At 54.4% G+C, this 139943-nt stretch overlaps 4 protein-coding genes, 1 long non-coding RNA gene and 1 pseudogene across 16 annotated transcripts in view; 4 read left to right on the top strand and 2 right to left on the bottom strand.

The window, feature by feature from the left end:
• Window positions 1-40002: 40002 nt before the first annotated feature.
• Window positions 40003-40553, bottom strand: LOC133252043 (large ribosomal subunit protein eL18-like; annotated as a pseudogene).
• A 38564-nt stretch (window positions 40554-79117) lies between these two features.
• TCF3 (transcription factor 3) lies at window positions 79118-111999 on the top strand. Of its 10 annotated transcripts, none has more exons than XM_061423427.1 (19): window positions 79118-79202; window positions 81040-81163; window positions 84300-84372; window positions 96678-96751; window positions 96967-97045; window positions 99383-99450; window positions 100554-100683; window positions 100936-100985; window positions 102197-102299; window positions 102379-102542; window positions 102624-102753; window positions 103086-103144; window positions 103245-103323; window positions 104037-104110; window positions 104468-104626; window positions 104719-104821; window positions 107004-107133; window positions 107289-107524; window positions 109773-111999. In XM_061423427.1, the coding sequence occupies exons 2-19, from the start codon at window positions 81092-81094 to the stop codon at window positions 109913-109915; spliced, it is 1926 nt and encodes a 641-aa protein (XP_061279411.1). In that variant the 5' UTR covers window positions 79118-79202; window positions 81040-81091; the 3' UTR covers window positions 109916-111999. The 10 variants fall into 10 exon arrangements, with proteins under 10 accessions (XP_061279411.1, XP_061279413.1, XP_061279412.1 ...); XM_061423429.1 differs by lacking the exon at window positions 107289-107524 and adding an exon at window positions 109348-109571 and having other exon boundaries at window positions 104465-104626; XM_061423428.1 differs by lacking the exon at window positions 107289-107524 and adding an exon at window positions 109345-109571 and having other exon boundaries at window positions 104465-104626.
• A 2672-nt stretch (window positions 112000-114671) lies between these two features.
• On the top strand, window positions 114672-117631 carry LOC133251233 (cytochrome b-c1 complex subunit 10). Its single transcript, XM_061423440.1, has 3 exons — window positions 114672-114783; window positions 117008-117151; window positions 117478-117631. Exons 1-2 carry the CDS (start codon window positions 114734-114736, stop codon window positions 117126-117128), a joined length of 171 nt encoding a protein of 56 aa, XP_061279424.1. The 5' UTR covers window positions 114672-114733; the 3' UTR covers window positions 117129-117151; window positions 117478-117631.
• Window positions 117632-124151: 6520 nt separating this feature from the next.
• Window positions 124152-132852, top strand: MBD3 (methyl-CpG binding domain protein 3). Of its 3 annotated transcripts, none has more exons than XM_061423437.1 (7): window positions 124152-124389; window positions 128537-128696; window positions 129215-129352; window positions 130191-130281; window positions 130550-130727; window positions 131356-131553; window positions 131637-132852. In XM_061423437.1, exons 1-6 carry the CDS (start codon window positions 124280-124282, stop codon window positions 131546-131548), a joined length of 870 nt encoding a protein of 289 aa, XP_061279421.1. In that variant the 5' UTR covers window positions 124152-124279; the 3' UTR covers window positions 131549-131553; window positions 131637-132852. The 3 variants fall into 3 exon arrangements, with proteins under 3 accessions (XP_061279421.1, XP_061279423.1, XP_061279422.1); XM_061423439.1 differs by having other exon boundaries at window positions 124156-124293; XM_061423438.1 differs by lacking the exon at window positions 124152-124389 and adding an exon at window positions 124755-125290.
• On the bottom strand, window positions 131958-137335 carry LOC133251234 (uncharacterized). The gene is made up of 2 exons (XR_009737541.1): window positions 137259-137335; window positions 131958-136859 (listed from the first exon to the last, which is right to left on the bottom strand). It is a non-coding gene; the product is annotated as an uncharacterized LOC133251234 (long non-coding RNA).
• A 78-nt stretch (window positions 137336-137413) lies between these two features.
• MEX3D (mex-3 RNA binding family member D) overlaps window positions 137414-139943 on the top strand; it is an 8716-nt gene continuing 6186 nt past the window's right edge. Inside the window, exon 1 of the mRNA XM_061423425.1 lies at window positions 137414-138285. Coding sequence (XP_061279409.1) covers window positions 137709-138285 — 577 coding nt within the window. The 5' untranslated portion in view covers window positions 137414-137708. The remainder of the gene's footprint in view (window positions 138286-139943) is intronic.

Below are 139943 nucleotides of genomic sequence, written 5' to 3'. Positions count from 1 at the left end.
ACATGAAGGGGCTCAGTTTCTTCTGCCAGGAAGGAAAGAGGGGGTCTTGATGCCCCTCCCCTCCCCTTCCCCACCTTCTCCTCCTTTCCAGCTTCCTCCTATTCCTCCCCATCCTTTCCTTCTTCACCTCCCTCCTGCCTTCCCCATTCTTCCCTCCTCCACCTCCCTCCCCGCTTCCCCATCCTTCCCCCCCTCTTCTCCCCTCTGGCGCTAACAGCTGTAACTGCTGGTTAACCCACCTCCCTAACAAGCACCCTGGCCCTCAGCAGTCCCCACTGGCTCCCATGTAATTGTCTCCATAATAAATCCCTGACTTTGTAGGAACCCATGGCTAACTCCTCCTTACCTAACACACACACACACACACACACACACACACACACACACACACGCAACACAACATTTCCATTATTATTGAACTCCCTGTGTATCAGGGAGGTAGGAAGCCAGGCCCCCAGTGGCATGTCTTCCTGGGAAATTTGGGGGGGAACTCCCCTCTAGCCCCCTCCTCACCTGCTCACCCTCCACCTAGAGGGGAGGGGGAGATGCTCCTGTCAGGAGCATCCCAGGCAAGAGCTCCCCAGGAACCACAGCAGTAATAGGAGGAGGAAGGGTTGGGGAGGGATGAGGGTCATCTGGTCGACCCCTTACTTGTGTTCCAGGTGAGGAGTCTGAGGTGGAACCCAGCCTCTCAGCTGCCTGGGAAAAGCCCTCTGGAAGTCCCAGAAGCAGCATGGGAGACAGGCAGCAGGTGGACCATGTGCATCAAGCCAGCTAAGGCCCTCCGTGGCTGATTCGGCCCTGCCGAGGACTGGCCATTTCACAGGTAGGAAGGCTGAGCCTCACACTGACTGTTCACTGAGGCCACTGACCCCAGCCCTCACCAACCCCCTGTGAGTGCTCATTGCTCAGGGTCCTTGGTATCAGGGGTCAACCCCACAAGGTCAAGGGTAAGTTCTGGATTTGAACCCCAGGGTCCTCTTCCCCACATCATGGACCCTGTCAGAGCCTCAGTTTGCTTGTCTGTGGAATGGACACAAAGCATACACGGTATGAGCTTGGGCTCATCCAGGAGGTGCCTGTGGCTGGTGCGGCCACTCAGAGGCATCTGAATGACGGCAAACTGGGTGTTGGGGGCAGAGAGCCCTGAAGCAGGGCCAGGAGGACCAAGCCAGGCATTGACCCCACATTGGTCCTGGGAAGAGGCAGGAAAGAAGGGTGAGGGCTGGCAGAGGCCAGCGAGGCTCCTCCTCCCCACCCCCAACCCCCACAGGCCTGGCCAGACCCCAGCCCCACTTCACAGGAGGCTCTGGGAGGCAGCGCCCAGCCCACATGGTGGATTTAGGTGCCTCCAGTTAGCCAGCCCTGGTTTTCTGTGTGGGTTCTGTGTCCCAAGCCCTTGATTTTCTGTTCCTTGGACCTTCCCAGGGAAAGGTGTTTTTTCCAGCTCCTTTCAATGGGGGCAGAAATGACAGCAGGGAGGGGCAGGGGTCAGGGCCAGGATCCAGCATCACTGGACATCATCAGAGTGTGGGCCTCAGCTCACTGTTGCCCCAGTCCTGGCTGGGGGACAAAGCCGGGGTGACCTCTCCCCTTTGACAGGTGAGCAGCACCCCAGCTACCTTGACAACTACTGGGGATGTGAGCTTCAACCCCTGCTGATGGACTCTAGGAAACACACCCATTTCACTATGCCTCAGTTTCCCCATCTGATGGGGAATTTCTGTGAATTAAGGCAAGAGAAGTGAAGGGCCTTTGTTCTAATGAGGGTGGCTGGAGGCATATTCAGGTCTGAGTTTGGAACCCGGGGCTGCACAAACCTGCAGAGAAGCAGGTCTGGAAAAGGGGCCAGGGTGTCTGAGGACTGCACCCCAAGAGGTCCCCCTTGAATCCGTCTTGTTCTGCCTCATCTCCTTTCTGCCTAACACATGTGCTGCCCTCTCTTTTGTCTACTGTCTCTCTCCCCAGCCTGGGCATCTCCGGAAATCACAAACAGAAGGTTTGGAGAGCCCTGGTGTCCCCATCGCTCTGTTCAGGCCAGGGGCACACAGGAGGGAGGAACACTTGCCCGGGAGGTCTGCTTAATGCCACTTCAGTGGCAGCCGGGACCTAGGCAGTTCAGGAGAATGTAGTGTGAGCAAGAGGCCTGCCTTGGCTCCAGGACCTTCATCTTCCCTTTGGGGGGCTCTGAGAGGGACATGGTTTCTGGCCCTTGTCCAGAGGCTGGAGGATGGTCCCCAGCAGGCTGGTGCCCTGAGCGACTGTTTCCCTGAAGCAGCATTTCTGTCCCACCCGCAGATCGATGTGTGGGTGGAGGTACGTTTGTGGAAGGTTATTTATGCTGGGGCAACCCCACAGTCCAGCTCTGGGTTCAGAATCAGGGAGAGGGTGACTGAGGTCAGCCTTGCTTCTGGTTTACCCTACTCCAAGGTTGCTTCACAGATCAGTCTCTGTGGGTGTCTTCATCAAAGGTGCCTGGTTCCTGCGTACAGCCCAAGATCTCAAACCCAGTAAGCCCCCTAGAATTGAGCCTGGCTTCTAATCCGGATTCTCTATTCCTTTTCTTAACTGGTGTCCTTGGGCTGGCTCTCACACCCTCTCTGTGAAATCATCCCCTCATCTGCAAGAGGGAGTTTTAGGGATGATAGAAGGAGAGAATTCATGTACAGTCCTTAGAAGGGTGCTCTGATGCTGAGCTGAGCGGAACTGTGGTACTTCTCAGCCTGTTTAGGGTCCAGAAAGTTGAGTTGGAGGGGGTTTCAGAGAGGCAAGGCAGCTGGAGAAAATAAGTTAGAAATGAGCTCAAGAGAAGCAATGGCTGGAAGAGAAGTTAGTCCACAAAACCCACAGCAGGTGGCTCTAAACCCTTGGCACTGGTGGGCCGTAGTACTGGAGCTGAGCTCCCCAGCAGACAATGCAAAAAAATAAACAGTTACTGGTATGAACATTATCTATGGCCACAGCCACTTTTGTGGCCATTGCAAAGCCTGGACCTGGGCCTGTGTGCATGTGAATACGTGCTTAGCAGAGATCCAATGGCCTGAGGGTCTCCACCCACAGGTGTTAAGTCCCATATAATCTCTTCCCTTGAGTATGGCTGACATAGAATACAAATGTGATGAACGTCTGCCTGTGATTATGTAAGCCCCTGTCCCAGCAGATTCTCCTGTTGGCCTTGAAGGAGTGAGCTTCAGTGGTGTGTTGGGGTTTCTTTGTTTTTTGACTTTTTAAATTTTGGCCACACTGCATACCATGTGGGATCTTAGTTCCCCAACCAGGGTTTGAACTTGTGCCCCTGCCCCCTGCAGTGGAAGTGCAAAGTCTTAACCACTGGACCACCAGGGACCACCTGAGCTGCCAGGTTGTGAGGGGTCCCTGGAGGGCAGCAGGTATTGGGAAACAGTTAGCATACTCATTACTGAAAGCTGGAGTTGGCGGGGGGGAACAACCCAGATTTCAGTCCTACAACCATAAGGATTGAATTCTGCCAACACTCATGTGATCTTGGAAAAGGAACTTAGCCTGGCCAACACCTTGACTGTGGCCTGTAGGACCAGAGCAGATGACCCAGTGAAGCTGTGCCCAGACTCCTGATCTGCAGACCTTGAGATCACAGGTGTATGCTGTCTGAAGCTGGTAAGTTTGTGAAGATTTGTTATACAGCAATAGCTAACTGATACATGGTGTGACCTGCTCTTGCTTTCTGCGTTTTGACTGGGCACCAGCTCAGGGAAGGTCTCCTGCTCCTTCATTGATCACACATACAGTTATCACTGGTGCTCACATTTATTGCGTACCTTCTGTGTGCCAGGCTCTGCACTAAGCGTTTAATCCAGGTCACGTAGGTTTGTCCCCTCTCTAGTTGTAAGAAACAGAGATGCTCACCATGTTCGAAACTGAGGCCTGGAGGCTGAAGTGAACTCACCCCACCCCAGAGCACATAGAGAATAAGCCGGGCCTTGATGATGTCTAGCCCCAGGGCCCCCCATTAGCCTGTCACAATAGGTTCGGCCCTTGTCTGGATCTCACCAGTCACTGGCTCCTCCCCTGGTGCAGTGGCTTGCAGTGCCCTGGAGGCGGGGGTAGCCTGGGTTGGCATCACTGAGCCTTCCATGGGACCATGATACATGCTTGTGTTTCAGAACCACTGAAAGCAGGTTCTGCTTCCTCAGGGCCCTGCACAGGCTCTGAGGAGGGCTTAGCACCCCGTTGCCCCTCTTCCCAGAGGTCGACCTTCCTAGTCCATCAGGACTCAGCTGGTGTCACGGTGCTAAGGAAGCCCCCTCCCTTCTTTACAGGCTCATACTCCTGTGTCTGTCACAATGGTCTTGTCACAGTTTGTAGTGATATCTTTTTTCCTGGAATTTTTGAGTTAGTACCCTTCTCTTCCACCAGACTGAATTCCAAAAGGGCAGGGGTAAAAGACTGCCTGTGGGTGGCTGTGGCCCCAGCACCCAGCCTGACATGTAGTAGGTACCATTGACCAGGTGACATTAGCGTGAGTGAGTGAGTGAACGGACGGATGAAAGGAAGGATGGATGGACAAATGAATGGGCCTCCCTACCTTCCTGCTTCCTGATCATCATGAGAGAAAGGCAGGCAAATTTCAAACAACCCGAAGATGTCTCTCAGCCTGGAGCCGCTGGAAACACCAGCTCCCCTGGCAGGGCGCATCGACCCACCGTGGGGCGGGCAGGCGTCTGGCTTTGTGCAGGCAGAGGTGGGGAGCTCCAGGCGGGTAGGGGGCTGTGCCAACCCCCCTTGCAGCAATCAAAACACCCCCGCCCCATTCCTAGCAGTCTCTGCTGACACCCGGGCCTCCGCAGCTGAGCGTGTCTGTTGATGGGGGGCTGTGGCGGGTGTGTGCGTGTGTGTGTGTGTGTGTGTGCGTGCGTGTGTGTGTGTGTGTGTGTAGGGTCCGTTGCAGCCTCTGCAGCAGCCCATGGAAAAGCCCTCTCAACACACAAAAGCAAGAAAGGCACATTAAGCCCATTATCAATATTTAGCCTGAAAAAAAATACAAAAAGCATTTTCTTCTCTGAAAAATTAATAACCTGGAAGACAGGGAGGCTGGGTTTGATGTCTGGCTAGTGGGAGAAGGTGCAACTTTGATCCCCCCACCTCCAGTGGCCCCCCTCAGCCCCCACCTACTTCTAGTCCTGGCCGAGGCATCCGTGGGTTCCCTGGCCACCCCCATCCTCCCCTCTGGGGGGGCATCCTCCCCAGCTCAGTTCCCCGATCCTCCCCAAATGATTCACATTCACTCGCCTCCCTGCCTGAACTTCAGTTTGTCCCTCTGCTCACCCTAGGAAACTCCTACTCTATCTGCAGAACCCAGTCCCAATGCCCCCTACTCTATACAACTTGCCCTCCCCTCCCAGGTAGAACCCTCAGTGCCCTTCCCCGGCCTCCTGACCCCAGCATCCTCACTTTCCCTCAGGACTCCCAACCCCTGGGGTTCTCACTGAGGCTCACTCAGCCACCTCTTCACCTCCCTCCCCACCAGCTGGGGGGAAGCTTCCTGAGATCCAGACCAGAGCTGGCCCTTGGGGACTTCGGCACTGCCCAGATTAGTGGATCAGTATTTGGACAATGAAAAGCACTTGTTTCTGTGTGCAGCAGCCCCACCCCCACCCCAGAGACCCTTTTCCCTCCCCACCTCTTTCTGCCCATTTGCCGGCCCTTAGGCCTGGAAAGAAGATTCTGGAATCTGGTTAGGGAGGAGGGGAAGAACCACACCCTCGTCGGGTCTCATTTTCCCTTTTCTTGAACAAGAGGTTGAATCAGATTGGAAATTTTGGAATCATTTATTTACTCATTCACTCCAGCATTGCCATCTGCTGCCCCCCACTCTCCCCCCTTGAGGGCGAGGCACCGTTCTCATTTTACTGAAGACAGGGAGGCCCAAGGGGGTCCTGTGAGGCATGACTCTGTGGGTCCTGGGCTCTGAATGCCTTGATCAATGAAGACCCTCCCATCTGGAGAGGAGGAAGGAGCTGTTCTTGGTGCTGAAGCTAGAACTAGAGGTCTTCCGTGTGAAGAGGGGCTGTCCCCCACAACCTAGCCATCTGAGTTCCCTCCCCTGCCATGGGGGTTCAGACCCACATCCCCGCTTCCCGGGCAGACTGGACGAGACCAGTCATATTGGGTTGTCTGCCCTCCAGTTTGCTGCTGTCGCATCCAGAGGGGGCTTCCTCCAGCCCTGCACTCTTTAGGCCCCACCCTGCTCTGTAGCTCTGGTGCCCCCACCCCACTTTGCCCGGCCCCTCATGCTGTCCCCACAGGGCTGGGAGTACCAGGCTCTGCCTCCCTCTCTGCTGAGCAGAGGGACAGTTGAGAATGGTGGCGTGCAGACACTGTTGGGTGACCCCACTCAAGCCCCAGTCCCTCTGTGTACCCTACCCTCCTGCGTCTCAAAGCATGAGCTCAACAGGGTTGCAAGAATCTGGAGCCTGGGCTCACATGGTCTGGGAGGGCTTCTTGGGGGAGGTGACCCCACCAGAATCTGGACAGAGAAGGGAGATGAGAACGGGTCTTCTTCCACCACTTCCCCCAACTCTTTAGCTGAGCTTGAAAGCCTGAGGGGGGGGTCATCTCATCCTTGAAAGCCTGAGGCCAGGGATGCTGGGGGACAGCTTCTCATCCTCCTGGAGGGGAGAGAACGAAGTCATTAAGGGAGGGGATCAGACACACGGCTTTGGTGGGGTGGGGGAGGCGCTGACAAGAGGGAATATTTTATCGAGGCGGCTGCAATCTCTCTTCCAAGGCCAGCGGCCCCTCAGATATTGAGCATCGCTGTCGATGCCGCTAGCTGTAAGTGGAGGAAAAAAATCGCTTAATGGCCTGCTTGAGCAGGTGGGTGGGTGCCGGGTGATGGTGGACCCTTAAAGGGGCCTCTGTCCCCCCCTCAGGCTTGGGGGGCTCAGGGAGGAGGGACTCCAGACGGCTGCTAATAACCCTTGAAACAGTGATCCTGTTTGCTGAGTTCCTGCTGCAGGAGGCTGTGGAGTCTCCATTTATTTTAATCTTTTAATCACTCAGAGGTTCTTTACTGTACCCACTGTGCACCAGCACTGGACGGGAGACAGCGGTCAGGGCACCCCATTCTGGGGCTGGCAGACCTTAAAGCATGACCCAGACTCAGGGAGGCTGAATGGGAGGGGGCAGGATGTTGGACAGGCTGCCTGGGGCCTCCTTGAGAAGGGGATATTTGCCCTGAGAGCTCTAGGTAGAGCAGGAGTTAATTAAGTAAAGTGGAAACAGCATTCCAGGTAGTGGGAACAGCATATTCAAAGGCTTGGTGGTAAGAGGAGGGTGGGCTTATGAGGGGCTGGGTCAGGCAGGGCCTGGCCCCATCCTGGTGGCGTGGCAGCCCCTGTTCAGAGGTCCTTCCATTAGGATGAGTGGGAGCCCACCCTCCATAGACATAACCCGGTTTCTGTACTCAATTGTGAGCATCTCTACTCACTGTTTGGCACCTAGCTTCTTCTTTTTAATGATAGACATTGCTTTTTAAAAATATTTATTTATTTATGGGTGCACTGGGTCTTTGCTACTGTCTGTGGGCTTTCTCTAGATGCGGAGAGCAGGGGCTACTCTCTAGCTGTGTTGCATGGGCTTCTCAGTGCGGTGCCATCTCTTGTTGTGGAGCACGGGCTCTAGGGCATGCAAGCTTCAGTATTTGCATCATGTGGGCTTGGTTGCTCCATGGCATGTGGAATCTTCCTGGACCAGGGATCGAACTGGTGTCCCCTGCCTTGCAAGCTAGATTCTCAATACTGAGCCACCAGGGAAGCCCCAGTCTCTGCTTTTTTAGAATAGTCTCAGATTCATAGGAAAAATGAACAGTGTGTAGGAAATTCCTATACACACCCCCACCACACATGCTCATACTCACACTGAGCATCCTTTGCTATTAACAGTGGTGTGGTACACTTGCTGCAATTAATGAACCAACATTAATACATTATAAGTAATTGTTATCAATTGAATTGTGTCCCTTGTGAGAAAGAGGGAAGTTCTAACCCTCAGTACCTTTGAATGTGACCTTGTTAGGTAACAGGGTCTTTGCAGATGATCGAGTTGAGATAGGTATTTCAAGGTATTTCAAATAGGTATTTAAAAATCTATTTAAATAGGTATTTAAAATGTCCTTTTAAGAAGAGGACATTTGGACATAGAAACACACACACAGGGAAAAGGCCACGTGAAGCTGAAGGCTGAGATCAAGGGAGGGATGCTTCCAGAAGCCAAGGTCACCAAGCATTGCCAGCAACCCACAGAAGCTGAAGAGGGGCCTGAATCAGACACGACTCCATGGCCTCAGAAGGAACCAGCCCCACCCACACCCTGATCGTGGACTTCCAGCCTCCAGAGCTGTGAGGCAATCATCGTTTCTGTTGTTTAAGCCACTTGGTTTGAGGTCCTTTGTTAAGGCACATTAAAGTCTGTAACTTACATGACAAAACTAGACAGTGTATTAAACAGCAAAGACATCACTTTGCTGACAAATGTCCATGTAGTCAAAGCTATGGCGTTTCCAGTAGTCATGTACAGATGTGAGACTTGGACCATTAAGAACGCTGAGCACCGAAGAATTGATACTTTCAAATTGTGGTGCTGGAGAAGACTCTTGAGATAGTCTCTACAAGGAGATCAAACCAGTCAATCTGAAAGGCAATTAACCCTGAATACTCACTGGAAGGACTGATGCTGAACTGAAGCTCCAATACTTTGGCCACCTGATGCGAAGAACCGACTCATTGGGAAAGACCCTGATGCTGGGAAAGGTTGAAGGCAAGATGAGAAGGGGACAACAGAAGATGAGATGGTTGGATGGCATCACCAATTCAATGGACATGAATTTGAGTAAGCTCCAGGAGATGGTGAAGCACAGGGAAGCCTGGCATGCTGCAGTCCACGGGGTTGCAAAGAGTTGGACACTACTGAATGACTGAATAGCAACAACTTACATGAAGGCTCACTCTTTGTGTCGTTAAGTCCTGTGGGCTTTCACTGCACAATACTGTTCACCCACCATTATAGCATCATACAGAAAAGAATGGTTTCACTGCTCTAAAACACTTCTGGCCCCACCCATCCATGCCCCTTCCCCACAGCCACTGATCCTTCTACGGTCTGCAGAGCCCCGCCTCTTCCAGAATGTCCCAGAGCTGGAACCACAGTGTGGAACATTTTCAGACGGCTCCTTCCACTTAATCATGTGTGTTTAAGATTCCTCCCTGTCTTTCTGGGGTTTGATGGCGCCTTTCTTCTTAGTGCTGAGTCCACATCATCTGGTTGATCTGTCCACCTGCTGGAGAGCATCATTTGTTACGGGTTTGGGCAATTGAGAATAATGCTACCTTCAACAACCTCATGCAGGTTTTTGCGTGGACATAAGTTGCTAGCTTCTTTGGGGGCAGCCAGCCTTTGCACCAAATACATCTTAGGAGCACTCAATGCTGCTGCCTGGGCGACACTCACCTTTGGAACAGCCGTGTCATGCTCAGAGCTGCAGGTACTCTGTAGGTGATTTCAGCAGCATCTTATCCCTGGCTGTATTCCCTGATGGCTCAGATAGTAAAGAATCTGCCCATAATGCAGGAGACCTGGGTTCAATCCCTGGGTTGGGAAGATTCCCCTGTAGAGGGAATGGCAACCCAGTCCAGTATTCCTGCCTGGAGAATTCCATGGACAGAAGAGTCTGGCAGGCTACAGTCCATGAGGTCACCAAGAGTCAGACGTGAATGAATGACTTTCACTTTATCCCTGGCTGTTCAGGCTAGTTCCAGGTTGTTTCTGGAACAATGCGCAGCGCTGAGAACAGGCTCTTGAATATGGCCACACTGTGTGTGCCCCTGTGGTATACACTTCTAGCAGTGAGAACACAGGCCAGGGGAATTTGTTTACTATTTACTGAGCACCTATCATGTTCTGGGCATGGTTTTAAGGTGTTCAGGACCTGGGACAGGGAGGAAGGGGACAGATAAAAGTCCTTGTCTTCACCAAACTGTCATTTTCAATTTGGCTTTTAAATTTTTTGTTGGATGTTGGCACATTGCCTTCTGGAAAGATCCACTCAAATGGACGCAGTGGCCAAAAGTATGTAACTGTGAGCAATTGTGTGTGTGTGTGATGGGCCTGCAAGGGAGTCCTGGTGTCCCCTGTCCTCCTGGGCTGATAGAGATGGAGGTGGGTGCACCTGCTTGAGGTCCCAAGAGGACAGGAGTAGCCAATAAGCAAACACGTCACTCACTCAATCCTTCGAACTGGGTTCATAAAGCTGCCAAATAGAGGATGGCTTCGGAAATCCATGCGCCCGGCTGCGTCCAGCAGGGACAGTGTTCTAGGACTGCTGACACCCAGTGGTGTTGGGACTTGGTGAGGCGGGAGGCACATCCCAGGGTGGGGCCTGTTGTCTGGGCTTCAGTTTCCCATCCACCAAGGAGGCATCCACGATGCCCACAGCACAGGGTGCTGGCACCAGCACTCCAGACTAGTCTCCAGTCACATCTTCCAGGTCATGTTCTTGTGTCCGGTCGTCTTGTCCTGGGCTCTGGGGACCGAGGGCCAAGCCATGCTTTCGGATGCAGGCCCTTGCCCTCAGAGAGCTCCCAGGGGAGGTGAACCTTTATGGAATGAGTGCCTCTCTGTGTGTTGTCCTGAGTGGTGAATCCTAGGGCTCCCGATAAGGGTCAGCTGTGTAGAGGGATGGACCCATGTCCCTGCAGCAGGAACCTCAGAAAGGAAGGCAGGGAGGCCAGGCAGAGACAGACCAGCCTCAGAAAGTTGGGAGCTGAGCTCGGGCGAGCAAGGAAAGCTAGAGGGGCGAAGGTGCAAGGTTTATGGTTGCAAGCACACACACCTGTGTAACCTGTAACCACTCACACATGCACAAGGCATGCACTTGCACACATATCTTCTCACACCTGCATAAATATACCTGCACACACTCTTACACATGATACACATGCTCACAAACACACACACAAATACATGCATGCGTACATCCATATCACACACACATACCCACTGACACCCACAGACACACACAAAGAATATACAGTCACACGCACAGAACAGCCTCTGCCTCCTCCCTCTCCTCACCTCCTCATACAGTGCACACACACACACTCATACCTATTCATGTGTGCACACAGCTACTCAAATGCATGCAGATTTACATACTCAAGTGCACCCAGATTTGCACACACACATACACACACATGTTCTGGACTGCCAAGGAACCACTCACATATTACAAGCCCAATCAGCCATTGTCAAAACAGCCCAGCCTTTGATAAAATCCAGCTTTTTCATCTTGCACATGAATTGGCCAACCTCCACTTCCCTCCCCCACTCCACTCAATAACCAGGTTAAAATAAAAATTGAATTCCAGCATCTGCTTTCAAAAATAACCCCCACACACTCCACCGGTCAATGCAACCTTCCTCAGTTGCTAAGAGTTAGAAACGCAAAGGCCAGGGAAGGAGACTGGGTGAAGTATGATGCGAAAAATAAAATAAAATAAATGCAAAGCCAGGGGAGGCTGACGGCCTTGTAAAGTGTGTCTATGTGCGGCAGAGAGGCTGGGGAGGCCTGAGCAGAAAGACCACAGCTGATTTTAGGTGGGAGAGCCTGCAGCCAGTAATTTTGCCCTTTTTTGTTCCCTTTAAACTGGTTATAGAACTGAATTTAGAGTACCCTCCCTCCCACAAAACCACACTGATTTGCAGCTGTGTGTGTTGCGTGGGGAATTAGTTGAGATCATTTAAATAAACCTCTCAGCACTGGGCTTGGTCCAGGATGCATATTAAAACTATTGTGTATATTTAAATTCTTTAACAGTCCACATTTGCAGCAAATAATTCAATCCTGTTTTTCACCCTTGAAGAAATATTTTTTGCCCCATGTCAAGAACCCTACCATTTTATTATAAACAACATCTTTATTTTTATAGTAAACCTTCCTTTGACAAAATCCAGTTGTGCATTTTAACAAACCAAATTGACTGTTGGGTGTTTGGGGAGTTTTTTTTAAACTGGGAGGTTTAGGACACCTCACACTCTCCCAACCCCTTCAAAATAAACAGTGTCTTCTCTGAAGTCCATACTCTTCAGTCTGGGCCTCCTTAGACTTCTGCGAAAGTGGGGTGTCCTTTAAACAGGAAGGACCCACAGCATCCCCAAGTCCTTAATTTTAACATTACATTTTCGTTTAAGTCATCGTTTTTCCTTACAGGGGGAGTGATCACGTAGGACCCAATGAGCACTGGATAAATGTTTCTGTCTCCTTTGGGGGTGGGTGTCTAGTGGTCAGACTGATGTGGCAGAGAGAATCCGACGCCCCAGAGCCACACTTTCTGGGTAACAGGCCCATCTTCATCCTATCACCTGTGACTCAGGCAAGTATTGAGCTCTTACCAGTCTTAGTTTCCCCAGTTAGGGAATGGGCCCAGCCAAGCCAGGGAGGGTAGAGCTCACCGATGCAGTCCGGAGCATCCTGGGGCCAAGGGAGCGCTGTGGAGGGTTCCTACCGCCGCCTCACCCCCTACCCTGGCTGTTCAGTCGCCCCCACCTCAGGAAGACGTGCGTCCCCGAGATAACACACGGGTCAATAAACTTTTTTCCAAGACGGGCCGGTTGCTCCATCCTCCCTTGGCCCCCTTCCCGCCTGCATCCCCCTCCCCAAGCCGGGAAAGGTCAGATGGTAGGTGGCATCGACCCGCGCCCGGAGCCAGGCCCCCGGCCACGCTGACCAACTGACCACGCGCCGCCCGGGACCCCCGCGCGCCACCGGCCAATGAGAGCGCGCCGAGCCGCGGTTGCCTGGCAACGGGGGCCGGGAGGAGGGGCGGGGCCGGAGAGCGATGGATCCGAGGCTGTCGCGATCAATCCAGCACCCGCGCGCATGCGCGGCCCGCTGCCGGGAGGGATACTGCAGCCGGCGCCCAGTGGCCATCGATCGCCGCGGCCCGAGGCGCTTAATAAGCTCGAAGAGGGTTTAAGGGGAGGGGCACCCCGCCATCCGCCACCTCCTCCCCTCCTGCTGCTTTCAATAATAATAACAACAATAGCAGCGATAGCAACTCATGTTCATCTAGTGCTTTCTGCTTGCTTGACCCTCCACTTAAAATCTCCCAACATCCTGGCTTAAGGGAGCCAGTTGGTGCCCAGCTTCACCCCGGAGGTGCACTCAAGGGCCAGATTCTCCGAGGTAACATCGTGTCCCCACTACCCATAGCATCGTGTCTCCACTACCCTGAGTGGCCCGGGGGCAGATGGGCCACAGCCTCAGGGTCCCCACCTGTACCAAGGGGTGAAGTAGAACCTGCCTGGTCTGGCTCTGTGAGGTGTCCCACAAAGCTCTTTGTTTCGCAGCTGATATCAGCTGTGTTTTGTTCTCAGATGGGGACCCCAAGGCCCAGAAAGGGAAGGTCATTGGTAGCTGCTATAGAATCACGGCTGTCCCATTCCTCCTCCTTGCTTGTCCCTGCCTCAGTCATCTTTTTCACAGTATTTATTGAGTATTGACAGCCAGCTAGGCTGTGCTAAGTGCTCTGTACGTATAAGCACATTGGTTCTTCAAAATCCTGTGCGTTGTGTAACACATCCCCGTTTTACAGATGAGGAAGCAGGAAATAGGCCAGCATGTCTGGAGGAGAAAGGCCCTTCTCCCCTTTTGAGATCAAGGTGTCACAGAGCCGTGCTCACTCTTTTAGGAGGGTCCTTACAGGCCATTCCAGCTGCTGGTTGTTGTTTAGTGGCTCAGTTGTGTCCAACTCTTTGTGACCCCATGAACTGCACCACACCAGGCTTCCCTGTCCTTCATTATCTCCCAGAGTTTGCTCAAATTTATGTCCATTGAGTTGGCGATGCTATCTAACCATCTCATCGTCTGCTGCCACCTTCTCTTTTTGCCTTCAATCTTTCCCAGCATCAGGGTCTTTTCCAATGAGTCTGCTCTTCGCATTAGGTGACCAAACTATTGGAGTTTCAGCCTCAGCATTAGTCCTTTCAATGAATATTCAGGGTTGGTTTCTTTTAGGATTGACTAATTTGATCTCCTTGCAGTCCAAGGGACTCTGTTGTTGGCAATCTTGGCATCCTTTGGCTTGTAGTCACCCCACACACCCTGGCCAGGCTCTGCCTCTGTCTTCACAAGGCTGTCTTCTCTCTGTGTCTCTGTGTGTCTCTCCTTTTTTTCATAAGGACCCCAGTGGATTTAAGGGCCACCCTAATTCAGGATAACCTCATCTTAACTAATTACATCTGCGAATATTGTATTTCCAAATAAGTCCACACTCTAAGGTTCCGGGTGGACATGACTATGGATGGACCTTATTTGATTCACTAGATGGGCATAGAGGCAAGTGGATATGAGGCGGTGACCTTCTCCATGGTCTCAAGACTTTGCTCCATGCAACTGGCTCTGGACTTGAACCCAGGGAAATGCTGACAGAGGCCCAGGGTTTTACCAAAATGGGCTCATGTGACCTCCAGCTGTCACATGGTCAGTGTCTTTCATTTCATCACTTGGCCATCTTCCCATGTCATTAAAATTTCTCCTCATAGAAAAACATGATCTGAAAGGATACATGCACCCCAATGTTCATTGCAGCACTGTTTAAAATAGCAAAGACATGGAAGCAACAGAGGACTGGGTAAAGAAAATGTGGTACATATATACAGTGGAATATTACTCAGCCATTAAAAAGCATGAAATAATGCCATTTGCAGCAACATGGATGGACCTAGAGAGTGTCATATTGGGTGAAATAAGTCAGACAAAGAAGGAGAAATATCATATGACATCTCTTTTATGTAGAATCTAAAAAGAAATGATAAAAGTAAACTTACTTACAAAACAGAGACTCACAGACTTAGAGAACAAACTTATGGTTGCTAGGGGAATGGGATAGTTAGGGAGTTTACGAAAGTCATGTACAGACTGCTATATTCAATATGGATAACCAACAAGACCTGTTGTGTAGCACATGAAACTCTACTCAATGTTATGTGCCAGCCCGAATGGGATGGGGGTTAGGGGGTGAATGAATACATTTATATGAACGGCTGAGTCCCTTTGCTGTTGGCACGAAGCCACCACAACATTATTAATCAGCTATACCCCAATACAAAATAAAAAGTTCAAAAAAAATTCCTCCTTCTCCATCACCTTTAGTATCCACCCAGCATTCCACCCAAGGAGGTGGCATCTCTTTATCAATACCCTTTCCTTGGGCAGCAAGTCTAGTCCCAGCATGTGTTCTTCTGGCAACATAGCACAGGGCAAGTGGAACAGGTTGAAATGAGTCTGGGATCAGAACATGGCTAATAGAGATTTCCCAGGCGCGCCAGTGGGTGAGACTCTGTGCTCTCAATGCAGGGGGCCCAGGTTCGATCCCTGGTGGGGAACTAGATCCCACATGCTGCAACCAAGAGTTCACATGCCACAACTAAAGATCCTGCATGCCACAACAAAGATGGAAGATATTACTTGAGACCCTGCACAGCCAAATAAACAAATATTTTTCAAAAAGGACAATAGGGACCCCACACAGACACACACTGCCACATGTCTAAAACTGAATAAAAAACATTTAAAGTTTGTTACTCCACCTCATGGGAGGGAGTCAATGTCATTAAAAGAGACAGATGCTCAGAGGTGGGCGTGGGCAGCCCTCACCATATATTTTTCTTTTCCGTTGAGGTGAAATTCTTATAACCTGAAATTAACCATATTGAAGTGTCTAACTCAGTGGTATTTAATTTGTACATACTGTTGTATAGTCATTACAATTTTGTTGCTCCAAAACATTTTCATCACCCCTAACTAAAACCCCATCCCCATTAGCCGCCACCCCTCCCTCTCCCGCTAGCCCTCCACCCCTCCACAGCCCCTGATCACCACTCATTTACTTTCTGTGTCTGTGAACTTGCCTACTGTAGATGTTCCATAGAAATGGAATCACACACTACGCGGCCCTTTGTGTCTGGCTTCTTTCTCTGAGCATCACAGTTTCAAGGTTCATCCATGTTGGAGTGTGTGTCAGCGCTTGGTTCCTTCTTCTAAGAAAAATTTTTAATTGCGGGTAAAATATACATAACAAAATTGACCAATTTAAGTACACAGTTCAGTGGCATTAAGTACATTCACACTGGTGTTCAACCATCCCCACCATCCAGCTCCAGAAATCTTTTCATCTTGTAAAACTGAAGCTCTGCCCACATGAAACACTGACTCCCCGTCTCCTCCCCCAGCCCCTGGCCCCACCATCTACTTCCTGTCTCTGTGGATCTGACTCCTCTAGGGACCTCCTGTGAGTGGAATCAGACAGTAGTTGTCTTCTGTGTCTGCTTCTCTCACCGAGCATCACGTCCGCAAGGTTCATCCATGTTGTAGTGCGTGTCAGTGCTTCATTTCTATTATGGCTGAGTAGCATTAATACACAGTAATTCTGCTGGATGGATGGGCCACGCTTGGTTTATCCATCATCCGTTGATGGACACTTGGGATGTTTCCACTTTTTGGCTGCTGTGAATCATGGTGCTGTGAACATGGGTGCGCCTTGGTGACTTTGACCTCATCAGTCCCCACACGGCAGGTCCTGGGACAGTGAACAGACCCCATATGGAGTCAGGCCAACCCCACATGGGCCTGAGCCTCAGACTCCAGTTGAAGGGAAGATATCCTGTCTTGGACAGAGCACCAGGTGTGGCATAGGACCCACCTGAGTCTGAATCCCAAGCAGTGTGACTCTGGGCAAGACACATCCCTGGGACTTCCCTGGCGGTCCAGTGGTTTTAAGACTTCCCCTTCCAAAGCAGGGTGTGTGGGTTTGAGCCCTGGTTGGGGGGCTAAGATCCACATGCCTCATAACCTAAAAACCAGAACATAAACCACAGAGACAATACTGTAACAAATTCAATAAAGACTTTAAAATAGTCCACACCCCCCAAAAAGATCTTTTGAAAGATACACCCCTGTTTGGGTCTCCATTTCCTTGTCTGTAAAATGGGGTCAAGGAGCTTCTTTCCTTCACAAGCACACTGCCTCTGGATGCAGAGTTAGTTTTCCATGAATGGTTCTTGTTGATGCTGTTATGATGGTTTTGAGATGACTGTTGAGTATTCTCAGGGCTACTAGATCCTCAGAAGTCCACATCCCATCTCTCAGCTTTTCCTCCCCACCTCTTCCACCCCAGGGTGTCCCCAGCCCTCCAGTAGAATGTGAATGCTGGGCTTATTTCTGATTTATTCTGGGCCCCTGAAGAAATACATTTTCTTCAATTATTAATCATCGAGGTGTGAGAGATACACAGGAATGAAATTAGCTGCCTGACCTTTGGGGAGAAGGATGCAGGGGTGGGGAGAGGTCATATGGGGGTCCTGGGGGTGCTGAGACTTGGGGCAGATGAGGGGGGACCTCATGGAAGAGACCAGAAAACAGGGGGGCATATGGTGAAGGAGTGAGGGAAGGGAGCCACTTCACTTTTCTCTCCTCTATTTTTTTTTTTTTCTCTTTTCTCTCTCCTTCTTGGGAACCAGTGGCATGCGCTCACCCTGTGGGTGGGCTGGGGACTAGGTTCAAAGGCAAGAGGAAGCTGAATGGGCAGGACGCCTAGGTGGGACTCAGTTTCCTTGGCTGTTGGAGGAAGATTCTGGCTTCATGTCCCCAAAGTCCCCAACCCAGTCTCTGCTACAAATGTCCCCAGCAACCCCCCACAATCATGGCCATGGGACACAGAACCAGACAGTCCAAAGGAGGCCCCAGGGTTGGCAGGGGGGATCTGCCTGGGAGAGCTGGGGTGAGGTCTTGGAGGGTAAGGAAAGGTTTAGCTGGTGCACTGGGTGGGGACACACCTCCAGGCAGGAGGACAAAGTCCAGGAGGGATGAGAGGGCATAAGTGACCCTAGCAATGCAGGCTGGCTGGCATGGGGCTAGACGAGGAGTGGGACAGGTCACAGACTGCCCTTTGGGATTATGTGAGTGCTGATGGGGAGGGGGGGGGGTTCGGAACTGAGCTTGAAAGGTCCCCAGGGAACCAGTGGGGGGGGTCAAGAGAGGCAGTGGTGACCAATGGGCCCTGGGGGCGGGGCAGGGGAGGCCATGTCAGAACCGAGGCATAGCTTTGAGGGGGAAGATGCTGAACTATTCAGGCTACACCACATCCTCCAGGATTAAAGACCAAAGCTTCCACAAACACCCGTCACCCATCGTTCTTCCAGAGACAGGTCCCAGTCGCCTGTCCTTGCGTTCTCTGAATGCCCCACATGGCCTCCGGCCTCCAAGCCTTTGCACTCACTGTTTCCTCTCCCCTGAGCTCAGAAGGAATGGAGACGCACTACAAAGATGGGAAGAGATGCAGAACCCATAGATAGACGCGAGGAAGCCAGGAATTCCCGTCGGAGTAAGTGTGGCGAAACCCACTTTACGGAGACTGTATAACTGAGGCCCAGGGAGGCTGGTCAGAAAGGCAGGAGGGTCCCACAGCCCGGCAGTGGACCAGCCAGGTTTTCTGTCTTAATTCCGTGTCACCCACAACAGCCGGGGAAAGACTTGGCGGTGTGCATGTGCTCTGGGGGGCTGTTCTCCCCAGGCTGGGGGCAAGTGGGGGCGGTGTGCGGGGCTCTGAGCTGGGAGGCGGTGCGCGCCTTGCCCCTGTTCCCAGCCCACTGCGGCGGCCGCGCCGATCAGCCGAGAGAGATCGATGGCGTATTGAGCACTTTTCAAGCTTCGGTGATTTTCGTGGATTCAGTGTAAACCGTAGCCCGGGCCCCCCACTCCCATCGACCTCGGGCAGACGCGCCCCTCCCCACGATCCGGTGCCCACAGTTAGCTCCCGCTGCCACAGCTGTGCACCCCAACACCCCGCGCAGGACCGCCCCCTTTCTTGCCGCCATCCGCCTGGAGAAGATGAGGGCTGGAGGGGCACAAACAGGGCAAGGGAAAGTGCCCTGTGCAGAGTCGAGGAGGACCCCGGAAGGTGGGGGGCGGGGACTGCCAGCTGGTTGTCAGGGGGTCCCTCGGGTAGGAGGACTAGGCTGACCGGGCTGGAAGAGCAGAGGCTGGGTCTCAGGCTCCCCACCCCTCTGACATCCCTCCTTGTCTGGAGTCCTGCCTGCACTTCCCCTCCCAGGCCTGGCCTGCCACCAGCTCCAAGTGCAGTGGCTACTTCTGCTGCTTGTTACTCTTCCCTGTAGGTCTCCCCAGCCCCGCAACCCCTGTGCCATCCTCTGCTGAGAACCGCTGGTTTCTCCTGAGCCCTCAAGGAGTTTCCTCCCACAGCACCTGTGCAGGTACAAGAAATACTCAGAAAGGAAGTAACCTGTGCAGAATAATCCCACCTAAGCATGTGGGTTCATCCACCCATGTGCCCACCCGTGTGTTCATCCATCCACCTGCCCATCGATTTACTCAAATCATCCACCCATCCATCTTTTTTACCAAGACAGTCATCCAACATCCATCCACTCAGACAGTCAAAAAGCCATATGTTCACCAACATATCCATTCATCCAGTGACTCTTCCATCTTTCTATCCATCCATCAGTCCGTCCACCCACATGGTCGTTGATTCACCCGCCCATCCTTGTACCCATCCATCCCTCCATTTATCTATTTTCTAGCCATCCATCCATCCATCCATCCACCTATTTGTCTATCCATTCTCCCACACATTACACCCCATTTGCTCTTCTACCCATCCATTCACCCACCTATCCATTCATCCATCCACACATTGACCAAACTTTTCACTCATCTTGCATGCATTCACCAACTCATCCAACCATAAATGCATCCATTTATTTGTCTCTTTATCCATCCACCCATATAGTCAATAATCCATACATTCACCAATATACCCAATGTCCCATCCATCCAGCCATCCATTCATCCATCTATCCAACTATCTACTATTGATTCACCCATCTATCCCACCCATTCATCTACCCATCCATTCACCTACCCATTCATCCATCCACTGATCCATCAATCCCTCCACCCACCCACCTAGCAATTCACCCATGTATTCCCTCCATTCATCCAACCACTTACCTATCTTTCTGTCCATCCACCCATTTCTCTGTCCATTCTCCCACACATTACATGCATATTTATTCATCTGCCCATCCACTCACCCACCTAGCCAACCATCCATCCATCCATTCATCCACCAAACCATTCACCTGCCTACCCATGCATTTATCTATTCATCCATCTATTCATGCCACCATTTATCTATCCTTTGAGCTATCTACTCATCCTTCCTCCCATCCATCCAACTTCCACCCAGTTTACACATCCATCTACCCACCATCCATTTACACTCATTCATTCCTCAACCCTCCTACTCATCCCCCATCCACTCCTTCCTATTTATCCATTGATTCATCCACCCTTCCACTCACCTGTCCATCCACTCACCCACCCTTCTATTTATAAATTCACCCCTCTGTTCGTCTATCATGGGCATTTTCTGTGGTCACTTCTGGGCTATCTTGATGCTGCCTCTCAGGAATAAAGGTGAGCCTGACCTGGCCTCTGTCCCATGAGTTCCCAGACCCAGGATATCTTGCCCTGGTGTAACAATGGTTCAGCCCAGACAAAGGACTGATGCTTACTGCCCTCATCCGAACAGCCCTCTCTTTTCAGGCTCCACCTGCACTATCACTGAGCAAACCTCCATTGAAACAGGGCAGGGGCAAACCTGGTGATGTCCCTCACCGAGCTTACGTTCTAGTAGGGGAGACAAGGAGAACAAACAGCAAAGAAGCCAAGGAATAGAATAATTTGCTGCAAGGCTAATTCTCAAGCACTTGGTTTCTGGCTGGACCCGCAGGTGGGGTCAGGTGTTTGCCTTCCTCCTCTTTTCCCAGGACTAGGGGATGCAGTCAGGGGACCAGAGACCCCCAGGCCCAGAGCAGCCTTGAGGGGGAGGGGCAGCCACCGGAAGTGGGGATGGGGGGCCGCCATGTCACAGTCAGAGAAGGAGAAAGCGGCTCTGAAATCCCCCTTCATAATTAATAAATGAAGAATATGGTTGTTAATCGATGCAGCTGTGAAGAGGGTATTGATTCCAACCTCTCGCTATTTTGTGTGTGTGTGTGTGTGTGCCGCTTAGATTTTTACACCTCATTTAGAACAAGGCTTCCCTGGGGAACTCTTAAAACCAAAAGATATTTGCAAGGCGGTGGAGGGGGCACAAAGTTGGGGCTGAGCTGGAAAAGTGGGGGTCGAGGGGGTGGGAGTGGGTAGGAGACAAGTAGCAGTCGGCAGGATGGGAGAGCGGCCAAGGAAAAATTCTTTATCATCAAAGTTGCCGAATCACTGTGTCTTCCCTCCAAGCACCTATTTGAATATCTGATTGAGAATCAATTACTGCAGGTATTGGGAAAGGTCATTGGGAAAATTCACAGGAGACCATGGGGGAAGTTCGTGGGTAGAAAAATAAATCCCATTATTATTTTTTATTACACAAACACTGCAAGTCTGTGGTGGTGAAAATGTAGTCAAATAAAGATCATCCACCACCACTACCAAAAATATCCATCTCCCCATTCCAGAGAGAAACCTTTCCAGATTTCTCCCATACAGATGCATACACTCCTGGAAACTAATGATACATAAATATTAAAGAATTTTGTAAGAATGGCTTCGTACACTATGACCGGCACTAAAGATTAGGACCTCTTTCTGATTGAAAAATAATAATATGTTGCCAGGGTGGGAAATAATTAGAAAATATTGAAAAGAACAGAAAAAAGCTAATTATTGGTAATTTCATTCCTTAGAACTGAAACAACTGTTCTCTCCCTTTAAAAAATTTTCCCAGGTTTAAGCAAACACAAAGAATGAGATTTTGTATTGTAGGATCATTTTAGACATATAGAAAAGTTTGTTATAAATGAGAAATTAATGCTGATTTATACCTTATAGACTTGGTTTGGATTTCCCCAGTTTTCTTATAATATCCTTTTTCTGTTTCAGAACCCTTTGCAGGAGTCCACATCAGGTGTAGACCTCTCTTATCCTGATCCATAATATAGTTCAGGGTTTTTCCATGCAGATATCCTTGTGGATATGAAGTACTCATTTTGTAACCAGGGAATCAAAATGCTGTTTTTTTTGTTCCCCTCCCCCACTTAATGGTAATATTGAGAATATTTTCAGGCCAGTAGATACCCATCTTTTCTATAAGTTTTGATAACTGTATTGTGCCTGCCAACATAACTGAATTTCTTATCCTTGTTTTAAAGATTGAGGTAAAATTCACATATCATAAAATTAAACGTTTTGAAGTGTGCAATCCAGTGGTTTCTAGCATATTCAGGAGCTGTGCAATTAAGTTCACTATCAAATTTCAGGAGAAACCCCTTTTCCATGAGTAGTCATTGCCCCAGCCCCTGACAGCCATGATCCCCAATCTCTGTCTGCGGATTGGCCTGTTCTGGACGTTTCCCATCAATGGAATCACATCCTGTGTATCCTTCTGTGTCTGTTTCTCTCACTGAGGATCGTGTTCTCAGGGTCCATCTTTGTTGTAGCGAATGTCAGTGCTTCTCTCTTTTTCATGGTCAAGTAATATTCGGGTACGTGGAGGGACAATCTTGTTTATCTATCATCCATTGATGGGCACTTGTACTACTCCTACTTAAAAAAAAATTATGTTTGGCTGTGCTGGGTCTTTGTTGCTGCACACAGGCTTTCTTTAGTTGTGGCAAGTAGGGACTACTCTCTAATTGCTGTGCGTGGGCTTTTCATTGTGGTGATTCTCTTGTTGTGGAGCACAGGCTCTAGGGCATGTGGGCTTAAATACTTGCAACACACAGCCTCAGTGGATGGGGCTTAAGGGCTCAGTAGTTACAGCAGACCAGCTTGGTTGTTCTGTGGCATGTGGAATCTTCCCAGACCAGGGATCAAACCCATGTGGCCTGCATTGCAAGGTGCATTCTTAACCACTGGACTAACAGGGAAGCCCTATTTCTGTTTTATAAATAAGTTCCTTTGTACCATGACTGAACAACAGCAACCATTTTTTAGATTCCACATTTAAGCAACATCACATGATATGTGTCATATTTTAGATTTACATGTAAGTGATAAATCATGTTTGTCTTTCTCTTTCTGCCTTTCATCACTTAGGGTGAACATCTCTAGGTCCATCCATGTTGTGGCAAGTGACATAATTCCATTCTTTCTTATAATTAAGTAATATTCCACTGTATAGATATACCACATTCTTTATCCATTCATGAAACATCACTCTTTATTAAGAATATCCCAGTTTCTCAGTCTGCCTGCTCCAGGCCTCTCCTGCAGAGAAGCTAATTAGTGAGGCTGTATCAGTCATCAAATGCTATGATGCTGCATAACAAACACTCACAATACCTCACTGGGATATAGCAGCAAGGATAATAGCAGTTGTTGCTATTGTTAGGTTGCTAAATTATGTCCAACTCTTTGCAACTCCATGGACTGCAGCATGCCAGGCTTCCCTGTCCTTCACTGTCTCCCAGAGTTTGCTCAAATTCATGTCCATTGAGTCAGTGATACTATCTAACCATCTTATCCTCTGCCACCCACTTTTCCTTTTGCCTTCAATCTTTCCCAGCATCAGGGTCTTTCCTAATGAGTCGGCTCTTCACATCAGGTGGCCAAACTATTGGAGCTTCAGCTTCAGCATCAGTCCTTCCAATGAATATCCAGGGTTGATTTCCTTTTGGACTGACTTGTTTGATCTTCTTCAGTCCAAGGGACTCTCAAGAGTCTTTTCTAGTACCACAATTCAAAAGCATCAATTCTTCAGTGCTCAGCCTTCTTTATGGTCCAACTCTTACATCTGTAGGTGACTACTAGGAAAACCATAGCTTTCACTATAAGGACTTTTGTTGGCAAAGTGATGTATAGTATACTACAATATGCAACAGTGTATTCTGTGTGTGATTGGGGAGGTCACTTGCTGATCTTGTCTGGAGTTGGCTAGCTATCAGCAGATACAGGTGGGATAGTCTGAACAACTGGAGTGACTCATCCCCTCGCTCATCACACTTCCGGGACCAGAGTGTCACCTGGTGTTGCCAGTACACCTTAGGTCAGTCCCCAAGCGAGTCACACCCTGGGACAGTCCCCTCCCCTGAATGTGGGTTTGATCCTTAGTCAGGTAAACTCAGCAGCTGCCTGCTGCGAGGTGCAGCCAAACAAATAAATAAATATTTTTAAAAATTTAAAAATGGGTGTTGTTTTAAGTCCCTAAGTTTTGGGTCTTTGGTCACCCAGCAAGGGGTGACTCACACATCTGAGCACAGGGTAGACATTGTCAAGGTGATTTCAAGTCTCTCCTTGGGTTGAAGTTGCTAATGGCCACTTCAAGTCAAAGGATTGAGCCCTGCGATGGAGGGGTGTATGTACCCCTCCACCATCACTACAAAGTTCCCACCAAGGAAGGACTCCAGATTTATCCAGACATTATTTCCAATTATAAAAAACAAGTCAAAGAGTGCTACAGTTAATATCTTACAACTATTTCTAGAGCTGTGAGACATTTTAGACACCATCCCCTCTAACCCAGGAATGTGCTTCCTTTGGTGTAAGGAGAGAAATAGAAAACCCATATCATTGGACCTCCCTGGTGGTCCAGTGGCTAACTTCTGTACTCCCAAAGCAGGGGGCCTGGGTTTCATCCCTGGCCGGGGAACTAGATCTAACACGACACAATTAAAGACCCCACATATTACAACTAAGACCTGGTGCAGCCAGATGAATAAATACAGATTTAAAAAGAAAACCCATACCATTCTATCTGTAACTGTAACAGCTCTGCCAACAGCAGCCTCTGTGGCTGAAAATGAAAAGGCACCTCAATTATGCACACGTGGGAGCTCTGTCATGTCTGGCTCTTTGCGACCCTATGAACTAGCCCTCCAGGCTCCTCTGTAATGCTGAAATGGGTTGCCATGTCCTGCTCCAGGGGATCTTCCCGACCCAAGTATCCAGCCCACGTCTCCTGTGTCTCCTGAATTGTAGGTGGATCCTTTACCAGTGTGCCACCTGGGAAGCCCAGTATATACTTTGATCAGCTTTTAGGCCAGTGATAGCATGACTTTGTAAGTATTGTCGTTTCACAATGCATTTCAATTTCTTGCAAAAATATGTAGTCCCCCGTCCCCGACTACTGGGCTCTTAAAACCCTGGCAACTCCCAAGCCAGCAGTGTATTCTGCCAAAAGAACTTTTGAATAATTTTATTCAGTTCTCCTTCACCCTGGGGAAAAGAATCTGATTGGAATTTTCATCTGTATTGAAATACCATTGTATGGATGGATATGGAGGAAATTGACATTTTTTTTATACTCTTGGGTCTTTTCCTTCAGAATTGGAGCATCTCTTCATATATTCCATGTTAATTGTCCTTCGATAGGTTTGTGTGTGTGTTTTTAAGTCCCACGTATGTCTGAAGTGTCTGTGAGTTTCTTGAGTTTTTGTTTTCATTGCTGTCGTGAATAGGGCTTCTCAAGTGGCACTAGTGGTAAAAAAAAAAAAAACCTGCCTGCCAATGCAGGAGATATAAGAGACGTGGGTTCCATCCCTGGGTGGGGAAGATCCCCTGGAGGAGAGCATGACAATACACTCCACTATTCTTGCCTGGAGAATCCCATGGACAGAGGAGCCTGGCCGGCTACAGTCCATGGGGCCGCAAAGAGTGGAACATGACTGAAATGTCTTAGCATGCACACTGTTGTGAATGGATTCTTTTTTCCAAATCTGTGTTCTCAAGGGTTGTCACCCGTCCACAGAAAGCTACTGTTGCTTTTGCATATTTACATTGTAACTGTTGTGAACACCTTGGTAACACTTCATAAACTCTCTTGGGGTTTCCATGATACAGTGACAACCTCTGAAAACAGCAACATGTGAATTCCTTTCCCATTTCAGCTTAAGAAATCATACTGGTTTTACAGCCCCAGTTGATGCTGAAAGCTCAGCCTTTCTGTACACCTGCACCAAATCAAATCTCAAAGACAGAATTTTGGGTGAAGTAGAAAAGGATAGCCTTATTACTTTGCCAGGCACAGGGGGCCACAGTGGGCTAATGCCCTCAAAATCATGTGTCCCCACTTGGGGAAGGTAGTGAGAAGTTTTATAGTCATTGTTCAAAGCGGGCATGTTCAGCTTGTGGCCATTCTTCTCATGAGCGCCTGGTGAGTTAAGTAGGAGTCAGCATCATCAACCTTCAGGTCCAGCTAGTCTGGGGTCTACATGTTTGTGGGCTGCATATCACTGTTAATTATTAGCTTCTCTGATGGCTTAAATGGTAAAAAAATGTGCCTGCAATGCAGGAGACCCTGTTTGATTCCTGGGTTGGGAGGATCCCCTGGCGTAGGAAATGGCAACCCACTCCAGTATTCTTGCCTTGAGAATCCCAAGGACAGAGAAGCCTGGCAAGCTACAGTCCATAGGTTGCCAAGAGTCGGACAGGACTGAATGAATAACGCTTCTACCTGGAGGGGTTTCAGTATCTGCAAAATAGCTCAAAGGTACTGTTGTGTGTATCCACTATTGGGGAACCAGGACCTTGCCCCAAGGCTGTTCCTGACTTTGGTTTTCCCTGGTCTTGCGTCCCCACCCTTCCCTAATTAGCAACTGCTTGAATCTGCCATTAGAACTCAAGGAAGTTCACGGAGGCTGAGTGAAGGCTGTTTCCTATAATCAAAGAAAGGGGGAAATCAAAGGCCTTGTGCCCAGGAGCCCCCTGGGCCCTGTGTGGTATCAGAGTGGGCATTGATTCAAGTGCTACCTGTCCTACCATTATGAACTGTTTTGTTATCCTGCCTTATGGAGCTTACCAGCACCTCCACAGTGTGGTCAACCTGCCCCGGTGATGTTGGTGAATTACTGTCCATAGAAGGGATTTACTAGAAGGCTTCATGGAAAAGAGAAGGGGGCATGAGCCTTCTGAAGGTCCTCACCATTCCATTCAGCCCTCTTGAGGTGCAGGCTTCAGGGATTTTGGGGAGATCTGGTGCAGGTTCCGGGGTTTAGTATGGACCTCTTGCCCATCTCCCTGTACCTCTGTGAACCCCTGCCCCTGGTCAAGGCACATGTGGGTCCCCAATGAAAAAGGTAGAAGATGCTACTGGTACACTGTTTCTTGGAGACTTCTGTGAAGGTTTCAAGTGTTTAACAATGGTACCAGAAGTCCTGTCCATTTATTCATTCACGTTAAAGATAGAATCACCTTAAAACTAAAAATAGAGTTACCATATGACCCAGCAATCCCACTCCTGAGCCTATATCCAGAGAAAGTGAATGAGTGAGTGAAAGTCACACACAGTCGTCTGACTCTTTGCGACCCTGTGGACCATACAGTCCACAGAATTCTCCAGGCCAGAATACTGGAGTGGGTGGCCTTTCCCTTCTCCAGGGGATCTTCCCAACTCAGGGATCAAACTATAATTCAAAAAGACACATGCACCCTTATGTTCATAGCAGCACTGTTTACAATAGCTAAGACATGGAAACAACCTAAATGCCCATCAGCAGGTGAATGGGTAAAGAAGATGTGGTGCATATATTATAGTGGACTATTACTTAGCCATAAAAGGAACAAAACTGGGTCACTTGTAGAGATATGTTGATTGTGTTATTTGATCTTCATCTCTGTTTCTGATTCAGAGTTCATAAAATGTTGAAATTTCCTAAGATGATCTAGAAACTGTCATACAGAGTGAAGTTATGTCAGAAAGAGAAAAACAAATATCATATACTAACCCATATATGTGGAATCTAGAAAAATGATATAGACGAACTTATTTGCAAGGCAGAAATAGAGACACAGACACGGAGAACAAGCATATGGACACCAAGGGGAAAAGGGGGCTTGGTTGGAAGGGGAGCTTGGAGTTGACACATACACACTATGACATTACGAGAACCTACTGTATAGCCCAAGGAACTCTACTCAGTGCTCTGTGGTGAACTAAATGGGAAGGAAATCCAAAAACAGGGGATATATGTATACATACAGCTGATTCACTTTGGTGTACAACAGAAATTAACACATTGTAAAGCAACTATACACCAATAAAAATTTTAAAGTAAAAGAAATACCTAACTTCCATTAAAGCAAAAAATAAAAAGAGTGTTATTTTCCTGTTTTACCTAGAATCTCTGGTGAATATTAGTGGTGTCACGCGAGTGTATGTTCCTCGGTTCTTTGTCTCGTCACAACAAAGATTTGGAGCGACGGACATTAAAGCCCTTGGCGCGTCACAGCTCTCGGGTCTTGGACAAACCGTGCTACAGCTCTTAGGCAAATCAGTGTTACAGCTCTATTTTATTTAGAAGATAGCAGGAGAGTGAGAGAGAGAGAAAGAAAGAAAAAAGCGCACGCATGCGGGAGAGAGAGTCCGTGAGAAAGTGCTTTGGCTCCTCCTTTTATATGTTTTTCCTTCACCTGGGTCTGCCCTATGCAAATTGGGCTTAGCCCGGAGTGCTGTTTGTTCTGCCTGAAGTCTTCACTCTGGTCCTCGGACCTTCCTTTGACCTTCGTTGTCTTTTAGCCACCGCCATTTTGGACTCCTTTTCCCTATTCTGCCTACCGAACAGTGGCATCTCCTGATGAGCCTTTGGTTCATCTGCTCCAATCTATTAGGACAACGAAGTCTATTTTTATCTGAATAGATTTTCCAACACTGACTAGCTTCTGCCATCCTGGAACCTGTCTTAATTGATGATGGTAGGATTGTTTTATTCCAGTATCTCTAGATTTACCTGGGTAAGACTTGATTTTGTTCTTTTTGCTTTCATGGAGATGGGGGGCAGTCTGTGGATTCCTTTTTCATTTTATCTTTGGAGGCTTAATATTGGGGCCTGCTGGTTGTTATTGTTCAGTCACTTGGTCATGTCTGACTCTTTGCAACCCCATGGACTGCAGCATACAGTCTATGCATGCTGTCCTTCACTATCTCCCAGAGTTTGCTCAAACTCATGTCCATTGAGTCAGTGATGCCATCCAACCATCTCATCCTCTGTCATCCCCTTCTCTTCCTGCCTTCAGTCTTTCCCAGCATCAGGGTCTTTTCTTTTCCATCAGGGGCCATAGTATTGGAGTTTCAGTATCAGTCCTTCCAATGAATATTTAGGGTTGATTTCCTTTAGGATTGACTGGTTCCTGGCTGTCCAAGGGACTCTCAAGTGTCTTCCCCAGCACCACAGTTTGAAGGTATCAATTCTTTGGTATTCAGCCTTCTTTATGGTCCAGGTCTGACATCCATACATGATTATTGGAAAAACCATAGCTTTGACTATATGGATGTTTGGTTGCAAAGTGATGTCTCTGCTTTTTGATGCAGTGTCTAGGTTTCTCATAGCTTTTCTTCCAAGGAGCAAGCATCTTTTAATTTCATGGCTGCAGTCACCATCCACAGTGATTTTGGAGCCCAAGAAAATAAAGTCTGTCACTGTGCTTGAAGGTACTTATATTGTGAATAACTAAAGACCCCTTTATAGCTTCCCTGGTGGCTCAGACGGTAAAGCATCTGCCTGCAATGCAGGAGACCTAGGTTCGATTCCTGGATCAGGAAGATCCCCTGGAGAAGGAAATGGCAATCCACTCCAGCACTCTTGCCTGGAAAATCCCATGGACAGAGCCTGATAGGCTACAGTCCATGGGGTCGCAAAGAGTAGGACACGACTGATCGACTTCACTTTCACTTTCCTTTATATCTCTTGTCACTTAGGAAATTCCAGCATTTGATGAGCTCTGAGCCGGGAACTGAGACAAAGACCAAATACATGTTTATTATTACTAATTTCAGTATCACCATACCTCAGTCAAAAACTCTGTCCCCGTCAGTAGTCACCCCATGCCCTCCCCAGCCCCTGACAACCAGGAACCCACTCTCTGTGTTTGTGAATCAGCCTGTTTTGAATGTTTCCCATCAGTGGAATCACACCCGCATGTCCTTCTGTGTCTGCTTATCTCACTGAGCATCGTGTTCTCAGGGTCCGTCCACGTGGTAGCAAGTGTCAGGGCTTCTCCCCTTTTCAGGGCTAAGGGATGCTCCCTTGTGTGGAGGAACTATGTAGCGTTTATCCATCATCTGTGGATGGACACTTGGTGTGAACTGTGCTGCTATAAATATTCATGAATGAGTATTTGTTTGAACATCTCCTTTTCAACTATTTTTGGTAGAGACCCATGGCATCACCTTGAGGCAAAACTCTCTCATGTCTTTCCTTAAATATTCTGCTGCTCTTGGGGTCAATTTATGTAATTTGTGCTTTTTCTAGAAAATTATCCATTTTATCCCAGTTTTCAAGTTCATTAGCATAGAATCCTCCACTGTTTTATCTTTGTGCATCCAAATAGCCTCAGTATTTATGGTTTCATAGCCTTTCTCTCATTCCTAATTCTCATTTGTGTTTCTTCTGACTGTCTTGATTCTGCCAGCTGGTTTGTCTATTTTAGAGCATTTTCTTTTCTTTTTTATTTTCAGGGAAGCAGCTATGGGGTTTATTTATTAATTCTGCTGTGTTCCCCTTTTCTAACTCGTTAATTTCAGCTTTTATCTTTATTAATTTGTTCCTCTGTTTTCATTAGCTCTGTTTTAGGGTTGTTGCCTTCTTGAGATGCTGGCTTTATTTACATTCACTGTCTTTTCCTTTAGCTACAGAAGCACTTAAGGCATTAGATTTGTACCTGGCCACCACCCATAGATTTTTGGTGAGGATAGTTTTGTTAGCATTGTTTCTCAAGGACTCGAATTGTTTTGATCACAAAATTACTACTTTTTCATGCTTTGGTACTGGTGGCTCAGGCTATAAAGAATCTGCCTGAACCAAGTTCAGTTCCTGGGTCAGGAAGATCCCCTGGAGAAGAGCATGGCAACCCACTCCAGTTTTCTTGCCTGGAGAATCCCACGGACAGAGGAGCCTGGCGGGCTACAGTTCATGGGGTCACAGAGTCGGACACAACTGAGTGGCTAACAGTAATTGTGGTTGACAAATATGGCAGCATTCTTTCCACTGTAAGGAATGGATCAGGATTTCTTCAGGGCTCACGAGGTGCCTGGCTTTTAAAAAAAAAAATACATGGATATAGGTATATGTGTATGTATTCTTGCTTTATAGAATTTCGGATGAGCCTTGCATTCCTTCTAATAAGTTCAAGTTTGTGAAAATTTAAACTTTATATTTGCTGTAGAAGGTTATCAGGTGATAATTTCATGTCAGCTTCTAAGAGTTTCAATAAAGTCAAAAATAAACACGTCTAGAATGTTATCTCTAAGTCTTCCTCTTCTTGACAAGATCTACAGCCTTAATATAGTTTTATAAATGTATTTCTTTATATTTATTTTTGGCTGCTCTGAGTCTTCAATGCTACATGGGCTTTTCTCTAGTTGCAGTGCGCAGGCTTCTCATTGCGATGGCTTCTCTTGTCAAGCATGGGCTTAATTGCCTTATGGCATATAGGATCTTCCCAGACCAGGGATAGAACCCATGTCCCCTGCATTGGCAAGCAGATTCCTAACCAATGGACCATCAGGGAAGCCCAACATCCTTACTATTTCTTAAAATTAGTTTTTTTCAGAGTATAGTTGCTTCACAATGTGTTAGTTTCTACTGTGTGTATGTTAGTTGCTCGGTCGTGTCTGACTCTTTGCAACCCCATGGACTGTAACCTGCCAGGCTCCTCCGTCCATAGTATTTTCCAGGCAAGAGCACTGGAGTGGGTTGCTATTTCCTTCTCCAGGGATTCTTCCCAACCCAGGGATCAAACCCAGGTCTCTCACATTGTAGGGCAGACCCCTTACCATCTGAGTCACCAGGGAAGCCTAGTTTCTACTGTTCAGTTCAGTTCAGCCACTCAGTTGTATCTGACTCTTTGCAACCTCATGGACTTTAGCACGCCAGGCCTCCCTGTCCATCACCAACTGCCGGAGTTTACTCAAACCCATGTCCATTGAATCAGTGATGCTATCCAACCATCTCATTTTCTGTTGTCCCCTTCTCCTCCTGCCTTCAATCTTTCCCAGCATCAGGGTCTTTTCAAATGAGTCAGTTCTTTGCATCAGGTGGCCAAAGTATTCAACATCAGTCCTTCCAATGAACACCCAGGACTGATCTCCTTTAGGATGGACTGGTTGGATCTCCTTGCAGTCCAAGGGACTCTCAAGAGTCTTCTCCAACACCACAGTTCAAAAGCATCAATTCTTTGCACTCAGCTTTCTTTATAGTCCAACTCTCACATTCATACATGACTACTGGAAAAACCATAGCCTTGACTAGACGTACCTTTGTTGGCAAAGTAATGTCTCTGCTTTTTAACATGCTGTCTAGGTTGGTCATAACTTTCCTTCCAAAGAATAAGTGTCTTTTAATTTCATGGCTGCAGTCACCGTCTGCAGTGATTTTGGAATCCCAAAAAATAAAATCTGTCACTGTTTCCACTGTTTCCCCATCTATTTGCCATGAAGTGGTGGGACCAGATGCCATGATCCTAGTTTTCTGAATGTTGAGCTTGAAGTCAACTTTTTCACTCTCCTCTTTCATTGTACAGCAAAGTAAAGTCAGCTATATATAGACATATATCCCCTCTTTTTCGGATTTCCTTCCCATTTTTGGTCACTGCAGAGCATTGAGTAGAGCTTCCTGTGCTATGTAGTAGGTTCTCATTAGTTATCTATTGTATACATAGTATCAACAGTGTATACCTGTCAATCCCAACCTCCCAGTCCACCCCACCCTCCAGTAGGTGGCTGGCTTTTGATCCAGGGCCTTTAAAAGAATTCTGTTCTCTGTCCCAGGAGAGTCTGATATGTCTATTAGCTTGATCTCATCATTTAAACCATACTGATCCTTCCCTGCCTTATTTTTCTGTGTATCCTTTTCAACAAGTACTAGGAGAAATGGGTTAAAGCCTGTTATGAGGCATCTACCCATTATTTCCTTGTCTTTCTAACACTATTTCCTTTATGTGACAGCTTGGTGTCTTTAATATCCTTGGCACTTTTAAGTGCCTGACAGTTATCTTTCTGTGTGTTCCCTTTAAGCCTCTACATGCACATATATCCCCTGGAGAATTGTTGGGCTTGATTGTTTTACTTTAATTTTGCCTCAAAAATGGAAGCCCTTTTTGGGGGCTGTAGATTCAGACCTCTCTTCACCCGAGGAAAGTTTTCTTCTGTTACATTGTGGAATATGGTTCTGTTTGGGAACATCAGCCCTCTGTCTTATCTGTTTTTCCCCTCTGCCTTCTGGAATGATTGAGCAAACTAGTGGCCACTTTGAATCGCCGTAATGTTGATTCTGATCTGTACCACATATGATGATAGTTTTGCTGTCATTAATTGACAGGCTTTGCTCTGCCAGCCTTCTTTTGATCTGAGTCTCTCATCTTACTTAGCATTTCATCTTTCATCTTTTTTCTATAAAATCGTTGACTTCTTTCTTTTCTTTGAGATTATACAGAACGTTTGTCTTCTGTTTCCTGGAGTAGATCTCTGGGCCACATATGTCCCTGTCTTCTGTTCATGCCAACAACTTAAACAGTCCCTTAAGGGCTTCCCTGGTGGCTCAGTGGTTAAAAATCCACCTGCCAATGCAGGAGACATGGGTTTAGTCCCTGGTCTGGGAAGACCCCACATGCTTCGGAGCAACTAAGTCCATACGTCACAACTATTGAGCCTGTGCTCTAGAGCCTGTGTTCCACAGCAAGAGAAGCCACTCCAGTGAGAAGTCTGTGCACCACAGCTGAGCAGCACCCGCTCTCCACAACTAGAGAAAGCCTGCTCACAACAACAAAGACCCAGAACAACCGAAAGTAAATAAATAAAATTATATATATTAGAAAAAACAAAACAGCCCCTTCAGGTATGGCTGTATCCAGCTTCTGACCAGAGCTCGGGCACTGCTTTGGGACACCTCCCTGTGGTCTACAGAATAATGGCCCCAAAGATGTTCCTGTCTGGTCCCAGGATCTGTGGATGTGTCACCTCACACAGAAGAGGGGACTTGGCAGGAAGGATTAAGTTAAGGCCTCTGAGATGGGGATGATCCTGGATTTCCTGGGGGCCCAGTGTCATCACAGGGTCCTTTTAAGAGGGAGGTGGGAGGGACAGAGGCAGAGAGAGATGGGAGATGCTGGGCTGCTGATTGTGATGGAGGGAGGGGCTGTGAGCCAAGGATGTGGACATCTCTAGAAGCTGGAAAAGGGGGTAGCTAGTGCTTCCCAGGAGCCTCTGGAGGGACCAGCCCTGCCCACACCTGGATTTAGTCCTGTAAGGCCTCTGACCTCCAGGGCTGTGTCGTGGGGGGAAAAAAAAGTGAAAGTGAAGTCACTCAGTTGTGTCCGACTCTTTGCAATCCCGTGGACTGTAGCCTACCAGGCTCCTCCATCCATGAGATTTTCCAGGCAAGAATATTGGAGTGGGTTGCTATTTCTTTGTCCAGGAGATCTTCCCGACCCAGGGATTGAACCCAGGTCTCCTGCATTGTAGGCAGAGGCTTTAACCATCTGAGTGCATTGGAACAAGAAACTAAAGGCCTGGATTGCAGGAAGTGCCCCCATGCTTGGGGAAAGGTGAGTCTGGCTCTTGCCCTAAGCCGAGGCAGGGAGAAGCTTCCTTAGCTGCACATAGCTCCCTCACCCCCTGAATACGCCCTCCCACTGGGCGGTCCTCAGAGGCCAGGCCAGCTGAGGGGTCTCTCATCAGCCCTGGAAGTTGCCTCCAGCTCTGCACAATCATTGTTACAGGGCAACAGGCTCCCGGCTGTGCCCTCGCCCTATTCTGCAGATCCGGGTGTGTACTGGGCTGTGGGCTGGATGCTAGAGGCTGGTGTGGGGGTGGGGCAGCATTTGACCTTGCACACTGGACATTGAGGGACCGGCCAAGCGGCGGGGAGTGTGGAGAACCGGGGACCATGGGGGCCATGGGCCAGCCGGCAGCATCCATCTCCCAGGCCAATCAGCGCTCCCCGGCAGATCCATGTGGGTCGATGCAAAATTAATTAGAGTAATCAACTTGGCCGCAGCATGGAGAGCAGCCACACAGGTTTAGGCCACTAATTGGTGGGAGCTGACAGTGTGTCCCCTGTGTCTTCAAGGTATTAACACTCCTCCCCTCTCCATAGATTAATTACCTTTTTGCATCTTGTTCTTCATTCGTTGATCCTGAACCAGTCCTTCCTGGGGAGGAGGAATGGAGGTGGTGGGAGAGGGAGCAGCATAGTGGACTCTGGGCTCCCCCTGTCCCTTCCCCAAATGTGGGGAAAGACTGAGGCCCAGAGGGTAGCAGAAGGCTACATCCAAGACAGAAAGTGAAGCCCCTGAGAACCAACCAGGCCTGGAAGCGGTGGCCTGCAGCCCTATTGGATGTGGGACTCAATGGGGACAGTGTCCACATATCCATCTGTCCATCTGGTCATCCATCCATGCGTATGGTCATCCATCCATCCACCCCCAGCCCATCCATCCATCCACCATCCATCCATCCATCCATCCACTATCTATCCATCCATCTACCATCTACCACCCATCCATCCATCATCCATCCATCCATCCATCCATCATCCATCCACCATCCACCCATCCACAATCCACCCATCCACCATCCACCCATCCATTCACCCAGCCATCCACCCATCCATCCATCTATCATCCATTCATCCATCCACCCATCCATCCATCTACCATCCATCCACCATCCATCCATCCATCCACCCATCCACCATCCATCCACCATCCATCCATCCATCTGTCCATCCATCCATCTATCATCCACCCATCCATCCATCTACCATCCATCCATCATCCATCCATCCACTGCTCATACATTAATCATCCCTCTATCCATTCTTTCATCCATCCACCCAACCATAGACTTATTCATTCCTTTATCCATCCACTCAATCACCTAGTTATCCATCCATCATTCATTCATTCATCCTCCCAAATATCCCTCATCCATTCACAGACGCACCCACCCATTCATTTATCTATCCATCCATTCATCCACCATTTATAATATGTTCTTGTATCCATCCATCCATCTACCCATCCATCCATTCATCTATTAATATATCATCCATCATCCATCCATAGGCCCATCCATTCTTCCATCTATCCATAGACTTATCCATCCATCCACTCATCCTTATATGCACCATCTATTATATGATTTTCTATCTATCCATCCATTCATCTACTAATATATCACTCATTATCCATCCATAGGCCTATCCATTCATTCATGCATCCATAGACTCATCAATCCATTCATTCATCTACCCAGCCAGCCAGTCAGGCTTACCTTCATCATCTATAATATGCTCTTATATCCATCCATCCATCCACCCATCTGTCCATTCATCCATTCATCTATTAATACATCACCAATCATCCATCCTTAGGCCCATAGATTTATCTGTCATCCATCATCCATCATCCCCCTATCTTTCCATCTGTCCAATCCTCCATCTACCCAACCATTTCTTGCCATATTGATGTCAGCACTTATTCACATAACCTAGTGTGCCTACCTCAGAGAAGGCAATGGCACTCCCCTCCAGTACTCTTGCCTGGAAAATCCCATGGACGGAGGAGCCTGGTGGGCTGCAGTCCATGGGATCGCTAAGAGTTGGACACGACTGAGTGACTTCACTTTCACTTTTCACTTTCATGCATTGGAGAAGGCAATGGCAACCCACTCCAGTGTTCTTGCCTGGAGAATCCCAGGGACGGGGGAGCCTGGTGGGCTGCCGTCTATGGGGTCGCACAGAGTCAGACACGACTGAAGCGACTTAGCAGCAGCAGCAGCATCAGTCTGCCTACATATTCACTTGCCGATCATGGCTTCATTCATTCCTTCATCCTCCTACCACCTAGACATTCATCCATTCCACTGTCTACCTGTGAACTCCCTTCCCCATCCCGTCACAAGGTCACATTTAATTGACTGCCTATGTGCCAGGCCCTGTTCTAAGACCTTCCCATGTTTTCTCTCATCTAGCCTCCACCACCCTTCTATGCTTTGAGCCGTCTATAGACGGCTGTCTATAGTCTACACTCACCTGTGTCCCCATCCATATGTCTGCCTCCCCATCTACCCATCTACTTTTAGCTGGCCCTTCAGTGCAGGGGTGACTCAGAGCTGGGAAGGGACCCTCAGTCCTCTGCCCAGGGAAGGATGAGACTCAAAGACCCGGAGATGGAATCTGAGTGGTGGATGTGAGGTAGGGGAGACGAGGTGGATGTTTCAACCAGAAAAGAGTCTTCAGATCTGGGCTCAGGAAGATGCTCTGGTCTTGGGGACAATGGCACACCAGCAGTACATTTTATTTCTTTTTTCTCCTTTTCTTTTTTTGTATGTGGCTTGTTGGACTTAGCTTCCCAACCAGGGATGGAACCCGTGCCTCTTGTGGTGAAAGCATGGATAACCACTGGACAGCCAAGGAAGTCCCAATACATTTTAAATTCTGAGCCTGTTTACTTTATTATATGTAGTGGCAAATGATATTTTCAGCCACGGCAGATAGAACAGAGCAAAAAGACCATCATCTCAGTCCCTTCCCAAGGGACATGCATTACTGGGGTCAGGGGTCTCTTTGCAGACACAGGCTGGGGTTGTGCAAGCGTGTGTCACCCACACATGTCTCGGCTGATGCTCTCTTACTGCACGATTTTCCCTGGACCCCTGGTTCACATGGGCACTTAGAGATGTGCAGTGTCTAGACTGAGAAGCCTCCTTTCTAAGGTTGTTCAGGTTTATTTTGGTTCTTGGCAGCATCCCACCCTGATGCAATGGGCAAAAACCACAGTGAGGAAATTCCCATAAGAGGAAATGCAAATAACCAATAACATGAAAAACCGGAATTCATGAATTAGAACCACAGCATTCCGATGTGGTAGGATTCTGTTCACATAATGAGCGGTCATTTGTTAAAATGCATCAAACTACAGACCAAGATCTGTGCATTTCACTGCAAATACATTTTACCTCATTTTTTCCCCGTTAAAAATGTTTTTGTATTGTGGTAAAATCTACATGACATAAAACCCACCATCTCAACCATTTTTGAGCGCACAGCTCAGTGGCATTAAGCACATTCACATTGTCATGCAACCATCCCCACCATCATTGTCCCCCACCATCATCTTCCCAAACTGAAGCTCTGCTCCCATGAAACACTGACTCCTCCTATCCTCCCCCAGTCCCTGGCCCCACCATCTACTTCGGTCTCTGTGGATCTGACTCCTCCAGGGACCTCCTGTGAGTGGAATCAGCTTTCTGTGTCTGCCTCTCTCACTGAGCATCACTTCCTTGAGGTTCACCCAGGTTGTAGCAGGTGTCAGAATCTCTATCCTTTCTAAGGCTGAGTAATATTCCACTGCACAGTTGGACCACATTGTGTTTGTCCATTATCCATCAGTGGACACTTACATTGTTTCCACCTATGGCTCCTGTGAATCCTGCTGCTGTGAATATGTGTGTATTTGTTTCAGTTCCTGCTAAGTCACTTCAGTCGTGTCCGACTCTGTGCGACCCCAGAAACGGCAGCCCACCCGTCCCTGTGATTCTCCAGGCAAGAACACTGGAGTGGGTTGCCATTTCCTTCTCCAATGCATGAAAGTGAAAAGTGAAAGTGAAGTTGCTCAGTCATGTCCGACCCTCAGCGACCCCATGGACCGCAGCCCACCAGGCTCCTCCATCCATGGGATTTTCCAGGCAGGAGTACTGGAGTGGGGTGCCATTTCCCAGTAGCTCTTTCCAATTCTTTTGGGTGTATATCTAGAAGTGAAATTACTGATCAGTATACAAATAACTGAAAAGTATACCTCAACATTTCAAGGGTTAAAAAATAACAATTCCCATGGCTGGCATAGATGATGGCAAATGTACCTGCTGGGACACAACTAAAGGATGTGCATTTGGTAATGTTACTTTGGAGATGATTTGAGAAAATGAATCATCAGGGTCTTAATATTTGTCTCATGGTCTCTGACAAGTAACTCCTTTACACTGAGAGTGTCCTGAAGGAAAACTCCACAGTGTGTTCAAGTGTCTAAATTCAAGGATGCTCACAGCTGTCCTGTCTCCAACAGAAAAAAGATGGGAGCCATCTAAGTATTCAAAACAAGACAATTTGCTCAACAAATGATGATAGGGCTGCCCTCGTGGTCCAGTGGTTAGGGATCCACCTGCCAATGCAGCGGACACAGGTTTGATCCCTGCTCCAGGGAGATTCCATATGCTGAGGCGCAATTAAGCCCATGCACCACAACAGGAGAAGCCACTGCGATGACAAGCCCAATCAGTGCAACCAGAGAGTAGCCCCAAGTTGCTGTAACTAGAGAAAACTCACCTGCAGCAACAAAGACCCAACACAGCCAAAAATAAATAAATCTTTAATGAATAAATATATGATGATATATCTGTGTCCCAGTATTTAAGATGACGACTGCTGAGTATTCACTTAGGAAAACATTCACATACTCTTGTAAACTGACAAGAGAGCAGTGTCTTGGATGAACTACACACAGGAAGAAAAGATTCCCATCAACATGAAAAAGGGTGAAAGGTCACACCCACAAATGTTTCAGGGCAGATGCTATAACAGTAGGAAGAGGTGTGAGTGTTCTCGGGTCCATCCATGTAACAAAGTTGCACAAACTGAATGGCTTAAAGCAACAGTATTATTCTCTCCGGGTTCTGGAGGCCTGACTCCAAGATCCTGGTGTCAGAGGGCTGATTCCTTTTGGAGGTTCTGCAGGAAAAACCCAGCCTCTTTCCCCAGCTCCTGGTGTTGCTGGCAGCCCTTGTCTTATGGCTGCATAACTCCAGTCTCTGCTCCTCCTCTTCACATCACCTTATTCCTTGTATGTTTCTCTGTCTTTTTCTGTCACACCCTAAATCCAGAATGATGTCATCTCAAGACTCTTTCTTTTTTTTTTTTTAGCATCACAAATCTTTTCAATAACAAGGTAGAATCTGGGGTTAGTTTGTGTAGCCGAGACTGGCTCATCAGCCTCTGGTGTGCTCGAGCTTCTGGCCCTTGGAGTGTATAGAGGGTTTGGTGTGTCTATGCGGGGTTCCTAGGGCCTTGCTGAAATGCCTGTACACCTCTCAGCCCTGGGGAGGACCAGAGAGGAAGACAGGGCCACAGTCCATGGGGGAGTCCAGGGCCAGCTGGCCAAAGGTGAGGATCTTGCCCCGGCCTTGAGGATGCAACTCTGGGCACAGAGCACACACCTTCAGTTTGGGCACCTCCTAGACACACACATCATTGGCTGCAGCCCCCATGACCACAGCTATCTTGCCTGTCCAGCCCGAAAACTTCATCTTCTCTATCATCTGGAAAAGGGACCAAGGTGGACGGCTGGTGTAGCTCACAATCTCTTCAGTACAACTTGACTGAAAATGGAGGTGCTTGGTCTGGCCTGTTCAGCTTGACCAGCAGCCTTTGATAGGCGTCCTAGCTCTTGGGCTCCTTGCAACGAACCTTTTGGTCCTTGTTATGGTGGATGTCAACCCCCATTATGGCACTTCCTCAGTCAGGTCTGGAAAGCATCTCAATACCCTAACTCATTACATCCGCAAAGACCCTATTTCCAAAGAAGGTCCCATTCTGAGGTTGCGGTGAACATGAATTTGGGTGGGGGGCGACAATGCTATATTCAATTTGTGACAGATGGATGGGACAACTTTTCTTTCATTTTCTCTCCCTTTTATCATGATTGTCTTAAATGACTAAGCGCCGAAAAATTGATGCTTTTGAACTGTGGTGCTAGAGAAGACTCTTGAGAGTCCCTTGGACTGCAAGGAGATCAAACCAGTCAATCCTAAAGGAAATCAATCCTGAATATTCACTGGAAGGACTGATGCTGAAGCTGAAGCTCCAATAATTCGGCCACCTGATGCAAAGAGCTGACTCACTGGAAAAGACCCTGATGCTGGGAAACTTTGAAGGCAGGAGGAGAACGGGACAACAGAGGATAAGCTGGTTGGATGGCATCACCGACTCAATGGATGTGAGTTTGAGCAAACTCCAGGAGATAGTGAAGGACAGAGAAGCCTGGCATGCTGCAGTCCCTGGGGTCACAAAGAGTTGAACAGGACTGAATGACTGAACAACAAATGAAAATAAAGCCTACATTATTTTAATAGTATGAAATGATATCTCAGGGAGTTCCCTAGTGGCCAGTGGTTAGGATTCAGAGCTTTCACTGCCAGGGCCCAGGTTCCATCCCCGGTCAGTGAACTGAAATCCTGCAAGCCATGCAGTGTGGCCAAAAAAGAAAAAAAAAAAACCTATATCACAGATTTGATGTTCTATTGAAACAGAGTTGAGGAATGGATTGTGACTTCTGGGCAAATGGGGGTCCAGATGAAGATTGGTTTTCTGGGGTGATGGCTGGTCTTTGTAGTACTTTTGATTTCTGCACTTAATAAGCCCCTAAGTATGGAACCTCACTGGAGAAGGCGATGGCACCCCACTCCAGTGTTCTTGCCTGGAGAATCCCAGGGACGGGGGAGCCTGGTGAGCTGCTGTCTATGGGGCCGCACAGAGTCGGACACGACAAGTGACTTAGCAGCAGCATGGAACCTCACTTCTGACTGTGGGTCTACACTGTTTGCCGCTTCCCTCACTGTCACTTCTCAGCACATGCAGATACATCTCCCCTTGAACGCACAGCCTGGAAGCAGGAACTGAAATTTTGTCATAATTGTTGGTGACTAAGAGTCACTAGGACCTGAGTGAGTCTCTTTTGGACAAACATGCCTGTGTGTTCATGTTGGGATATTATGGGTACCGCATTTGTGTTCTGGAGACTGAGCAGGTCCTTCCCCATTTTGGGCTCCTGTCTCGTGTCCAACCTCCCTCTCGTACCATTTCAGGCCCAGCCACTGCTTCTGTTCCTCTCCCAGCTGAGCCAGAACTCAGAAGTTTGGCTGAGTCCCTTTTCCATTCCAAGCCTCAGCATTTATCTCTCTGAAATGGGGATGGACAGCAGGACCCACCTCTGACATGGCCACCTCGAGGAGTCGGCATCTGATCATAAGAGCAATAGGGAGTCAGTGAGGGTCTTAGCAGGAGAGTGGCACAAGCTCATTGGCATGTCAGTCCCTCCAGCTGCTGTGAGCAGAAGGGTGTAGGTAGAGGGAACTGCTGGGCAGAGTGCCCATGGTGGGGTCCATCCACCAGCTATGGGGACGTTGACCCCCCAGCTCCGCAGGCCAGCATGCCAGCCGGGGCCTCTGAGGGAAGGAGCAAGCTCTGCCCTTCAGGTCACCCCAGGAGCCAGTGCCCCAGGGGGCTTCTTCATTTAGTCCTGTTTCTGTGTAAGGATTTGTTATCCTGCGGGCCTGAGGCAGTCAAGTTGACAGAGAGAGAGACATGTGAACTGCCGCTCTCTGGGTGTCTCTCAGCGCCTTTCTGTCCCCCACCCCTCCCCCTTCTCTCTGTTTCTGTCGCTGTCTCTGGATCCCCCTAGACCCTCCGGCCCTCCCACACTGGGAATTTATGAAATGGCTTTAGCGGGATGGTGGCCAAGTGTCTGCCCGGAGGACCCAGTGGTCTCATCCGCTCCTGTCCAGCTGGAAAGGGGAGGTGGACACCTGGAACCACCATCCTGGTATCTAAGTGTGGGCAGCCAAGGCAGGAAGCCCTGGGAGAGCCCCCAACACAGGACACTCGACACCCTTGACTCTGGCTTCCTGAGGCCCCCTGCTGACCCTCACCACCCGTGGCTCTGGGCGACCTCTTCAACACGGGCAGGCCACCAGCACAGAAGACAAGGTCAGAGGGTCCACCGCACTCATGCAAGTGTTCACACGTGTCTACATAGACCACACCAACATCCACACCGGGACACAGGCTGGCTGGATGTCTACACAAGCTACTGGCCAGCAGACACACTGATGCTCCCACACAGATGTGGGCACACGTGCACCCTCAGCTGCGCACATGTAACGGGCACACACACACATGCGCACGCGCTCAGTCCATCCCCCATCCCACTCCACTGCCTCCCGCCCTCCCCGTCCCCTTCCCTGCCCGCTTCGATCAGGGCTACAGCTCCTGCAAACACCACACCATGAGGGAAGGCATCGATCTGTGCGATCGAGCCTTGGGAGGGATGCAGTGGCCAGGCCTGGCTGGGCTGGGGGCTTCCAGAAGCCCGGTCACACTATCCCCAAGGAACTGGTTACTTGGGTTTCCCGGCCCAGCCCCCACCTCTGAGGGGAGTGTCTAAGCCCCATATTAGGTGCTTAATAAATGCTCCAGAGATCAGCCAGGCCCTGCAGAGCCTGTCTCCCCAACTAGGGTCCCCAGATAAAATCAGGAGACCCAGTCACATGTGAGTTCTGCTGAACAGTGACTATTTAGTATAAGTGGGTCCTGGGTGCAGAGTGCTGATGACGACTGCAGAGATCCAGGCCCCCATCCTCAGATGCCCTGGGGGGGGCCTCCCCGCACCCACCCCAGCGTGTGGGGAGCTAGAAGGCACAGCCCCTGTGGTCCCCTGCAGCCAGGACATGCCTGCAAGCAAGAGTATATTAAAACTTGCACGAAAAATGTATTTGTTGCTTCTCTGAAATTCAAATCTCACCAGAGATTTGTGTTTTTTTTCCCTCTCTAGCTGAGATGCTGGCTGACAGACTCCTGTTCCACTTCCCAGATCCTCCCCTGATCAAGATACTTCTCTGTGCTATGCTGTGCTAAGTTGCTTCAGTTGTGTCCGACTCTTTTCGACCCTGTGGACTGTAGCCCATCAGGTCCTCTGTCCATGGGACTCTCCAGGTAAGAATACTGGAGTGGGTTGCTATACCCTCCTCCAGGGGATCTTCCCAACCCAGGGATCAAACCCATATCTCTTATGTCTCCTGCATTGGCAGGTGGGTTCTTTACCACTAGCACCACCTGAAAAGCCCCAAGATACTCCTACAGGAGGAGAAACTGAGGTTGGGCAGGGGCAGCAGAGGGAGGAAGGATTTATTAGAATGACATGTAGACAATATGGGCAGAGGGGCAGAGAGGCCATGAGACCCATGGCCTTAAGGGGCAAGGACAGAGCTGGACAAGCACAGCCCAGGGCCAGGCCAGAAGCAGGGTTTCAATCGGGAAATTCAGAGAGGGGCAGTCAAGGAAGGCTGCCTGGAGGAGGGAGCACTGGAGCTGGAGGTGGAAAGAAGTTGGAGTTGACCACTGGTGGGTTGGACCTGTGGGCTGGATTAACCCCAGCTGCACAAGCATCTGCTGCACCTTCCTCGACTCCCCCATCCTCTCCCAGAGGAAGGAGAAGTTCTATGCACCAGCATTGGCTGCTCACATCCATATCATCCTTCTCCCTTTTCAGTGGCCCCTATTTCCATCCCCAGGGATTAAGGCTGGGTGGTCCTGCGACTTAAATGATTCAATCCAAGCCTTGAAATGCTTCAGGGACCATGAGGGATGTGCCTCCTTCCCTCTCCCTCTCTCTCCTTTCCTTTTTCTCTGTCTCTCTCCCACTGAGCTTGAAGGAGGGAAGAGGCTTCTGGCCATCATCTTTGGGATTTTGGTAACCAAGCTGTACTGCTGGATCAAGCCTTACCTGCAACTGCCGTCTTTGACTTTCAGCTCGTAGATCCACTCTACAGTTCTATTATTGGTGCCCCTGGAATCCAGCTTCCTGTTCCTCACACCCACAAGCATCTGCCTGCTGAGGGAACCCTGCTCATCACAGGGAATGGGAGTCATTTTCTGAAATTCACCTCCACATTGCAGACAGAGCCCTGAGGTTCCAAAGGGTTGAGAACTCAGTCAGGGCCCCACTAAGAGGAAGACTCAAACATGCACAAGGCAGGGAAAGGACGGGGAGCTGATGGGTCTGCTCATTTGTAGCACAGACCCCCACCCTGTAAAAGACAAGGGTCCAAACGGATGGGGCATGATGTACCAGGCCCCATGATGATCTCCAGGAATGCAGATCACGGCCAGAATGGGATTTTCCCATGGAGATCTCATGGCTTTTACAGGAGGGGAACTTGTTCAAACTTGAACAAACCCTCTGCAGACGAAGGACATTCAACCAGGGCCAGAGTAGGGGGCCCAGGTCCATGAGGAGGTGAGCCCAACTCACCCCAACCTGAACTAGGGCTCCTGAGTGTGATTTCTGGGAGAGATTTCAGATTCTAGTTTAGATTCTGAGAGGGGGAAAAAGAGAGAGATACAAAGAAGGACAGAGATTGAGAGACAGAGAGGGACAAGGAGCGATAGACACTGAGAGAGACAGAGACTGATGGAGAAATGAAGATTAAAAGAGAGACGAGAAGGACCTCCCTGGTGGCAGGTGGCTAAGACTCTGCACTTTCAATTCAGGGGGGGCGGGTTTAGTCCCTGGTCGGGGAACTAAGGTCCCACATGCTATATAGCCAACAAATAAAAATAAATACATAAATATTTAAAAATAAAAGAGACAGAGACCCACAAAGACTTACGCAGAGAAGCGGAGACCAACAGGAAAGGAGAGATAAAGAGATGCAAAGACACAGAAGACAAAGAAATGCAGAGACACGGGGAGAGAAACAGAGATAGACTCACGAATGAGAGAGCTGCTGAGCGGGGCTAAGACCCTGAGCGCTGGCCACAGAGGGGCCAGCCACACCTGCACATCTGGGCACTGCCCCCTCTCCCCCCGCTGACACCTCCCAATTAGAGGAGAGAAATCCCCAGTCTGTCTGCCTCGCCAGTTATTGATCTGCCTTCGTGGCTGCGGCTGCGAGCAGGCAGGCCCCGGGCGGCCGCCTCCGTGCTGGGCCCCAGCCTCCCTCCACGTATCAATATCGTTATGATGTACACGGTGCACCCCCTAGACTGATGGGCTCAGCCCAGATGCCCCAAATACCACTGGGCAGGTGGGCAGGGGGTCAAAGGGGATCCACCTGGTCCCTGTCCCTCAGGAAGAGAGGCCCCAAGATTCTCGGTCCCCCAACCGCAAGCCACTGGGCTGCTTTAGGCAGCCATTTCAGCCTCTCTGATCACCTGAGGGGTGTCCGTAGGGCTCCTTCCTGCCCAGATTCCAGAGACGCGGAGCCCAGGCCTCCTGCAGGTGGCCTCTCTGCTCTGGAAAGGGAGGCTCTCCTTCTGAGCCCTCCCAGGTGGTCTCCACGTGGCTCAGCAGATCCAAGCTCAGGCGTCGAAGCCAGGAATCACTGGATCTGACTCCTGGGTCACATGGGGCTGGGTCAGCCTGGGTCTCCAGGCCAGTCCATTGGGGCAGCATTCTGGCCACATGGGTTGGAGCCACAGTAGCAGCAGAATCTGAGAAGCTCCTGACAAGCGAGGCCTTCGGCTCTGGCTGGCTCTGATCCCCCATCTCCGTCTCTGGGGAGCAAGACTGGGCAGACCAAGGAGAGTCTCAGGGCACAAAGGTGAAGAAGACCACCAACCCCTCTCAACACCCAAGGCTCCGAGACTGGAAGTGGGTCCCAGATCCCAACCTAGACCTGCCAACCACTTTGCAATCACCACATATTCTTATTCTCAGAAAGTTGCTGTGGGGGAGAGGGTGAGGGAAGAGGGGACCCCTTCACAGAGAGAGCACTGGGGCTGGACCACAGCCTGCACTCCACGCCCTGCCAGGCTGGTCCCGGGACCTTCAGGAGCCCTGCCCACAGGCTCCAGTCTATACCCCTGCACGGTGCCATCAACCACTTGGCTCTCTGGAATTTCTCCCTGCTTCTCAAACGTGATGCTCAAGCAGACAAACTCTGGGACTGGGCAAGGTGCTGGGCCTAGCCTGGGGCCCGTATGGCCTCTGGGTGAAGGGTGACAGTCCCACCCAGCCCCTTCCCAGCAGCCGGATCCAGATGATCTCACCTTGAACCCTGGCTCCTTCCAAGCCTGACGCGCCTCTGTGGACACCTCCCGCCCCTGTGGAAGGCAGGCACTGCCAGCATCCTGCAGTAAGCCCACGCACTTGATGCGGAGGGTGGGTGTCCATACCTGCAGGGGACTGGCCTGATAGGCTGAGAGGTGAGCCAGTGACCACGGACCTCCCCTGTCCACCGTCCTGTGTATGTGGTCCACGAGGAGAGGATGACCGGCCACCGGCCCAAGAAGGGGTCAGGAGGAGGGCCTCCATGGTGGGGGTGGGGGTTTTCACCACCCAGGAAGCCCCGGGGTCACGGGACTCGGCTCTAAGATACCCATAAAGGCTTCTTAAACAGTCTGGTCTTAGCCAACTCTCATCTCCACTAATGCGTAAAAATCATTAGGTACGGGTCCCCAGACCCCGGTCGTAAACCGGCAGGTCCCTGGGGCCTGCGCCTGGTCGGGTGAAAGGCATCAGTCCGGAGGCTCGCCCACAGCCCCCCGCGCCCCCGCCCCGCCCGGCCCGTGCGCTCGGAGCCTCTTCTCAATCGATTTTATGAAAGCAGTTAGGGGTTCACAGTGTTTCCGCCAGCGCTTTTATGCCCCTGTTTAAAAATTCTTAATTAAGCAGGTTTTTTCTGTTTACACTTGAACTAATTACACTTTTAAAACCAACAATAAAACATTAGGCCCAGGCTATTAAAGGCTTCGGTGGAGGCCTGCGATGCGGCCCATCCAAGCAATTCAGGAACTGGGTCCTTCCGCGGCAGATAGGGGTGCCGGGTGGCAGGCGGGTGCCCGGCTTCGCTCAAGAGGGTCCCTGAGTCTTATCCGCCTTCCTGGAGGGTGGGGTGGGGGACAGCAGGCAGCCGCCTGGGGCCTGGCTTCCTCCCGCCCTCGCCGCTGACGGAGCTATCGATCGCCTGGCCTTCCCCACAGCCCATCCTTCCGGAGATCCTCGGCACACCAGGGGCTGTGCCAGGCGGGGGCCTGTGGAGCACGGGAGGCCACAGGGGCCCAGCCCAGAGCCAGAGTCATAGCTTGCACAGGGAGCTGTCCTGGCCAATGGGCCTTTTGTGCAGGCTCAAGGGCCCCATTCTGTGTGGGATGAAGCCCTCAGGCCTCTGGTTGTCCTCTGTAGCTCTGTCTGAGCTCGACTCAGTCACCAGGCCACCCTTGCCCCTCACAGCGTGGACAGCTCTCCCCTGGTTGCTTACAGTGTCTCCACACACCCCAGAAATGCCCTGGACGGCGGCTCCGGGGCTTCCTCTCAGAGAAAACTTTCCCGACTCTGCAGTTCCCTCTAGACTAGCCAGGCGGCCACCAGGAGGACTTCCGCACATGATGGATGACTGCCCTGTGGGCAGCGCAGCTCCGGACCCTCAGGCCTTCCGGCTGGGGGGCGCTTCTTCTGTTCCTCAGTCACCAGGTGACCTCTGGCAACACAGGGGCCCCTTTGAAGGCGGCCCGCAGGGCCACAGGGCCCATTGGGGAACTTGGCCCAAGCCTTCTGGGACCCATGGAAGGTTCTAGGCCCATGGGCCACTGCATTCCTCCCCTGGGAGCCAACTCCACTGCCCCAGGCCCCCAATTCAGCCAGCTTCACTGGCCTCAGGGTCCTTCTTGTGTCCCCATCACCAATGGCCTAGCAGGCCACCCACCTCCAAGCTAAAGACACTGTCTACTCAGCCCCCTCCACCTCCACGTTCAGGCCTTCCCACATCCTCCGTCCTGCCTCCTGATCTCCCTGGGAAGGGCCCCCTCTTCAGTTTCCCCACAGCCTCACCTGTTCCTGGGCCCCCAACTCTGCTCTCACTCCTCTGCACCAGGCTCCAAAGGGCCAAGAGTAAAGAAGTTCAGCTTTCTGGGTCAGCCGGTCTCTGTTAGGACAGCTCAGCTGTACTCTGGTAGTGAAAGCACCATAGGTGATGTAGAAATGAGTGGGCATAGCTGTCTGCCCACAAAACTTTATTGAAACAAGCCAAGGCCCACATTTGGCACTCAGGCCATAGTTTGCTGATTTTTGGTCTAGACCACCCCCAACACTGACCTCAGGGGGCTCTTTCTCACTCACAGATCCAGTTTAGACCCTGGATCTAAACATTTTCTTTGCCTCTTCATTGGTGGGGCAAAGGTCCCACTCTTCTGACTTGGCTTGGAAGGCTCTTCAGCCCACCTCCATCACTGCCGCCTTTTATAGCCATGCTTTGTTTCTCACTGATGGTGTTTTCTCTGCCCTCCACTTTCATGGCCAGGCAAATCCCGACACTTTCCTCAAAGACCCACCTTCAATGTGCCGTCATTTGTGAATCCTCATCTGGGTCCCCAGCATAGCTTTTGATCATACCTTCTTCTCTGGCCTCCCTCACTCCAGCCCTTACCACCTGGGCCTAAAAATATCTGTGTCCAGGCTTGTCTCCTCCCAATCTCACAGAACCTTCTAAAACCAAGTCTTGGCTAGTGGGAGTACTTCATTGGAGCCAGCCAATTGTGTAGTGTCTCCTCCTCATGACTGTGCTGATTGGTCCAGAAATGGGCATGTGACCCAAACTGGCCAATAGAAGTCCTTCCCTGGGATTTTTCAGTTAGAGGTAGTAAGGAGGAATCCTTTCCTCTGTTGCTGAGAAAATAGAAGGCTGTGTGCTTGGCACCATGGAGACACTTGCAGGGCAGCTGGGCTGGGAGAATGAAGTGGGATCCTCTCTTAATCAGACAACTTGACATTAAATTACCATCGCCACTAATACACAGTAGGTATTTCACAGATGTAACAAATACATAACCAAAGTTCCCTTTCCTCCCCAATTCCTATCACTATCTTGTCTACCTTACATTCTAAACGTTCACTTATTCCTTGAGTGTCTCTCCCACTAGACGCCTGTCTGTTCACAGCCGTCTCCAGGGCCCAGAATGCAGGACCCAAAGCATAGGGGGTGGGGCTTTGCTGCAAAATGAAAATGCAAGACAACTCGTTCTGAAAGCAAGAAATCAAGTGTTGCTCAAGGTGCTAAAACGCATAGCTTTCTCCTTTCTCCCTCGGTGTCTCTCTCTCTCTCTCTACCTGTCATAGCTTTTTCCACTTGCGATTCAGTGTCTTTTTAAAAAATATATCAATAATTACTTAATTTTTGTTTTTTCTTAATATATATGTTTTATTCAAGTATAATTGACTTACAGTATTTCAGGTGCACAGCCAGGTAATTCAGTTATACATATATGCATATTATTTTTGAAATTATTTTCCATTATAGGTTATTACAAGATATTGACTATATAGTTCCCTGTACTATACAGTAAATCTTGGTGGCTTGTCGGTGTCTTTTAAGTAAAAAAATATTACAAGTTTGAATGGTGAACAGGAACATGACCATTTATTGTGTGCAACACAGATCGTACACACAGATACCAGATTGTGTGTCCTGTAGGTGCAGAATCACACCTACAGATACCACACTGACTGGATTTCACACCAGAATCACACCAAAGACATGCTGGATTTCATAGACTGTGCATGCATGTTTTGTTCTCATCAGAACAGATGAAACAGCCCCAAACCTGGGTGTTTTCATCTCACACTGGGTATTTTCTTCTGGACATGGAAATATTCTGCCAATGCTGCAGAGGCTGGTGGTGCAAGCGGGGCAGCAGGAACTTGGGGGCTAGTGGTCCGTGTGTGTGTCCTGAGCTCATGCCTTGCTCCATGGTCCTTATGGATGCCACTTACCAAACACAAGGTCAGAGATCAAATGATCAAGAATCTCAAGATGGTGGCAGCAGAGTGTTAAACCAAGCGTGGAGGCCTGGGAGACTGCATAGGTCCCCTGCCTCCAAAGCTGGCCCTGCTGGAGAGCCCTGGTACACAGCCAGTACTCGATAAATGCTTTTTGAGTAAGTGAGTGATGGGAGGAAGTTGGAGATCATCTAATCCCAGGGGCACAAAATGTTCCTGCAGTCTCAGAGGCTATGAATGGTGTCCTGATTGCAAGGTAGGCACGGGATGAGGGAGGTTGAATGCAGGTTGGGGGGTGTCCTCTGTGATGGTCTGAATAGTGGCCCCCAAAGACATCCACCCCTAACTGCCAGGCCCCAAGGACACGTCACCTCATGGGGCAGAGGGGACTTTGAATGAGAGATTAAATTAAGGCCCCTGAGATGGGGATGACCCCAGATTCCGGGGGACCTAGTGTCATCACAGGATCCTTATAAGAGGGAGGGGGAGGGTCAGAGGCAGAATGAGATGCTGGGATGCTGGCTGTGAGGATGGAGGGAGGCGCTGCGAGCCAGGCATGTGGCACCTCTAGAAGCTGGAAAAGGCTGGAGCCAGTGCTCCCTTGGAGTCTCCAGAGGGAGCAGCCCTGCCCATGCCTGTGAGACCCATGTCAGAGTTCTGACCTCCAGGACTGGATCAATGCATGTGGTTTAAAGTGCTAAGTTTGTGGTGTTTATGACAGCAACAACAGGAAACTCATATGTCCTCAAGCAGCACCCCCACCTGGAGTAGATGACCCCACTTTCATCCATCCAAACTAATGAAAGTGTGAAAGTCTTAGTCGCTCTATCGTGTCCTACTCCTTGTGAGCCCATGGACTGTAGCTCGCCAGGCTCCTCTGTCCATGAGATTCTCCAGGCAAGGATACTGAAGTGGGTTGCCATTTCCTTCTCCAGGGGATCTTTCCGGCCCAGGGATTGAACCCAGGTCTTCTGCACTGGAGGCAGATGTTTTTACCATCTGAGCTACCAGGTAGCCTTGTGCAAAGCGATTGTCTGAAAAAACATTGTTCTGCTGCGGCATGTAAAGATTTGAAGCCCCAGTCTGACCCCATCTGCCCACTTGTCAGATGGGGAAGCTGAGGTCAAAGGGGGAGTGAGAAGGTCTGAAGAATGGTCTGGCTGAGCTGGGCTGGGCATCCACCTCCTCACGCCTCTTGGTTTCACAGCCCCACTTTCTCAGGTGGCCATTGCTCCCCAGAGGATGAAGGTGAAATTCAGGAGCTGTGATGGGGCAGCCCCTGTGTAAAACAACTTGGTGGTTCCTGAAAAGAAACAGAATTGCCATGAGATCCAGCAGCCCCGCTGCCAGGGGTCACCCAGAGGAATGAAAGGCTGGGCTCAAACAGAAATCTGGGCACCTTTGTTCGTAGCAGCCAAAGGTGAAAGCAACAGAAGTGATCACCAGCAGGTGACAGATAAACAGTTGTGGTCCCTCCACATATGGGAGCGTCCCTCAGCTGTCAGAAGGAGAGAAGCCCTGACACTAGCTACTGCGTTGACAGACCCTGAGAACACAAGGCTCAGTGAGAGAAGCAGACACAGGAGGACACACAGGGTGTGGTTCCACTGATGGGAAACGTCCAGAACAGGCCGATCCACAGACACAGGGGAGGAGTGGTTGTCAGAGGCTAGGATGGCAGCAGGTAGGGGTGGCTGCTGATGGGAACGGCCTTCTTTTGAGGTTGTGCAATATTCTGGAGCCAGAGGTGGTGTTTGCACACCACTGTGAATGTACTGAAAACTAGTGAATTGTTCACTGCAAAATAGCATTACCTGAAGTCAATTTTACCTCGACTTTAAAAAATCCAGAATGGCAACCTGAGGCTGTGGCTGCCCTGGGGGTGGGACTGCAGAGCCAGGGGGCGACGATTGTGTAACTTCCCAGTGATCCGGGGAAGATCCCAGCTCAACTACCCTGTCTCACCTCCTCTCCCACCATGCCTGAGGACTCCAGTTCCTCTGCCTCCAAAACTTATTTCTCATTTTTTTTTTCCTGCCTGCTTCTTAGAACCATTCTGATCTATATGAAACCTTTGATATCTGTGGCAGAAATTGGGGGCTGGGGATTTCGAAAGCTAAAGGGAACTATCAGTGATTTCCAAGGGGGTGCTGGCATGCCCAGAAGTTAGGGATGGACATCCTGAGGGGAGAGGAGGCAGAGCCTTAATGGAGAGGGTTGCCCCACAGAGACCCCTCCAGTGGGCCTCAGGGACACCCGTGGGGGGCTGCGGGCCTGAGTCTAATCCCCTCTCCCAACCCCCACCCACGTGCTCTGGATCCTGGGAGAACTGGTTTTCAGGTGGGGGTGGAGATGGAAGGATTGGGGGGCTCTCCAACCAAGGAATATTTCTCCTTTTCTGCCCAGTTTCTCCCAACACCGGGGCAAGGCCCCCCTTGTATCTCAGCCCACCACTACTGCCCACCAGAGCCCCACTTCCTTCTGGGCCACCTGGGACACGTAAGGACTCAGGTGTGAGCACTTGGGCAAGGATCAGCATCTCACCTCCCAGGGGGCCCTGGGAGGGACCCCAGCTGTGCACAATAAACAAGCTGGTCAGCCTGGAGCCTATGGCGTTCACTCCCAGCCTGACATCAGAGTGGCCCAGCCACCCTAGGGCTGCCAACGAGACACCAAGGTGGAGGGGTGGCCCAGGATTGAGTCTGCTTCCTGGGGGTGGCACGCAGAGAGGTCAAACTTTGGAGGGTCACCTGTGTCTAGCATGACCCTGGGCCAGGGCAGCCGGGGAACATTGGGGGGGAGGGGCTGTAGGTCAGTGTGCCGCCCCCTCTGCAGGATGGGGAGGGGACAGCAGGCAGGGCAGGCAGGGCGGAAGCAGTCCCAGATTTGTGCTGAGTGGATGTGAATTCTGGGCTCACGGGGGTGTCAGCCCAAAGCAGTGAGTGGACCCAGGGAGGGAGGGGCTGAGGGTAGGGCAGAGAGCCATCGGCTCAGAACATTGAGGGACTGGGCTGGGGGAGGTGGGCCCAGGGCCTGGAGGTGAAGGATGGCAGCCCCCTGGGGACAGGCAGGAGGTGGGGGACACTGGCCTGGGTGGAGGGCTATGACTGGAGACGGGGAAGACGGGGAGTGGCAGGGGAGAGGGGGGACTGTCAGGGGCCGGCATCCGCAGTGGTCCAAGCCCCCTGCCCGTGTCTGGCTGCCAGCATCTCCTGTTCAGGCATCTTCCCGCGTGGTGGGGGAGCGTTTCTGAGAAGGGGAAGGAGTCCCTCAGGGTCTCGGAGTTTCTCAGAACTGTCTCCACCTTTTCTCAGAATTGCCTCCCCCAGACCTATCCCCGGGCCCCAGCCTGATGCACATCAAACTTCCACTGCAGGCTCTGGGGAGGAGGTGAGCTCCCTGTCCTTCTGGGGATGCAAACAGCACAGAGCCAGGGACCCAGCTCAAACGTGGCAGGCCAGTCAGCATGACCATTTCAGAGCTGGGAAGACCGAGGCTCACAGGTACACAGACCTACTGTACATTCAGGGAGTTTAGAGAGATACTGGTCCCCTAAAGGGAAAGAGCAGCCCCTCTCTTCAGCCCCTCCCTGCCTGCCTGCCTAACAGCTCTGGGGACACACCCAGGGGAGGGAACCTGACCTCCCCTCCAGGAGGCGAAGTTCTAATGGAGGTGGAGCTCATTTCACAAGGGTCACCTCTTCCCTCATACCCAGTCCAGGGCTCCAACCTTCAGAAGCCAGCCTCTTGGCACAAACCATGCCCATTTCACAGGGGGAGAAACTGAGGCTCAGAGAGCCCAGTGGCTGGCCTCAGGCCCCTGGCAGACCAGTCGGGTGGGACGTGGATGCAGGGCTGGCTGTCACTGGGTGTGTCTGCCCGGGACCCCACTCAGCCAGCTGCACCTTAACCATCATTTTCCAAAGGCGTTGTTTTTCTCTTTCTGCCAAGATTCTTCCCGCCAGGCCCAGAGAGGAAGGTCAGTTGGCCCAAGTAACAGGTTTGCTGGGAAGCCCCTCTTGGTTGCACTGGACATGTATTATTATTATTGGTATTGTTTGTTTGGTGACTTTGGCCACCTGATGCAAAGAGCCAACTCATTGGAAAAGACTAATGCTAGAAAAGGTTGAAGGCAGGAGAAGGGGGCAACAGAGGATGAGATGGTTGAATAGCATCACCAGCTCAATGGACATGAGTTTGAGCAGACTCAGGAGTTGGTGGACAGGGAAGCCTGGCGTGCTGCAGTCCATGGGGTCACAAAGAGTCAGACGTGACTGAGTGACTGAACGACAACAACCAGATCCAGATGGGGAATCTGAAGCTTGAAGGAGGCGCCCTATGCGGACCCTTCCCCTGGCTGGGGCTTTGTCTGCAGTCTCCCCAGGGTGGAGCTCATGCCAGGGGTGGGGGTGGGGGGTCACTCCCAGCCTCCCTCCCCTGCCGCAGAGCCCCTGTTAACAACCTCTTTTCCAGGCCAGTCCACGTGAAGCCCCATTGTACAGAAGGATGGATTGAGGCCACCAAGGTGCAGGATCCGTCTGCCCTGAGTGGCTGTTTGGTGCTGAGCCAGGAGAAGCAGCTTGCTTCCAGACCTGGCCGAGCTCACAGCACAGCAGACACGGCCGGCAGACACACAGGGCTGGGATCTCAGCTCAGTGGCTGGGCCTGAAATATGTTTATGAATAATAATTCCAGGCAGCCCCCAGCCACTGAGATCGAAGCCTTCTGTCTGGGCTCTGGCAGCTGTGAGGGGTAGGGACAAGGAGCCGCCCCTCAAGTCATGCCTCTCCCCTGGGGGGTGGTCCTCGGGGATTCTCCAACCCCCTCTTAGAACAAACCCTAATCTGGCCACCTCTAGGCCATGGCACCCCTGTTTCCTGCCTGGACCTCAGTCCCTCACCTCCACCCTTCTTTCCTCCTTCCTGGGACAACTTCCACGGGGAACTAGAAGGATTTCCAAAAAGACAACTGCATTGTAGCCCCTCACCTCTGAAAGCTCCCCCCACTGCCCCCGAGCTCCTCGTGGTTCCCTCCCTTCTCAGTAAAACCCATATCCTTGACTGCCCTGCCCACTTTCCACCGGGGTTTTAGGGGTCTTCAGCTCCCCACCCCCAACTCTGCCTCCACACAGCAAGCTTCTTTGCTGTACCCCACTCAGGGCCTTATGCACACATGCAGAACCGAATCTTCTTGTCACCCAGCTAGTCCCTTCTCTTTCCTCAAAGTCCTCCCCTTCCCTAGTGGTCCAGTAGTTACGAGTCTGCGCTTCCACTGCAGGGCGCATGGGTTCAATCCCTGGTCGGGGAATTAAGATTCCACATGCGCTGGCCTCACCACCAAAAAAAAAAGTCCTCTCCTTGCGGAGCCCTCCCTGCCCCCCAGGCAGAGCCTCCAATACCCCTTAGGCTCCAACCCCTCCCCATCCCGTTCCTCCCTCGGGCCCCACTCTACCCCACAGGCCTAGCAGCCCGTGTCCAGCTGTCTGCCACGAGCCTCCCCGACTTCTAGACAAGTCTCCGGGATCTCAGTTTAGTCCGTATTCTTCCCCTGTCAGGAAATACTGCTCTGGGCTCAGAGAGGGGTGACCCTGCCAGGCCACGCCCCATAGCGGTCACGCCCACAGAGGCCACGCCCCGCGTAAATTCGCTGTGCTGCAAAGTCAAGTGAAAAGTGAAGTCTCAGTCGTCTCCGACTCTTTGCGACCCCATGGACTGTAGCCTACCAGGATCCTCCGTCCATGGGATTTTCCAGGCAAGAGTACTGGAGTGGATTGCTATTTCCTTCTCCAGGGGAATCTTCCCGACCCAGGGACCGAACCGGAGTCTCCAGCTAACCTGGAGTCTCCCGCTAACCTGGGTCTCCTGCACTGTAGGCAGACGCTTTACCACTTTACTGTCTGAGCCCCCAGGGAAGTTTCCAGCTGCAACTCCAGGCCCTCACCAAATGCCCCACCTCACTGTCTTCCTCCCAACTCCAGAATGGCTCCAGGTTTAGGGTTTTTCTTGAACCTCTTCACACCTCCCACAGTCTCCACCTGCGATCTGCCCTCAGCCACCCCTCCTCCTTAGCCCTTCCGCCAGGTCTCAGCCCAATACCCCCATTTCCAGGAAGCCCTTCCTGAACCCTCCATGGTTTTCTAAGTAGACATTCATTTGTTTGTCTCTACCTCGGAAAGAGGCCACTTCCCACATTCTCACCATAATGTTCCCACTGCCCAGACCCGGGGTAGTGGGGGGGGGGGGGCGCGGGGGGTGGGGTGGGGTTGGTGCCCAGGAAGTTTTCATGATACCTTTGTGTAGACATGCAGGAATGTAGGGCCTCAGTCCCCACTCAGAGGGCTCCTGGGGACCCCTGCCTGGCTGTTTGGCCTTGGCAGGGCAAAGGAGCTGCCAGCACCCTTCACGTCCTAGGATCCCTCCACCCTGTTCAAGAGCACTGACTCCAGAAGACTTGGGGTGCCCTCTTTCTTCATCTGAGTTTGGGATACAGGGTCTCCTGGGGGATTCTACAACCCTCCCTGCCCCTCTCCCAATACAAATGGTGCATAACCAATGCCTCAGGTTATCACCCCCAAAGTCCCAGCCCTTGGAGCAGGAGACACCTTGAGACATGGTTAAACTACATCCTGGAGCTTGATGCCCAGTTTACATGGCCTCTTCTGCCCTCAGCTGACACATTCAAAAACTGGAGTCTTGTAGCCCTTCACCAGGATTAAATTAAGTGATATTTAGCCCCAGGATCGGAGAAGACAATGGCACGCCACTCCAGTACTCTTGCCTGGAAAATCCCATGGACGGAGGAGCCTGGTGGGCTGCAGTCCATGGGGTCGCACAGAGTCAGACACGACTGAAGCGACTTAGCAGCAGCAGCCCCAGGATGGCCCCATGGCCCACTGGAGCATTACTATTACCTTACTCCTTCCTTTGCAGGCTCCTTGCCTGCCTCCCCTCATCTGAGCATCACCCCATTTCACAGATGTGGAAATGGAGACCCAGAGAAGGGCCGCCCCTGCCCAGACTTCCCTGGCCACCTGGGCCTGGTTGGAGAAGATAAAGCCGTGAGCCGTTATCAGCCAGAGCAACTTGACGGATGAGCCAGAGGATTCCTCGCTGCCGTCCAGCGGCCCATCGATCGGGTGCTCCAGCCTCCGTGGCCAGCCACGATTAATTTATGTGGGACTGGAGAACACTAATTAAGTCTGTTTAAAAGGAAGTTAACTTTAATGCCCTGACGGCCCACCCTGTGCACTGTCCGAGTGGCCAGGAGTTTCCTCGGGCGTCGTGGAGACCCCAGACGTGGACCAGCACTGGTCTGCCACACACGACCAGTCCACTCCTGGCCCTGCAAGCCCCAGCCGTTCCAGCTGTTCACCAAGGTAGTGAAGGCCCTCCTGGGTGCACCATGGGAGCCTCTGCTGGCCTGGGAGGCGGGCCCAGCCTTCTGGACGTGATGTGGGCAGAACCACCGCCCCTCGCATGCCAGCTCCAGCCCTGTGCTGTCACCTCTGAGCATGAAGCCAAAGGCTGGTACACAGTAGGTGCTCAATTAATGCTCACAATGTCGCTGATTCTCAGTGGAGCTTCTAGTTCCCACTTGCACCCAGAGTGGAGTTATAAATCTGGGAGGCAAATCAGGGGCCGTGCCCTCCCTGGCTTGAGCGTCCCCCACCCCACTGCAAGCCCTCCTCCTGCAAGAGAGCAGAGCCCTCAACGGGTCCTGGAACCTCGGCTGCAATCTGAGCCTCGCTGTTAGGAAGATGCCCTGGAGGAGGGCATGGCAACCCACTCCAGTGTTCTTGCCTGGAGAAGCCCATGGACAGAGGAGTCTGGCAGGCTACAGTCCACAGGGTCACAAAGAGTCAGACACGACTGAAGAGACTGAGCACAAGCACACATTTCGCCACAGCCAGGCAAGATTTCTAAGAAAAGAAGGGCTTTCCAGACTTCTGCACCTTTGCAAGTGCTGGTCTTCCTACCAAGAATTCCCTTCCTCTTCACTTCCTCATCCTTCAAGTCCTCACCCAGGTCTGGCTTTCAGCCCCTCCCTGACCCCCTGCCCTACCCCCAGATCTTTCTCCCACCCTGACCTCCATGGGGCTGGGAATGACTGTGTCTAGCTCTCTCTCCACCCCATCTGGACTCACCAGCTGGGGCCCCAGGTCACCCAGCGATCAGAGAGGTGCACCCTGGGGGCTGTGAGTGAATGAATGAACTGACCAGTTCTCACCACACCCTCGCAGTGAGATATTCTCATTGTTATTGTCATGTGTGCCTGCCAGGGAGGCCTGCTGCTTTGGCTGAACCTTAGTTTCCCCATCTGTATAATGGGCACTGCAGCCATCAGAGGCCAGACCAGAATCAAGATAGAGGCCACAGCTGGGCGAGTGGAGGGAGCTGCAGGCTGGCCTCCCCAGGGCCCCTTGGACAGGCCCACTGAGGGGACCAGCTGAAATCTCACACAGTCCTGGGCTTGGCGGTGGGGGTGGGGGGGGTGGGGGGTGCTGGGCTGGAACTCAGCCTTCAGAGCGAGCAACAGACAGAGAGGGTCTGGGGCTGCCAAGACAGGGAGGGTGTAGGCCTCAAGACATGGCCCCGTGGGCAGCAGGGAGGTTGTAGAGCAGGAGCGGGCCCTGGATGAATGACTGTTAGAAAAGTCTTGAGTGGGAGGTTTCCTTGGTGGTCCAGTGGCTAAGACTCCATGCTCCCAATGCAGGGGGCCTGGGTTTAATCCCTGGTTAGGGAACTAGATCTTGCATGCTGCAGCAAAGAGGCCACATGCCACAACTATGACCCAGTACAGTCAAATACATAAATATAAGTCTTTTAAGAAAAAGAAGTATCTTAGGTGAGACAGATGGAGACCGGGATTTCAAATCCTGGCTTTGACACTCACCTGCTGTGTAACCTAGCCACACGGTGCCTCGGTGTCCCCTTCTGGAGAAAGGAGACATGATCATGTCCATGACACACTCAGGTCCCTGTGGCCAAATAGGTCAGCCGGGTGAGTTTGGCAAGCTTCCCAGATGGCTCAGTGGTAAAGAATCTGCCTGCAATGCAGGAGACCCAAATTCGATCCCCTGTAGGGAAGATCCCCTATAGGAGGAAGTGGCAACCCACTCCAATATTTTTGCCAGGGAAATCCCATGGACAGAGGAGCCTGGTAGGCTGCAGTCCATGAGGTCACTAAAGAGTCTGACACGACTAAGCACACACACACACCACCAGGCTCTTGGTGGAAGAAGAGGGAATAAAATCTGCCCCAGGCCAGCAGGGACCTAGAAATTCCTCAGGGGCGAGTTGCCACACCTCCCTGGAAGAGAATAAAGCAGCAAACCCTGAAAATCACAGAATACCAAGATCCTGATATCCCCAAATCCCCGCATTCCAGAGTTCTGAGATCCCAGAATGCCAGAGAATGGGATGAGCAATAAGATGGGTACCCTGGAGTCTGTACACCTTCTACACCCTCATTCTTGTGTCTTTGCCATCTCTGTGCAGATTTCAATAATTACTTTCTTTTTCCTTTTTTTTTTAACAATGGCAGAGTCCAGAGCAAGGGGATTGGAGAGCTTTGTGATGTGGATTTCCTGTCCCTGGACCTGTTTCAGAGACTCAAATCACAGTGTCTCAGAGTTGGGGGCCCCAGAAGCTGAGCCCAAGACCAGCTGAGTGAGGGCGGGTTATGCAGGAGGTCTCCTGGGAGGGAGCTGGAGGGACACGCCCCAGAGTGGTCACTACCAAGGACAAAAGACAGGACTTATCCCTCAGGGTGTGGAGGGACATCGCCCCTCACCTCTGGTCCCTCCAGAGCACAGAGGGGCCCCCAGGCTCACTGGGGACAGACAGCTGCAGCTGTGTTGAAGTGACAGGGGCCCCAACTCTACAACCTGAGCCCCCAAAGTGTCTGCTGTTGGGGGGAGGGTGGCATTTGCTGCCTGTCACCCACACTCTGGGACAGACAAGGTCCCTTCCTTCAGTGAGGTGAGGTTGGCAGGGGAAATAGAGGACAAACAGATAAACAAATCACCAGGACAGGGTCATGGGTGCTAGAGATGTGATGGAGACGCCTTTGGGTGGGGAGGGTCGGCAGGAGTCAGCGGAGACAGATGCATCTGAATTTCCTCTGCAGGGCACTGGAGAGCCATAGACTGCTCTTGAGCAGAGAGAAGAGGAGTGTGATCTGATTTTTGTTCTTGAATGTTCCCCCAACAAGTCCAAGTCTGCAGGCAGGCCAGGAGTGAGGGAACGATGCACCAGGCAGAGGGCACAGAACACAGGGAGCAAGCCAGCCTTGAGCATTTTAGCCCGTGGCTGGCTGGTGGGGCTGCACATGGAGGGCCGGAGAGCAGGGGCGTGTCCTGAGGGGTCAGCATGTCCTGAGGGGTCAGCCTGAGTTCTCCCCACCCTCCCCAATCGCTACAGGGCCTCCAGACAGCTCCCCTCCTGCTTCAGCCTTGCTCTCCTCATGGGCACAGGCATGTTGGTGTAACCCTGAGCTGCTGGGACATGTCACCTGTACATCAGCTCCCGGGGCCCCGGAGACCCCTAGACCTAGGCCCGAGCCCCTTGCCTGCAACCCCGGCCCCACCACCCACCGGCGTCCCCTCTCAAGCAACATCTTCATTACGGAGCCGAGTTGTTTAAATAAATGAATTAATATTGACGAACCATCAGTGACCTAATAAATGATTAGTTAAGGCGCACATACATCACGCCGCGGGGACGCCGGGAGCCCTTAATTACTGCTTCTGAGGGGCCAGCAGGGCCATGGCCATTGCCCTGCACCCCTTCCTGGCCCTGGGCTCCTTCCTGGCACCCCATTCCTCTGCATGTCAGGGACTGGGCAGGAAGGCAGATTGTGCTGTCTCTCCATCCTTCTCCAGTTCAGATATTCACATGGCCTCAGAACAGCCTCATCGCAGCCACCTGGCCTCCTCCTATCCCCAGGGTTCCTTCCCTCCCTGAGCCCAGACAGCCTCACCCCTCCATCACTCTAATGCCTCCTGGGGTTCCCCAGTGAAGTCAACAAAAAGACTGCAGACCTCCCCACGGTCCACGGGTCCCCGCAGCCCAGCCCGGATGGTGTCGGTCTCCCTCCTTTTCCCACCTCCTACCTCACTGCTGCCCCCTCTGGACCCAGGCCACCCTGCTCACCTCAGCCTGCAGCACCTGGGATGGATCTCGAAGGATATGTGGGGTAGGACCACCCCAAGCCCAGGCCCAGAGGCAGCGAGGGGGACACCCAGCCCCAGGGGTGCTAGCCCTCCTCTGGTACAGCACCCCTGACTGCCACTGCCCCAGCAGGATGTGAGTGGAGGGCCTGAGGGAGGCATCATACCTGAGGGACTGGTGGATTCATTCATTCTCTCCTCTCCCACCATCTGGTGTCTGCTTACCATGGTTGCCTGGGACCCCAGACTGAAGAACACAGCCAGACAACAGACTCTCCCAGCCTGCATTCAAGTAAGGGCTAAGCCAGTCTCTGGCTTCCCAGAAGCCCAGCCCTTTGGGAGTTTACAGCCGGGTAACACTGTCCAGAGAGGGCAGGGGCTGGGCCAAGGCCACAAGGCCCAGCAGCCTCAGACCCCGCTCTGGGAGGGGCGGCGGGTGTCTGCGGAGCTTCTCAAGTCATTGTGGCTGGGAGGTTGTGGGCTGTCCTCTCCTGCCCCCAGGGGTTCTTCATGTCCCAGAGGCTCTTCATGGCTGGGGGCTGGGCACCTGGAAAGGCCACGGCACAAGCACCTGGGAGGGCCTGGGGAGGGGGTGAGCCGGACCTGAGAGGTAGGGAGATGTGACTGCAGCCAAGCCCAGAGACAGGGAAGCAGAGACAGGGGCAGAGAGACAGAGGAACAGGGAAAGACAGATGCAGAGAGACACAGGTTTACGAAAGGGCACGGGGAAGGCAGCTGGGAGAGGCCCACACTGCACTTTGCAGGGGTGACTCCAGGAGGACAAGTGGGCCCCTCACCCCTCCTGTGGCCCAGCCCCCAGGCAGTCCTTCCCATGGTCACCCCTGGGCCTTGACCCTACATTTCTAATTTATTAAAAAACAATAAATTTTAAATATTTGTTTATTTAAATTTTTAAATATTCATTTTAATTTATTTGGCTGCACTGGGTCTTAGTTAGGGATCTAGTTCCCTCACCAGGGATGGAACTGGGCCCCCTGCCTCCGGAGCTTGGAGTCTTAGCCATGGGACCACCAGGGAAGTCCCCCATCTGCATCTATTAAGTGCCTGCTGTGTGTGTCCGTGTGTATATATATATATATGTGTGTAGAGCCCTTCTGGTTGGCTGGTCTGAGGTCCCCTCCCTGTGAGAGGGCAGGGGCATGCTCCCTTCCCTGGACCTTCTTCTCCTGAGACCCTTCCCACAAGGATCAGGCCCCTTCCCTGTGGGTGGTCCCAAGGTCACACTGTCTGGTTGTAGCCCTCACCTGGCTTGTCCCACTTTTGCCTGAACTGTCTCCTGGCTCCTCCTGAAAACTCTGGGAGACACCTGGGCCCCTCCCTGGCTCTGGGCCTTAGTGTCTCCACATTCAGAACCTCAGGACAAGAGTTCAACCCCTTTCCTCAGAGACAAGCTGAGGGTCAGACACAGATGGATCTGGGTTTAGAATCTCATCTTCTCAGCTCTAAGAGAAAGCCCCCCACCTCCGTGACCCCATTTCCTAGTTTGTAGACCAGGTTGGTCATATTTCCAGCCTCACGGGGATGTTGAGGGGATGAAGGGGGTAACTGGGGCATACAGTTAGCACTCAATAAATGCTGGGAATGATTGGATAATAGAGGTTTGCAGAATGATGAGGCTGGGAGGGTAATCAAGAAATGACATCCAAGGACTTTCCAGTGGTCCAGCGGCTAAGACTCCACACTCCCAATGCAGGGGGCCTGGGAACCAGATCCCGCAGGCTGCAACAAAGACCCAACTCAGCCAAATAATTAAATACAATTTTTAAAAAAGAAGCTGCTGCTGCTGCTAAGTCGCTTCAGTCGTGTCCGACTCTTTGCGACCCCATGGACTGCAGCCTACCAGGCTCCTCCATCCATGGGATTTTCCAGGCAAGAGTACTGGAGTGGGGTTCCATTGCCTTCTCCATAAAAAGAAGCTACATCCTGTCTAAACTGTTATTTAATTTGCTGCTTGATCCCCCGGGTGGGAAGATCCCCTGGAGGAGGGTATGGCAACCCACTCCAGTATTTGTGCCTGGAGAAGCCCCATGGACAGAGGATCCTGACGGGCTACAGTTGGACATGACTGGGTGACTAAGCACAAGCACGGTTACCATTATTGCTAAGTACTATTATTTAGTCAATTGACAAACGTTCACTCTAGGAGCATTTGGAACTGGGCTTCAGGGCGCCTCCAGTGTGAACGTGGGTGGACACAGGGATCCACTTTTACTGCAAGTCCTGCAGCTGCGCTCAGGTGAGGGCGGTGAGGGTTGCGCCTGTGCACACAGTAGGTGGTCAAGGAAGTCACTCGTGGTCTCACGCAAGTGGGCAGGCTCGGATGAGTGGAGCTTTCTCCCCAGGCTTCAGAATTTGGTAATGGCAGTGGCGCCCCAGCCACAAACTTGGTAGCCCATCAATCCTTCCCACTCTTTCCTCCCTGCTCACCACCTGCTCAGCCCCCATTTGGGGAGGGGGTTGTAAATCTGCCTCAGACCAACCCACCAAGCTCAAATGCCTCCCAGAGGCCTTTGGGGTTGCATACAAAGTAGGGTTGGTGGAAGGGCTTGTCCCCACAAACTAGTCTCTTCCCTTTATAAGTGACTCACCTGGGAGGTGCCCCAGGAATCAGAGGGGGAGGGGGGCGATTCGCGGGGAGGGAGGAAGCTGAGTGTTCTAGCTCAGCCCCTGAGGCTTGCAAAAGCTCAGGCCTCAGTTTCCCCATCTGCAAGATGGGATCATAGAGTCCCCCACCCCATACCAGTTGTCACAGTGATCAGAGTGGACTCTGATAAAGGCTTTGTAGGACAGCGGGGTTGATTATTTATGATAATAATACCATTTAATGACGTTTTTCTATATAGTGACTGTTGAATTCACACTCCTCGCATACATGAGGCGCTCAATAAATGTGCTGGACAAAAGCGCACCCCTCTGTGTGAGCGCCAGTTTCCTACTCACAAAACGGAGGAATCGATTATCCACCCCTAGTATCTGGAGCACAGGGCCGCCGGCACCCGCGAAGCCCCCAGCATCGAGCCCCGGAGACCCAGCCCCAACGTCCTATGGGGAGCCGTTTACAAGAAGCCTGCTTCCCCCAACGCGGCCCCCGCCTGGCTGCCGTTCCCAGCCGGGATAATCTAATCGTGTTTCCAAGGCTGCAATCGATAACCCCGAGGCCGCGCCAAAACGAGTCTCTTAAAGGGCCAGCAGCCCCGGCCGGCGGGGAGGGGGTCCCCAGCTGCCCCCTAGTGCCTGCCGCAGGGTGGGAAGGCCTTGGGTAAAGAAAGTCTTTTGCATCAACAGAGCGCGTCGCAGAGCCCCCACCCCTGAGGCTGTGTGGTTCTGGGCCAGCAGCCTGACCTCTCTGAGATGGAGGTGGTTCCTTTGGATAGAGGGGCCCAGGAGGCCCACCGCAAAGCCCCTCCACATCTTCACCTCCCGGATGGGGAAAGTGAGGCTCGAAAAGAGGAGAACACGAATGAGGTTATCTTCTGTGCTGTACTGCACCCCTAGCGTCCCCAGTCAGCCTGCGGAGGGCTCCCCGACCCCTCACGGCTCCCTTGGCCCTGCCTCGCTTCCCCCGGGGGCCAGGGCTACCTGTGCCAGGATCTATACAAACGCATTTAGTGATCAATGTTCTCACAGGCCAGGTCCATCGACCTGTGCCCAGGGCCCCCTGTGGCCCTCACCCCTGTGGCTGCTCTGCTAAGCTGTCCCCACGGCCGCTGAGGAAGGGAGAGAGCCCATTCCTTCTGTCGTGTTTGGGAAACTTCCATGGCCTGATCCCAAAGGGGAAAAACCTAAAGACCCCTGGAGGTAGACTCTTCAGAGCAGTGATGGTAGAATGTTCTAGAAGTGGTGATGAGAGGGGTATATTCTAGAAGCATTGATGGTGGGCTATTCTAGAAGCTGTGACAGTGCGCTATTCTAGAAGTGGTGATGGAGGAATATTCTAGAAACAGTAATGGTGGGATATTCTAGAAGCTGTGACAGGGGGGTATTCTAGAATTGGTGATGGGGGGAATATTCTAGAAGCAGTGATGGCAGACTGCTCAGTAGCAGTAATGGAATCTTCCAGAAGCTGTGATGGCAGCCAACTCAGGAATGTGGACTTGCCCGGCGTGCTGTGGACACAGCCCTGGTTTTCAGGGCCAGCTGTGACCAGGGCCCAGTCAGGTGTCCTTGTTATTAGCTGCAAACTGGGACAATGACTGAGCCTTCCTCCAGGTCCTCGCACGTAGTGACTAGTGCTGGGAAGAACAGGCCTGGGAAAATCTTGGAGTCAGTATGTGCCCAGGGCTCACTTGACCTCTTACTCTGCTGACCACACCACCAGAGACCCTCTCTTCCTCTCCACGCCTCGCCACCGCTGCCCTGGCTGAGGGACCCCTGTCCTAACCCCACAACATCCCTCCAGCCCAGACCCCAGGCCTGACCCCACTTCCTTGTCACCTTCCGTGTCCAGGGTCGGGGCTACCCGGGTGAGAGGAGATTGATCCAGCTACTGACCCCATGGCCACTGTTGCCAAGGAGATGGCCCCCTGTGGCTGGGGGTATGGCCAGGCCAGGGGTGACCAAGGGACAGAGGGAGGGAGGAGAGGGAGCTAGGGATAGAGGGAGGGGATAGACAGGCAGAGGGAAGGACAGGCACAGGGGAGAAGCACAGTAGAGGGATACACTGCTCATATCAGAACCTCCTGGGCAGCTTGTCAGCTCTGCCAGCCGCTGCAGGGCACCCAGGAACTGGCATTCACCCCTCCCTGGAGTCCACTTTTTCTGCACCACCAGTGGGCTTTTGTCTGTACACTTGGCCTGGACCACCCGCGATCACCCTGCCTCCATGGGAGCCTCTTGTTCATTCACCCCCAGGAGACCAGGTGAGGCATCCTAGAAGAGGGACCAATGGAATAGGGCCCTACAGGATGAACAGAAGTTTCATGAGTGGAGAGGGAACCATTAGGGAGAGTGATGGGAGTGGAGAGGACGCGGGGGAGGCCAGATATCAGGCAGCCTCTGCCATGGTGGAGCTTCTCCAGGGCTGGCTGACAGTGGCTGGGTTGTAAGAGCATGGCATAGATTCCCATAATCAAGGGGACCGTGGGTTGTGTCCTTCTGCCAGTTTCTCAGGTAGGTGTCCCTGGGATGCCAGAAATCAGGGGTGACATCACAGAGTATGACTCCTCATGGGGGACAGGCAATAGCCAAGACCCAGATTAGGACAAGAAAGGAAAAAAACAAGCTTTCCTTGTTCTTGGACGTGGTGGAGGGCAGCACTGGCTGGAGGTGACATTGAGCTGGGGACATGTCAGCAGGGTCCTGGGAAAGTTGGGCCAGGAAGAAAGGCCACAGCAAAGGCCCAGATGTCAACACAACCAGACGCTCCCTGTCTCCTTGTAGGTGACATGTGACACTTGCAGGTGACACGGAGCCTGTTGACCACCAGCGGGAGGAGATTGGGTGGAGGCCAGAGAGGCAAGAACGGGAGAGCAGGGAGGGGGCAAAATGCACATCAGGATCTCAGGGAGGACCTGTTAGAGATGTTCTGACAGCTGACTGGTGGGAAGGCATCCTGCTGGGAGCAGTGTCTCTGAAGGGGGACTTGAGTGTGGGCTGTGGCTGTAAGCACAGGTACATGCATGTGTGTGTTAGTCGCTCAGTTGTGTCTGACTCTGTGACCCCATGGACTGTAGCCCACCAGGCTCCTCTGTCCATGGGATATTCCATGGGGGTTCTCCTCCAGCGGATATTCCCTACCCGGGAATCCGGGTCTCCTGCATTGCGGGCACATTTTTTACTGTCTGAGCCAGCCACCAGGGAAGCTCTAACATGGAGATAAACATTAACATCCCTGAGCACACGTGTGTATGTGTGTGCCCCATCACAGCGCACACATGAGCATGCACATGTGTAAACACGCAATAAACATGCCAGAATATGTGGACACGTGTTTGCCAGGACTTGCGCATCTGCAGAAATGCCGGGCAGTACGTGGAGACGAACAGATAGGACTCCGCTCGAGGGCAGGCAGACAGATGGATGCACAAAGGAAATGTGGACGTCTGGTTATGGCTATCCCATGTGCACACGCGTGGATAAACAGGCCTCACAAGTGCAAACAAAATTATGCCCGCCTGTGCCCGGACGCGCCAGGTCTTGAGCACACGGTACCCAACCAAGCTGTTGCAGGGCAATGTAAACACGTTCGAGCACATGAACACTCCAGCGTGCTGGTAGAATCGAGCGCGTGAGCACAGCTGAGAGCTGCGTACACGCGAGCACAGTGCGCTCACACGTGCTAGATCCCAACCGGGCACGCGTGGACATCGCAAGCGCAGCGAGCACTCAGAGCCCACCGGCACCGGGCACGCGCGTGCGCAGACGGCCACCGCGCACAGCAGGCCTCCGCTGGTTTCTGGGCAGCGGGCGCCCCCTGGTGGACACTGGCCCCGGGGCCCCCCAGTGCGTTTGTCCGGGGCAGCGTAGGGGAGTCTCCCCAGTCCCGCGCTCACACCTCGCATCGGGTCAGGCCAGGGGTCTGTGTGGACATAAAATGTTCAGATTAGGGTGACAATGGAACGAGAAGGTTTGGAGCAGTCACAGGCCTGACGGGAGGGGTCTGGAGAGGGTCAGGACAGGGCAGCCGGGTCGGGCCTCCATTTCCTTCCTCATCATTGAAGCCTCTCCATCCTGCCCATTGCTGCCCGCGCCCTCAGGCCCGGAGACTCTGGCCCGCCTCCGTATCCCTGCAACCGGGGACTTCCTGGGTCCCCCAGCGCGCGATGTGCTCCTTGGAGTGGGGGCTGCGAGGCGGAAGGAAAACCTCAGACCCACCTCAGGGCACCACCAGGTGGCAGCACGCGCCCAAATGCGCACCTCTGGCCTGAACCGCCGCAAGGACCCCAAGCCCCCATGGTCCAGCCCCCATCCCCGCGGCCAGTGGGAGGGGAGTGGTCTGAGGGGGCACCCTGTGTGACCCCGAGCACGCGGCCTCTCCAGCCTGTCCCTCGGTTTCCCAGTTTCGGGATGGGGACCTGGAGGTGACAGGGCTAAACAGGCGCGTGGGCAGGGTGGCCTGGAGGGCCACAGCAGAGGTGAACTTGTAGGGAAAGCAGGAGCACCTGGAGCATGTGCAAGGGGGAGCTGGAAGGAGTCCTGAGGCTGGGCTGAGAGAGCCTAGGGCCACAAGTGGGGTCAGAACGCTCGCCCCCCCACCGGGGCTGCGGGGAGTCGGGGAGGGGGGCGGGGGGCGGAGTGGGGTTTCCAGCCTGAACTCAGGAGATGGAGATGATGCTGGATCCAGAGTCTATGACGGAATCCAAAGATTTTATGGCAGAGTCTGATCCTCAGTTCTCGACTTTCCCACCATGGGATGCTCAGGATAGAGCTCCCGACAGAAAATTCCAGACTCCCCATTGCCCTGCTGCCCCCAAGGTTGATGCCCCAATTTCAAGAGCAAAGACACAGAGACTGGGGGACCCCACCCCTGTGACCCAAGGGGCAACGGTTGAGACGGAGGGACCGGGATCCTGTATCTGGGGACCCAGGACCCCCTCCTCACTCCTGGTAAGGAATGCCCCCTCCTCACTCCTCAGCAGTTCCAGCGTTTCTGCACCTTTAAAACAATGTGGCAGAATTAGCAGCTCTACCCTCATTAATATGCAAAAATGCAAATCAAGGGGTGAACAAGCCACAGCCCCCCTGGGGATATTTCCCTGGTGTTGGAGTCTATTGTCAGGGAGGTTTCAGGGGATAGCTGTACTGGCAGACGTTGGGGAATGTAGATACTGGGCAGTCAGGGCCCTGGGGAGGCAGTCACCCTGCTTCCTGCTCACCCCTAGTGCCCTCCTGGCTGCCGGCACAATTCCGGGGTGGGGGAGGGGTCTTCACGTGGGGCGGTGGGCAGATCGGTCTGCTTTGTGACCTGGGGTTGAGGACCCAGGAACTTGGCTGAGGGTTGCCCCAAGCATCAGGGCCTTTGCATTGGCTGGGCCTCTCCCCACCCCACCCCACCCCCCTGCAGGATCACTTCTGGCCTATGTATCTCCTCCCTGGGACTCTCTAGTGTCACTAAGGTAAGGGAACTCCCCCTCAAGGACAGGTTCAGATGCCTGTAAAGTGGCTCCTTAGTGACTGTTTCTTCCCAGACTGGCTGTGGCCCACCCCACCCCTGGCCCAGAGAGGGTGCCCACAGACTTTGCATCTGGGAAACTTGCCCAGGGTCCCCCAGCCCACAAGAGGGGTGTCCCAGGCTCCCCATCTTGGGAGGGATAGAGACCACAGCGGGGGTGCTGAGGTGGGGGTCCTTCAATTCACGTGATCACAGCCAGCAGGTGGAGGTAAAGGGGAGATCCTAATGACCTGAAATGGGGCTAGTCCCCCAGCTCCGATGAGAGACAGATAGACAAAGAAACACAGAGAGGCAGAGACCGAGAAAGACAGAGACACACACAGAGGGAGATGGAGAGACAGAGGCAAAGAGAGAAACAGAAAGAGAAGAGACAGAGGCAGATAGGCAGAGGGAGATATAGAGACAGAGGCCAAAAGAGAGAGACAGAGAGACAGTCCCAGGGCAGCCCCACCCCGCAGAGGTTCCTAACTGGCACAGGGCCAGGCACCAGCTGCTGCTCCCCCTCCCCCACCTCCCACTCACACTCCGAGTGGGGGTTGGGCTCCAGGAGCCCCAGCTGCCGCTGCCACACACACAGGCCCCAAGACCCGTTAGGCGCCCCACCAGCTGCCCTAGGACCCCACAGCCCCCTGAGCAGAAGGAAATGCCTTTGCCCTGGTGGAGAGGGGCTGGGCAGAGGTGGGGGGGCGCTTCTAAGTGCCTCTCCCTGTCTGACCTCTGGCCTCTCCCTCTGAGTCTCGATTTTCTCACCTGTGAAATAGGGACCACTGTCTTCTCCAGCCTCTCCACTGGGTGGGCTGGACTCTGGGGACAGCCTGGGGGATGGGGGGCATTTGCCCTGCAGGAACTGGGAGGGGGGACATTGAGCAAGCAAAGCTGACAGTCTTGGGGATGGATGGGCTGAGGAGAGAATGAGGGAGAGAGGTGCTCTGGGCCAAGAGGCCAGCCATGCAAAGGCCCTGAGGTCAGCATGAGTCATGATGTCCAAGGAGCAGGGAGGGGGACGCCAGCATGGCTGGAGGGTCACGCCAGCATGACTGGAGGGTCTAGGGGGGAGCTGGCTGGAGCACACCCTGTAAGTGACCTCAGTTTGCTCCTGCTCTGGATTCCTCCTGTACCCCCACCCCAGGGCCTGCCTGGACCCCAGCCCTGACTGCAAGTGTTGCTGCCAGCCTGACACAGCCAGACCCCCAGGCAGGGAAGGAATTAGGAGCTGGGGAGTGAATTTCTTATTCTTTGTGCCTGTGTGCAGGCCTTATAGGTGATGCACCGAGGGGTTAGGAGCCACTTAGGCTGGCAGGGGGTGGAAGGAAGCCTAGGAGCACTGTGGGGCCAGGCTCCGCCCACACATCAGGGTCAAGGGAAGGCCAAACATGAGAAACCAAGAACCTGGTGGTTCTGAGTCCAAGGCATGCCCTCCACACTTCTCCAGGTTCCCTGCAAAGTGGGGGAAACTGATACCTTTAAAGGGGCAGTTCTGTGACCCGCATGACCCAGTTCCCCTGTGCAGTGCCCGGGGCCGTCCCTGCCCCTGGGGAAGGGGCCGCCCCTCAGCGCTCCCCCAGCACCTGCCAGGAGACCAGGCAGCCCAACCTGGCCCCTGGTGGGTGGTGAGATCTCCAGTCCCCTTGAACTGATGAGAACTTGGGCTCTGAGTGAGGAAGTACCCATGCCAGACTCTCTTTGCAGTGCTCCCTGTACTTGGCTCAGGCTCAAGGTCACCCAGGGGGGCCCTCCCCAGAGCACCAGGGGTTTTCCCCAGAGGACCCAAGGGGCATCTGGAAGCCTGCCCCCTCCAGGGAACTCCCAGTGAACCCAGTTCCTGAAAGGAATCTCGATCTCCCCAGTGGAAACCCACCCCACCCCCTCCCATGGCTCTTCAGAGACCCAACCTCAATCAGGGATTGACAAACTAAACTTTCTTTTAATTAAAAAAATGCCAGAATGTACACACTCACACTGAAAACACAATCCAACCTCTAAGTTCATCCCACCTCATGAATATAAATATAAAATAAGAACTGAAAGTTCCCCCCCTCCAACTCCGCACCCAGAGTAACCGCTGAACCCTTGGGGCATTTCCTCCTCCTGTGTTTTTTCGATACACACATTTTTGCTTCACACAAACTGTGCTCCCAAAATGGTGCTGTGGGTCTCGAACTTGTATTTAATCTGAACAGTCCACCTCAGATGTCCTTGGCTCAGAACATGCATGCAACACTCCCCTGCCCCATCAAGCAGTTCAGTGATCCCTGTTCAGCCACGGCTGGGATCTTCTCTCTCATCCCTGGTAGTTGGTATGTGCTGTTTCCGAGTAATAGCTGCCACAAACCACATTCTAATGAACATCCCTGCTTGCCCTATCATTTTTAATAGATTTCTGAGTGTTAGGGCTGGAATTAGAGAGGGAGTCCAAAGGGATGTAGAGCTTCTTCATTAATAAGCACCCCCTCAGAGGACCTCCACACTTAGCTTCACTATTGCAGGATGTGACCAATCTTTTATCATTTTGCCAACTATCAGAACAAAATGTGGTTTCTTATTTGCATATTTGTTTACATTTCTTTCGTCATGAGTGACTTTAAGCTTCCTTTTCTGTCTCTCCAGCAGCCATTTGTGTGGCTTCACATGTGAACTAATTGTTCCTTTCTTTGTCCAGTTTTCCATTTTGGTGGGTGTTTTTTTTATTGATTTGTAGCAACTCTTTGTATATGAAGGGACATAAATCCTTATTCTGTTACTAGGTTGAAAATAGTTTCTTTCCATATGTCACATCTCATCAGTGCGTGTGTGTGCGCTAAGTCACTTGGTCGTGTCTGACTCTCTGTGACCCTATGGACTGTGGCCTGCCTGGCTCCCCTGTCCATGGGATTTTCCAGGCAAGAAAACTGGAGCAGGTTGTCACTTCTTACTCCAGGGGATCTTCCCAACCCCAGGATCGAATCCTCATTTCCTGTGTCTCCCATATTGGCAGGTAGGTTCTTTACCACTGCACTACCTGGGAATTCCCATCTTGTCTGTCGGTTTGTTACCTGTCAGAAGCATATCTACAGAGTCACATTTGAAGATTTTTGTCCTTTTGTAGCTGTGGCCTTTGTGCCTTTTCCACCCCTAAGGAAGGCAAGGAGGTGGGGGGAAATGGGCAGCCAAACTTTTCAGTTTCCTCCCATCCCTGGAGCACAGAGAGCTCAGCTGATTAACAGATCCCCCTCCCCCCAACATCTCTGCTACCTGTGCAGCACCAGTAGGGATCCCAGGAGATGCCCAGCAGAAAAACTGCATCATGTTAATGGGTGACCCCATTGACCTGCCCCTTGTAAACACCCACCTAGGGACTCAGCCCTCAGAGGGTTCTGGGGTGCAGAGCTCCAAGATGACACATCCAGCCATGCACCCTGGGGTCTTACAGCCAAGGCTCATGGTGGGGAGTGGGAGATGGGACTTGAATCTGTTGGCAAGTTGGGCCAAGGGGCTGGGAGCAGAGCTCATGGGCTGTGTGCTCCCCTAGACATCCACCTGCCTGGCTCCACATCTATCCCCAAGAACCAGGAGCCCCACTGGACCTAAGCTGCCTCTCTGCTACTCCCCGGGCCTGCGCTGTCTCCAGGATGCTCTGAGCCTCATGGGGCAACAATAAGCAAGAAAGCCTGGGCCTCGCCCTTGGGGGCCCTTGATCTGGTTCAAGTGATAGGGTGACAGAAATGGCAAAAAAATGAATGGTGACAGGAGTTATAAGAGGGGAAGAGGGCCTGGCCTGCTATGCAGGCCAAGGAGGCTTCCTGGAGGAGGCAACACAGAAACTGGGGCCCGAAGGATGAGAAGGAGAGAGCCAGGCACAAGTGAGAGAAAGGATGACCCAGAAGGAGGGCACAGCCAGGGCAAAGGCTTGGTAACTTCTGGTGGAAAAGGGGGAAGGAGAGACCGGTGTGCGGTCCTGGCCCCACACAGGGTGGCCAGGACTGGGGTGGATGCCGTTCACTGCCAAGTGCTCTCCAGGGCCCCCAGCACACACTATGGAATGGGTTTGATACCCCAGGCCACTCCCAGCCCCAGCCCCATGCCCTCTTCCTGAGCACCCTCGCCAGCCTGGGACCAACTCAGCATTTCAGGTTCAGCTCCCCTGTCTCCAAGGAGACCACACTGCCCCCATGACTTTCCCCAGAATCCTTGAGTAAAACCCACACACCTTAGTGTGGCAAGGTGCTAATCGCCAGGACGCTCTCGATTCCGAAAGGCGCCAAGGAACAGGTGAGAGCTTCCCTGGTGGCTCAGATGGTGAAGAATCTGCCTGCAGTGTGGGAGAACTGGGTTTGATCTCTGGGTCGGGAAGATCTTCTGTAGAAGGGAATGGCAACCCACTCCAGTATTCTTGCCTGGAGAATTCCACGGACAGAGGAGCCTGGCAGGCTACAGTCAGTGGGGTCGCAAAGAGTTGGACATGACTGAGTGACTAACACACACACGCACTCGAACAGGTGAAGGAGCATGGGCAGGCATGTGAGCCAGGTGTAGGATGCTGGCCCCCCTCAAGCAGGGGCTGGAGCCTTAGTTTCCCTGTCTGAACAATGGGTGGTTCCCGCTGCCTCCCGCAGAAAGCTCAGGAACCCCCATGCCTCCAAGGCAGAGGTCAGTGGGGCACCCCCATGCCTCCAAGGCAGAGGTCAGTGGGGCCACAGGCGTGGGCAGTGGGAATCTGGCAAGGTTTCTTGTCCCCTGCCCTGCCCCCCTCACCCCATCCATCCCCGGGGGAACTGGGCTGGATAATGCCTAGGGGCTGGTTGGGAGGTACCCCATGTTTGCACAAGCTGCCCCGGAATGTGGTGGGACAGGCCCCTGGGGGCCCTGAGTCAGGAGCTGTGGGCACCCGGCCAGGAAGGGGAAGGGCTGCCCTGGACAGGTGGCACCAGCCCTGGGGGTGGACGGGTACAGGGCAGGGAGAGAGGGTAGTGGGGGGCCCGGGTGGGAGAGGTGCAGGGCAGTCAGGCTTGGTCCAGGGTTGGGGGCTCAGCCTGGGCCCAGGGTTCAGTCTAGAATAGAGGCTCAGAGCAGAATTGGGGCTCAGCTTGGGGCTGGGGTTTAGATTAGGGTGGACACTCATTCATTCACTCATGAAGTCCCTCGTGGTCAAGCCAAGGCTCTGTCCCTGGGGCCTGGGCAAGGCAGGAATGTGGACTTCCTGTGCCCCATTCATCTGGTCCCTGGCCCTAAGATATCCTTGCTCCAAAAAGGGCACCACTATTCACAAACCCAGGTCCCCAGCCCACACCCAGCACCCATGGATGGCTGCCTTCTCACCCCCACCCCCAGGTAAGCCTTCCATCACCCCTCAAACCTACCCCCAGTCCACCCAGCTCACTACCCCCAGGACCAACCCTTTGAATCCACCTCCAAATGTAGCCATGGGACCACGTCCCTCTCCTGCTCAGACCCCCACCATGACTCCATAGTGCGCCTGCCATGCAGACCCAGTGCCCCTGACTTTGGCTCCTCTCTGCTCCAATTCTCTGGACTCCAGCCTCATGGAGTCCTAAAGTACACCACACAGTCCCTTGCCCCCTAGGCTCCTTGTTCTTTGCCCACTAACCATTCATCCTTCTGGTCACACCCAAGTGTCGTTGCCCCAGGGAACCCACCCCAGAGAAGGGAACTCACCCCAAACTCTTCCGATAACCCGACAATGGAAAGCATGAAGCTGGGGCTCCAAGCACCCTCCTGGCCCACTGACTCCCCAGGACAAACCAGGTCCAATCACTGGGTCCCCTCCCCTCCTTACGCCCATGGCTCTGAGCACCAGGGAAGGCAGGCTGGGGGGTGGGAGCACGGCCAGCAGAGCTGCTGCTTCGTCCATCATCCGCTTTTCGCCCTCCATGGCCAGCACTTCCTCTTCTGCAGAGGCTAAAAAGCCCCTCACCCCATATCCAGGTAGAGGCCCTGGCCCCAGGCCCAAGCAGCACACCCTGCAGAGACCTCCCTCCCAGAAGCCGGGGAGAATGAATGAATGAATGAGTAAGGGAACCCCAATCAGATCTGTGTGGGAGGAGTCACGGAGAGCATGGACAAGCCAGGGCCAGGCCCCACGGGGGTCCAATGGCCCATCAAGACCCCAGCTCTAGGCAGTTGTCCCCCACCCTGTGCCCCCCCAATTAGGGACCATGAACCGAGGTTTGTGTACGGGGTCTGGCTTGACTGATAAGGGCCCCTCCCTTCCTCCTGGGCTAAGGAACAGCAGGGCGGGGCTGGGTGGGGTGGGAGTGGGAAAGTGCGTTTGGGGGGTCCGTTCACACCCAGGAGAAGGTGCCCACTCTGAAGACAAATGAAAATGATGTCAGAAGAGTGGCCCTCAAGTCCTAAATCCATGGTTAACTGCGGTGTGCCCATCTACTGTCTTCTGGAAGTTTCCATCACCATTCCTGTGTTCTGCCCCAGCGACCCCACTCACTAGTGGGATTCTGTCCTCGGCATGGGTTTTCCCAACCAGAGTTGGGGTTGTCTTCCTCCCAAGGTTCCCAGCCTGGGACAGCACACAGTAGGTGTGACTTGGGTGGAGGAAGGAAGCCCCCACTGGGGGAGGCAGGTCCGTGGCTCCTGCCTGGCCCCAGGCCCCTGGCGGGCACCAGAGGAAAACAAAGGCCGCAGTCAGACAGGCGGGGGTGGGTGGGCTGTGGGCTGCCCTCGAGGGGCCCCTGGCACCAGCTGCTGGCTGCCTGTCCCTGTGCCAGTGCCATGTAGGGCACACCCGGGCCTCAGGGCTGGGCAGAGGCGGCAGCCAAGGCGGGGTGGTGGTCCCCCTTGGGCTGCTCCACCCGGTGACTCAGCCCCAGGCTGGGCCTCCCCAGGGAAGACAATGGTGGCCTGTGGGTGCTGGGAGAGCCTCCTGGCAGGTGTGAGCCCCAGGTGGACTGGACCCCAGGGAGGAGCTCTCTGAACCTCAGTTTCCTCATCTGTATAATGGGTTTATGGGTTTAATCACTCAGGATTGAGGACCTGACAGCTGAACATATGGATAGAAGAAGCACATTTGGGACTAAAACAGCGGGCCTCTGACAGTTCATCTTGCCTTGGAGGAAAGGGACTAGACAAGTCATAATCACCACAGTGATCCAACACCCAGCACCAAGCTTGGCATACTGTTGGTGCTCAATAATTGCATGGCCTATGAATGGATCATTTACCCCCTTCAGGGGGTGTGTCAACTCCAGGAATACTGGCCCCAGCTCTGTCTGTACAGGTTAGACCCTTAGCACTGTCAGGGGAAAGCGTGCTGGCCCACCTTGAGTCGGCTGGGGGTCCAGAGGGACTGCACCCCCAGCCTGGTCCTCAAGAAAGCCTCCCAGGATAGAGGCAAGCCAGAGCAGACCCTGGACTTGTGGCATCAGGTTTGGTGTGGGGAAAGGCTGTGGTCTGGGAGCCCTCACTCCAGAGATTTGGGTATTCCAGTGGGGAGAGGCCACAGGATGGAGGCACATACCCTTGGCACCTACACAGTGACCATCACTACACTCTCCCATTTTCCTGATGGGAAAACCGAGGCCCAGAGAGCGGCAAGAGCTTGCCCAAGTGATCCCAGGAGGGATGAGGGATTTGAACCCAGACCCCCCCAAACCCTCAGTCCCTTCCTGAGGCCTGTGGCACATGGCAGCATTTTGGCGCTGAGGGTCAAGGTGAGGGTCAGCCCGGTCCCCATGTAGCAGGAAGAGGCTTTATTAGGAGCCGGCTGAGCTTCCCTCCTGCTCTGGAGTCGTCTCCCCTTCCCCTTCCCCCTGGGCTCCCACTTTTCTCCCTTGCTTTCAGTCCTGCTCTCTGGATCTAGGGCCTCCCTGACCACCCTGAACTGTGGGGAACTGGGGCTCCAGATGGGGTGGAAAAGCCTTCCAGGCAGACGGCATAGCCATGGCAATGGCCTGGAGGTAAGAGTGAGCCTGGAAGGTTCTGAAGGCCACTGTGGCTGGAGCCACTTGGGCCAGGGGGACATTGTCTTCTTCTCAGCCTGGAAAGGACTCTGATTTTATCTCTGCGGACACAGGGGTGGGGGTGGGGGCATAAATCGTGTTAGAGTGTGTTCATTTTCCTTTATAATAATTATTATTTCCATTCTGTAGGGTCTACGGTTCCCAAAAGCTCAAGAGCTCCTGGCTGTGGGGTGAACTTGGGATCTAAGTGAACTCACAGAGAGTCAGAAAGCTTTGTGAGGTCTCAGCTCAGTTCAATTCAGTCGCTCAGTTGTATCCGACTCTTTTCGACCCCAGAACTGCAGCTGAGACTGTGAGGTCTCAGTCCAGCTCAAACTCAGGCCCAAATCCTATTTAACAGATGAGTAAATTGAGTCTCAGGCAGCCAAAGGCAACCAGCAAGTCAGAAGCACAGAGCGGGTTCCACGCGGAACTCTCAGAACCTGAAACGGAGCTAACAGCCACGGCCGCGAGAGAAAAATAGGTCTGATTCATTCTCTCCGGGCATAGGATGCCCGCTCGCAAAACCCAGCACTAGGGAGCAGACCTAGAAACTCAGATACGACCAAGACGAAGAGACTGTGCGGGCGGCCACGCAAACCCGAGAATAAAACACCAGCTGTTCCCCGCCCCCCACAGCTTCTCGCGGCCTTCAGCTCGGAGAGTCCCGCCTCTTCGCTAGGCCGAGCGAAGTGGGCGGGGGCGGGGGCGGGGCCTAGCCACGAACGGCAGGTAGCCTTGCCAATCATGCTTTCGCTACCTCCGATTGGCCCCGGCCTCTCCGCCTTATCTTTCCATCTCACGGCCCTTCCCACTTGCGTCACAAGTATAGCCTAGCTCTCGTGCGCCTCCGCGCTGAAAGATAGTTCCTGCCCCCGCGCTCCCGCCGTTGGTCGACAGATCCCCGGCGCTCCCGTTCCAGGCGCCGGGCTCCGCGGGTCCGCAGCAGCGTCTAGCGTGCGCGTATGGGCGGCCGGCGGCGGCCCGGCGAGCAGGCGGTGGCGGAGGGCTCCGCGAGAAGCGACGGGGCGGGGCTTTTGGGGCGGGGCCTGGCGTGGACGGGGCGGGGCGCGGGGCAAGGGGCGGAACATGTCTCCCGCCGCAGGAAGATGAGGCAGCGGCCGCGGGCGTAGCGGGCCGGACCGAGCCCAGCGACGCGGCAGGAGGGCACCGCGGACTCCTCGCACGCCGTCTCCGTCAACTCCAGGGCCGCGCGCAGGGCCCGTGGGGCGGACACGCGGGGAGCCGGGCCACGCGCCGCCGCCCACGCGCGCCCCTCGGGGCCGCGACGCCTCTTTGTCCGGGGGGGCCGTTCATGCCACCGCCCCCCGCGCGTTGCGGGCCGGGCCGCACCGAGCAGGTGAGCGCGCTGGGACCCTCCGCTGTTTGGTGCCCAGCGGCCCGGGCCCCTCCGCGCGGCGCCGGGACGCCGGGATCCGGGGACGCCGGGCGGGGGCGGGCTGGGCTGGGGGCGGCGCGGCCGGAGTCATTGTTCTCCAACTTTGCGCGCCGGAGGGGGCCGACGACGTGGAGAGCGCGCTCGGGCCCGCGCGTCCCCGCCGACCGGCACTTCGGGAAAGTTTGCGGAGCTGGGCGGGGGTGACGCGGAGCCGCCCAACTTTGCGGCGGGGCAGTGGCGCGGAGGCCGCGGGCGTCCCCTTCCCCGGGGCCCGGCCGGCGGCGGAGTTTGGAGGGGAGCGAGCGAGGGAGAAGGAGCGTCCTTTTGTCTGCGGGGAAGGTGCGCCGCGCGCCTGCGGGCTCGGGCCGGGGCCGGGCTGGGGGACACATCTGCTCTGCGCTCCGCGGGCGCGGGCGGCGGGTGCGCCCCGAGCTTCAAAGGGCTCCTGGGCCGCGCCGCGCCGCCCGCACCGGCTGCGGGGGGTGGGGTGGGGATTGGTTTCCCGGGCCCCCTTCCCCCCCCAGCCCCGAGGACGACGGTCCTTCCCCTCTCTTCCCAAAGTGGCTTCGAGCCCCCAAAAGTCCTCGTGACACCCTGGAAGTATCTCAGCTCCCCCAGAGAAGCATGTTTCAGCCCCCCCTCAGGTCTGCTTTTAAATCGGTTTCAACCACCCCACGAAGAAGTGCGGTTTCGTACTCCTCAAAAAAAAAGTCAGTTTCACACGCCCTCCAAAAAAGAAAAAGCTTCGCGGGGGAGGGGGTGCGCCGGGGCATCCGTTTCACACCCGTCTCCAGTTGGCAAACAAAGCGGGGGTTTCTCCGCTTCTGAAGTCGGGTCTCCCTCGACCTCGGAACCCTAGCTTCCCTCGTGGCCCCCACGGTTTCTGCTTGCCGCCCCCGCCCCCCTGGGGGCCCGGGAGGAGGCCCTGGAGGGGCTTCCCTGTGTGACTGTGGGACGGGGACCTGCTCTCCTCTCTCTTCTGGGTGTGGGATGGTGCCTGGCAGGTGGATTCCCCCTTATTCTAGAATGGAGCCCCTAGGGACCTTGTAGGGTGGGGGAGACTCGGGTCTTGGGACCCCCTTCCCCCAGGGCAAGAGATATTTTCAAAGTTGCTTAAAAATAATTGCTGGATACATCGTAACAATAAAACAATCTAGGGTGGTGTTTCTCTTTTCAGAGTTCGGTTGTTTTTCGTGGTGGGAAGCTTTGTGGGTCGGTCCCTGCTCGCGGCACCCCCGCTGCCAGTGTAGTCGTGGGACAGGAAGGGGGCTTCGCAGTCTTACTTGTGGATTTATTTTGCTTTGAATTTGGGGGTGACCAGGCCTTCAACGTGTTCTGACAGCTGTTGGGGGGGGGTCACCAAGTTTCCCTTGGGGCGGGGCCGGGTCGCCCCTCCTCCTTCGCGGGGGCGGGGCCGGGGCTGGTGGGAAGCGTGCGGGTGGGAGGAAATAGGAGAGGTGGCGGGGAAAGGGGCGGGTTCTGACCGATCTGGGAAGGGACCACTCCTCCTCGCCTTCAGTGTAACATTTGCAACTTGATTCCTTGGTGGTCGCTGAGGGAGTTCAGGGGATCTGCTCTGTGCTGCCCGAACCCCGTTGTTCAAACTCCCCCATGGCCCTGGGGAGGAGTCTCTAGGGGCCCCAATCCCGGAATCCTGGCTGCAAAGGACCCAGACCCTGGAAGCATTTAGAGGGGCTCTTAAACAGCCTCCCCATCTGACCACCTCGGCCGTCCTCACTCATGCCTCTTCTCTCCTTCCTCCTCCCCTCTGCCTGCACTTGTGGTGGCCACCACGCAGGGCTGTCTCTAGGCCTAAGGACCTGACCCCGGCCCCTCGTTGCCACTGGAGAATGAACCAGTCGCAAAGGATGGCGCCTGTAGGCACGGACAAGGAGCTCAGTGACCTCCTGGACTTTAGCATGGTGAGCGACCCTACCCACCCTTCCTCTCCACCCAGCTCTCCACGGCCCCAGGACCATGGGAAGAAGCCACTACCAAAAACATCTCCAGTATCTGGACCTCAAACTTGTTTGGGTCAAAGGACCCCAGGTGGGGCTGGGGAGATTTGGGGAGCTGCCAATGGATGGGTTGACACCCCTACAACAGGGTGCAGCTTCAGGGCACCTGTCACCCAACTGTATGCTTTGGCACAGAGTGGGTCCAGCCCACTCCTTTACAGCTGGGGAAACTAAGGCCTAGAGTAAGGGTGGGGCTGCCCAGGGCCCTCAGTTCCTCCTTGTGGAGGCTCGGCCCTGAGACCCCAGCTTGCTTTAGGCATGCAGTGATCTTGACAGTGATCTTGCTTCTGACCTATAGGATGGTGTGATCAGGGTTATTCACAGCACTGTCGGTGCATAAAATGGGAGTGCCCAATGCTTCAGTGCCCCGTGTGGAGGCCTTCTGTGAGTGGTTAGAGGAGACACACAGTGGACGTGTAATTGTTCATTTATTTACTCACATGAAAGCCAGTGCGCAGTGTCACCAGGAGCTGGGGTCATAAGTGACCGGAGACCTTGAGAGCAATGCACAGGAATTTGGGGGGATGGGAGTGTGGGGTGTGGCAGAGGATGTCCCTACACTTCCTAGGCAGTGTGCTGCACCAGCCACAGCCTTTTCCCTGGCCAGGTGGATGGAGCTTCAGAGAGGGTGCTGGCTTCCAGAGGTCACATAGCTCAGACAGGCCTGGGGGTGGGGGCTGGAAGCTAGAGCTTCCCTTGGAGGAGTGGGGGCCTTGGTTTGCCCATCTGTAAGGTGGGCTGCCTGTGACAGAAGTAAACCTGGGGACTGTGTGTGGACTTCCTAAATCCTGCCCCTCTCCCTGCCCCACTGAGCACCATTTTGGTTTGATTCTTTCGGTCTGAATTTGATCATCTGCCGGTACAAGGCCTAGGCCACTGAGGTCTGTCAAAAACAAAAGTCCCTAAGCTGAAGCCACCCTGCGGAAAAACAGCCCCCGGGACAGAGCGGCCGCGGCTCCGGAAGGGCCAGGCTGGTATTTTTAAGCCCCGTTTTATTTTTTCCTCCGCGGGTGAGTAACCAGGGGTGCTACTCAGTTGTTTTTTTGTTAAACTGACAAGTCACAGACTATTGGGCTGGAACAGACCAGCTTACGGGTCAGGGGAGGGGGTGGCCCCTTCCCCCTGCCACCCGACAGCCCTAACCACTTGCCCACCTCCCCTTTCTGTCCGGAGGATCCAGACCGCCCCCTCCCCCACCAGCTCAGAGCCAGCAACCCACTTCTTAGATAAGGAGACTGAGGTGGAGTGGGAAAGGTGCCCAGTGTCTATCCTCCGGGGAAACCCAGAACTGGATCTTTTTCACCCTCCTTGTCATCATGGGGGGAGAGGCCCAGAGACAGCCCCGGTTGCGGCTCACAGCTCTGCCTCCCACCTGCCCCATAGAAGTTGACTTAATTTGTTTTCTTAAAACAACCTAATTTCGACTAAAACAAAAGATTTCAAAGGGAAGCATATCTTTGGGGCAGGTCCATGTGAAGGAAATGAGGTAACTGTCACTTAAACACCAGAGAAGAAAGCTGCCCCCAGCTGTTAGGATCCATGTCCTCCTGGTCAGGGGCTTCCTGTTAGATGGGTGGTCCTGAGTGCATGTGGGCTCTGAGCGCTGTCCCCTAGGTGGGCCTGAGGTTGTCCCCAGCCTGATGATGGTCTGGAACGACTGGGGGCTGGGGAGGGTGCTGTGGGCAGGCGCTGGCACAGTGGTTCGACTGTACTCCTCTGAGCCCTGTGCATGCCCACGTGCGCTTGGGTTTCACAACAGCCCACGCGTCCTGAGCCCTGAGTCCCATTTCACCGAAGGAAACACTGAGGCTCTGAGCAGTGTGGGGGCCTGTCTGGGCTGATCACAAGACATGAAGCGCCTACAAGACACGGCCCAGTGCCCCCTGTGGCAAGTGCCACGTCAGCGGCCCCCCGGCACCGTGGAGGATGAAACAGAAATAGAATTGAGCCCCTGCTCCTCCGGAGGGGCTTGACTGATGACCCCCAGACCTGCCCCTCCCCCAGCGCAGGCCTAGGGTCCCCAGCGGGAAAGGAGCCCACCTTAAGGACAAGGCCCTGGGTCCAGTGAACACCGTACTGCCCCCAGAGGGGACACAAACCCGAAGAACCCACATCCAGCCTGGGTGCTCACCTGCCATGAGCCTCTGCACTCACCCTGCCAGCTTAGCCTGTGGCCTCAGTTTCCCGTTCTATAGAATGGGGTGTGCAGGCAGAGACCCCCTTCCTGGTCCTTCCCCAGGCTCATGATGCTACCCCCAACAGTCACACCCACAGATCCCACACCCTCACCGCCTGGTTGGCCAGGGAGCGTTTGGGGGGCCACAAGCCGCTCCCCAGTTAAGTCCTAATCCCTGATTCAGGCCAGTCTGAGTCACTTGGGGCACAAAAAGAACCTCTGAACTCAGACCCTTGGGGCAGGGCAGAACTGTTTTGTTTTTTTCTATGGCACAAGGGTTTGTTGATGTTGGGTTTTCCCAGTTAATGCTGCTAAGCTGTTTAATCTTGAGGGACTTAACACTGTGGGTTTGGGTGAGTGAGTGGGGAGGCTGGTGGGGGTTGGGGGGTGATGTTCCCACACTGGGTGCCCCCACCCTCAGGAGAACTGCCCAGTCACTGGCAGGGAGGGGTACAACCTCGGAGCACAGCCCAGAATGTGGGGCTCCTCCCCGTCCCGGCAGTGGAGCCTGGGTGTCCTTCCCTCACCCTGCCACTCGTGGGGTCAGACACAAGGAGAGATGGAGCCAGGCTGGTCAGGGAAGGTCAGGGTCAGAGGCTGGAATAACAATGCCTGGGGATCCACCTGAGGTATAAATGATCACTTTTATTTAAAGCTGGAACTTAAAAGTGTATCCTTTCTAAGAGTAGGGATTATATCAAGTGCTCCATAGGTTAATTCATCTCTGGAAAGTGGTAAACAGGAGTTTTCGAATCCCATTGGTGACCGTGATCTGGGATGTGCTCCCTGGGGGTGGGGGTCCCAGTGGGACAGGACCCCGGCAGAGCTGTGATCCCCACTTACCTTCTCCCTCCCTCCCTGCAGATGTTCCCGCTGCCTGTGGCCAACGGTAAGAGCCGGCCGGCCTCCCTGGCCGGGACGCAGTTTGGAAGCTCAGGTAGGAGGACCCCACTGCCTCCCGGCTTTGTGTTTGAGGGAGGAGATCGCCTCTTGGAGGGTGGGCCAGGCAGCCCGGGACTGCTACTGTGGGGGGCTGGTGGACCAGGCACCAAGGGAGGAGGTGTTCGGGGGCAGTGCTCAGGCCCACCAGGTGGTGTGGAGATGAGGGGCCTGGGGCAGTGTTTCCAGGCTCCCAGGTAGGCGTGGGATGGGGCAACAGTGAGCCTGAGGGAAGCTGGAGAACCAGCCGTTGTCATGGTCTTGTGATCTGCCATGGGGCTAGGGGAGGGAGTCCAGTGGTTAGCGCAGAGTTGCTGTCCGGGCTAAAGTGGGCACTTGGGCCTCCAAGGTCTCCCTGGCCCCAGTGGGTTCTGGGTCTCCAGTCCCTCCCCAGGGGGTAACCCGAGGCCAGAAGGGGTGTGGTGTGGAACCCCAGCTCTCCGCATCCTGCCCAGCTCCTGGCCGTTCTTGGTCAAGTGTGTATTTGGCACTTTCTGTATACGAGACCAGGCTCTGGGGTGAGCGACTGGCCTGGTGTGCTCTAGATCTGGGGGTTTGAGTGTGCACACGGGATTGTCCCTGCCACTCCTGGATGAGATGGTCACCCCTGTGGCACCAAGTACAGAGGGTGGACAGGGAGGACAGACAGGCCGCAAGTAGCTTACAGCAGGGGTTAGGCAGCAGAGTGCTGGGGGAAAGCTACTCTGTAGCCGGGCAGAAGGGCCGTCTCCAGGGAGATGTCTGAACTGAGGCTTGTGAATGCCGAGCCCCCGGGCAGGACAGTTCCTGGGGTGCTGGAAGAGCAGAGGGAGGAAGGGTGGGCAAGTCGTGGAGGGCCTAGTGGGCTCAGGGGAGGACTCAGGCTTTTCCCCTAGGGAGATGGGAGCCCTGGAGGGCTGTGGGCAGAGAGACGGTTGGGGAGAAGGGCTGAGGGTCGTCTCCTTGGCGCTCTATGTGGACTTTAGTCTCTTTCTATGGCCCTGGGATGGAGGCTGTGTCCTTTCACGTCTCTGAGGTCACGATAGAAGTTTCTGTCTTCTCCAGATTCCACTGAGGTGGCTGAGGGGAGCCAGCTGGAGGTGGAGGGGTTTCAAGGCTGGTTTGTGCTCACTTACCCCCACTCCCTAAAGGTGGGGGTGGTATTGTCTGCTGCTGCCCGGCACTGGCCTTCCTCTCCGCCGGAGGAAGTGGCCTCAGGGCTGGCTGGCGTCCTCCTGAAGTGTGGAAATCCCCACCGGCCACCCTGCCCCCCAAACAACCCTCAGGAGCTGGGGGTGCTGCTGCTTTCCTGCTTCAAGCAGAAGGCCAAGCCCTGGGAGGCTTCCTGGAGGAGGTGGCGCTGTCCTTCCTCCTCAGGAAGGTGAGGTGGCTCCCTCACCTTCCCCCAGGCCTCTTGCTGACTCTCTTCCCTTTTCCAGGGTTCACTTGGGGCCAGGAGCCCCCAAGGAAAGTCCTCCAAGACACCCCACACCTGGCCCAGCCTGGTGACCCCCCTGTGGGTTTTTCAGAGTGATTTTCCGTGGTTCCTGCAGGCCCATTTCACTTACAGCCCCACCTGACCGTGTTGGATGGGAAAGGTCTGGTCTTGACCCCTTGTATGTCAGGGCTAAGCTTTCTTGCCCACGAGGGTGTGGTGTGGCTGTACCAGCCCCAGAGGTCCCCAGTTTGTTTCAACCCATTAGTGCTGCCAGGAGTGGGGGAGGGGACATGGGGCCGGGAGCCCTAAGACCTGAACTCAGGGGCCCCCTCCTTGCTGTCCTGTCAGACACAGGGCAGGCCGTGTCACCTGACTCAGGTGACGTGCCTGCATGCCTCAGTTTTCTCATCTATAAGATGAGTCTCCCTGTCAGCTGATTCGATGAGTCCTTGGGCGTGAAAGTGCTTTAAGACCTGAGGCATGGGGCTGTCTCCATGTCTGCCTTGAGCTCACGGTGAAAGGGGGGTCCTGCTCCATACACGAGAGCCCCAGGAACAGAGACTGGCCCCTTTGAGGGGCTCTCCCCTGCTCCTTCCCTGGTGGAGTTGGAGACCCCAGGAAGATGCCAGGGATGAATGTTGGTGGTCAAACTGCAGGATAGGCCTTGGGGAAGCCCCCTGCTTTCTGAGCCTGGGTCACCGCCCTCCAGACAGGCAGGGTGACCTTCAGGGGATGAGAGCTCCAGGGGGTCCTGCCAGCCCGGTTCTCCCCTCCCGCTCTGTACATCCTGGCTCAGTGTTTGCTTAGAATTCATTCAAGTCCACTTGCATTTTCCTAGACCTGCTCCGAAAAAGCATTTTGCACCAGGAGAGCAGCTGCCCAGGCCATGGGGAGGGGTCTCCAGCGAAGGGGTCTCTGGGCGTGTGGGCTGAGCAGCCGCCCTGCAGTCTGTGCTATCTCTGTCTAGACTGTCGGCAGCATTGAAGCCACGCTGACCTGACGCGGAGGCTTACTTGTGTTAGATCAGAAGGCTGTAGAATAAGAATAGTTTTTCCACCCCCTCCCTTTTGGGAAACCCCGAGGCACAGCTGTCTCAGTGGCAGCACCTCCTGTGCCAAAAACTATAGGGTCAAGGGCCCCCTAACCAGAAACATCAGGAGGCGCTGGCTGACCCCAGAGGAAGGGCTTCTCTGTTGTCATGTCTCTGCAGCTCTCCTGGTTTGTGTTTCTAAATGTTCATAACACAGTCTTGGTACAAACCTCACAGGCAGGCAAGGCGGCGTCCACGCTGGGTCAGCACGGATGTGTGGTTACAGCCTCAGCCTAAGCTCCAGACCAGAACCGCTGGCTGTGGACCTGTGTCCATGGTGAGGATGTCCTTCTGGCATCCCAGGGTCGGCTCTTCCCCACCTCTTCCAAATCTGCCTCTGTAGCGGGCGTTAACTTGTTAATGAGCAATCGCTCATTTCCAAAAGCATTATTTTTCCAAAAGCATATTGGTCAGATGGGTTATTTTTTTATGAATTTCTGATCACTGTCTTGAGCCCTCCTCCCTTTTTACTTGGATTTAGTCAGCTTTTTATTTTGCAATTACAATATATTCACAGGAAGTTGTAAAGAAATGTGCAGGGCAGCTCCAAGCCCCTCCCTAGCCTACCCCCTCCCAGCCTCCTCTCATATGACAAGGAATCAGGAGACTGACCATGGTACAAGCCACAGAGTTTATTCAGTATTTTAGTTTATTAATGAGTCCTGCGTGCACCATTTGTGTGTCTGTGGCTCCGTGCAGTTGTTTCCCACGTGTAGCACCATGAAGCCACCCCCACGGTCTCTTCAGGACTGTTCCATTGCCCTACGACCTCCCACCTGCAGCCACTCCCCCCTCCCCCCCACCTCACCCTGGCAACCCTTGATTTCCTCTTCTCCATCTTCCCAACTTCGCTGTGTTGAGGATGTTGCATACATGGAACCACACAGCACGGAGCCTTCTGGGGTCAGCTTTTTCCACTGATCACACTTCCTTGGAGACCTATCCAAGTTGTTGGATCAACAGTTTGTTCCTTTTTATGGCTGCCTGATGAATTTTTGAACAACAGCAATAGTAACACTTACCAGCAACTTATATCAGCATTTCTCAGCACTGTACTCCAGGAACCAACCCTAGATCCTTCATTCTGAGTCCTCAGTCCTCCCGGGGTGGTGAGACAGGTGCAGTCATCTCCCCCATTATACTTAGGATAAAGCTGAAACTTTGAGAGTTTAGTAAGCATCCCAGCTAACCACCCAATGCTGTATTCTCTTTGTAGTGTCCTGTGCCCCTGCCCTATACGGGTCTTACTGATTTGCAAGAGCTTTTTATAGGAAGGGTATTAGTCTTTTGTGATCTGTGTTGCAGCCTTTTTCATAAGTTTTCATTTATAACTGTTGCTGATGTAGATTTTCAATTCCTCTCAGTGGTTTACAGGTTTCATTTTTATGTTGTCAAGTCTTTCCACTTGTTCTAGCCTTGGTGCCATTTCTGAGAAATTTTTAAGAATTAGATGACAGTCCATTCTGCAGGGCAGAATGTTCCTCATTCCATCAGACTGAGGAATATACAGGAAAAGACGCTGGAGGGCAGAAAAGGATGCCTTTACAGCTTTTGTGAGAGCAAAGAAATGAAAAATAAATGGGAGGTAGAGAACCTCAATAATGGAGTGATCAAGATTGAACTTACATAGCAGTTCCTGGCCAGTGGCACACATGGCCAACCTAACCTGCTAACCTGTGGGACTGCTCAGAACAGACACTCTTGGGCCCTGGACCCAGAGATACTGATGAAAAGCCTGGAATGAGGCCTGAAAGGCACCTTCAGTTAGAAGAACTATCCTTCAAAGGCCATGCCCTGTAAATAGGGATCACACTTCTTATAAAAATTGATCACATACCAAGCATAATAAAAGGAGGTAACCAAAAAAAGTGACCAAAATATAATTTCTCATATTCCTTGAGAAGAATGCAGTAAAACTACAAATAAAAGACCAAAAAATGCAGAAATAAACAAAAAGCCTAACTACTTGGAAATAACAAAATTCCTTTTTGTCTGCCTCTTGAGTTAAAGAGGAAAGTAAAACACAGCTAGGCTAGACAGAAATCAGCAATAACGTAAACATAAGAAACAGGTGCAGCCAAAGCTGCACTTGAAGAGGAATCATAGTCTTTGACAGTCTTCAGATACAATGGAAAGAAGTGGAGTAAGCCTTTAATTTAGGAAGTTCTAGAACAGAATAAGGAGAAGGCCATGGCACCCCACTCCAGTACTCTTGCCTGGAAAATCCCATGGACAGAGGAGCCTGGTGAGCTGCAGTCCATGGGGTCACTAAGAGTCGGACACGACTGAGCAACTTCACTTTCACTTTTCACTTTCATACATTGGAGAAGGAAATGGCAACCCACTCCAGTGTTCTTGCTTGGAGAATCCCAGGGACCGGGAAGCTTGGTGGGCTGCCTTCTATGGGGTCGCACAGAGTTGGACATGACTGAAGCGACTTAGCAGCAGCAGCAGAACAGAATAAACTCAAGAAAATCTTTCTTGGTGGTTCGATATGCCTCAGAGCATTTCCTAAATTGCCATTTAGCCATGAATTTTTGCTTTGTATTTTTACTTCGCTATAAAAATATAAATATTTTACTTCTGTACTACCCAGTGTTAGTTACTATAGCTTTGTGGTGTTTTTTTATAGTCTTACGTCAATTTTTGTTTTCCAGGTCTCCCACCCACATATTTTGAGATATGCTGATTCTTTTTTTGATCTTTAGAATAATTATATCTCTTCCCATCCCACATCCCTTCAAAAAAAAAAAACCTTTCAGGATTTTGATTTTATGTTAAATTCATAGATAAGTTTAGGAAGAACTGTTTGTCTTTATGGTATTGCATTTTTACATTGTAAGAACCTGGTGTCTTCTCCCTTAAGTTGCAACCCTTAATATTAAGTTTTTAAGATCAACTTTGAAAACTATTAATTATAAGGCACTTAATCACTTTATAGTTTTTGTTTTTTTCTTAATTTGGTCACATAATTCTGCAGTGAGGGTTGTTTCTAGATGTTTTAGGACTTTGTATACTGTGGTTGGAGAGCCGACTTACTGGAAAAGGCCCTGATGCTGGGAAAGAGTGAGGGCAGGAGGAGAAGGGGACAATGGGATGAGATGGTTGGATGGCATCACCGACTCAATGGATATGAGTTTGAGCAAACTCTGGGAGATAGTAATGACCGGGACTCCTGGCTTGCTTTAGTTCATGGGGTCACAGAGAGTCAAACATGACTTGCAATTGAACAAATGTTGTTTGGGGATCTTTTTTATCATATTTTCTACCTGGTTGCCTCCTGACATCCCCTAATTAGGTTCTTCGCTTGGCTTGGTTTTCCAAGTACACCACCTGCAGGCACCCGGCTTCCTCCATCCTGGTGAGGATGCCATGTGCCTTTTCCCATCAGCCAGTGTTTCTGGAACCACACAGGCATGTGCTGTTGTGCTGTTTGGCTGTTGTCAGCAGGACCGGGCCTGATTCTGGCTGTTGATTCGAGATAGATCTCTCTGACTCTGTTTATCACGTTCTGGGCGTTTCCTTCTGGTCCTATACAACTATCCACATGAGTGATTGGCATCATCGTGGTGTGTTGGGCATCTCAGGATGGCCCCTGCTGTCCTCCTTCCCCACCTCCTGACTCTGTCCAGAAATTAATGGTTTTTTCTACTCCAAAGCACCCTGAATTTCGCGTTTGGTCTATATCCTTGTTTAACTGCCAGACCAGATCTGCCAGCCTCAGGTTTGCATTTTGCAGGTCATGTGGGGTTCAGCCTTTTTTTTCTTTTTTTTTTTTTAATATTTGTTTATTTGTCTGCATTACAGGTCTTAGTTGCAGCACATGGGATCTTTCGTTGTGGCACGTGGGCTCAGTGGTTGGGGCACATAGGCTCTCTAGTTGAGGTGCATGAGCTCAGTAGTTGTGGCACGTGGGCCTAGTTGCCCTGAAGCATACGGGGTCTTTGTTCCCTGACCAGGGATTAAGCCCACCTTCCCTTTGGTGGCAGAGTCTTGCCAAATTGGAAGGCATAGTCTTGACCACTGGACCACCAAGGAAGTCTCCTTGTATCTGTTTATTGATTTTTCTTCCAAGGAGTCTACTTCATTGTGGAATTGATGTTTATCAGTTGACTGCTTTTCTCTGCCCTATTTCTGTATTGTTTTATTTTACTTTCTCACTTTCTTTATTTTTTGGCCATGCCACGTCGTTTGTGGGATCTTAGTTCCCCAACCAGGGATCGAGCCCAGGTCCTTGGCAATGAAAGTGTGGAGTCCTAACCAGACCATCAGGGAATTCCCCACTACTTCTGTGTTAAGTCGTCCTTTTTTGTTAAGTTTTTCTTTTGAATTGAAGTCTCATTTGTTTACCTCTGTTCTCTTGAGGGTTATAAATTTCCCTCTGAGGACCACTTTGGCCATATCTTGTTGGTTTCAAAAATGTGTGTTTTCATTATTTTTAAATGTAGATTCTTGATAATATTAAAAAAAAATTTCCCTTTTGGTCAAGTTCTTTCAGAGATTTCCAGTTTTCCAGGTTGGGGGGTGGAGGGTTTGTTCCTCGACTGGCTCATTTCTGGGTCAGTGACGCAACAAGTAACCACGGCTTGGGCTGTTACCACTTTTGGGGAGGTGCAGGGTCTCCCTGCTTTCCTGAAATGGCCCCCTGTCATTCTTCCTGAGAATGGGCACTTGGACCCAGAGCTGTGAGATCTTCGTCTCCTGCTCATCGCAGTCAGGCTTTTCATTTGTCCAATGTCAAGGACACAGGACAGTGGGGTATTCTCTGTGGGTCCTGCCCACTGTCAGCAAAAACCCACCTTCCATTCCAGTGAGAGTTTGCGCCTTGAATTCAGACTTGTGTGTAAATGTTTTGGCCTCTCCGTTTCACTGGTGTTATTTGGTATGTCTGTGTACATCTGATCATCTTCCCGAGTCACTTGTTCCAGAGCGCTTTTCAGGTTTCAGAAAAGTCGAGTCTGCGTCCCTCTCACTTTTCACACACTGATGGTAGTTTTTCTTCCTTGCACCCGGGTCTGGTGTACTTTGTTGGGTTGAGTTTGGCAGCCTGTGCTGGTGTGCAACTCTGCTGGTGGGGTTCCTCCTGGATCAGGCTGTTTCCTCCCCAGAAGTGAAATTACATCTTTGTGCTCTGCAGGAAAGTGACCTTCCCCTGGCCTCCTGTTTGGTTTGAATATATTGCCACTTTTTAAAAACGTCATTTCTCCTTTCAAGTCCTGTCCTGTGTGTTTGTATCCAGCTGGGAAACATGTGTTCTTGTTATATTAATTCTGCCACTTAGGAGACCTCAGTCTCCTCATCTTTGAAGTGGGGATGATGGCAGCTGCTCAAGGGTTCCTTGGGAGAAACCGTGGGGAGTCCCCCAGGCAGTGCAGCACCTGTGCACTCTGGTGCCCACTCTTGGTGGGATAGTGTCTTAAATTCTGTTTAACGTGTGGGTCAAAGGTGCTCGTTCATCACTTCCTCCTGACTGGAGTGGCCTGTGCTGGGATTACCCTCCTGCCGGGAGTGCTTCCTTCTGGATGATCTACAGGGAGGGGCTGCAGCTGATGTCACCTTGGTCCTGCTTTTCTGGTGAGCGGCACCTGGGCACCTGCCTCCTGTGAGTGGCAGTGGGCTGGGTATGGGATTGGTGCTGGTACTCCCCAGGGAGGCCACTATATACCTCCCTGAGCTTCAGTTCTATGGATTGTGTTATTGCATGGGGATGCGAGTCCGTGGTGTCCAAGAGATGTGCGCATTCCTCCAGCTCCTCACTTTCGCTTTGAGCACCTAGGTTGTTTTTGACTCAGTGTTTTTGAGTTTGGGTGATTTTTCCCTTGTTCTCCCTGGATGCCTGGGGTCTCAGAATGTCCCCTTCCCTGGTGTCTGGGGGCATCCCCAGAGCCCACTCTTGTGTTGATCACCTCTTCTGCATTGTCACTTCTGCCTCCCCACCTCTGATGCTGCTTTTGCGAATTTGCTGCAAAATTATTAGTTTCTCCTGTTTCCTGTCTCCCAGAAGCCTTATCTTCCATCCATTCCAGGGAACCCACAAGCTCTGCAGTTTCCTTGGGAACGCACATGCGACAGTGGTAGTCTTAGGTACCCTTCTGTTTCCTGGGATCGATCCTAAATCCGTGAACATGGCTGTCTTCCGTATTCTGGTTTTGTTTTGCCCTGTGCCTGTTTTTGCAGGGAATTCCTGACTGGGGTTCTGAGCTTAGGTTTGGTGGTGGGGTGGAGTCGAGACCCTCCCACCCGGTCCGTGACAGACTGGAACAGAAGAGGGTCTTTCTGCTGTCGCTTTGTCAGGAATCTGAAATTCATAGGAGGAGCTGGGCAACTTCTGCACCTGAGAGACCCTGTTTCTCTGCATTACCATCTGTTTGTGGGACCCCCTCCTCCACCTGAGGGCCAGCTCCTTCCAGTGGGGAAGCCCCTGGGGTTAGGGGTTTCCACTCCAGGGGTTCATGAGAGGTTGGGTTGGAGTGAAGCCTTGGTTTGGAAATGGTGGGGTGTTACTTCCACTGACTTTCTCTTTAGCCTCAAATCTCCTTGCTTGGGGGCAGTGCGGGAGCCCTTTAGGTGCTGTTAATTTTTTCTCAGGTGTGATCATGGTGTGTGTTGTGGTTTATACCGTTATTATTTAGTTTTTATTTCGGTGGTTCACATGTCCAATGCAGCAGTCGCTAGCCACTTACGTCCATCTGAGTGTGTGTTAATTAGCCCCTGGTGGCGGTGGGAGCTCTTCCCCAGTCCTGGAGGCCACATTGCAGGCAAGTAGTCACCACACGTGACCGCAGGAGGATGGCACAGCAGATGACGTTTTGATGGGTTCAGTAGCTATCGGATCAGTGGAGAGGGCCACGGTGTCTGGAGGTTGTTTGGGGGCTAGCCCTGTGCAGGCATCGCTGGGGACAGAGGGGGCTGGCATGGCGACCTCCCTATTGGGAGACAAAGGGTCATCAGGTGTGGGGACCACCCAGGCAGACCTTGGGTGGGGTCGAGATCTGCTCACCTGCTGGGGGTCAGGTAGGAGTGAGCTGGGAGAGAACTGTGGTCAGGGAGGAGTCTGGTCTCTACCCTGAGGGCAGTGGGGAGCCCTGGGAGAGGCTGGAGGGAGGGAAGAGAGCTAGCCTGGCCAGGGTAGTGGGTGCACAGGGAACCTGGGCAGACCCTGGGGCAGGGTGGTGGCTTGACCCAGGGGACACACCCTGGCTGAGCCAAAGTCGGATTGCAGAGCGAGTGTTGGAGTGAGGTGGGGAGAGGATAGCTCCTTGGATTTAGCCTGGGACCCGAGGCCTGGGGCTGCAGGATAGAACTCCCAACAGCCACCATGGCTATACAGCTGCAGGTTTGCGGTGGGGGCACTGCAGGGCCCTGCTCAGGTGCCGTGACCATCTTCCCCACACTCCAAGTACCAAAGTCCACTGGTCTGGCTGCTTTATACAGGGGGACTGGCTCTAGGAATCTCCATGCTCGGGTCAGCTGACCTTTCTGATAAAGAGCCAGACAGTATGTGCAACTAATCTACAATGGCAAACACCGTGGTAGACAGTGCGGGAACAAATTCCTGTGACCTTGTACTAATAAAGCTTTATTGACAAAAGGAGGCAAGGGCTGGACTTGGTCCAAGGTCCTAGTCCTCAGACTTGCTGTGGAGGAATCACCCGGTACCAAGGCCCCTCAGAGGAGCCCTCCCCCCATGTCACCTGGCCAAGGAGGCAGCCAGCTGGGGTGCGGGCTGGGCAAGTCCCTCTGTGCCGCACCTAACCCCCCCAGCCTTCTGCTCGGTCCATCTCTGGTCTGTTGCTGGGGTGGTGGGCCAGGACTGAGCAGAGAGGTGATTTTTCTGGGTACGGCCCCACCACCACTTCATCTCCAGCTTTATTAAAATAAAAGAGTGTGATTGTTTAAAAAAAAAAATACACTCAGACTGTGAAGTCTTATTCTATTAGTACATATTAATTGGAACATGAACAAGGGATGTGTTATGAATATTCATGATGGGTTATTAAAATGTGTAATTAACCAGTAGTGGGGGGAATAACTTAATGGGAGTAGTGGGGGAGGGGTCATCCCTATTTTTGTCGTTTGTAGGAGAGGGGAGGCTGGGGCTGGGGGAGGAGATTTTTACCCAAAAGGGAAGAGCAGGGCCTGATTGCCTCTGCCTGAATCTTGTGGGGCCTGTGTTGGCTGGGTCCCTGGGTGTCAGGCCCCAGGAGTGCCCCTCAGCCCTGCCAGGCCTTGGGGTGCAGGGAGGCTTGGCTGTGGCCTTGGACCTGGCCTCCTGCTCTTGCTCGAAGTTCCTGAGGCCTGTTGCGAATGCCCACGGGAATGGGGGACCTAGAACAGAATGAGTTCATCTAGGAGAGGGGCTGTGCCAGAGGGCAAGGGGACAACAGGTAAGCGGGTGTGGAGGGAAACGGGCTCAAGTGCTGGCCCTGTGCCCGAGGTCACTCCCCACCACCAGCTGCTCCAGTTCCCGTAGTCCAAGTGAAGGCCCAGAGCCTTGGGGAACAGACACCCCAAATCTGGTGGCAAATGCTGGATGGATTCACGGAGACCATGGGACCTCCCTGTATGACCCCCTGCTCACCATGGCAGGTCTCAGCCCCCCATCATAATCACACTGGAAATTTTTGATTAGAAAACAAAATCTTAAGTGATCTATATGAATATTCATCAGACCAGAAGATTAATATGCACAATTTTGCAAATTAGATAGCAATTAAACACTGATTCTCTAGGGGAGATGATTAACACAAAGGCACCAAAATAGGAGGCTGCAGTTTGAAGTAAGTTTCTGGTACAGATGAGCAAAGGAAGGCTGGGTGAAGGTTCCCAGCTAAGGTGTTCTGGATGTCCACCATGCAGGGTCAGGGCAGGGGGAGGGGTTGTCCCTTGGCACAGCCTGCAGTGCTGGGCACAGCCCTCCCCCCATCTCTCGCCCAGCCTAGCTTGGGGAGCTTTGACTCAGTGTCAGATGTGGATACCCCCAGTCCTACAAAGTGGGATGTGTTCATGACCCCACTTACTGAGGAGAGAAACTGAGACACAGGTGGGAGGGGCCCCAGGACTGCTCGTTTTTGCTCTTCCGGGTCCTGAGCCCTGTGGCCCCCGATGGGCTGTGTTGGAGACAACCCACCCCTCCCCCATGAAAAGCACGAGCACATGCTGTCTGCCCCGGAACGAGGTGGGGAGAGTCCTGGGCCGTGCCTGGCGAGTGTTCAGGGAGATAAGGGCCCCACCCTGCTCACCCCTCCATCCACGGTCCTTGTCCCCAGTCCCAACTGTGGTTAACCCCTGCCACACCTTGGGCTGGGTGAGCGGGGTAAGCTCCTGTCTTCCAGATTGGATTCCACTTCCCCAGGCGCCAGCCTGTGTGCTTGGTGGGGAGTCAGTGGTGGCTGCTGCTGCTCCTCCTTACAACAAAGGCATGGCCCCACCTTTTGAGTTGGCAGCTACGGGAAAGGGGAGATGAGAGCTCATCCCTTGTTTCCCGCCCCCGTCCCCTAAGAGGCCCAGAGACCGGTCAAGGGCTCCATCTTTCCTGGCAGGATGGGGGCCAGTCCTGGATGGGTGGAATTGGTCTTCTTGGTACCCGCATATCCAGGGTGCTTGTCACTGGTGGTGGTGTCACTGTGGGCAGAGTTGGGTGGGTGCATCTGGATAGGCTCCAGGGTGGGTCAGAACGGCCTGGAAAGCATCCCAGGTTGAGTAAGGGCCACCCCACCCCTCACCTCTGGCCAAGGGTGGGGGCTGGTGTGGAGTGGGCAGGTGAGGCCCCTGACCCTGCCTTCCTGCCCTACAGGTCTCGAGGACCGGCCAAGTTCGGGCTCATGGGGCACCAGTGAGCAAGACAGTTCCTCCTTCGACCCCGGCCGGGTGAGGGGCCGCTAGAGGCCGAGACCCTTGGTTTCCCTCCCTGGGGTCGTGTTGCATGGGGAAATGGGCCCAGAGCAGTGAGGCTGGAGCCAGCCTGGTCTGCAGGGACTCTGGGCTCTGCAGTGTAGGGTCGTGTCCTGACCCAGGTGCCTCCCAAGCCTCTCTCCCAGCCCTGAAGTGGGGGTGCCTCCCTCACCCCTGCTGTCTCCCCGCAGACCTATAGTGACGGTGCCCACTTCGGTGAGTCCCACAGCAGCCTCCCTTCTTCCACATTCCTGGGCCCCGGGCTTGGAGGTGAGTGTCTACATGTGTGGCACCCGTGCCCCTCGCACTTCCCCGCATGCCCACTTGGTCTGGGAGGTTGGCAGTGTACTTGAGTGCCAAGGCTTCCAGAATATCCATCCAGAGAGAGGACATGGGTGGGGACCCTCCAAGTGCACCTGGGAAGTGAAATCCTGACCACTTCAGGACCCGGCTGAGGCCCGTTCGCCCTCCCTGGAGGGCCCACGTCCTGACTGTGGGGATCAGGATCTGGACGAGGGTCCCCCACCCTGAGTCCTGGCTTCCTGACCCTCCGGATAGGGTTGTCACAGAGCCTTCCAAGAACTGGCAGTAATTACTTTTCAGCTACCCAGACCCGAAGGCCCACCCCCATCTTGCTCACCAAGAAGGGACCTGGCCCCCAGGACCCTTGTTCCCATGAGCCCTGGTCTCCCTGTTCTGAGGGAAGCATTGGGGCTGATGGTGGAGTTGGGGTGTCTGGGGGTTGAGAGGGGCTGGGGGGTGGGTGGTGGTTCCCAGGCCAAGGGTCATGGCAGGATTCGCAGTCACTGGGAAGGTGGGTGAACTGGGGGTCCTCAGCCAATCAGCCAGGGTGGGGGGGGGCTTTGGGGTCAAGCCCTGTGTGGCTGAATACACTTAAGGAGCCAGATAGATGAGTGTGGCCTGGGTGCGGCCCTGGGAAGAGGGTTGGGGAGAGCAGCGTCCAGCACCTGCTGTATCCAGTGGGCATCTGTGTGCATCTCCCAGCCTGGGAGGTGGGGCCTGATCCAGGGGCCTGGGGTCACCTCTGCACCTGCCATGACAGAGGGTCCCCCTCAGGGTTCTTCTCTCAGCCTCTTCCAACATGGGCAGTTCCCACGGCCTAGCCTGGTCAGCAGGGCCCAGAGCCCAGCTGTGTCCGCGCCCGCCACACGCTCCTGTGGCCAAGGAGCTCAGGGCAGCAGGGAGCCCAGGACACGCCCAGGGAACTAGTGGCGATGTGGGCGAGGTCTCACCTCCTGGGGCCCCTGGTTGTTGACCGGGGCTGGTGTGGCCATGGTGGGGCGTGGTCAGTGAGTGCCAGGGCCCAAGGGTGGGGTCAGTCTTCCAGTGTGGCCCCCAACCTGGTCCGGCTCCTTGACGCGCCCTGCTGGTCCTTCCCTGATGCAGGGGCCTGGTGCGTGGCTTAGGCACCTGCTGTATATCCACAGGGCTCTGGTCACTGCGGGTCCCATCCCAGAACCTCTGCTTCCTCTCCTCGTCTCCTCCTCTTTGCTTTCAGGATACCCCCTATTTAGTGCCTGCCCCATACTCAATGTGGGGTGGAAGGGCGGGTGCCCAGGGCCCTGGCTGGGCTGGCCAGCTCTGCTTCCCACAGCCACCCGCCCTGGGAGGAAGGAAGTTCACTCTCTGGACTGTAGGGCAAGTCCCTCTGGCCTCCAGGCCTTAGTTTGTTCATCCCTACTTGGGCCCATTGTTGCCTGCCTGGAGGGGTCATGGGAGGTTGAGCTGTTGGGTGCGGCCTGTGGGGTATCTGCATATTGGTAGGAGCATGGTCCATCTGCCTGCTCCCTAAACTGCGTTTGTTCCAGAAGTCTACTTGGAATTGTCCTTTAAAATAAAAGGGAAAAAATAAAATAAAAGGGAGATTTCCCCCCGCAGTTTGAGAATAAATCATGTTAGTCAGTCAGACATTCTGAGTCCTTACTCACAGTAGGGCTGAGTACGGTCCACCCTCAGTCAAAGTTGGTGGTCAGCAGAAGCCAGAAACAGACTTGCATGGCTCAGGTACTGATTGGTCCCGGGACCTGCTTCAGACGAGGCTGGATCCAGGTGTTTGTGTACCGCAGCAGGCCGTTCACACCAGCAGTTCTCTCTGACAGGTTGTCCCCCCACAGTGGGGGCCTGCCCACCCACGTAGAGGGAGGGCCCCTTCACCGAGTCACCTGACTTAGCGTCCCCAGGGACATCACTTGCTCACTCATTAGCTAACCCTGGCTGGAGGCTGGTGAAGGAGCCCGGGCCTTGGGTGCTGAACTAAGGCAGTAGCGGGGACCCCAGCCTGTACCCTGAGACCCAGCACTCTGGGGAGTTGACACCTTTTGACCTTGAACAGAGGAAACCGAAGCTCGGAGGGGTGGGGCAAATTGGTGCTGTCCCAACTCGGGGGTGAGACGAGGGGGGCCTGGCATGTCTGCAGGATACTCTGCAGGTTATCTGGGGGCAGCATCTGGCTGGACCCCCACTTGTCCCTTGGGCCCTCGCTACCCTGCAGGGAGAGCAGTGTCCCACCACGTTTCTCAGTGTTGTGCACTGTGGAGTCCCTACTGTGTGCAGGCAGCTCCGGGTGACCCTCCTTCCTTTCCCCAGGCAAGGGCAGTGAGCGGGGCGCATACGCTGCCTTCGGGAGAGACGCTGGCGTCAGCAGCCTGACTCAGGTGAGGCAGTGTCTGCGGGGAGGGCATGGGACTGCAGAGCCTGGAGAACCCCGCTCTCCAGACTGGGGGGTGGTGCAGGTGGATGGCGACGGCGGGGGGAGCTCCTGATCTCTCGTCAGCACCTCATATTCTCTAGTTTTAATTTTAAACAAACTCATCCTGAATTCCTCCTGATCTGTGAAGCTGCTTTGGCTGAGCCAAGTGCTGGTCACTCACCAGCAGCAGCTAAAACAGGCCGGGCCCTGGACCAAGCCAGGTGCCTGTGGAGGAGAGGCTGGGTCCAGCCTGCGGGCCCCCTACATAGCTGAAGGGGCTTCAGGAGACACCCGCCCACCCAGCCTCAAGTGGCAGACAGGGAACCTGAGGCCAGCTCAGCCTTGTGGTCCATCCCACAGCTTCCAGCCTGGGCAAGGTTATCACCCCTGCTGCAAGGCTGATGAGGCAGTGACCCACCATAGCGGTCCCCTGTGGCCTCCTGTCCTGGTCACACCTCTAGGCCCTCTCCCCCACCCCTTGGGGGCTTTAGTCTTAGGCCCTGCTGCAGACAGCACCACCCATGTGCGCACTAGGCTGCAGCCAGCGTGGCAGCTATCACAGCCACAGGACGCCTGCTGGGCACTAGGACCCCTGCCTGGGGAGACCTTGCCTGGCCCCGTCAGTCCCCACAATGACCCCTGAGCCGTGTAGCGGCTGGCGTGCCCATTTTACAGATGGGAAGGCTGAGGCTGCAGCTGTGGGCCTTCAGCCCCAGTCACGCCTGCGCTCCAGGGAAGAGTCCCATTTTATACCAGTGTCTGCGAGTTTAAACTGTTTGCCTTAAAGCAAAGTGGAGGGATACATACAAAGTAAACCAAGCTGATTCCCTAGGTGCAATTGTGCGTGTTAGCGCCCAGACCGCACGGCATCTTCAGGTTTGACAGTGTTTCTCTGCCTTTTGCATTCACGCCTTGATCAGAGACACTCCACAGGTGCTGGCCAGAAGGGAGCTCCTCCCCGGGTCGCCCACCCCAGGACCTGGCCTCGGCCTTTGCACTTACTGTTTTAACTGGAATTGGCTGAGGGGGGTGGGGGTTGACTGATGACACCTCCCCTCCCTCCCTCAGGTGGGCTTCCTCCCCAGTGAGCTGGCCCTCAGCAGCCCGGGGCCTCTGTCCCCCTCGGGCATCAAGGGCGGGTCACAGTATTATTCCTACTCTGGGCACCCTCGGCGGAGAGCAACGGACAGCAGCCTGGGTGAGTGGGCCAGGGCGGCAGTCCCCTTGAGGCCCAGCAGTCACATCCTATGAAGTCCACATGCCTGCCCCCCAGGTTCTGTGCATGGACAGAGGCTTGAGTTGTTCTATTAGTAGAGCCCCCAGGTCCCCTCTCTGAGCTGTGGGTGGTGGGAAGGCTGTCTGCCACCTCTGGTGACAGGCATGTCTGGTGGGAAGGGCCAGGGTGAGGTGGGATCCGGGCCGGGGTTTCTCACTCCTCCTATCCCGACAGACTCGCAGCCCAAGAAGGTCCGGAAGGTGCCGCCTGGCCTCCCGTCTTCAGTGAGTCATGGGACAGATGGGCCCTATGGGTTGAGTGCCTCTGTGACACCCCCCAGGGTGGGCCAGCCCCACGTGGGTTCTGGTGAAAGCCCCAGGGGCTCGGAGGACTTCTGCCCTGAGGCCCCAGCTCTGAGGGAGTCGGGAAGGCCTTTTTTGGGTCTAGCCTGGGTCCCTTATGTTTTAAGATAAGTGGTCTCCTGTGGCTGAGGCTCCTCAGAAAGGGCTTGAACAGGGGTCCGGGAGCGGGAGCTGATAGGCATCATGGGGGCAGTTCAGAGGGTTTCCTGCTCCCTGTGCCTGGCTTGGAGCCACCCTGCATCCTTGCCCCTCTGCCTGTGGTTGGCAGGGAGCCAGGCCCAGCAGATGGTGCCGAGCCGTCAGTGGCTCCCAGTGCCGAGCTCCCGCAACTTAATCACGCTGAGAGAAAAGGCAATTTGCCGGATTCCCTGGATCGGTCACTGCCCTCTCTGCCTGCCTCCCTCACTGGCCACCAGCACAGCCCCCGAGGCTGACCCAGCCCACTCCAGGCTCAGGGTTACCATCCAAGGTTGAAGTCCTGCAGCCTAGGGGTGGGGAGCAGGCAAGTGGAGGTTGTTTTAAGCCTCATCTCATGATGTCACATCTGAAACATCAGAGTGAGAGGCCCCTGAGCCCACTCCATCCCCCCTGACTCATCACTTGCTCCCCGCTTTCTGCTCCACTGTCGGGGCAGATGTTGCCAGTCGATCCCAGCACTCTCCAGACAGTGCCAGCTGATCAGGGTTGGTGCTGATCCTAGAAGGCCTTTGCCATCTTACTTCTTTGGAGCAGCTGGGGCAGAAGGTGTACCCAGGGCCCTGCCTCTGAGGCTCCCAGGTCTCCTGTGGTCCGGGCTGGTCTGAGGGAGGTTCCAGCACTGGGGACGACACTGCTGGGCTTTGATGGATCAGTAGGAGTTTGTTGGATTAAGGAGGGAAAAGGTAGTCTGGGTCGGGGTGAGGCGTCTAATCTACAAAGGCCTCAGGTCTGAATCTGGGGCTCTGCAGAGTGGGCAGGAGGTGGGGTGAAGAAGGAACTGCAGATAGGTGATGACACCGGCAAGCCACAGACACTGGCCACCACAGTTTTGGAGAGAGGGGTTGGAGCTGTACAGTGTACAGGGGGGTGGGGTGGAGGGGAGACAGAGTTAAGCCCCAGTCCTTCCTGTTTGACCATGCCCGCGGCCCCTGCAGGTGTACCCCCCCAGCTCAGGGGACGACTACGGCAGGGACCCCACGACCTACCCATCCGCCAAGACGCCCAGCAGCTCCTACCCCACCCCCTTCTACATGGCAGGTATGGGGGCTCACCCAGGCTGCCTGGAGCAGGCCGGGGGTCCCTGTGCCCACCCACCTTACCATCCCCCTCTCCGCAGATGGCAGCCTCCACCCCTCTGCTGAACTCTGGAGCGCCCCAGGCCAGGCAGGCTTTGGGCCCATGCTGGGCGGGGGCTCGTCCCCCCTGCCCCTCCCGGCAGGTGGCGGCAGCTCTGTGGGGGGCAGCGGCGGGTTTGGCAGCCTGCACCAGCATGAGCGCATGGTAAGCTATGTGGGTGGCTCTTGGCAGGTGAGGGGCAGTGCCCTGATGTGACCCCTCTGACCCATCCTTCCCACCCTGCAGGGCTACCAGCTGCACGGAGCAGAGGTGAACGGCGGGCTTCCAGCCGCATCTACCTTCTCGGGCCCTGCAGGCACCTACAGCAGCATCTCCAGCCACACGCCCCCCGTCAGCGGGGCAGACAGCCTCCTGGGTATAGCCCTTTGTCCCCCACCCCCATGGGCTCAAGATTAGCATTGTTGGTATCATTATCAGTGTGGTCCTGGTTATCATTGTTATTATCGGCTCCTCAGCCCTCCTCAGCTGTTTCAAAGTGGCTCTTTCATTAGGGGGCCCCACTGGGGAAACTGAGGCCCCCAAAGTGTGCTGTTCGCGCAGAGCCCTACAGCCCACCTGGCCCCAGAGCCCTGCGGAGGCAGGTGCTGGACGGCAGCAGACCCCGACTGGCTGGGCCGCCCAGGGCCAGGCTGGGGCATCCGTGTGGTAGCCTCTGTCGGCTAGGGCCTCACATCTCTCCACTCACAGGCTCCCGTGGGACCACATCCAGCAGCTCCGGAGATGCCCTTGGCAAGGCCCTGGCCTCGGTGAGGCGTGGGATGTGGTGGGTGGCTGAGCCAGTGACCCCGAGAAGCTGGCCCTGACAGGCCACCTGGTGGCTCTTTGTTTCTTCTTGTCCCATCACAGATCTACTCCCCGGATCACTCAAGCAATAACTTCTCCTCCAGCCCCTCCACCCCCGTGGGCTCCCCACAGGGCCTGGCAGGTCTGTGCAGGGTGTTGGGGGAGGGGGTCAGGGCTGGTGACTGCAACCCCAGTTGGGTGGGGAGCTAGACCGACCACCTGCCTCAGCTCATGTTCCTACGATTGTCTCCCAGGCTGTCGAGGAGGGCAGCCTGGAGGAGCGGGATCTCACAAAGTACGCTAAAGCTGGGAGGGAGTGCTCCATGCACTGCAGAGGCAGAGGGATCCAGCAGAGGCCTGGGGTACCCAAGAGCCAGAGCAGACATGGGTGTGTTGGCGTTTATTCACCCCTACGGTTGTTAGTTAGACACACACTGTATGCCTCGTGCTGTGTTATGCAACGGGACTCAAGTCCGAGGACAGAGGACCAAGGGCTCTGGGGTGTGTGGGCAGTTTTAACAGTACCCATAGGCCTGTACGGTGTTCTCAGGGCTTAGGTGCAGCGGGACTGGGAGGAGCCTCCTTCCCCATGGGTTTCATAGAAGTGGTAACTGAGGTGCAAAGATGTGACCTACCCACTGGGTCCACACCCTAGACAGGAGCTGCCTGGTCAGCTGGGCCCAGATCCAGGCTCAGGCCTTTAGACCGACCTGCGGGCGTGGGAGCCCCCATGTGGCCAGTCTGAGCATTGTAGCCTGGGACTCTCAGTCCAGCCCTGCTTCTTCCTGTGTCAGGCTGCGTGGCACACACCTCAAACCTGTGCCCATTCACGTGCATGTCTCCTGCCCCTTCCAGGGACATCGCAGTGGCCCCGACCAGGAGCCCCCGGTGCCTTATCGCCCAGCTACGATGGGGGTCTCCATGGCCTGGTGAGCGTCCTGGGGGCTGGGGAGGGTGTGCCATGGTGGGAGTGTGGGGTAGGTGCACAGGGACAGACAGGAACACCTGTTCCAAGGACGGTGGGTGCCTGTGGAGGTCCACTGATGGCGGGGCAGGTTGGCTCAACGTTTCGTTTCTGCCATGGTCACGTGACGTCTCACAGGGCGTGGAAACCATGTCCTGTAAGAGCCCCAGGTGTGGTGTAAATAACAGAATGTGTGACAGGACGGGTGCCCCTTGACCAGAATGGATGTCTCAACTAATTTATTGGGGATGAGGTCCAAGGCAGTGGTCAGCAAGGTTGCTGGCGGCTGTTCCCAGCCCTTCACCCACCCTTCTTGCAGCAGAGCAAGGTGGAGGATCACCTGGATGAGGCCATCCACGTGCTCCGCAGCCATGCTGTGGGCACCGCAGGCGACGTGCACGGGCTGCTACCTGGCCATGGGGCACTGACCTCGGGCTTCGCTGGCCCTGTCATGCCACTGGGTGGGCGGCATGCAGGCCTGGTAAGTGCTGGTGAGGGCAGACCTGGGAGGAGGGTGGGTGGTGAATGGGCTGCACAGGCCAGGCCAGCGCCGATGACCCCCCTCATCCACAGGTGGGAAGCGGCCATTCGGAGGACGGCCTTTCTGGCAGCAGTGGCCTCGTGCACAACCATGTGGCCCTCCCCGACCTCTCCCGGCAGCCTGATTCCTACGGCGGTGAGTCCAGCAGTGTTGCCTGTGCTGAGGGCCCACTAGTGGGCTGACCCCTTGTTCCTCCTCTGGAAAAGGGGGCTCAGGACTGTCTACCCCCATTTCCAGTTGAGGAAACTGAGGCCCCAGGGTACTAAGGAGGAGGCAGAGGAATGTACTCTCCACATCAGTGCCACCTTCAGCCTCGCCAGAGAAGCCCTACTGGGCCTGGCCCTGGGGTCCCACAAGGCTGGGGTTGGGGCACTGCTGCTTTTGGAGCTGGGGAACAAAACGGATTGAGCAGAGAAAGGGGGTGATGTCAGAAGGTGAAGTGAGCATGTCGGGACACATGTTGGAGGGAAAGTTGGTGGGCGGGGAGAGGGGCGCTGCAGAGTCTGCAGTTTTAAAGTTAGGAATGAGCAGGCAGGTGCCAGGGTGAGTACATGCAAAGGCCCTGGGGCAGGACCGTGTCTGGCATGTTGGAGGAACAGCTGGAGCCAGATGAGGAGAGGGAGGAGGGAAAGGCAGGTGGTTCAGGGCCTTGTGGGCCATGGGAGAACTTGGGCTTTTATCTCGGAGCAGGTGGGGAGCCTGGAGGGCTGTGGACAGGAGGGCCTGCGATTTTGCTCAGGTGTTCACGGGCGCCCTCTGGTGGCTGCTTCTGGGAGGACAGACTGGGGGCAGAAGAGACTGCCCCTCCAAGAAGGAGGGTGTGGGTGGCCGCTGGGGACCAGCCTGGGCAGAGGCCATGAGGGGCAATTTCCAGGGGCTCTGAAGGATGTGAAGACATGGAAGATGAGGTGGGGTTCCAGTCTGGAGGTGGCATCTAGGCGTCCTTGGCACATGTTGGAGTTGGAGGGTCCCAGGTGGAGTGTAGACGGGGCAGATCCTGGATCTGTGCATCGGGGTGGGTACTGAGGCTTGGGGAGGAGGGCGCACTGTGTCAGATGCTGAGCTGAGGACCCCGCCAGGGCAGGGGGGACAAGGTCAGTGGATTTCTGGGGTGTTAATTGTCTGGGAAGCAGAGAAGTCAGCAGTAGTGAGAGGGGGCGAGGTCAAGAGGGTTTCTTTGAAGACTGAGGGAGTGGCAGCATGCTGCATGTCCCGCAGCAGCCAGGGGAAAGCCGTCTACTTTGCAGATCCTCAGCAGAAAGGGGTAACTGGCAGGCTGCCCACTGGGGTTTGGGGTCCTGGATTTCATGGGAGCTGCTCCATCCACTCCGCCCTCAGCAACCTTGTGAAAACCAGGTTGTCAGGTGACATAGTGTGCTATGCAGACTTGAAAAGGCCCCCACCACACAACCTTCATGCCTGCCTGCACACCCTACCCCTAGAACCAGCCAGGCTCTGATTTGTGCTTCCTGGATGTCTAGATTGCATCCCTCCACACCCAGGGTCTCACCCTGGTCATCACCCAGGGTGGGGATGCTACCCAGCCCCCACAGGGCCCAGGACACCCAGCCTGATGCCAGCAGTGCCAAGAGGCCTGAGTTAGTCTCTTCTCAGGGGGTCACCCCTTCTACAGCACAGCCCAGACCTTCCTGGGATCCACAGTGGCTTCAAGCAGCTGTATACCCTCAGCCACAGGTTGGTTTATGTCGCCATCCTGCTGGGTGGCCTTCCCACCCATGCAGGGACCACCCTGGCCTCACAGGACACTAGGCCCCTCTCCACCCTGGGCCCTTGTGCTGGCACTTTCCAGAATCTACTGAGCAGTGTCCCCTGGTGTGGGTTGGGATTTCCGGGTCTGTGTGTCACCGCCTTTTCCAGGTCAGGCCAGAGGGTTTTCCCAAGAGGTCACACTCAGGACTGGTGCTAAGACCCATGGCGTTTCCTCCATTCAGGGTGATGGAGCAGCTGCAGTGCCCAGGTGCCCTGCCTGCTCCCTAGACGCTCTGCCCTCCCCTCACTGAGACTCCTCCCTTTCTCCGCTTGTGGGTGAGGAGTCTCTGTTCTGTGGCTCAGCTGCTTATTTTCTTGGTGATGAGATGTTCTCAAGTTGGATATATTCAAGTCTATTGATTTCTGTTTCAAGGACAGCGCTCAGTGTTTTAGGAGACTTCTCCGGCCCTGAGTAGCCATAACCTTTTTGTGCACTTTATTTCCAAGGCCTTTCAGTCCTTGGGGTCTGGGAACGGATGCCTGTGTGGGGCTGGGGACCAGCTCTCCGAGAGCTTCCACATGGCCTGCTGACCCCCGCCTCTTGCAGATCTCGGGCACGGCACTGCCCCAGGCACCACCGACATCAAGCGGGAAGAGCAAGAGGACGAAGAGAACGTGGCAGCTGATACAGCCGAAGATGAGAAGAAGGACCTCAAGGCTCCACGCACCCGGTCCAGGTGCCGCTCTCCCCCACTCCCGCGGGCCCGCCACACACGTGCACAGGGCCTCCTGGGGGTGCACGTGCACATGCCTGGGATGCCCACTCCCGTGGCAGCGGCGGGTCCACGCCCAGCCCTGCCTCACTGTCTTCCTCTGGCCCCCGGCCCCATAGCCCAGACGAGGACGAGGACGACCTTCTCCCCCCAGAGCAGAAGGCTGAGCGGGAGAAGGAGCGCCGGGTGGCCAATAACGCACGGGAGCGGCTGCGGGTCCGAGACATCAATGAGGCTTTTAAGGAGCTGGGGCGCATGTGCCAGCTGCACCTCAACAGTGAGAAGCCCCAGACCAAACTGCTCATCCTGCACCAGGCCGTGTCGGTCATCCTGAACCTGGAGCAGCAGGTGCGAGGTCAGTGGGGGCGCGCTCCCTCCCCTCCGCTGCCCTCGCTCGCCCCCCTTTCCTGGAGCCCACCTCCCCTGCCTTGATCTTCCCTGCTATGACCTCCCCCTGCAGTGATGTCAACCCTTGCTATGAGCGCCCCCCTGCAGTGATGTCATCCCGTGACTTCCCTGCAGAGACCTCTCTGCTGCTGTGACATCACCCCCCCGCTGACTTTACTTTTCCTGCAGTGACCATCCCTCCCTCCGTGACCACTTCCCTGCTGTGACCATCGCCCCAGTGACCTTCCCCTGACAGTGACCACCCTCCCTGAAAGTGACTGTCACTGCAGTGACCACTCCCCCAGTGACCATACCCCACTCCTGATCTTGACCCTCTGCCTGGCTTGGCCTCATTGTCCCCTCTGAGATGGGAAGAACAGACTCCAGATCCCTAGCCCTCTAGACCTGGGCACTTGGATGCAGAACTGTGTCCCCAGACCCCAGAGAACCCCCCACCTGCCCAGCCCTTCCTTCTCACGAAGCCCAGAGTTGGGCTGGCAGCAACTAGCATCCCCTGGGTCCCACAGGCTTCTCTGTCGCTCTGAGCAGGCACTCTGTGGCCATGAGAGCCCATCAGCCCCACTTGCAGGGGGGTTCACCCTCATCCCAAAGGCTGAGCGAGGATCTCAGGAAGGGACCACCTGTGACTCCCCCTCACAGCTGCCTCCTTAACTCCCCCACCCAACTCTTGCTGCCCTGTTAACCCTTTCTTTCCTGCAGTGCTGTCGCTTGGACTGGAGCTAGGGCCCTGGCCTGTTGCCCTCTGTCCCCTCAGCTCTGAGGTTTCCACGTCTCCATGGCGATGTGGGTGTCACGCTGTGTGTGTGTGTGTCCTCCCCCCAACCCCCCGCGCCTGCCTCTTTGCTCTCTGCCTCCCGTGCTCCCCCTCCCCCAGCCGCCCTCCTCACCTCGCACTTGCGCCCAAGCACTGGAGCACTGGATGCCAGGGCTATGGCCCAGGCCTTTCTTCCCCCATGGCCCCTGCCCGCCAGGACCTGAGGGAAGAAAGGGGACCTGAGGCCTGACTGTCAGTTTGGTCTGCGCGCTTGTCCTGGGCTCCGGCCGCTGCCGCCACCCACAGGGGTCACTTAGGCCTGAGGGGGCAGGGTGGGCAGGTAGAACAGGACCCCAAGCCACAAGGCGGGTGTTCTGAGTGAGACTGGCCTTGTGCCGGGAAGCAGGCAGCAATGGCTTGTGCAGCGCTCCCTGCTGCACAGCGGGGGCCTGAGCTGGGTGTGGACCACGTGGTCTCCAGGTGGCGAACTGAGCCCCTGTTACAGACTGGGGAGGGCTCGACACTGCATCCACCACACAGCTTTCACAGTGCAAGTACCTGGCTCCAGGGGCCTGCGGGCAGGACTCAGGGTGGCTGTCAGGCAGCCAGAGTCCAACATGGGGAGAGACATTTCTTGGGGCCCAGGGTGAGACGTCTTGATGCTGTGAACCCCCCTTCTTCCAAGGGTCCCAGGCCCCTTGTGCTTGAGGTGGTCCAGCTAGGCCCAGCTCCATCATTCAGCAAACAACTGCTCTGAAGGGGAAGGTCGTCATCCCAGGAGGGGTTACGGGGCCTCCCCTGCTTCCTGGGCCATCCTGGGCACGGGGAGCAGGCAGGGGGCAAAGACTGCGCTCCAGCTCCCTGTCTACCCTGGGGTGGGGGTCGAGGCCCAGCCTGCAGCCAGGCACAGGGCGCCCTTGGAGCTTGGCCCAGAGCGTGTGCCCACACAGCCAGCGGGTGCCCTCCCCACGACCCAACCCGGGACTAATGGGGCCCCCGGTGCTGTGACTCAGCAGTACGGAGGAGGTGCTGTCCCTGGAGGAGAAAGACCTGAGGGACCGGGAGAGGCGCATGGCCAATAACGCGCGGGAGCGGGTGCGCGTGCGGGACATTAACGAGGCCTTCCGGGAGCTGGGGCGCATGTGCCAGCTGCACCTCAAGTCGGACAAGGCGCAGACCAAGCTGCTCATCCTGCAACAGGCCGTGCAGGTCATTCTGGGCCTGGAGCAGCAGGTGCGAGGTAGGCGCCCGGCCGCCCCGCCCCGCCCTTCCCACGGGTGGCGCTCCGCCCACTTTGCGGATCCCACCCCCGCCCTGCCCACCGGCGCTCTGCCCACCGTGCGCCCCCCGCGGCCTTATGCGGATGGGCGGAGAAACGGAGGTGCACTTGTTCCTCGCTCCCTGGGGGACCCTCTCCCACAGTGCTCTCCCTTCCCCTTAGAGCGTAACCTGAACCCTAAAGCGGCCTGCTTGAAGCGCCGGGAAGAGGAGAAGGTATCGGGTGTGGTTGGAGACCCCCAGATGGTGCTGTCGGCTGCCCACCCCGGCCTGGGCGAGGCCCACAACCCTGCCGGGCACCTGTGACAGGAATGTCGCCCGGACAAGTGACCCCACCTCGGTCTTACCTGAGACGGTCACGCCGGACGCCAGATCCCCACCCCACGTCGCCCGAGGTCAACCTCGAGCCAGCATCGCCCCGGGCCCGGCCACCAGGTCTCCTACCGGATGGATCCTGAAACTGCGTCTAGGCCCTGCCGCTCGGGCCCGGGCCCAAAGGAGCATTTTTGTTTGTTTGTTTTTGGCAATAGAACCTGAAACCAGGCAAGAAAGCAAGCCAGAAATACATACTTTGTCAGAAAAGATAAAAAAAGATGCCTTAAGTTAAATGTGAGGTCAAACGTGTTGCTCGCGGGAGGGAGAAGCTGAGCGGAGCCAGCAGCGAGTCGTGCCTAAGCCTGATCGTTTTTTGGTTTTGTTTTTAAGGAACATAAAAGGAACCTTAGTTACGAGATTTTTTTATATATATATAACGTAGAAGAAAATTAGGATGCCTTTTTTTTTTTTTTTAGCTTTTTTGCATATGTTTTGTAAGCAAATTTTTTTGTATAAAAGTCTCTTGTCTCTTGCTATTTCTGCTGCTGTTTCTAGAAATTAGCATTGCATTTCATTATCAACAAGGTTATTAAAAATTGTATTAACAAGACCCCAGGACTTCCCTGGCGGTCCAGTGGTTAAAATTCCATGCTCCCAATTAAGGGACATAGGTTCCATCCCTGGTCTGGTAACTGAGATCCCACGTGCAGTGGAGCATGGCAAAAAAAAAGACCTCATGTAGACCTGAGGTCTCCCATCCTCTCTGGGAGCTGCTGGTCCCAGGGGTGGTTGCTGCCATCTTGTTCCGGTTCTAACGTGGTAGGGGCTGTTCTCTAATATCTGCTGTCTGTGAAATGGTGGGTGGGCCTCACCCTGATGGGGAATCTCAGTGGAGACAGGGATGATCCCCGCTCAGAAGGTCAAGGTTCCTCCCCTGTAAGCAGCTCTGTCCCTCCCTCCCAAGGCCAGCCCTACACTGAGCCCCCAGCCTGTGGACCTTTCCAAGATAGGACTTTGTGAGAACCAGCATTCCTGGGCTCAGGGCCTGAACATTTTCATCTATTTGGCCAGGGGACCTGAGGCCCTGCTTCGAACTCTAGCACAAAAACCCCTGCTCCCCAAGTGGTTGTCCTGATGTGGGGGTGGGGGTGGGGTGGGGTGGTGAACAGGGTCCCTGCCTAGAAAGGCCCCTGGTCTGTGTGTCTGCAACCCTGGAGGGTGGGCTGCCCTCAGGCTCTTAAGTGCCAGCTCCCAAGCCTCCCCAGGTACCCTTCTCACCTGTGTTCAAGGGAGCTGATTGAACCTGGACTGCTGGGACCATCCCAGGCTTAAACTGAAAGTCCAAGATGGTCACTCTGTGTCACCTAGGCATGGAGTCAGGCCCAGTGGGATCTCACCTGCCCTCCCTTCTCTCCTGCACAGAGGCCTTATGGACCCCCAGGCTGGCTGTGGGCACCCCACACCACCAGCATCCCAGGCATCTACCCTAAGACTCTCACCCTCATTCCCCAAGCACTGGGGCTGCCTGGCCCCCAAGACTGGAATGCCCCTGTGGCTGGGTGTCCCATGAGAAGCTTGAGGAAACTCCAAGACCAGGATGGGTGGGATATCCCAGCTTGGGGGGCCCCACCTCGACTCCTGGGGTTCCTCTGGGCTCTCCTACCAAGACCAAGTCACACTCCTTGGTGACCCCCCTGGTCTGTGGGTCTTATCTATGGGGAAGCTGCCTCAGTTTCCCTCTGCAGCTCCCTGAGGCCCACAGATTTCTGAACTCTATCACATATATAATTTAAGTTTTATATGTTATATATATATATATAAAATGAGATTAACCCAGCCCTGGGAAAAAGCCTTGAGGGAGGGGGAAGAATCACAGTTACAGGAAAATTGTGCTCTGAGTGCCTCAGGATAACTTGACTTTTTTTAAAATGGAAAAAAAATTTAAGTAAAATAATTTTATACAACTCAACACAGCTGGCTGGATTCTTTTACTAGTGATCCTCTTTAAGAGTCGATTTGGCAACCTGTCCTGTACATAACAGCACTGTAGCAATAAATGACATTTTATGACAATACTTGGCTCTCCCTTGATCTTTCAGCTGTTGTGTGCTTACGGATGAAAAGGGGGGTGAGGAAGGTGATGCCCACTGGGATGCCTGAGCACACCCTGCCAAGGATGGCACCGGGCATACGTGCTCCAGGGATGGTGCCACTTCCTGTGTGCGCATGCATGGCTCCCAGGGCAGCTGAAACAGCTCCGCGCGGGTCGGGGGGGGGGGTGGTGGGGGACAGGAACAGGGGACTTCAGGTGTGGCAGTCATGTTCCCTCCTGGCCCTCGCAGGAGGGTCCTTCTTGCCTCTTATCAGCTTCCAGGGGCCCGGGGTGTGCCTTGGTTTGCAGCCTCATCACCCTGATCACCACCTCTATTTCCAGGTGGCCTCTCCTTGTGGGTTTGTGTCCAGGTACCCCTCTTACCTGCCATTGCATTAGGGCTATAAAATTTCCAGCATCACCTCATCTTAATTAATCACATCTGCAGACCCCTTATTTCCACATAAGGTCCTGTTCACAGGTGGAGGGGGGTGGTGTCAAGACTTGAACAAGTCCTCAGGAGCACAATTCCACCCTCAACCCGTTTGACGGGGGTGGTGAGTAAGGTCAGTAAAAACACAGGCTGACCTGGACCTCAATGGGTAAATACACAGGTCCAAGTTGTATGTTTTAAGTGTATCTGTGACCCAAACCTCAGTAAAGTTGTAAAAAAGATGGATACACACGATGTGGTCCCTCCACACGTGGGAGCATCACTCAGTCCTGAAAAGGGCTGAAGCCCTGACACTTGCTACTACATGGACAGACCCTGAGAACACGATGCTCAGAGAAGACCCAGAAGGACACACAGGATGTGATTCCATTGATGGGAAATGTCCCAAACAGACAGATCTACAGACAGAGAGTGGGGTCCTGGTTGTCAGGGCTGGGGGCAGGAGGATGGGGGGGATACTGATGGAGATGGGATTGCTTTGGGGGTGATGACAATGTTACAGAATTAGAGGTGATGGATACACAATCATATACGAAAGGCCACTGAATTCTACACTTTAAAATGGTTAAATGTATGTAATGTGAATTTAACATGAGAAAAGAGTTTGGTTTCCTGAGAGCCAAACGGGGATCCTAGATGGAACCCAGGGGCGGCTGGGAGTGGGGGTGGGGGGGCAACCATTCTTGCTTATTCACCATCTCTCTAGTCACAGAATCCTGGTATTCTATTTTGGGGATCCTCCTCCAATTTTAGCCCACATCCACAAATGAGAAGGGCCGGCTCTTGTTTCCACAACATGCTAGTAAGGACCAGCTTTGGGGCATTTTCTGAGATTATTGGGAAAGAGGTGCTGTCTTCCTACAAGGACTGCTGGAATGTCAACCCAGAGTTTCTATGTCAACCAGGAGTTTCTGAGTGCCTCTGCTCAGAGAGAGTTCAGCAGAGAGTAACACAGAGGAAAGCTGGGGTTGAGAGATGGAGAGCAAACATGTAATGATTTTGCTAGACTCGATGCAGCTGAGCCTGAAGCCACCCAACATGCCTTTTATTTCCTCTTAATCTGATTTTTGTTTGTTTATCACTTGAAATAAAAAAGCATTCTGCCCCCTGAGCTGAAGAGCATTAAGCACAAGGAGCAACATGGCAGAGCTTCAGAAACTGCTGGATTCAGGACCTGCAGCCCCAAGTCCTCTATGGCCATGTCTGCTCATCTTTTCTAATCTGTCTCAGATTCTACAATCTTCAGGGTGGCCCCTCCATCCCACTTTTTAGGTTTTCCATCAAGGACAGAACTTATTTCAGGTCCTCTCTGATCCCAACGTAAGAAATCCTAGGGCCTCTGGAAAGGCAGAGAAACTATGTTCAACTCAGTAGCAACGAGCATCAGTCGTGCCCAGACCGTGGTCTCTAACCAACCCTTTGGTCAGCGGCCAGGGGCCGGTTTGAGGCTAAAGTCTCAGGAGGTGCCCAGGGCGGATCCCAGGAGGATGGGCTGGGCTGGCCAGACAAACTCCACGGTGTCCAGTCCGCATCTCCAAGCGTACATTCGCTGCTGGAGCCCCAGAATGACGAGGACTCACCTGTCCTGGGTCCACCAGCTAAAAGGTGGTATTAATGCACACAGAGTGAGGAGCCAGGCCTTCCTCTGCTGCTGGAATGAGGAATATCTCCCAAACGAAACGTGCAAACAATTTTGGACAAGTCTCCGAGCAACACACAACTTAGTGCCTGCAAACCGAGGCTACAGGAAGCACTATCATCTAGCCAAGGTGTCACACGCAGCGAGTCCAGTGACAACGCCCAATTCCTTCAAAAGAGAGTTCAAATCGCCACCCTTCCCCTCTGTGCGACTCTGGACGAGTCCCTTCCCCGTCAGGTCTCAGTTTCTTTAACTAAAAGTAAAGTTCTAGCACCTAACTGGGACACAAACCCACAAGACGCCGCGGATTGCGGGTTGTGCACTTTCCGGACGCTCTGCCAGCCAGAGGCTGAGCCAGCTTTGCGCATCACGTGATCACAAGGCCCGGCCTCCAGGGCCCGCCCATTCCAGTCTGAGTTCGTCAGACCGTTCCCGGAAGTTAGTGTAAATAGCTTGCGAATCTGCGTGCGCCGCGGCGGCAGTCTCAAGGTCTCCCACTACCGGCCCTCTCTGGAGGGGACGGGGCGGGGCCTCTCTGCGGGCCTGCGCGCTGCGGCTAGCGCGCTTGCGCAGTGAGCCCGAATCGTCAGGGCCAGGGTCACCCTGAGCAGGGAAAGCACCGCGATGCTGACCAGGTTCCTGGGCCCGCGCTATCGCCAGCTGGCCAGAAACTGGTGAGGACGTAGCCCCCGCCCCAGAGCCCCTTGTCCTTTCGGGTCCCAGATGGGGAAACTGAGGCACGGAACGGCTGCGTGACCTCCCCGCGCACATTCGTGTGGCCGGCGCCCGACCCGCTCCACCTGGGGGCCGCGATGGTGCCCACCCAGTCCGCGCCCAGCGCCCCCGCTCAGCTCCTGGAGCCTGAAACTGACCCTGTGCGCTCTTGGCTTTGCTTCTGCCTGACGTTGCTGTGAAGCCGACATTTGTATCTGTCCCTGCTCCCCGTGGGAGACGGGTGGAATGGGTGTGGCCCCACGTGGCAGCGGGATCGAGGAACCCACAACGTGGGGCGCTGAGAAACAGGGGCCTGTACTCGGCAGTCGTGTCCTCGAGCCCTGGCAAGGAGAGTGACAAGTGGGGAATGTCCCTGGACGGCGGCGCTGCTAGGGACCTTCGGGTGGACAGTGACAGTGGCGCTTTATAATTGAGGCAACTCAGGCCGAAAGGCGGTCCCTGGCGTTGGGTGGGACCACCAGAGACCCCCGGGGCAGCTTGAGCCCTCGAGCACCGTCTATCTGTCCCTGTCTGCCTTGATCAGAGAGCAGCGACACCCTCATCCAGGGTTTCATTCAGTTGGCAGCACCCACTGAGCACCAACCAGTGTGTGGGCTCACCTAGCACTGCGTTGGGTGCTAGAGACAGAGATAAACAGAACCTTCCAGACTGACGCTGTAGTCCTTGGGCAAGGAAAAACTAAAATGGTATGATACGTGACATGAGATTGATGTAAAATATTAAAGGGGATGGGTGCAGCCTTGCACTCTACACTGGCTTCCGGAGGCAGGGAAGCAGGACTCACCGCCAGGAGGCACTGTGCCGTTGTGTCTCAGATTCGGAGCATCCATGCTCACCAGCTGGAGACCCTGCACTTAGCCCCTCTCAGAGCCCTGGTGTCTTCCGGTGAGAAAGTGGAGAGGTGGTGAGGGTGTAAGGAAGGCCCACGAGGGACTCTCAGCAGCATCACCTTGGGTGCCCTTTGGAGGTCAGGTGCGTTGCCACCTCCCTCTGTGAGCATCCACAGGCCCCAAGGCCAATGCCCAGGACAGTGGGGTCGAGGGCAGGTGGCTCTGATTCTGTTGTTCAGTTGCTAAGTCGTGAACTCTTTGCAACCCCATGGGCTGCAGCACACCCAGGCTCCTCTGTTCTCCACTGTCTTCTGGCGTTTGATAAACTCATGTCCATTGAGGTGGTGATGAAACCATCTCATCCTTGGCTGCCCCCTTCTCCTTTTGCCTTCAACCTTTCCCAGCATCAGGGTCTCTTCCAGTGAGTCAAGTCTTCACATCAAATGGCCAGAGTCAGTCCTTCCAATGAATGCTCAGGGTTGATTTCCTTTAGAATTGACTGGTTTGATCTCCTTGCATTCCAAAGGACTCTCAAGAGTCTTCTCCAGCACCACAGTTCAAAAGCATCAATTCTTCAGCACTCAGCCTTCTTTATGGTCCAACGCTCACATCCATACATGACTACTGGAAAAACCATAGGTTTGATTATATGGACCTTTGTTGGCAAAGCGAGGGCTCTGCTTTTTAATATGCTATCTAGGCTTGTCATAGCTTTCCTTCCAAGGATCATGTGTCTTAAATTTCATGCCTGCAGTCACCATCCGCAGTGATTTACCCCTCTCCATATTTTATTAGGGGTGTGACTGGGTCCTGCTGACACTCAAAGGGAGGGGTATACAAGCCAGGAGGTGGGACTCTTGGGGACGTCCTTGACCATGCCCATTGCTGGATGTAAATGTGGGGTGTGGTAGTCTTGGAGCCCCTGCTTTGGCTCTGAACCCAGCGGAGTGCAGAGTGTGTGTGTCTCAGGGACGTGGCTTGCCATCTCTGTGCCATGGTCTCATCAGTAGGACAGGTCCCTGACAACTCTCACCTCAGTCCGTTGGCTGTCTCGGGGATGGACCTGCTGTAAACTGCATTCGTTAATGTGTCTACCTGCAAGCTTTTTCTATCCTTATGGTTATAAGCTTGGGCTTGGGCTTTTCTTAGCAGAATTCCTCAAATAAAACCTTAAGCAGATCTTGATATGAAAGCAGATGGGAATAGCCTTGCCTCGGGGTCATCAGCAGGATGTGTCCTGCCCACACTTGGGGCAGGGCCAGGTGCAAGGCAGACACCTGATGAACAGCTGTGTGGGAGGGGCGCTGAGGCCTGACCCCTGCTGTCCTTGTAGGGTCCCCACGGCGAGCCTGTGGGGCGCTGTGGGTGCCGTGGGGCTGGTATGGGCCACTGACTGGCGGCTGATTCTGGACTGGGTGCCCTACATCAACGGCAAGTTCAAGAAGGATGACTAGACTCACAACCTCAGGCCCCTCTGGTGAGTTTCAGCAGCAGTCAGTGGGGGTAGCCTGGGATCCCTGAGCGGCAGAACAGAACTGCCTGCAGGTCCAGGGCTGGGGCGGCAGGTGTGGGGGGGCTCACCTGAACAACCCTGCCTAAGGGCAGGGCCCTGCGCAAGCCTCCTGCCTGGTAGTACAGAGCTACAGATGGCAACCTGGGTCTATGGGGTGGGCGTGGCCCCTTGGGGCTCCATCCTGGAGCCTCAGCCTGCCTGGGTCTGGTCGGGGTGGAGGGATGCCCATCTCACAGATGGGAAAGCGCCTGGCAGTGGCGTCTGCTCACCCTGCTCTGTCCCTCCTCCAGATGTCTGCTGTGCTGCCTCCTGCCATCTGCATCTGGAACTGCCCAGGCTCTCTGGATGGACTCTAGGAAGTCCCTGGCACGAGTTCATTTCCTCTTTTGGTGGAAATAACTTTTGTGTGTGGACACACAGCATTAAACCTCACTCTGAAACCTGCCCGCCTGCACGTGCTCATGCTGGGGTGTGGTGACCTGGGGATCCCTTCAGCGCCAGAACTGCACAGGTCTGGGGTTCCCAGGGGCTGGCAGACATGGTTTGATCATTTCAGATGTGTGGTGGGTGATACTTGCATGGTGTTTTTAATCTCTTGCTGCCTAAACATTACTCATGACTTGGTGCCTTAGGACAAATGTTACCTCACAGTGAGAGTTTGAGAGTGATCTGTCTGAGGGGTGCTGGCTGAGGGTCCCTCACGAAGTTGCAACAGAGGCATCGGCTTCATGGTGGGGGTGGGGGTGGGCAGGTGTTGGGGCTTCCGCAAGGCCCCCTCAGATGGCTACTCCCCATGTGGGCCTCTCAGGTGAGACTTGAGCCTCCTTACTATATGGTGGGCAAGGTTGGGGGAGTTGCCTTTTACAAGCCTCTCAGAAGTCTCAGGCCATCTCCTCCACATCTCATTCAGGGGGAGACTCTGTCTTGAAGGGAGGCACCTGAGAACCTATCTGTATAGGCACAGATACAAACATGAGCAGGTGCAGGAGGATGGACTGTTTAACACCTGCCAAGTCCCGGAGGAGGCTAGAAACATCCTCTCTGTGAAAACAGCCATCTCATGACTCTGCCTGCGCTGCCACCACAGAACAGAGGCCCAGCCGCCGAGGCTGCAGTGAACCTCTCCTGGTTCTGGAGGCTGCAGCCTGAGCTCACTTCTGGAGGCTTGGTTCCTGGTTCAGCCGCCTCCTCACCACGTCCTCATGTGGCCTTTCCTTGATCTGAGAGCGGGGAGCTCTCTGGGGACTCTGGACACACTGCCTCTAGGAGATCAGGGCTGCACCCTTTTGACCTCATTTAACCTTGACAGTGCCATTTCCTTCTGCAATGCATGAAAGTGAAGCTACTCAGTTGTGTCCAACTCCTAGCGACCCCATGGAGTGCAGCCTACCAGGCTCCTCCATCCATGGGATTTTCCAGGCAAGAGTACTGGAGTGGGGTGCCATTGCCTTCTTCAATACACACACTGCTATATATGAAAGAAACAAGGACCTACTGTATAGCACAGGGAACTACATTCAACACTTTATAATAAACCATAATGAAAAAGAATATATACGTGCATGTGTATAACTGAATCACTTTGCTATACACCTGAAACTACCACAACATTATAAATCAACTATACTTCAATTAAAACCCACACTGCATCCACAGTTTTTAAACAGCTGCCTGGTACCAACGTTTATTAATGAGTCTACTGCATGCACCCTCAGTTGCTTTTGTGGTGTCCCACTCTTTGTGATCCCAGGGGCTGTAGCCCACCAGGCTCCTTGTCCATGAGGATTTTCCAGACAATACTGGAGTGGGTTGCCATGCACTCCTCCAGGAGATCTTCCCAACCCAGGGATCAAACCTGCATCTCTTATGTCTCCTGCATTGGCAGGTGCGTTCTTTACCACTAGCGCCACCTAGGAAGCTCAACCAGTCTGCTGCTGCTAAGTCGCTTCAGTCGTGTCCGACTCTTTGAGACCCCATGGACTATACAGTCCGTGGAATTCTCCAGAATACTGGAGTGGGTAGCCTTTCCCTTCTCCAGGGGATCTTCCCAACCCAGGGATCGAACCCAGGTCTCCCACATTGCAGGCAGATTCTTTACCAGCTGAGCCACAAGAGAAGCCCAAGAATACGGGAGTGGGTAGCCTATCCCTTCTCCAAAGGATCTTCCTGACCCAGGAATCAAACCGGGATCTCCTGATTGCAGATGGATTCTTTACCAACTGAGCTGTGAGGGAAGAGTGAGACATTCTGTTCCTGTCATCTACCATTATAACTATCTGTGGAGTGATGTGATTTCAGACATCACCTAAATCTCTGTATTTAATAGATATCACTTGAGTACCTATAAGTGATGGATTATGAGACAAGTTACACTTCATTTTTTTTTAACAATTTCTAACTCGCAGGTGTGGACAGTCCCATAGGCCCCATCAAAGCCTGAGACAAAAGGAAATGTGAATGTGCCATACATGAGTTTTTATGTATTTTCATGATGGTTAATAGTTTTAATGAAAATATCAGAGTTTCCTCCTGTGAAAGCCAAAAAAGTAAAATTCTAATAAATGCAGGTTTGGATTAAGTACAACATTTAGGCTAACTTTTTCAACCACTTTAATATTCCAGGAGAGGAAAATAAACCATCAAAAACTATATAAAAACATATAAAGGGCATATCTTCCTCATTTTGTCTCAGACTTTAAAATAGCACTGTTCAATCTGTATTTAAAATTTTGACATTTTGTATATAAACATTTCCTACAATTCAATAACAACAGAAACAATCCAATTGAAAAATAGGCAGAAGTCCTAAATAGGTATTTCTCCAAAGATGGCCAATAAGCACATGAAAAGATGTTCAACATCACTAATTATTAGAGAAATGAAAATCACAACAATAGTGAGGTACCACTTCACACCAGTCAGAATGGCCATCATTAGAAAACTCTACAGCTAATAAATGCTGGAGAGGGTGTGGAAACAGGAACCCTCCTACACTGTTGGTGGGACTGTAAATGGGTGCAGCCACTATGGAAAACAGTATGGAGGTTCCTTATAAAACCAAAAATAGGGACTTCCCTGGTGGTCCAGTGGTTAGGACTCTTGTGTTTTCACTACCAAGTGCCCAGATCTGATCCTTGGTTGGGGATCTAAAATCCCCAAGCCCATGGTGTGGCCAAAAAAAAAAAAAAGAGTTGTCATATGATCCAGTAATCCCACTTCTGGGCATATACCAAAAACTATAATTCGAAAAGATACATCCATCCTATGTTCAAAGCAGCACTATTTACAACAGCCAAGACATGGAAGCAACCTAGGTGTCCATCAGCAGAGGAATGGATAAAGAAGATGTGATACACACACATACACACATACACAAAGGAACATCAGCCATCAAAAAGAAATAATACCACTTGCAGCTACATGGATGCAACCAGAGATGAGCATAATAAGCAAAATAAGTCAGAAAGAGAAAGACAAATACCATATGATGTCACTTAATATGTGGAATCTAAAATATGACACAAAGGAACATATCTTTGAAACAGAAACAGACTCCAAGACATAGAGAACAGAACTGTGGTTGCCAGGGCGAGAGGGAGTGGGGAGGGAAGGACTGGGAGTTTTTGGGACAAGCAGACGCAAACTATTATATATAGGATGGATAAACAACAAGATCCTACTGTATAGCAGAGAGAACTCTATTCAACATCCCATGATAAACCATCATGGAAAAGAATATGAAAAAGAATATATCTACATATAACTGAGTGTGCAGTATAACTACATGTAACTGTGCTGTGCAGCATAAACACACTATAAATCAACTATACTTCAGTAAAAAATCTTGACATTTTGTTCATCAAGGATTTTTTCATTTTGAAATGTTAAAATAGTACATTAAGTGCCATTAATCTTGACGTTTTTGGTGCTCACTAAATTTTCTCCCTGAGGTGAGTGCCACGCATACCTTGTATCAGCTTGCAGGAACCCCTGGCTGGGGATGTCTGTAGTCATCATGACTGGGGGGTCCTCCTGGCATGAGTCAGGACAGTGGGGGCAGGGATGCTGCTCCATACCCCACAGTGCCTGGGACAGCCCCTCCATGGTAGCAGATGCAGGGGAGTGAGACCCTGCCTCTGAAAGGCTTTCCAAGGTCCTCATGTGGTTTAAGCCTCCTGGTTTGATTTCTACCTTTCACCTTGTGGAAATGGGCAGAAGAGGGTGTCTGCTCAGGGACTGGGCCAGTAGGCCAAGGCAAACAGAGTTTATTTCAGAGAGCCAGCGCCCACCCAACAGAAGAGTTGGCCAGCCCCTGTCCCTCTCATGCAGTGTTCCTGGCCTTTCCCCTCGGCATCTGCCACCAGCACCCTGGGTCAGCCACACTCCTGATCAGGCCTCTGGGGCAGTCCCTCAAGGACAATCCCAGGGGCCTGGCTCAGGCCAAGTAGCACCCACAGGCCCACTACCTATGCTCTGGGGTCAGCTTCCCTGAGAGGCAAGAGACTGGCGGGGGCTGGTTCTTGATGTCAGATGCTGTGATCTGACACTACACACCTGTTGTGTGCGACTGGCAAAACCCACAGACTAACACTGGAAGGTGTGGAAAGATCAGAGCCTTTGTTCACTCCCGGTGGGAAACAGAAAGGGCACAGCCACAGTGAACAAGAGCCTGGCTGCTCCTCCAAAAATTAAACAAAGGGCCAGTAGGCACATGAAAAATGCTCAGCATGATCAATCATCAGAGAAACACCAATCAAAACCACAATGAGGTATCACCTCACCACTGTCCCAATGGCTATCATCAAAAAGTCTGCCAATAATAACATGCTGGTGAGGATGTGGAGAAAAGGGAACTCTACTGCCTTGTTGGTAGGGATGTAAATTTGTGCGGCCACTGTGGAGAACAGCAGGGAAGTTCCTCTGAAAACTAAAAATAGTACTACCATAAGATCCAGCAATTCCACTCCTGGGTATATATCAAAAAACAAAACAAAAATAAAAATAGTAATTCAAAAATATACAAGCACCCCAGTGTTCAGAGCAGCACTATTTACTGCTCTGGCTGTTTACAACAGCCAAGGCATGGAAACAACCTAAATGTCCATTGACAGATGAATGGATAATAAAGATGTGGTATATATGGATGTCTGTGTGTGTGTGTGTGTGTATCAATACAATGGAATACTACTCAGCCATAAAAAATAACAAAATTCAGTCAGATGAAGAAAGTAACTGTATGCTATCTCACATCGGAGGAATCTAAAAATACTAGCAAACTAGTGAATATAACTAAAAAGAAGAAAACTCACATATATAGAGAGAGAACAAACTAGTGGTTGCCAGAGGGAGCAGGAGCAATATACAGGCAGGGGAGTGGGAGGTACAAACTGTTGGGTATAGATGTACCAACATCTATACCCAAAGATGTAAGGCTCAAAGATGTACTGCACAAAAGGGGAATACACCCGATATTTGGTAATAACTGCAAAAGCAAAGTAACCTTTGAAAACCGTATACAAATAAAAAGTTTAAAACAATGTTTTGCCCTTCTCAAAAAATAAAAACAAAAAATTAAGAACACAGGATCACCAGATGACCTAGTAATTCCAGCTGATGTGCACCCAAGAGAAGTAAAAGCAGGGCTGGGGGCTCCTGCAGCAAGAAGGATGACAACTTTTTCCTTTAAGCATCTTCACCCGTGCTTTCACTGATTACAATGCACGTGTCTATCTTTGCAACTAAGATTTAAAAAAGAAAAACGAAGTCACACACGCTGGGAGAAAATACAACAGTGACCAGGACTGCCCTCCCTGCAAGGCCAGGGTCCTCGAGGCCTGGGTTTGGGCCTGAACTGCACACGAGCATCCAGTGCTGGAAACCAGCTTTGTAACGGGATGACCGCTCACCCATCAGGGTGCCTGCCCGGCCACTCTGCCCTTTGTTTGTAGGAGAACAGCCCAGTTACCCGCCTTGGGGAACCCAGAAGAGAAAGGTACGTAATGAATAAGTTGCACTTACCAGGGACTTTAAATAAACAAGTGGCACCTGTCCGCCGCGATCTTTGGGGTTCCGCCCAGGCACCGCCTCCAACCAGAGCAGGGACCGGGAGACCCAGGGCTGCACTTGCAGGGAGTTGAGGGCGTGCGGACCCAGCTGGTTGCCCTCGGGGGAGCCCAGACCCTTCCCACCCGCATCCTCCCATCCCCCAGGGGCCGGAAGCCCGGAAAAGCCTGACGGGAGGCCCAGCTCACCCCTGGCACTGACCATAGCTTCGGCCACTCACTCAGAAGTCTTTTCTGAAATACCTGCCCTGGACCGCCCCGGCTCAGCCCTGGGGGAGCAGCGGAGCCAGGGGAGCGCCCAGGGGAGTGTGAAGGGACATAAGAGGGACGGGAAATTTCCGAGGAAGGTCCTAGAGCCCACGGAAACAGAAGGCGGTGGACCAAGGAGGAGGCGGAAGAAGGGGCTGGCGCCTGGGTTCTGAGGTGTCATTAAAGCGTCGGGTGGGCCTTGGGGTGTGGAGGTGGGTGGTCACCTACAATGCGCCTAGACGTGCATGCCAATGACGAGACTAGGGGAGCAGCAGGATGGCAATCCGGCACTGGACTGGCATCCCGAAACACCAGAGGGACCGCGGAGGAGGTTCGGGGAAAAGACCACTCAAGGAGGGCAGCGGAGACCCAGCGCTAAGAGGAACGCGTGGACCGCCCAAAGCGCACGCGCATAGCAGACAAGCCGCGCGCCGCCGCAGGCCCCGCCTCCAGGAAGCACGCTGATTGGCGCCGCCGTTAAGGGGGCGGGGCCGGAGGCCGCGGTCCGGGCGGGGCCTCCGCGGCGCCTGCGCAGCACGGGGCCCCGCGCGCGGGCGGGTGGGCGGAGCGGGCCCCCCGAGCGGGGGCTGGCGAGCGCGGGGAGGGGGCCGAGAGGGCGGCAAAGCCGGCGCGCGCCCGGCTGGGGGCGGAGGGTGGGGGCCTGCGGGCCGGAACAGCCGCGGCAAGTGGCGGCGGCAGCGGCGGAGGCAGCTAAGGCGGCGGCGAGCGGGGGTCCGGGCGGCAGCGGCGGCGCCGGCGGCGGGCCGAGGACCCGGGCGCGATGGAGCGGAAGAGGTGGGAGTGCCCGGCGCTCCCGCAGGGCTGGGAGAGGGAAGAAGTGCCCAGAAGGTCGGGGCTGTCGGCCGGCCACAGGGATGTCTTTTACTATAGGTGAATGAACGTGCCGGCCGGGCAGGGCCCCAACGGGCGCCTCCCAGTGGCCTCTGCGGCGGCCTGGGCTCCCGGACCGGGGCCGCGGCCTGGGCCCCGCGCGTGCGTTGTGCGTGCGTGCGTGCGTGCGTGCCGGCGTGCGGCGGGCGCTTTGCCCATTGCGCGTGCGTGCCCGGCTGGGCCGAGCCCGGTGCGCGTGCGTGCCCGGCGAGGCCCTGTCTCAGTGCGCTTGCGCTTCCCACGCGGCCGCATGGCCCTGGAACCGGTCCCGGGCGCGCGGAGGCTTTTGTTCGGCTGCCGCAGCGAAGCGGCCGGCTGGGCAAGGGGCACCCCGGCTCGAGCCAGAGGCCGCTGGGAGGCGGGGGTGGGGGCTGGGGTGTCCCTTTGATCCGCGTGGGGCTCTCCCGGGCCAGGCGCAGCCTGGGCGGATGGGGAGCCAGGGTTTCCGGAAGCAGTATTGGTTCTGGGGAACTAGGGAAGGCTGCCTAGGGATGCAGGTTCCTGGCTCCTTACCAGGGCTACTGGGCTCCAGAGCTGCGTGTCTTTTAAGGTCCGCCCTTCTGTCCTTCGGACCGTGGGTAGTGGCCCTTGTAGTCCCCAGACCGGGGACGCGGTCTTTGTGAACCCCCCCATACCCAAACTGGAGGGAGACCTGCCCTTGGGCTGGGTGAGGTAGCACGGACCCACACCTCTGTGACACAATAAGAGGCTGGAACCCCAGCCTCAGACCGTCAACCACCTGCGGTTTGCTTTTCTGTTCCTTTTTTTTTTCTGATTGGTGAAGATGCTTTGTTTCTGAGCCGGCTTTGATGGCTCCCTCCCCTTTGCTTCAGGACCCTGGCGAAAGGGAGGCAGGCAGGCAGGACACCTGCCACGTGTTGAATGCCTGCCAGGTGGTGAGGTGTGTGCAGCAGGTCCAGGGCCTTTGCTAGCCGCCTTTTGGGAGGAGTGAGGGAAGTGAGCAGGAAAGGGATGGCAGTTCGCCCAGGACAAGCTCAGGTTCTCACGTCGGAAAAGCGCTGGTAGCCCTCCAGTGTACACTGTGATTGGCTGTAGTCTGGAAAGGTCAAGCAGGAGATAGTGGGGTTACAATCAGCATCTCTTAAGGGCCTGTATGTATATTCCCCTTCATTGTATCTGACTGCATGGCTGGCTCTTTAGAAAACTTTTTTTTTTTTTTTTTTTAGAAAACTTGAATCCTAGTTCTGTCCTCCTAGGTGCCTGAAGTGGCCTCTGGCTAAGAACCACGTGCCCTCATTTAATTCCAAGCACACTTGTGTACTTACTTCTTCCTTTTAGATCCAAAGACTGAGGCAGGTCTCTGTGCCTTTAATCCATTGTTAATTTAGTAGATGCCTCTGTAGCAACTGCTGACCATTCAGCTGGGAACAAGAACTGGGTCTCCTCTCCTGGGTGACAGCTGGTGCCCCAGTCATCAAGTGCCCCATTGCTTTCATAGTTACAGGTGGTGACATATGCAGAGATGCAGGGGTCTGTGAGGGGTGAATGACAGGGTGCCTAGCTGAGCTGGGGGTGGGTCAGCGAGGGTTTGTCTGAATAGGTGGTCTAGAGCTGAGCCGGGCCTTGGAGCCAGGAGGAGTGTCCAGGCGGTGGGAGGAGCCTGTGAGGAGGCTCAGGAGCTGAACCATGGCCAGAGTGGCTGAAAGGCCCCGTACTGCCATCATCTGAGGTCTCGTCCCCACCTGCTCCCTACCTGGGAGCCTCTCAGGGCCTCTGACAGTGGCACCCCACGCCAAGGCCCTGGTCCTGAGCACTGGGATCTGGTGGTAGGGAAAGCCTCCAGAGTGGGACTGGATAGCTCCCATGAGAGGTGAGGGCCTGAGACAGAATGGGGGTGTGGGGTCCAGTGCCTCTCCCAGGCCTCTGGTCTGGGTGACCTGCCTGGTCTCAGGAAGTGGGAGGTCCGGGGGCTGTGATAGGAAACCCTCAGTGTTCTCTGGGATATGGGTCCTTGGCCCTCTCAGCCCCCGATGTGGAGCCAGGTGCCGGGGCAGGAGCATGTGGATTTCCCTGGTACTCTTCTTGCTGAGGGAAGGCAGCTGTCTGGACTGTTGAGTCGGACATAGCTGCCCTTGGATCCTAGCCCGGCCCCTGGGCACATGGAACCGTGGTGTCCTGGTCCACAGAGTGGTGGGGAGACAGTGTTCTTTGCAGGAGAAGTGGTGTCACCTCACATACTTGGGGAGGGATTATACACACACACCCGCCTCCAGCTTGGCAACTGGGCCCTGAGGACTGGGAGATGAGGATGAAGCAGCTGACTCCAGCTGTGGCTGTCATTTACAGTCCAGGCAGGAAGTTGAGGACTTGGCAGTTAGCGTCACTCTTTAGGGTGAGTGGAACACAGAGGACTTTTTGGAGCCCATTTTAAAGGTGGGAATACACTTAGGAAAGTAGGTGGTGCTCAGCAGGTCGACCCCCTTCCCTGAACAGCAGGCTCGGCTTGGCGGGAACCAGCTGTGTCTTGCTCTTAAGACCTCACAAGACCTTAAAAGCTCCCTTATAGGCCTGGGGTTGCTGCCCACTCCTTACCCCTCCCACAGCCCTGTGTCCATGCTGGGCACTGGCTCCCACCCCCACAATACCCCAGTGCTTCAGGGGGCCCTCCATCTGGCTTCTGGCTGTCCATCTGCTCCCCGGGGTGGCCCTTGTTCTGTAGAAAGGCCACTCTTGTTCTGTATGTCAGGTTTTACCAAATCTAGATTTTTGTTTCATTGGATAAAACACCTTGGACATCTTTATGTCCCAATACAAGTCTGCAAAAACTGTTTTTAAAAAGGATATATAGTTCATGTTTTGCACAATTCAGTTTTTAAAAGTGTCCAGCTCAGCAGTTTTTAGGACATTCACACACATGGTGCAGCCATCACCACTATAGTTCTGGAATGTTCTTGTCACCCAGAAGAGACCCACATCCATTAGCTCTCCAGCTGCTGGCAGCCCCCACCTACTTGGCCTCACTTTCACTATTGTGAGAGCTTTACTGAGGTAGGAGCCATCTGTACTGTCACCTGTGTAAAGCATACAGGTCACACAGTGCACCTGTCACCATGGTCAGAGTTAGACCCTTCTGTTATTCCAAAAACAGCCCTAGACCTCAACTACCTCTGACCCATACCCCTGCTCCCCAGCCCTAGATCTGAAGCCTGGGTTTCTGTTTCCCTGGCCTTGTGTGAGCAGGACAGCAGTGGGTGGGGGCGAGGGCTTGTCGAGGTCCTGCCTCTGCCCATGAAGCTGGAGTCAGGACGTGAACTCTGTTCACGTCAGCCAGCACAGGGAGTAAGGGAAAAGTGGATCTTCCAGAAGAGTCCCCGGCAGCCTTGGAACTCTGGGGTGGGAGGTGTGGAGGGGAGAGCTGGCATTGCCCAGCTGATAGTCAGCATGGGTTCCATGCTGCCCGCTTTTGTCGCTGATCTGCAGTACTCAGGGACACCTGGAGGGGGCAGGTGTGCGCTGGCATGAGCTCAGACTAAAGGCCTTCAGGGGAGGTCTACAAAATGCAGCCCTCATCAGCCTCAGATGGAGAGAGGCAGGGACAGAGAGCAACAAGATGTTCTGGATGGGTGCCAGGCCTGCTGGAGGCTTCATGTGTACAACTCACTAGTTCTTGGGATTTTCGTGGCTGAGTGAGGTTCCCTGGTCGAGGGACATCCAGGACATTTCCCTTGGCCAGTGTAAGTCAGCTTCCGTGAGTGACGAGGCATCTGTTTTTGTGGACGTGTGTCGTGGTTCCTCTTGGATACTTAGAGGTGGACTTGCTCTGTAACCATTAGAGGAACTGCTGGATTGTTTCTCAAAGTGGCCACACCCGTCTTTGTCCCCAGTGACCAGTCCTTACTGCTGGTGCAGGGTCCCATGCTGGTCACCTGCGGTGTGAGCTCTGAGAGGCCAGGCGAGGCGAGGCCTGGCCCCGTCCATGGGCTGTGCAGGTTGCAGAGCCTCATAGCCAGGGCTCAGGCTTCCTAACACATGGTCTGCTTCCGGAATGTTCCAAAAATGTCAGCCAGGCTCCCAGGGCTGGCCCCATCCTGCCATAGGCGGGGGCGTTTGTCCCTGCTCTTGGCCTTGGCATCTGCTGTGCTGGGGGAGTGGGTACCTGGCCTCCGCTGACCCTCTATGTCCGCAGCCCAAGCGGGAAGAAGTTCCGAAGCAAGCCTCAGCTGGCACGCTACCTGGGCGGCTCCATGGACTTGAGCACCTTTGACTTCCGCACGGGCAAGATGCTAATGAGCAAGGTGAACAAGGGCCGGCAGCGGGTGCGCTACGACTCCCCAAGCCAGGTCAAGGTGAGCCCGTGGGAGCTGCTGCTGGGGGCGGGAGGGAGGGACTCACCCCCCCCCCACCATCCCCCACCCCCCATCCTGGAGTTAGATGCCTGGCTGCTCCTTGGGGGAGACTCGGCGGCTATGGAAAAGCAGAAGGAAGATCGGGACCTGCCCGTCACCTGCCCAGGAGAGGCCCAGCTGCGGTCTGTGCTTGGGCACCTGGCGCCTGTAGTGTCTACAAGTCTCCAATAAACAAGTGTTCAGGGACTTTGTCCCCTGCCCTGATTGCAGGACAGAGGTGGCTAAGGGCACCTGGCCCATGCTCTGCAGAGGACGGGGCCACGAGGCAGGAGGGGGCAGGTGTGTGTCCACAGCCCCTGGCCAAGCTCACCGAGGGCAGCACATCAGCCCAGGCCTGGGCATAGCACTGCCTCTGGTCCAGGGGTGCTGGGGTGTGCTGGGGACCCTGAAGCCCTGGAGCACAGCTTCCTCACTGACAGGGATGCACTCTGAGGACCTGCCCCATCCCGTCTCCACAGGGCAAGCCTGACCTGAACACGGCCCTCCCGGTCAGGCAAACAGCATCCATCTTTAAGCAGCCAGTGACCAAGATCACCAACCACCCCAGCAACAAGGTGAAGAGCGACCCCCAGAAGGCTGTGGAGCAGCCCCGGCAGGTGAGCCCACACACACACCTTGATTGCTTGCGGTGGCAGGCCTGGCTCTGGGTCAGGTGGGCTCTGGAGTTCAGTCCACTCTTCAGAGCCCAGTTGGTGGGCCCAGGGCCCCCAGCACTGTGATCAGGAGCCGTCATCCTGGAGTGCAGTCCCATGGGAAGCAGTCTCCCCACCCCCCCCACCCACACACACAAGGGGCCGCCTGGGCCGCCACTATCACGAGCAGGTCAATGATGTTTCACATATGCAGTGTTGTGAACTGTTTTCCAAAAACCAAGACTTACCACGTTTTCACATGTGTTTACAAACACCCAGTAGATAGCTGGGTGTGGGGGTACTGGCCCGGGTCGGGAGGCCATGGCTGGCACAGGGGGGACACTTGGGAGACCCGCAGGGCAGGGATCCCACTATGGGCTGTGCCCTCGGTGCCATGTGGGCTGCAGCTGTCCGGTTAACAGGTCAGAAACCTCTGTGTTCCCACTCTCCCATTTAGGTCTTTACCCCTTAGACACCCTTCCCGGGTCTCAAGGTAAAGCCTGAGGGTGCAAGCTCACTGTATGCCCAGGGCCTGAGGCCCGGGCTCAGCTCAGGTGGAGACTGGGCCTCCTGACCCCCAACCCCGGGGTGAAGGGACCACAGACCATCCAGCAGCAAGTCAGATGTCTGGGGTGTTTATCCTGCTGGAAACGGGGTTGGGGTTTCTCTGCCCTGGGGTGCAAACAGCCCCATCAAGTGTGGGGTTAGAGGTCAGGCTGAGACCCCAGCCCAGCCCCCGTGTTGCCTGCTGTGGGGGCGAGTGGCCTGGGAATCCCCTCGCCTGATATGTGTCTGGTGGCAGCTTTTCTGGGAGAAGAAGCTGAGCGGCCTGAATGCCTTTGACATCGCAGAGGAGCTGGTGAAGACCATGGACCTCCCCAAGGGTCTGCAAGGTGACCTGCCACAGGGGGAGCAAGGGGACAGAGGAGGGACAAGGCTCTGGGTCCCCCAGCCTGGGGCCAGCCAGGGTGCACTTGACCCTCGGGACGGGACAGTCACTGGTCCTGAGAAGCCTTGGGGGTCTGGTTTCCCTGCTGTCGCTGCGAGGGCAGCTCGTGCTCCTGTGTCACCACGGGCTGCCCACCCGCAGAGAGAGGTTCAGGACGAACCTGTAGAAGGGCTGAGGGGACAAGGCTGGTGACCGTCCCCCATGCCCAGCAGGAGTGGGTCCTGGCTGCACAGACGAGACACTGCTGTCGGCCATCGCCAGCGCCCTGCACACCAGCACCACGCCCATCACTGGGCAGCTCTCAGCTGCTGTGGAGAAGAACCCTGGGGTGTGGCTCAACACGGCCCAGCCGCTCTGCAAGGCCTTTATGGTGACTGATGAGGACATCAGGTAGTTGCCCCTTGCTCCTCCCTCCCCACAGGCTATGTGCTCCAGAGAGGCCAGGTCTCTTGGCCATGCAGCAGCTTCTCTGTGCTGGGCTCTGAGCCCCTCAAGGGGCTCTGGGTGGGGGGTGCACAGAAGACTGCAAGGCAGAGCAGCCACACCTGGAGTGCTGGGGGTTGGCGAGAGGGGAGCCCCATGAGAGGTGAGGACCCCTGCTTAGACCACACACACACAGGCCTCACATGGAGGGAATGGGCAGGAGGTGACAGAAGTGATAGGTCAAGACAACTGTGTAAGAGTCTGGGCGACGTTTAAAGCACCACTTGGAGAAATAGAGTCAGCAAGGTGGGGACCACGTGGGACTGTGGCCTTGGTCCTGCCTGCAGGGGGCACTCTTGGCCATCAGTGTGGGGGCACCAAGGATGGGTTGGTGATGGTAGGAAGTCTCGTCCACATAGAGGGGGCAGGCGTGGAGGAGGCAGGGAGGGCCCAGGGGTCGTGGGCCCAGGTTGACAGTGGCCCTCTTGGCAGAGCTGGTTTGGGGAGGGGCAGCAGCAAACGCAGGTGGGACAGCGTGGGGCTGGGGTCTGTCTGAGACTGGGAAACCCTGGCCACTGGGTCCCTGTGTCCCCAGGAAGCAGGAAGAGCTGGTGCAGCAAGTCCGCAAGCGGCTGGAGGAGGCGCTGATGGCCGACATGCTGGCTCACGTGGAGGAGCTGGCCCGGGACGGTGAGGCACCATTGGACAGGGCGGGCGCTGACGACGAGGAGGACGAAGACGAGGAGGAGGAGGAGCCCGACCAGGACCCAGAGATGGAGCACGTCTAGAGCAGGTGCCACCAGGCCTGGCCTTTTGTGCCTGCGGCAGCAGCTCTGGGCTGGCCAGGCACTCACGCCACCCAATCTATTTCTGCAGGGGCCCCGCCTGCCAGCCCGCCCACATGGGGCCACCTCAGACTCGGCCCTCACCCTGCCCTGGTGTGCCCCCTCCCCTGGGCCGCAGGAGCTTGGCTGAAGGACAGCCCCTCGCCTGACGGACCCCCCACATCTGCTTCTCTGAAGGGCCCAGCCCGTCCACAGGAGGCCCCCTGCTCAGGTGGTTGCTCCATGCTGCACTCAGGCCAGCCTGGTCCCCACGGCCACTGCCCTGAGCTCCTCACACAGGACAACTGCCACCAGGCTGCCTGCGAGGCTCCCCAGGACTGGAGAAATGTGTGTGGAACAGTCTCGCCTCTGACTTGTGCCCTTGAGGGGTGATGTCCCAGGCTACATGTCAGCGCTCCCAGAAGCAGTACAGGATGGCTCCCCAGGCCCACCAGCCGGGCGCAGCGCACCCACAATAAACTCACGGTCCCCCAGGGGCCAAACGTCTCCGTTGCTGCGAACCTTGTGTTGGCCACACACGGACGGGAACTCGGGCCTCGGCACCTGAAGATCTCGCTGTCTCCGACTTGGCCTAGCCTGATGGTCAGCACCATGGACGGAGAACTAACTGCTCACAGCCAGACTCAGGCCAGGCTCCAGGGTAGCGCCACCCTTGGGCCTGGGTCTCACCAGGTGCATTTCCTGCTGGCCTGGGCAGCGGCCTCCACAGAACAAGGCGAGCAGAGTCGCATTGCCCCAGTCCCAGCAGCCCAAGGGCCTGGGCGAAGGGAGACCCTGCTGCCTGAGTGGATCCCGGCCAGCACCCTCGCTGCAGCCCATCCATCAGCCTGGAGGCTTGAGCCATGGCCAGTGTGGCCTGTGAATGCCAGACCTGTCCCATGCCTGCCGCACCTGCAGCCATGACTGTCAGGAGAGGCCCGGGTCACTGCCTCGTTTGTGCGGACTCCCTGGGCTGTGGTGGCCTGCTGGCGGGGTGGTAGTGGCCTTGGGACCCTCCAGGGGCCGGGTCACACTGCCGGCTCCCTCTTGAGGACACCAGCCCGGGAGGCTGGCTGACCCCGTCCTCCCAAGTTCAGTCAAAGCACAAAGCCTTGAGGACTGGGCACTGCCCCGTGCAGGCTGCAGTACCACTGCCCAGGTAGCCACAGGCCCCAGGAAAGCCCCTCCGCTGCAACCCTGAGGGGAGGAGCTAGGAGGCTGCGGGAGGCTTCTGTGGGTGGCATCGAATAAAGCGTGTCAGGCAAGTATGGCTAGGGCTTTGTGTCAGTCCAAATCCGGGGGTTTTGTGTCCGTGTGCTGGGAGCCTCCCTCAAATTCATCGTCTCCCGGGGCCAGAAAGTGAGAATGATGCTGGGTGGCTTCCCTGTGGCCCTTAGCGGGGTCTCCTGAGGATCAGGCCCCAGCAGTGTGAGCGAGAGCGCTGGTCCCACCCACCCCACTCCAGCAGCCCCTCCACCCCTGGTGGAGTGGTCATGGCTGGCTTTTCTCCTGATCCAAAGCCAGGCTCAGGAGCCGGGAGAACCCTGGCTCCTCCACTGCCCAGCCACCTAGCCTGGACCCTCAGAGCTTCTGTCTGAATCCACAACTGGTCAGGGCTTTGGTGGCCTGGGCCCTCCTCACTCCTACTCTGTGGCTCTTATAGGCATGGGCAGGGCCGGTCCCACCAGAGACTCCAGGGGAGCACTGGCTCCTGCCTTTTTCAGCTCCTAGAGGTGCCGCATCCCCAGTTTGTGGCCCCTCCCTCCCTCCATCCTCACAGCAGGGCAGCATCTCCTGCCTCCTCTTATAAGGACCTTGTGTTGACACGGACCCCCCAGGGAATCCAGGGTCATCCCCATCTCAGGGGCATTAGCTTAATCCCTCCTGCGAAGTTTTCTCTACCCTGTGAGGTGATGTGTCCACAGGCCCCAGGGTGACTCTGGGGGACGTTACCCTGAAGATAAGTTTCCTGTTCAGTGGAGGCAGCTCCTACCTGGCCATGTGGCCAGGCCCCTGCAACCTCAGCTTCCCCCAGCTCACTGTAGCCTCTTGGGCCTTGTCGCTGCTGTCCCTTCAGGGGATAAAGAGTTGTTACAGAAGCCCTGGAACCTATCATTTCAGGATCCCCCAGGTTCATGGGCCGGGGGTGATGGGACAGTGATGCCTGGCAACAGGGACTTTCTGGTCAGAGGAAGCAGCGGGACTCCCACCAGTCACATGTGGCCATGGATATAGAAATCAGTGACAACTTAGGCACTGCATTCCTCAGCTGCCCTGACCACATGGGGCTGGGGGCCATGACTGGACAGAGTAACAGAGAACATCACACTGTCCAGAACAAGGATGCTGATCCTCGGTGGGGTTGGAGGGATCAGGGGATGACACCCACTGTATAAGATCAGGTGAGGCTTCTCAAAAAGTGACTGCCAGGGCTTTCCTGATCGCTCGTGGTAAAGAATTCCTCTGCCAATGCGTGAGACATGGGTTTGATCCCTGATCCAGGAAGATGCCACATGTCCCAGCAACTAAGCTCCTGTGTCAGAACTGATGCTGGCGTGTTCTGGAGCCCATGCTCCGCTCTGCAACTAGAGAAAAGCCTTTGTAGCAATGAAAAGCCACCATGGCCATAAATAATTTTTTTTTAAAAATGATGGCCAAAGTGTCTATCCACTGGTGAATACAAAAATCCAGCTCCTCCAGACACAGGAGCATCACTTGGCCACAAAAAGCAGAGAAGCCCTGACACTTGCTACCATGGGTGTGGATGGGCCCTGAGAACATGCTGGTCAGTGAGAAGCCAGACTTAACCACGCCATGATGTTAATTTTAGGGGTCAACTTGACCAGGCTGAGGGGCACCCAGATAGCTGGTTCCCTAAATCGGTGAGCAGGACCTTGTGTGGAAATGGATCTTTGCAGACGTCACTATTAAGATGAGGTCACATAGTAGAGTGACCCTGAACCCAATGCCTGGTGCCCTTATAAAAAATCAGGACATAGCTACACAGGGAGATGAACACCTTGCGATTCAGCGGTGGAGGCTGGACAGATGGTGCCACAGAAAACTACTCCAGGGAGTAGAGGAGAGGTGACTCCAGGCATAAAGTGGGTAGGGCCAGGAATGCCACTCCATACCCCACAGCGGCCCCCCATTCCCTGAGGATGTTGTTGGTTAGTTGTTCAGTCATGTTCAACTCTTTGCGACCCCATAGACTGTAGCCCCCCAGGATGCTCTGTCCATGCAATTTCCCAGGCAAAAATAATGGGGTGAAAAAAAAATAATGGGGTGGGTTGCTATCTCCTCCAGGAGATCTTCCCCACCCACAGATAGAACCCACATCTCCTGCATTGGCAGGTGGGATTCTTTACCTCTGAGCCATCAAGAAAGACCCAGCCACAAATGTCCACAGTGCCAAGGGGAGTACCCTGCCCAGGGGTCCAGGACTGCCATTTCATCTGTAGCTTCCCCCAACCCCCATCCACCTTTCTGTCCATCCCTCCCTTCGTCTTATTTCTGGTATATTTCGAAGGAGACACCACCCCCTGCCCCTAAATACTTCAGCATGAAAATCACTAAAGAGATTGGTGGTTTGCAGTTCTAAAAGGACTTTTATTTTTTATTAAAAGGACTTTTAAATCACATCACCACAGGGCCATCGTGAACAAATCCACATGTACATACAACAGGTCATTGTTCAGGTGTCTCCAACTGCATGTTGAAATCAAGGCCCCAGAGTCCCCGTTCCCCCTTCTCTCTCCATTCTTGTCCATTTCTTGCCTGACAGCCTTCTTTTAAAATCATAGTCTGCTTCTGATGATCGGTTCCCCTCACACCCTGATCAGTGGCCTCGATTAAACCCCTCAGATGATCATCCAGCCCCACATAACTCACCTTCCTAGCGCAGCACCTGTTTCTTCATTTACTTACTCCCTTTTTTTGCTGGAGTGCATCCTGCAGTATATTAAGCTAATCTGTGACGATCTGCCGGCCTGAAACATCTTGATTTCTCCTCGCTCTTGATATGGACCTTGGGGTCAGCCATCACTTCTCCTAGGAAGCTCGGCTTTCTTCCTGATCCTTTGGAATGTGACCTGAAAGCCCTTAGTGGTCCCAGGACACCTAAGTCCCTGAACAAGTTGTGGGGTCCTAGCTGTTTGGAGGCTCTGGCTCCACTATCCCATTATTTCCTGGACAACTTCCATCCATTTTCCTTTCCTTTATTTTCTCTTCCCCCACCTTTTGTCTCTTTGGTTGACTTTCTGGGAGAGTTCCTGCTGATGTTGAACTCCTGCTACTGTGCTGTTAACTCTCACCAGTCCGAGCTTGTCTGGAGAACACGTGTGTGCATGCATGACCACCCACAGGGGTGCACCCAGGACAAGACACTCTGGCCTGTTCCCCATCTGTTACCAGTAAGGGCTGGACACCACTCTTTGCCCCAGCTCAAACACTGTCTCCTCCATTCCTGGCCTCTCCTCTCCCCACCCAAGCCCCTTTCTCAGCATCCAACATGCCACCCTGGGTGGGGTTCCAGGAAGGGGAAAGGATGAGCAGGCACCAAGGCCCCTCCCCACACCGTGCCCCCAGGGGGACTTGAGGCTGGCCAGGTGGGTCAGGGCAGGTCCCCCTGTGCTCTGAACACCAGCTACAGCCAGCAGAACTTTGGGTGAGGAGACAGGACAAAGCCTGTGGCTGGAACAGAGGGGGCATGGGAGGGAGTGCCAGGGTCACACACTGAATGCTTCCTGGGAGCCCAGCAGTTCTGTAGCTCCAGTGCCTGCCTCCAGGAGCCCAGTCCTAGTGGGGAGGGGACACACATAAGTCAGGATGAAGTAATCAATACTTGAGAGCATTCAAACACAGAAAAGGAAAAAAGTTCCTCTCAGATCCTGAGAGAGAAACTGGGTGGAATGCAGCCTGGGGTCGGGAAAGGCATGAGGAGGAGGCAAGGAGTTGAGGGCTTCAAGGGCAGGGGGCACCTGCCAGGAGAGACAAGAGTCCACGAAGAGAAGAGACTAGGTGAAGGACTATCTAGTCATGGGAGCAGCTATGGCTGAGGGACTCCACAGAATTCGGGGCAGGAACCCAAGCCCGGTGAGGATGGCAGCAGACCCAAGGGAGAGACCAGTGTTGGGCAAAGGGGCAGGCCGTCCCCTCTCGCACCCAAAGAGCACATGCAACTGTCCTGAGGTTCCGCGGCATCCAGCCAGGGACTGGGGCCAAGGTCCCCTTGGCGATTCGGCGGGCCAATCCTCCTTCCAGCCCATCTATTTACCTGTAAAGGGAAACCGGAAGGCTCTTTCGCCCCAAAGGCAAAAAGAAGGCCCCGAAGGGCCGCTGGAGGCCACTAGGACAGGATGGCTTTAGGCGTGGGCACACGGGGCCGCTCTCGGGAATTTTACCCAGCGACGCTCACGTCCGAGGGCTCTGGCCTGTGGAAACCAGCCCAAGCCCGGAAACACCACCACTTAGGGGATGTGGGTGCCCGTGACCTCCCGGGGGTGCCCAGAGGCCAGGTGTGCACGGGGACCGCGGAGAGGAAGGGGACTTGAGTACAGAGCCCGGCAGGGGCGCTAGGGGTCTCGGAGTGGGGAGCCCGGGACTCCGGCGCAGAGGCGAGGTTGGGGCCGGACGCCCTCGCGCACCCTGCGCCCGGGCCGCCGCGGGCACCTACCTGCGGCCGCGGCCGCACGTGCCAGGGCGCCCGGCCCGCCCGAGCGCCCGCGGCAGCGGTGTCCACGCCACGTGACCGCCCCGCCCGCCCCGCGCGTGCGCCCTGCCCGGCGCCCCATTGTTGGCGGTGGCCGCGTCACGGGGGCGGGGCCGGGGCGGGGCGGCCGGCGGCCCGAGGGAGGCGGCGGGAGGGCGGAGGGAAGGAGCGTCCGCGCCGCCGCCGCCGCGCCGCCGCCGCCGACTAGCCGCCGCCGCCGAGAAGCAAGCAGAGCCGCGCCGCGCCGCCGCCGCCCGCGCCCGAGCAGCCCCGCCGCCGCCCCGCCCCGCTGCTGGATGCCGGCGGCCGGCGGCCGAGCTCCCAGAGGCGGAGGGCGGCGGCGCGGGCGGCGGCGGCGGCGGGGGCGGCCGGCGGCCGGGAGGCGGGAGCGCGGGCCCGAGCGCTAGCGCCGCCATGCCTAGCTCCACCGGACAGCCCGACGGCGGCGGGGGCGCGCGCGGCAGCGGACCCGGGGCGCCGGTCTGTGGGGACCCTAGCCCGGGTCCCCCGCCGCCGCCGCCGCCCCCGCCCGAGGGCGCCGATGAGGCCGCGCCCGACGACGCGGCCGCCGCGCTGCGCCTGGCCTTGGACCAGCTCTCGGGTCTGGGGCTGGGGGGCGCGGGCGACCAGGACGAGGAGGGGGCGACCGCGGGCGGCGGAGACGGAGCGGGTGCAGCGACTGGGGGCGCAGACGGCGGGGCCGCGGCGGAGCCGGCGCCCCCCGACGGGCCTGAGACGGGGGCGCCCGGGGTGGCCGTGGCCCCCGGCCCGCTGCCGCTGCTGGAGCCGGACGTGAGCCCCCCGCCGCCGCCTCGGCCGTCGCCGCCCGACGTGTTCGCAGGCTTCGCGCCCCACCCCGCGGCGCTGGGCCCCCCGACGCTGCTGGCCGAGCAGATGAGCGTGATCGGCAGCCGCAAGAAGAGCGTGAACATGACCGAGTGCGTGCCCGTGCCCAGCTCCGAGCACGTCGCCGAGATCGTGGGTCGCCAGGGTGAGTGGCCGCCGTCGGGGGCGCCGCCCCAGGGGTTCCTGCGCGACTCGCCCCCAGAGGGGCCGCCCAGCCCAGCCCACGGCTGGACACCAGACCCCGGCCACGCCCCGCGTGGGCTCGGGCCTCGGTGGCCGCCTGTGCGCCTTTGTCCTGCCGCTGGCCGCGGGAGAAAGTTGGGCGCGGCCCGCGCTCCTCCCCTCGGCGCTCCGGCCCGGCTGCCGCCTTTGTCTGGGCGCCTCCAGCCTGGAGAGCGCCCTGCGTACAGCTCACTGCCTGGGCCCTGGGCTCCCGGAGGTTCCATCCCAGGGATAAGGAGGTTGGGCCGGGCAGTGCCCTCTCCACACCCAGAAATGGCCCGGGGCGGTTCGCTCGCGTGTGAAGGGGGCTAGGGGCCAGGGCATTCTGGCAGGGTCAGGAGAGAGATTTGGTGGCACAAAGAGGGTACACCTTAAGACTTGCCAGCCTGGGCACCCTGCTGGGGTGAGGGGGAGCAGGACAGGGTGAGCGAATATCCCTCCCGCTGTCAGCCCCGTCAGGGATCTAGGGTGTGCACAAGGACCCCCTGTGAAAGCCACTTGGGGGGATCCAGCCCGACAGCCCTTCTCTGGCCAGGGTGTGGGGGTCCCGAAGCGGCATTGTCGGAGGTCTTTGCAGCCGCCCCATTGTTCTCTTTGTTAGAGAGCCAGGCTGGGTGACATCAGGCCGGCGGCCGCTCATTGGCCCTGGAGCTGCGGGGCGGGCGGGCCGGAGGTGGTGGGCAGTGCCCGGCCCAGCACACACCCACCCACCCTGTTAGCTGCTTGCCCACCAGCCTCAACTTTCTCTTGCCCACACCTCTGGGCTCCGGCCTCTCTGTTGGTCAGCCAGGTTCTAGAACTTGGGGTGGGGCCTGGGCGGAGCTTGAGATGGGGCTGGGGGACCCTGCCTCTGGGACCTCGGTCACGGGAGCTAGAGAAAGGTGTGGGGGGCTTGAATTGCAAGATGACCTGTCACCCTAACTGCCACGGGCAGAGGACCACAGGGATACCTCAACACCACCCTCTACTAGTTCCAGGTGGGTGGGGCCTTGGGGCCAGCAAGCCTGCTGCCTCGGCCACAGGTACATTCAGTCATTCATTTGTCCATCCTTCATGTGGACACAAGGAGGGCCAGGTGTGGTGCTAGGTCGGGGGACTGCCATAAGGGGGTCCTTGGCTATGGGCAAGCACCAAGAGACCCCAATTGAACACTTCCCCTCCCTGCCTTGTCCCCTCCCAGCGCTGTCCCCTCCCTGCCCTGTCCCCGGTAACCGCACTGGGACCTGGAAGAAGACAGCTGCCCCACACCAAATGTTCAGAAGCCCGTTGGGGGCAGATGTGGAGACTGAGGCCGGGGATGCCACCCAAGGTCACTAGGCTGGTGGATGGTGGAGCATGAGGGCAAGCCCCCTGTGGATGCACGTGGCAGCACCTGGGGGTGTGGGCAGTAGGCAGAGGGCCCCAAGCCCTGGTCTCGTCTGAGCCATCTGGTGGCTGAGTCGTCAGGCTCCGCCTTGTCTCTTACTTGTGCCTCTGGTACCCGTTTACCAGGTGTCCGCCTGGGTTCCCACTGATGGCAGGCAGCAAGGCAGGGACCCCCAGAGCTCTCCCCACATCTAGGGTGGTTCCTCTCTGTGACGG

This window comes from Bos javanicus, chromosome 7, assembly GCF_032452875.1.
Source record: "Bos javanicus breed banteng chromosome 7, ARS-OSU_banteng_1.0, whole genome shotgun sequence".
Classification (NCBI taxonomy): Eukaryota; Metazoa; Chordata; class Mammalia; order Artiodactyla; family Bovidae; genus Bos; species Bos javanicus.
This window is presented reverse-complemented; position numbering and strand designations above follow the sequence as displayed.

Excerpts from the sequence above, each read along its gene's own strand:
- TCF3 (XM_061423426.1), top strand. The coding sequence starts at position 81,092 with ATGAACCAGTCGCAAAGGATGGCGCCTGTAGGCACGGACAAGGAGCTC. Across the intron at positions 81,164-84,299 it reads ACCTCCTGGACTTTAGCATG|ATGTTCCCGCTGCCTGTGGC; the intron begins GTGAGCGACCCT and ends CCCTCCCTGCAG. Across the intron at positions 96,752-96,966 it reads CCTCCTTCGACCCCGGCCGG|ACCTATAGTGACGGTGCCCA; the intron begins GTGAGGGGCCGC and ends GTCTCCCCGCAG.
- LOC133251233 (XM_061423440.1), top strand. The coding sequence starts at position 114,734 with ATGCTGACCAGGTTCCTGGGCCCGCGCTATCGCCAGCTGGCCAGAAAC. Across the intron at positions 114,784-117,007 it reads CGCCAGCTGGCCAGAAACTG|GGTCCCCACGGCGAGCCTGT; the intron begins GTGAGGACGTAG and ends CTGTCCTTGTAG.
- MBD3 (XM_061423437.1), top strand. The coding sequence starts at position 124,280 with ATGGAGCGGAAGAGGTGGGAGTGCCCGGCGCTCCCGCAGGGCTGGGAG. Across the intron at positions 130,282-130,549 it reads CCTCCCCAAGGGTCTGCAAG|GAGTGGGTCCTGGCTGCACA; the intron begins GTGACCTGCCAC and ends CATGCCCAGCAG. Across the intron at positions 130,728-131,355 it reads GTGACTGATGAGGACATCAG|GAAGCAGGAAGAGCTGGTGC; the intron begins GTAGTTGCCCCT and ends CTGTGTCCCCAG.